Source organism: Magnolia sinica, chromosome 18 (assembly GCF_029962835.1).
Source record: "Magnolia sinica isolate HGM2019 chromosome 18, MsV1, whole genome shotgun sequence".
NCBI lineage: Eukaryota > Viridiplantae > Streptophyta > Magnoliopsida > Magnoliales > Magnoliaceae > Magnolia > Magnolia sinica.
The window spans coordinates 53,147,618-53,289,668 of NC_080590.1; the positions used below are offsets into that span (position 1 = coordinate 53,147,618).

The 142,051-nt window shown below is 41.0% G+C and overlaps 1 protein-coding gene across 3 annotated transcripts; it reads left to right on the forward strand.

Moving 5' to 3' along the window:
• The first annotated feature begins 29,721 nt into the window (after positions 1 to 29,721).
• On the forward strand, positions 29,722 to 118,471 carry LOC131232780 (probable glutamate carboxypeptidase AMP1). 3 transcript variants are annotated; one of them, XM_058229256.1, is made up of 10 exons: positions 29,723 to 30,828; positions 66,357 to 66,599; positions 91,020 to 91,172; positions 91,629 to 91,697; positions 92,739 to 92,826; positions 93,456 to 93,539; positions 99,593 to 99,681; positions 101,586 to 101,696; positions 101,801 to 101,935; positions 118,119 to 118,471. In XM_058229256.1, exons 1-10 carry the CDS (start codon positions 29,875 to 29,877, stop codon positions 118,299 to 118,301), a joined length of 2,109 nt encoding a protein of 702 aa, XP_058085239.1. In that variant the 5' UTR covers positions 29,723 to 29,874; the 3' UTR covers positions 118,302 to 118,471. The 3 variants fall into 3 exon arrangements, with proteins under 3 accessions (XP_058085241.1, XP_058085239.1, XP_058085240.1); XM_058229257.1 differs by lacking the exon at positions 29,723 to 30,828 and adding an exon at positions 62,585 to 64,539; XM_058229258.1 differs by lacking the exon at positions 66,357 to 66,599 and having other exon boundaries at positions 29,722 to 30,828.
• The last annotated feature ends 23,580 nt before the right edge of the window (positions 118,472 to 142,051 follow it).

Genomic DNA, 142,051 nt, shown 5'->3' on the forward strand with positions numbered 1-142,051 from the left:
ATCTTTTTGGTGGAAGCGGATTGGCCGATGTACCTCACACTACTTACATCGACGTCTAAGTTCTATTGGTCTGATCATGAGATGTGTTACATCCAAACCGTTCATCCATGTGGTGAACTCATCTTAAGGTTTGAGACAAAAAATAAGAAAGATCTAGCCATCAAATTGACCACATTGCAAAAAGAAGTGAGGGATTGAACATATACCATTAAAGCTTTTTTTTGGGGTCACAGAAGTTTTGGATCAATATGAAAAAAAATTTCCTCTTCATTCAGGACTTTGTGACCTTACGAACAGATTAGATGGAAAGTAAATGTTAATGTAGATCCTGTGATTTTTTTAACGGTGAAAATTAATATCTCTGCCGCTATTCATGGTATGGTCGAATGATCTTTGGATATGATTCTAAAAATAGATTAATGGTGTAGATATAATAAATACATTAATGTAAGGCCATAAAACTTTGATCACCTCTTAACTGTTCGTACAACTCGAAGATCGAGGAGCGTCACTGCTCGTCTTCGCGCGACATGTACCCATATAGCTAGTGTGTGCTACACCGTCCAATCTCCCTCTCTAGTACTGTCGAAAAAGTACCGCCAGCAATTTCACGATAGTTCGACACCTATGTATTGCACGGTATCTATTGATTTTAAATTTTCAGGGGCCTATCGTCCGAGATCCAGGCCATTGTTCTGTTTATTCGGCACCGTGGGTGGAGCATGTTCCAAAATGGGTCGTATTGGAAGATCTCAGCGACCAAAATACTGGGATAAAGGATTTAAACGTACGGGTTAAGCTTGTCCCATTGAGGCACGGCTCACGGACGCTGTGACATAACGTATCACTGGATTCCCGAAAAGTGTCCACAAATTTCACAATTGAAAGCACATAATGGGCCCCACATGTCCTGCTCGAAAACACGTGTACACTCTTTTCCAGGAGCGGATTAGGTGTTACCCGTGTAACACTTCAGTGGGTGTTACCATTACCGTAGGGCCCACCTTGATGATGTGTCGTATATCTACGCGGTCCATCTTTTTCTACAGCCTATTTTATGATGTGGTCCTAAAATTTTTGAAGATCCAAATCTCAGGTGGACCATACCACAGGAAATAGTTATGTTTGAGTTTCTCACCATTAAAAATACCAAAGGGCTTATTGTAAGGTTTTCGTTATATTTATTTTCCCTCCGACCTGTTGATGGTGTTAAGAAGACCTGGATGAAGGGAAAGTATATAGATTAGATTGATCCAAAAATTTTGCAGCCCACAAAAAATTTTTAATGGCCATTTTTCATTGTTTCTAAGTAATGTGGCCCACTTGAGATTTTAATCTTCTTAAGGTTTGGGACCACATCGTAAACTGAGATTGGAAAACAGATCAACGGCGTGGATATAACCAAAATACATCGAGAAGGGCCCCGTACGGTTAGAGTAACACCCACTAAGGTGTACCCGGATAACAGCTAATTCTCACCCTTCTTTTTTGTCACTGTCAGGTAGTTACTTCCATCCAGTCTCCTAACCGCATCACGTGTGAGCACTATAGAGAATGACACGTGGCCATTTGTCCGTTCACTCCCTTATCAAAGTGGCGACGCAGATCAGGTGGTGTTGCCCACGCCATCCCAGCGGTGATGAGGTTGTGCGCTGTGGAGCCCACTGTGATCCATGTTTTTTATGAGTCCCGATCCTCTACTTTCTGTTGTAATTTAACTTGGCCACATCATCAACCACTACGTTTAATGCATCCAGATTCGCTATTTATAACTATGAAATAGATATTAAAGTTCAAGTGGACTATAAGAAAAGGTAATAACTGTGGCCACTGCTACAATTATAAACTTTTAGGCCACAGAAGCTTTAGATCAAGTTGATATTTGTGTTTTTCCTTACTCCAGGCCTTTGTGACATTATCAACCTGTCAAAGGGAAAAAAATCATTCGCCGAGCCTTGTTCATCCCCATTATTGTCATTCTTCACGAGAACCAATTAGAATATGTTACTTATAATCTATATGGATTTGCATACTGTATTTGAAGATTTGTAAAAGATTTCTCCGTGATACACCTGGAACATATCAAACAATGCCCCGTCATTAATATTTAAGCAGCCAATGGAGGAGTAATTGTAAAGGAGCGGTTATGGGACAATTTGTAGAAAAAGAAACAGGAAAAATCAAGTAGTGTTGAACATTTATAGCAACTGTTAAAACGTGATAAAGATTTAAATGAAGACTATAAATAGCAAAGAAATTCGGTAGGAAGGATTCATCTCATACCAATCTAATCAAAACCAAACATTATCCTTCAATTACCGGTGAATTACATTTTTTAGTGTAATCATTTTTCTTTTCTTGCAGAGTAAATCATATTTCTTAGTGTAATTCTTTTCTTCTTTTTTTTTTCAACTTGTTGTTTACATTTCGTAGTGTAACTTGTAGCATTAATCAAGTAGCTGGTAATCTTAGCTATAATTTCGATCTATACTTGCGCGCTGGATTCAATTCTTCACTCAAAAAGGTGTTTTGCAACTGTTCTTCACGATTGGCTGAAGAATTCCTTTCTCATTTCATTTTATCTGTACCGAAATGTCATTTCGTATGGAAGGCAAAGGTATAACCCATCATTAGATGATGAACCTTACCCTCTGAACATCGCCTAATCCTGTTTACACATTGAGTGAGTGGATTAATAGACCACTGATCTCATCATATCTCAATCATACATTACAGATTTGCCTATCTTGGCGAGGTCACAGCTATTCGGTTTGAATTGAGTCACAAATCCAATTATGGCAAGCCTACATTCCAACTGCCGAAGATTGATCACCAACAGGCCTTAGGAAGTTTTTAACAACTTTGGTGTAATATGCTTGAAAATTGGTCTAATATGCTTGAGTTTCATATCTGCTTTCATTTTTGTTTCGTGCTTGGTTTTATGACTTAAAATAAGCAGGTAAAACGGATGGACTCCATGCATATAAAACATACACATGACAATAAGCTCTACAACACCCAATGCATCACCATACCATGATGTATGTCTTAGTGGGTGAGGGAAGCAAATTGCAAGTGTTGAGGTCACAAGGATCTATGGGCCCCACCATGATGTATGTCTTATATCAAAACTATCTATCCATTTGGTGACATCATTTTAGGGCATGAGCCCAAATAAGAGGCAAATCCAAAGGTCAAGTGGACCACACTGCAGAAAGTAGTGGGGACGATGATTTCCACCATTGAAACCTTTTTAAGGCCCACCATGATATTTATTTGTCATCCAACCTGTCATAAGGCCACATGGACCTAGATGAAGGAAAGAAACAAATATTAGATTGATCCAAAACTTTTGTGATCCCGTGAAGTTTTCAATGGTAAACATTCAATCACCACTAGTTTTTGTGGTGTGGTCCACTTAAGCTTTAGACATGTTTCAATTTTATTTTTTTTTTGCTCAAGCCGTAAAAAGATCTCACTAAATGGACAAACAGTTTAGATATATAACACATACATAATGCTAAAGCCCACGGAACTTAGGTGACGTCAACACACCACCACTAAGGTGTTGTCAGAGAAAATGTCTTAAATCTTCTAGGTTGCTCGACCGGTCGAGCGGGTCGCTAGGCTAGTCGAGGACATCTCGACTCGAAGTCCAGCGAGCACAGATTTTTGGTGTCCGGGCCGCTCGACCAGTCGAGGGGATGGCTCGACCGGTCGAGGGGGTCCCTTGACCAGTCGAGGTTACGCATATTCAAGTTCGGATCTTGTGCGGACTGCGGAAATCTGAGGCGGTTCGCAAGGGTGAGAAAGGGAAGTTTCCTAAACTATAAATAGGAGTCCCTAAGACTATTCTAAGTAATTTTAAGGCTTCCTAAAGGTATTTTAAAGGGTTCTAGGGTTATCAAAGGGTGTAGCAAGTGTGAGATTCGAGATTGTTCGAATCGGGTAAGTCCTCTTTCTTTATAATTTCTATTTTCAGAGTGGAGATATGTCGTTTTGTGCCGTGGTTTTTTCCCGTAAGGGTTTTCCACGTTAAATCTGTGTATTCTCTTATGTGTGCTTGGTGCCATCGTATTGCTATCCTCAATTAAGATCTGTGTGATTCCGCAAGCCAAAATCTCAACAAGTGGAAAGCAATCATCGGGGCACAGATCTGAATCTGAGAAATTAGTAATAATGACAAGCATTAGGTATGATATTGAGAAGTACTCAGGAAAAAAATATTTTGAGTTATGGAAGATCAAGATGATGAGTTCCTTAATCAAGCAAGGCGAAGATGGTGCTCTCTACTATGACTGATGATGAATGGAATACTCTTGATAAGAAAACTTTATCATCGATCCGTTTGTCTCATGGATGAGGTTCTCTGCAACGTCATGAGGGAAAAATTTGCGGCTAAGTTATGAGCGAAGTTAGAGGTTGTCTATGCGAAAAAATCCTCTGAAAATCGTCTGCACTTGAAGCGGCAGTGGTATAACTTCAAGATAGTAGAGGGTGGAGATCTGGAGGCTCACATCAGCAACTTTAATAAATTAGTTTACAAATTGCTGGATATGGAGGAAGTGATGAAAGATGAAGAACAAGCATGTATGTTGCTGAATTTTCTTCCGACGTCGTATGAGTCATTCAAGGACACTATGTGTAGCATGAATAAAACCCTGAGTGTCGACACCGTTATCTCAACCCTTCAAAGGAAAGCTATGAGAAAGCTAAATGGCGACATGGGGACATCTTCTGATGCACTGTTTACAAGGGGTAGGAATTCTGAATAAGGTATGGGTTCTCTAGGTTCTAGATCTAAATCCAAGGGCAAGGGCAAAGGAAAGGTAAAGTGTTGGAACTATGGGAAGGAAGGACATGTGAAGAAGGATTGTGAAAATCCTAAATTGAAGAGAGAAGATTTTGAGGCTTCATACAGGGAGGCCAATGTTGCCACGTCAGATGGATCGAGTGGATGTGATGGTAATGTTTTGTCTGTGTCTTCTATCAAGCAGCCATATGATGATCGTAAGGACGAGTGGATGTTAGACACAGGAGCATATTTTCACATAACTCCTCATCAGAGTTGGTTCAGCAGCTACAGGGAGTGCGATAGTGGACAGGTGTTTATGGGCAATGGCTTTGCTTGTAATGTTGTGGCTATTGTTACGGTGCGCATCAAGATGTTTGATGAGGTGAAGCGTACCTTGACTGATATCAGGCACATTCCTGATTTGAAGCAAAATCTAATTTCTCTTGGTGTGCTTGAGGCAAAAGGATGTAAGTACACAGGTATTGATGGTGCTCTTAAGGTATCTCAAAAGGCACGGGTAATCATGAAAGCGCAACGACTTGGTAACTTGTATAGGTTGATCAGGAGCACTTCAAAAGGTGGAGCCGCAGTGGATGTAGTGGATTCCACCTCTACACGTGTGTGGCATGTTGGGCATGACCACATGAGCGGGCAAGCCTGGAAGACTGAGACGTGCGGATAGGGATACAAAGTAAGTGGAGCAGCCACCTATGAGAAGAATCACATGGCATAATCATAGGATATCGGCGAGGTACATGGACGACTCCAATATTGCAAGGGATTCATCTTCTGTTCGGATGGCTTTAGGTGAGCCTCGTGCTGAGAAGTGAAAGGTGACTATGGGCAATGTGATGGATTCATTGTACCAGACAGACATATGAGAGCAGGTGGAGCTTCCAGTGGGCCGAAAAGCGATTGGATGCAGGTGAATCTTCAGGAGGATACAACATAAATACAGGACGAGGTTGGTAACGAAAGGTTATACTCAGAGAGAAGGGATCGACTTCTCAAAGATATTCACGTTGATGGTATAGCAGGTGTCTATTAAATCTGTGATTGGCACTGGTTGGCCAATGTAATCTTGAGCTGGAAGGATGGATGTGGAGTTTGCACTTCTGCAAGGGAAAGTGAAGAGCAAATCTACATGAAGCAAACAGAGTGGTTCAAAGTTAAAGGGGCTGAGAAAAGGCTTTGCAGGAGGTCGTGATTCGACCTGTTGCCTAGGTAGTGGTTTGATTCCTTTACGGTGAGTGAGGAATTGATGACATGTAGATTGTCAATTATGACATGTCTGAAATCAATGTACTGGAGACTCGGTTAAGTGGGACATTCAGGATGAAGGATAGGGGGGCTGCAAAGATGGTTCTCGGCATTGAGACTGAAGGAGGAGTAGGCTTTGGTAATCACAGAAGGAATACCTTGTATGTAGGTATTAATTAAGGATGTGATGGGCCAGCTAAAGCTAAAGAGCGTTCCCTACGCTTCTCTCCTCAAGTTTTCTTCAGGACATGTCCCAAAATAGATGAGGAAAAGCAGGATATCTCATGAGCCTTATTCGAATGCAGTTGAAAGTGTATATCATGGTCTGGATTAGACCGGTTATTTCACAGGTTATCAGTGTTGTGAGCAAGTACCCCGGCAAGCAATATTGGGTAGCGGTGAGATGGTAAGAAGACTACGTCTTTTCTTTTGGGAAGACAAGAGCAAAGGTGGTTGGGCACGTGGACTCAGATCTGGCAATTATGTTCACCTAGATCGTTCCTGCAGAGAAGTTCAAGTTTTGTGTAACTTCTCTGAGCTTGGCGATGGCAGAAAAGAAGGACGGAGTGTGCACAAGAAGCTATGATGTGATGCAAAGATAAGAGAAGAGGTCAAGGAGCTACACGTTTAAAGATTGAAGACATGATGGAGGTTGTTGTCAGAGAAGATGTCTTAAATCTTCTGAGTTGCTCGACCGGTCGAGCGGGTCGCTAGGCTAGTCGAGGCCATCTCGACTTGAAGTCCAGCGAGCACAGATTTTTGGTGTCCAGGCCGCTCGACCGGTCGAGGGGGTCCCTCGACCAGTCGAGGACACGGCTCGACCAGTCAAGATTACGCAAATTTAAGTCCGGATCTTGTGCGGACTGCGAAAATCTGAGGCGGTTTCGCAAGGGTGCGAAAGAAAAGTTTCCTAAACTATAAATAGGGGTCCCTAGGGCTATTCTAAGTGATTTTAAGGCTTCCTAAAGGTATTCTAAAGGGTTCTAGGGTTATCAAAGGGTGTAGCAAGGGTGAGATTCGAGGTTGTTCGAATCGGGTAAGTCCTCTCTCTTTGTAATTTCTATTTTCATAGTGGAGATCTATCGCTTTGTGCCAGGGTTTTTTTCTCAAGGGTTTTCCATGTTAAATCTGTGTATTCTCTAGTGTGTGCTTGGTGCCATTGTATTGCTATCCTAGATCTAGATCTGTGTGATTCTGCAGGCCAAAATCCCAACACAAGGTGTCACACCATACAATCTACTTTTTTTTTACGAAATACCCTAACCATGGGGACCACCTTGATGTTTGTGTTGTGTATCTACTTGTCCATCAGTTTTTTAGCTCATTTTAGGGCATGGTCTTGTGAACGCCTCTCTCCCGCTAAAGCGCAGCGGTGCCCTCACTTCATTGGCTTTGGTATTGATTTGTTAGTGTAGCCAGGATATGTTATTGACTCAGATATAAAAATGCATTTAATTTGGAATCGCCACTAATTCAAGTGACTCTTGCGGTTGATCTGCGACCATATATTCTGAGTAAGGGCCTCAGTGATGGAAAAAAATGGATTAAACATCATTTTCTGCCCGCACAATGTGCAGTCTCTACATCACAAGATTTTATAGTTTTTAGGAATTCTACATAATTTTGGCATTTTTATATTTGACCGTGTTTCGCACAACCCATAAGGGCTAAGCAGGAAAAAATAAGAAAAAGAAACTATCTAACCTTACATCTCATATCCAAGTGGTCCCGTGTAGGTAAATAAAGTAAAAATGCGATAAGAAAATGAAATGTAAACTAACCTTACTTTGTGGAGCTAAATTGCACCAGGTAGGCAAATAAAATTAAATTAAATGAAAGAGAGAATAATGCAGAATTAGATAAAAGGAAATGTGAATGTGGTTGATGCACTTAGAATGTGTAGAGTAGAATGCGAGTTAAATGGAGGTAGACAAACTCTTAGCTTTAGTGACTTCTTTAATGGCCTTTTTTGCTCCTATGTAAGGCAGCATGTTGGCATATTGAAAATTTTTAAGGCACCTCGAGCAACACCTTTAGGTGAACTTCAACCCTCGAACCCTCTCTGTATTTTCCTATCTCTTTTTTACTTTCTATTTCTTTCTCTTTCTTTTGCTCCCTCTCTATCTCCCTTTCTTCTATTGGTTCTTCTCAACTTAGCTAATGAGCTCCTTATATAGGTGATGATAGCCGCAATTTGCTACCAATGACGGCAGTTCATTGGGTTGTGTTGTGGGTGCCCACGATTTTAAATTATAAAATAATATATACATCGTATGTATGATTTAAAGGTAATAATGACATTTATATATATATATATATATATATATATATATATATATATATATATTTATTTATTTAATTGTGTGTGTGTGTGTGTATGAAATGTCATTATTAGTTTTTGTATTTTTCTACAAATTGTTTAAATACTTGTATCATATTCATTGTCCATCCATTTTCGGTAATCATAGTCTTGTTGGAAAGATAATATGAATAACTTCCTAACAAGACTAGAATTACTTCAATCAGACCTCATTTGGCCTGTCAAAAGTATGACCATTCAGTTTATGAAATCAGTTGTCTGTAATTTGACAAATTGTCCGTTTCGATTATCTTAGGCTTATTGGAAATGTCACCTGATAAACTTTTCAATGAAACTGAAATCACTTTAATCGAATCCTGTTTGACTAGTCTAAAATGTGGCCAGAGTTTTTATGGCCTTGGCCACTCGACAATGCGTGATTTTGGTAAACAAATTAGATCTTCCTCATCATAACCCAGATTGGAAGAAACTTAAATTCTTTAGGAAGATCACTTGATCACCTTTCTAATAAACCATAGATCATCTGGATTGGTCAAAATTTACTTTCAATAATACAATGGCCACTTCGGGTATAAGAACGACCATACTTTTCTCAATCTCGAAGATGTGACCTTTCACACCTCAACACAACATTATCCTTAAGGACTAAGTAGTATAGAGAGTAATTATTGGGTAGATAGTTCATTTTATCCTTTTGTTTTCGCACATCAATTGTTACGTACAGAGAGTTCCTGAGGTTCTAGAGTTCATATGCACGGTCGTGATCGAATTGTTACTGAATTTAGTGCTAGCTGATTGGGTCCATTAGTTGTCTCAGGACGTGCCGAGTATGCTCCAAGTTCGACCCGTTTAGATTTTCAATGTTTTTTAAGTCAGTAGAAGATAATTTATTGAAGTCAAGCTGAAGCTCCGAGAGTGACTTATCCTTATTTTAGGTAGGTTGTCTAGTGGTCTGAAAAATGAAGTAGATGAGACCGGATTGCGTAGTGTAGAACATAACACCAACATCAATATTGTGAGTATGTGGAAAAGCTTTGTAGACCCCACCATTATGTCTTTCATCTATGTCATCCATCAATTTTTATAGATTATTTTAGAGCATGAGCTTAAAAATAAGAAAATCTAAAGCTAAAGTAGACTACAGTAGAAGAGCAATGGGGATAATAACACCCATGGTTGAAACCTTCCTAGGGCCCACCATGTTTTTTTTTGTAATCCAACCTGTTCATAAGGTCACACCGACCTAAATGAAAGGAAAACAAAAATATCAGCTTGATCTAAAACTCCTACAGCCCCTAAGAATAAGAGAAATAAACTATCTAGCCTTACATCGTAAATCCAAGTGGCCCCAAGTAGGCAAATAAAGTAAAAATATAGTAAGAAAATAAAATATAAACTAGCCTTACTTCTAGAGCCAAATAGCACCAAGTAAGCAAATAAAATAAAAGAAGGAGAATAATGCATAATGAGATAAAAGAAAATGTGTATATGGTTGATGCACTTGAAATGTGTGGAGTGAAATGCGACTTAAATGAAAGTAGACAAACTCTTAACTTTAGTGACTTCTTTATATCGTTTTTTCTCCTATGTAGGGGCAGCATCTTGGCATATTGAAAATCTTTAAGGCACCTCGAGCAACACCTCTAGGTGAACTTCAACCCTTGGACCCAATACGTATTTTCCTATCTCTCTTTTTACTCTCGGTTTCTTTCTATTTCTTTTTCTCCCTCTCTGTCCCCCTTTCCTCTATTGGTTCTTTTCAACTCAACAATGAGCTCCATATACAGGTGATGGCAGCCGCAATTTGCTGCCAACGAATACAATTTGTTGGGTTGCATTGTGGGTGCCCGCAGTTTTATATATATATATATATATATATATATATATATATATATATATATATATATATACATATATATATATATATATATATATATATATGTATATATATATATATATATATATATACATATATATATATATATATATATATATATATATATATATATATATATATATATATATATGAAATGTCATGATTAGTTTTTATCTATTTATATAAATCATTCAAATGCTTGTATCTTATTCATTATCCATCAATTTTTGGCAATCTTAGTCTTGTTGGAAAGGTAATCTGATAAGCTTTCTAACAAAACTAGAATCACTTTGATTAGACCCCATTCAACATGTCGCACGTATGACCGTTCAATATATGAAATCAATTGTCTGTAATTTGATCGATTATTCATTTTCGATTATCATAAGATCATTGAAATGCCGCCTTATAAGCTTTTCAATGAAACTGAAATCACTTCAATTGGATCCTATTTACCTAGTCTAAAGTACGGTCAGAGTTTTTACAACTTTGACCACTATGCAATGAGTGGTTTTGGTAAACAGGCCAGATCTTCCTCATCATAACCCGAATTAGAGAAAACTTAAGTTTGTTAGGAAGAATCCTTGACCACCTTTTCAATGAACCATAAATCATCTTGATTGGTCAAATTTTGCTTTCAATAACACTATGGGTGCTTTGTGTACAAGAACGACCATACTTTACTCAATATTAAAGATGTGACTCGTCACACCTTGACACAACATTATCCAAAAAGATTAAGTAGTATAAAGAGTGATCCTTAGGTAGAGAGAGTTCATTTTATCCTTTTTTTCATATATCATTTGTTACGTACAGAAAGTTCTCGAGGTTTAGTGTTCAGATGCACGGTCGTGATCGAATCGTTACAAGATTTGGCACTGGCCGATCGGGTCCATTGGTTGTCTCCAGGACATGTCGAGTATGCTCCTAGTTCGACTCGTTTGAAAATTCAATGATTTTTATGTTAGTTAGAGATAATTTATTGAAGTCAAGTTGTTACTCGAAGAGTGGCTTATACTCATTTTAGGTAGGGTGTCTAGTGGTCCCAAAAATGAAGCAGATGAGATTATATTATGTAGAGTAGAACATAACACCGACATCAGCATTGTGAGTATGTGGAAAAGCTTCATGGACCCCACCATTATGTCTTTCATCCATGCCATTCATCAATTTTTATAGATTATTTTAGAGCATCAGCTTAAAAATAAGTAGATCTAAAGCTAAAGTGGACTATACTACAAGTGCAATGGGGATAATGAAGCCCATCGTTGAAACCTTCCTAGGGCCCACCATGATTTTTTTTATCATCCAACCTGGATGTACGCCCCAGATTTCGAGGGTTGAGCAAAGCTCTACTCCCGAGATCCAGCACATCACTTATGCAACATGGATAATAATGTTTAGATGTTGTCCATATTAATGCATTAAACATGAGTGAGATTATACTAAAATAGCATATCATATTCCAGATATAATTAAATTTAGCAAGCGGAAGACTGAAATACATATATATCTGAACGGTAAACATTTTACAAACTCCAGAGTATGATGATATAACAGGGTTTAATATACAAGGTTTGTTTCAAAATATACAAAATGTCAAAATGTAAATGTCCAACTAATCCATGTAACTTGTAATCTCTTCGAATCAGTATAAGGTCTATGAAGACCCACCTGATAGCTGAACATAGGAGAATTTCTCCTCCTCATCTACGGAGTCGAACTCAGCCGCATATACTTCGTCCTCACCTGCATCTACAACAGAGTCTGGTTGGTGTTTTAAAACACCGTCCCAGGGTGGGAGGGAGTGATCAACCCAGTGGTACTATAAGGCAAAGGTTAACATGTTATTAAGTCAATTAAGCAATAATAATAAAGCAATACAACAATCACTTCTTAGCTACTCTTGTTAATGCAGGGATGGTGTGCAATATGATGCATGCCCTCGCATAAAGCTCTCTCAAAAACGACTCCGACAATCAAGTTTGTGTATGACAAACTCCCTAAAGGTGCAACTTTCTCGCCAAAGCATATGCAATATGGTGCATGGTCATGTTAGCCAAGTACTTAATTAGGCTTCTTTATACAGAAGATTTGGTAAGCTAAGGTACTTCCCTTTATATCATTAACCCAAATCGAAGATCCATCTAGGGTCGTCAATCTTAGTTATTCACATACAATAAGCAAGTTGTAGGGCATCACCCCTGATGAAAGCAGTGGATAGGCAAATTCAAGAGTTTATACTCGCGGTCACTATGGGAGACTCGTCACCTCAACGTAGGCCGATAGCTCGAATATGGTGTCCCATACCACCATATTCAGCTCATGAGTGTTGGGTTGCTCACTAGTCACTACGGGGAGGCTCGTCACCCCAGCATAGGCCGACAGCTCGACCACGGTGTCCCATATCACCATGCCCAGCTCATGAGTCTTAGTGGATCGTGGTACCATGGTTGAAGCGGGCTTTTACATTGGTAAGTGGTACCTTAGATTCAAGTAGTCATCTTCATACATGGTAAACACACAATAGGCTAATTGGTTTGTTTGGTAAGTTTAATTGGTATGAGCACATGCAGACTTGATCGACATGGAGCGCATAAACACCCCTTGTCGCCTAACCACTGTCAACAATCATCTTGCGACTCGGATTCGTCGAGTTACCTAATGTGGCGAGACTAATTCAGCCACCTAGACCGGAAGTATTATTGATTGTCTGCACTACGTTGTAGTCCCAACCTTACTCAGATACAATATATGGACACATGTGATAATCATATCAACATTTAACAAATATTCCAAATAGATCTCTCATATGGGTATTTCATCAAACACATTGAACATGTTACCAAGCACTTGCATTTTATCCATAAATTGCGTAACAACAAATATGATTACATGAAGGAAACTATATATATAATTAAGAAAATTGAGAATCCTATCTTAATACACTTAATAAATATAAATCATCAACAATTTCTCATTCAGATATTTTATCAAACATTTAGGCCACACATTCTAAATATATAGACTAGATTAGTTACGACATGATCCATAGCAATTCGTTACACAAAGAGGTCGTGATACATACGACAAGCATGAATCCTAGATTTGTAGTCATGACAAGCACAAATCACACTTTCATATTCATTCAAACATTTCAACAAACACATGAAATGCATCTTATATTCAACATAGTTCACACACGTATAATTTATCGAAAATGTCGTAACTAAGATTATATGGCAGCAATAAAGTCAGACATAAATCATCAGCTGATATTAAAAGCCTTGAAAACTATAACCTAAATGTTTATAGTCCTCACCTTTCGTCAAAATATTTGATTCGGACTCGGTTCGAATTCTATGTTCCCGAAAACAGAATGATGGGTACCTAAATCATGAAATAGGTTAGCTAGTTTACCGATTACTCAATTTGGCTTTTTAAATCATAATTAGGGTTAGGATTTCTTACCTAAATCATAGTTGGAACGAATCAGTTAGCTATATGTAAAGGCGATTCAGTGCGTGGAGTCGTGGGAAAGAATCACAACAGCAAACTCCAAAGATTTCCCCTCACTCCCTACTCTTTTATCCTCCTTTCTCTCTTCTCTCTCCTAGGGTTAGAGAAAATTCGTATGGGATAGGAATGGGGTGGTTTAAGGGCTTTATATAGGCCCAGTACTGATGCAAATGGCCCCAGGACCATGGTATAATTAAATTATAACCAAAGGGCGTCTATTTCTGGCAGGCGGGGTTTATCTGGAGGTCCACTACTCACTTACGGTATAGGGTAAGTTCCCTGATGATGGATCTATGCTAGAATGAGGTTTTAACGCGATTGGATAGGCCGATCGACTGTGAAGGACTTGTATCAGATCGACGGTCGTTGTCACTCAATCAAGGCCACAAGTATACAAATATGTGTAGGGAAATTTCCTTGATCCATGAGTGAAGTTCGGTAAAAAACTGAAGGTCTAAAATCTTCAATTTCGAGCAAAGTGAATGGCCCAATTTACTTAAGTTTTGTTATGTTTTCTAAAGATATTCCCGTTTCTCACACACTTCGCTTAGGGGTCAAGTTGTGCGTTTCTAGATACTATCTGGGCTCGATTCCCAAGATGGTCATCAAGCCCAATAAGGCGGATATAACCCTATAGTTTCGCAGTCATCGGACTTTCGACGCGCGGTCCAGGTCTGATACGAGGTTTCAATGTACTCTCGAGAGCAACAAGCTTTTGAAATTTCTCCTAGGTTTTTAAGTAGTGTTGAGTTAGCTATTTTACTGGTTTTGGGTCTTGCCATTTGTATAAATAGTTGTTTGAGCTAAATCCACTGATTATTGAGTTTAGCATTTAACTAAATTTCGCCTAAATTTTAACAGAATACGGTCCTTAGGGATTTCTACTTGAGGTGGTACTCGGGTCTTTGTACGGATTTTTCTGAGACGTTACATTGGATGAAAGGAAAACACAAATATCAGCTTCATCCAAACCTCCTATGGCCCCTACGAACTTTTCAATGATAGGGATTTAATCACCACTGTTTCTTATGGTGTGGTCCATTTGGGCTTTGGATCTGCCTCATTTTTTGGGAGCATGCCCTAAAATGATTTGGAAAATTGCTGGGCAACGTGGATAAAACACATATATTATGGTGGGCATATAGAGCTTTTCTACATAGTGAGATGACCCATTTCCAAATGACAATGGACAAGGAGCCATATGCAAGAGCAACATGAGGGCAATGACTAGATGCATCAACTAGTGGAGGGGAGATAAGTTACATGTCATGTAGTCAGTAATCCTAAATTCAATCACGTAAGGGGATGAATAGAGCTTGGGTTAAAGCATTCCTTGACTTAGCAAGAAAGGTGAAGGAATGAGTAAATTCAGGTGTTGTGTTTTTACTAAGAAGCTTCTCAATGTCAACATGAGAGATCACCATAAATGTGTTTTTACTATGTAATGACCCGAAAATTTTTGTGCCAAGACCCGAGTGCTACCTTTATTTTCCTTAGAACCTTATTGGGGTAATTAGTGCTAAACTCGATTGCTTGTGAAATTTACATCAATCACTTTAAATCTGATCTGCATGACTCAAAATCTGTAGAATAGTGAGCGCTAGGTTACTATAAAATCTAGGATTCATCGTTAAATTCAGTTGCTCTTAGGAATTTTTGGAAGCTTTGGATCGGATCTGGACCGCGCGTCGTAAGTCCGATAGCGATGATCTTAGGCAATTGTGGTCACCATGTTGGACTTGGCCATCACCTCAAAAATCAAGTCCAGATGATGTTCTGGGTCGATTTGACTGAGTCCAGAGTGAAGAGTGGGAGAATGGTGAGAAATTAAATAACTAGTCCAGGAAATCGGTAATCGGCCTTGAGATCGTGGCTGAGGTTGCTTTCACCACGTAGGACGTGATTAGACAAACCTGAGTCGTATTAGAGTTGTCGGCAGTGGTTTGGCCACACAGAGTGTTTGCGCACTCTATGTCGTTCAACCCAACGTGCGCTCGTGCTAGTCGAGTTCGTCAAGTAACCCGATTGTTCGATGTATGTTCACCATGTATGGACGCTATTGTTTAAAACTAGGGTACCAAACTTACCAATGAAATCCTGTTAACCGTTGTACCTTGATCCGCTACGACTCATGAGCCGGACATGGTGGTATGGGATACCGTGGTTGAGCTGTCGGCCTACGCTGGGGTGACGAGCCTCCCCGTAGTGACTAGTGAGTAACCAAACTCGTGAGCCGATTATGGTGGTATGGGACACTATATTCATGCTGTCGACCTACATTGATTGGTGACGAGCCCTTTGTAGTGACCTCAAGCATACCTAGATACCACATTGAGGTGACGAGCCTTAGTGTAGTAACGAAGGTGTGATAGGCGTGCATTGATTGGTGACAAGCCCTTTGCAACGACCTAAAACCATATGATTGTATGAGATGATCTAGGACTGACGACCCTAGAATGGATCACTGTTTGGACGTTGATATGAGGAAGGTACCTTAGCTTCCCAATCCTGCTGTATGAAAAGGACTAATAACAACTTGGTAATCATGTTCATGCACTGCATTTGCATGTGCTTTGAAGACATGGTGCACTTTGAGGCGATGTCATGCGTAACGTAAGATGAAGACGCTGAGGGTGTACGCGTGAGGGCACGCATCATTCTACATACATCCTTGCATTAACAAGAGTACTTAGGACATGTTTGATTATTCTGTTTTATCATTACTACTTGATTGAATTGATAACATGTTAACCTTTGTTTTATTGTTCCACTGAGTTGATCACTCACTCCCACGTTCTGGAGCGGTGTTAAACACCTACCAGACTCTATCTTAGTTATAGATGTTGATGAGTCCTCTGAGGCAGAGCAGGAGATCGATGATGATAAGACTGCTTTCTCTTTCATGCAGTTTTCAGGCGGGTTCTAGTGAGCCTTGTTCTTATGCGTGGGATTCTGGGATTTCTTTTGGGATTAAATGATGTAACTTGATACTTGTAATTTTGATAGTAACACTTGTAAGTTCGACCTGGTATGTATATGTATTTCAGGGATTTGCACATGTACACTTAAATTTCTTTAAGTCTTCCGCTTGCGTTCTTCACTTATCCCTGAATTATATTTGCAGTTTGGCTTAATCTATTCCATGTTTTATGCACTATACAGACAACATACATCCATCATTCAATATGTTGCATAAGTGATGTTTTCAAACTCGAGAGCTGAGTTATGCTCGACCCCCAAATTTCAGGGCGTTACATACTAAGAAGCTTCTCAATGTCAACATGATAGATCACCATAAATTCGCCTATGCCTAAAGACTTTTCACTAGTAGTGAAAGAGTCAACTGTATAATTTGTCCTTTTACAATAGACATAAGCACTATTGCCCATTAGATTTCCGATGACCGCCACAAACATTGGCAAAACCACCATGCCAATCAGCAAGACCGCCCCCACCAATTACACAATGACCACGAACGTTGTTACACCCATTAGAGATAAGGATAGTATTCTTTTAGATGCAAGAGACAAAGATGATAAACAGGAGGCCGATACATGCAACACTCACACAAACACAATGGACAATGCTGGAACAAGTTCACTCTTGAGAAACTACGCTTTAACTAGGTCAAGATATAAACAAATTGTGGCAAAGAAAAGGGCTGCTCTGATTTCTTTTGTTCATCTCATTATCGACATTCCTCTTAAGAGCCAATCAGAGTAGATTATGTGTGATTTATACAAAATCCGCATGGTGTATTCGGAGATTTGAAAAGATTTCTTAGCAAACAATAGTTGGAACGTATCACAAAGTGCCACATCAATTTCTAAGCGGCCAATGAAGAAATAATCGTGAAGAAACAGTTATAGGACATATGGCAAAGGGAGAAACAGAGGAAGTCAAGTAGTGAAAAATGGTTATGACAACCGTTAGGACGTGAGATGGATCTAGATGGCACGATTAAAGCTATAAATAGAAGAAGAATGAAAGAGGAAGATCCTGTCTCATACCAACCCAAACAAACTAAATCTATCTTTTAAGATATAATGCTTTGTTGGGGAGGGACTAGATTCATTCATTTGCACGTATCCCATCCTCCCTACATCGGTTCATGATTTTTCGGAACCAAGATAAGGTTGAATTCCTGGCCGATAATAAACCTTTTATGGCCACTTCAAATGCCAATGAGGCTTATTATTATTGGGAAGAGGTGAGACCAATTCAGTTCATTGGGAGAAACACGTTCGACCGCCCAACTGGAATATCAGTGAAGAAGAACCCAAAGAGTATTGTGCAACCCATCACCGAAGTAATGTGATCAAGTGATACCCTGCCAAGGGACATCATTCCTTATCGGTTGGTTTTACATTGCACTATCGAAGAAATTCCACGATCAGCACGCTAAGATATGGGTGCCACCAGTCCGATTTTATGACCAAAATAAGAAGGCTCGAAGTCAACTTAGAGACCAAGCAACTTAGGTCGAAGTTAGCCTAGGGACCGAGCAAGATCCAAAACCTACATCCATCAGTGATTTGTTGAAGCCTCATGAGAATGAACAATTGGTGAGTCCACTCAATGAATTTGTTGACTGTTTTGCATGTAATTATCATGATATGTCAAGGCTCAATTGAGGTTTAGTCAAACATAGGTTGCCGATAAAAGAAGGATATCGACCGCACAAGCAGCCACCTAAACAAATGACAGCTGAAGTAACCCATAAGATCAAAAGAGGAAATTGAATGGCTTTTGAAGGCTGGTTTTATTTGGCCTATCAAATACATCGAATGGATTTTAAAAATGATAAGTTGAGAATTTATATTGATTTTAGAAATTTAAATTTAGATACACCGAAGGACGAATACCCCATGCCGGTGGCCGATCAATCGATCAGGTTGTTGAGCATGAAATTGTGTCTTTCATGGATGGACATTACGGATATAATTAGATTTACATTGCGACGGATGATATGCTGATAATGACATTTAGATGTCCTGCTCTATTAGGAACCAACTGCCGGGTATAATGCCTTTTGGACTAAAAAAATGCAGGAGCTACATATCAAAGGGCAATGAATGTCATCTTTCATGATATGATCGATTGATTCATAGAAGTCTATGTAGATGATGTAGTCATCAAATTGGCCAATATAGAAAATCATGTGGCCCAGTTGTGCAAATCATTTGACCAAATATTGAGACCTAAATATTACATATTTATCTCTTCAATTGCATTAGCTTTCTTGGCATTTAAGTGTTAATCCGATATAATTGTGTATGTTTTCATCAGGAGAGGTGATTTTAGACCTAAAAATGAATATGTGATTAAAAGGATGGATTTAGAGATCAAAAGAAGATAATGAAAAGTTGGAGATTTGGAGGTGTTTAATGAAGAAATTACATGCCAAAGATCCAAGAAAACCAAGTGAAAAGGAAAGAGAAAGATTGGTTTAATCACAAGTCCAATAGAAGAAAATAGATTGTTTGGCTCGACATTCAGCTCAACATTCGATCTGACTGAAACTACGCAAAACAGTCCAGTGGGAAACTATGATTTTCAGACTTAATTCGACTCGACCTTCAACTCGACTCGGTCCGACCGAAGCCAACTTCGGTCCCACCTAAGACAGCTTAGGTGGGACCAAAGTTTGATAGATTCTGCACAGATTTTTTAGATGCAACTTTGGTGCGACCGAAGCGTAGCATAAGTGCGTAAATCCAAGGTTGGTTTGCGAATTCTCCAAGACGGTGTGAAAGTTGGAGTTCCACAACTATAAACAGGAGCCCCGAGGATGTTCCACATCATCTTATAGGGTTTAGAAATGGAGAGAAGACCTAGTTGAAGCATCGACAATGTTCTTCCACTTCGATTTTTTCACAAGTTCTAATTGATCTTTTTAGTTTTTCTTCTAAGATATTAATTTTGTTATGATAATCTCTTAGCTAATGTTATGGGATGAAGCTTGTAGTTATTCTTAATGTTTAGTTTACTTTGATTCAAGTTTATAATTGAACTTCCATTAATTTTTTGTTTGAATAAAGGAATATTTTCAATTTACCGTGATCTATTATCGACTTCGGTCACAATAGATGCTTAGGAAGCTTTTAATATATTCTTACATGTTTCATAATTGTATAATCTATAAAATTCCATGATCTACCTTTGTCTCTGGGCATGATAGATACTTTGAATTCCCTACGATCATTATATTGGTGCTATATGAGGGAATTAATCCGATGAAAGTTTATAATCCCATTATGTTTTAACTGCTCCATCATCTGATTGGATAGGATAGGACGTTGATGCCAATAAAGCTATCGATCCATTGAATCAGTGAATTGATATTGAGATTACTATAAGTGGATTCCTGGTCGTCTTTTATTTATTTATTTCAAAACTCTTTTCCTAAATCGCTGGATTAAAAACCCAAACAAACCATTAAACTTAGATTAGTTCTAGGTCGCGTTCCCCACTCCCTGTGGATTCGACCTCGGTCTTATTGAGTTATTACTACAGTGCAACCCTACACTTAAGGATGTGAACAATGGATGAGGCTACATAAATTGAAAATGAACACCCTGAAATGTGCTTTCGGGGTCTCGACCGGCAATTTTCTGGGATACTTAGTACATCAAAGAGGGATTGAGGTCGATCAAAATAAGGCTCAAGCAATAATTAATCCTCATTCGCCGAGAAATAAATCAGAGTTACAAAAGTTCCCTAGGTAAGTTAATTTTATGCAAAGATTTATATATAATTGCAAAGGAAAGACTAATATTTTCTCTCCACTAATAAAGCTGAAGCAGGGGTCCAAGTTTGTTTGGGAGGCAGAACACTAGTTGGCCTTTGATAAAATCAAGGAGCATATAATGAGGCTGCCTATTCCGATGCCACTAATTGAAAGTCGACCACTTAAGTTATATGTCGCAACCTCTGAATAGTCAATGGGAACTCTCCTAGCCCAGGATGAAGATATGTAAAAGGAACACACAGTTTATTATTTAAGACAGGCATTACTTGACATCGAGAGATGGTATTCCACTACATAAAAGTTATGCTTATCATTTTATTTTGCGGCCACTATATTAAGACATTATTTGTTGGCCAAGAGAGTAAATGTACCAATTTGGTGAAATACATGTTGAATCGACCAATTCTGAATGACCGAATTGGCAAATGGATACTAGCCTTGTCTGAATTCGATCTTTGTTACATTCCACAGAAGGTGGTGAAAAGCCAGGCCATAGCCGAGTTTTTAGCTAATCACCCCTCCGATCTAGGAAAACAAATTCCTCCAGAGATCTCAGATCTATATTGTGTTCGATTAATACCATGAAAATTGATTTTCGATGGGTCAAGAACACATAATGCATCAGGGGCTGGTATAATCTTATCGCATCGAATGGAAATAGGCAGGAATTTGCATTCCAATTGGAGTTTGACTGCACTAATAACCAGGTTGAGTATGAGTCCATGATAATCGGCCTTGAATTGTTGGTGGAATTGGGCGCAAGGACCGTGACCATTATAGGTGATTCATAGTTAGTAATCAATCAAATGGCAAGGTTGTTCAAATGCCCTAGTACAACTTTGTTGCCATATTATGCTTTAGCGACCCAAGTGTTGGACCATTTTGAAGAAGTGCAATTAATACATGTGACTAAGGAACATAATACGAATGCCAATGAAATGGCACAGCTCGTTGTGGGGCTCGATGCTCTAAAAGCGCCAACTGTGTGGACGATTGTTGTTCAAAGAAGATCATTGCCAGTTGTCTTTAAGAGAGGGGATATTATGGAGATATGTCATATAGAATTAGAGGGAGAAGATTGGAGGGCCCCTCTCATGGGTTATCTATAGAGCATGCGTACCTAGACCGATAGGAATGTGAGGAGATCGGTGTTCAGTGCCAAATATTGCATATTTTTTCCTATTTATACTTTGGTTTTATGAGCATGATAACACTTAATCAATATATTTATGCATGTTTGTCTTGCGAGGTGATTTCGAGAGCTTGAAGTGAAAAGGATGGTAAAAGCCTAAAAATTTATGCTTAAGAATTAACAAGGTAAGGATGGATCTTTGGAGACAAAGATTGAAGATTTCAAGAATCCAAGATCCAAGGAAACCAAGTGAAGAAGGAAGAAAATTGAATTTGCAAAGTGCAGAAATTCAGAACTGTTGAAACTTGATTGTCAATTGTATTGAGCACACTTTGATAACATTAAAATAAGTGTTTAATGCCATCGAAGGAAAATTGATCACATCGAAATTTTAGTAAAAAATCAAGTTTGTTACTGGACAATTGGATGCACAGTTTGATTCCATCGAAGACCCTTCAATTCCATAAAGGAATAAGTTCAATGTCATCGAAGCTAGTTCGATAACATGGAAGATTTCTGGATTTTAAGCTCAACTCATTAGACAGTTTTGGACCATTTTCAATTGCATCAAGGAATTGTTCGATGACATCGAAGGTCAGGCGATGACATCGAAGGCTTACACAGTGTGAATGACGCAAAGTTTCCAAATCAAATTCGACAACCTTTGATGACATCGAAGTGTCATCGAAGGTGTGCAGAGTGCGTAAAATAGGGTTAGAGGAATAGAGCAAAGTGTGTAGCAACTTTGAAGGAGTTCTTTCTTCTTCCTTAATTAGTTTTTCATGTTTTTCTTTAAGAGTTTTAGCTTAATTATGTCTTTGGTTAGCTAATCTCTTAGCTAAAGCTAAGAGGTGAAGCTTGTAGCTTATTTTAATGCTTTTCTTACTTTGATTCAAGTTCATGAAGTTTATATTGAATATTTCATAGTTATGGTTTGAATTAAAGAAGTGTTTTTTATTATTAATCTGATCTATCATCGACTATGGGCACGGTGGATGCTTAAGAACTTCATGAATACTTTCTATTCTATTATGATTATTTGATATGTAGAATTCTTTGATCTACCATTAACTACAGGCATGGTAGATGCTTAGAACTCCCTACAATCAATTCAACAAGACTATTATATATGGATCATTACTATGGATGTTCAGAATATGTTTTGGAACATTTTATGATGTTTTAACCACTCTATCATCTAACTGGATAGATTGGGACTTTGATTCTAGTTGAAGCATTGCTTGAATTAAGTAAGGATGCATTAAAGTAACTACAAGTGGATCCTTAACGCTCTAATTCCCATAATCTGATAGTTTCAATTCATAATATCTCTTCAGTTCTACTTCAGTTTTTATGTTTTTATTTCAGTTTGGTTCAATCATGTTTATGGTTGGCTAAATCTCTTAGCTAGGGCTAAGAGATAAAGCTTGTAGTGTTTTTAATGTCTTAGTTAACTTTGATTCAAATATTTGATTTGGATATTGAACAATTCATTGAGATTTGATTTGAATGAAGCTTTATTTTAGTTTACTTTAATCCATTGTTGACTCTGGGTACATTGGATGCTTAGAAAGGCTAAGAGTGATTGCTTATCTATTTTGTAAGGGATTGATCTGTAAAATTCATTGATTCGTCGTAGATTAAGGGCATGATAGATGCTTTGAATTCATTTTGATCAATACTTTGGTGCTTTATGAGGGAACTAAATCAATTGAAGTTCAAATCTATTTTGCTTTATGAATGATTATTTAACTACTCTATTATTCAGCTGGATAGGATAGTATTTCGATTCCAGTTGAGTAATTTAATTGAATCAAGTGAACTAGATATTAAGAATTGCTATATGTGGATTCTTAGTGTTTTAGTGTTTTGCCTTATTGATTTTTTTTTTAAATTATCTTAGTTTTAATCATTACTTCTTAAAATCCAATTCTATAGTTAGTTTTAGTTTTAGTTATAGTTCTAAAGTATTTTAGAAAACACACAAATATAAGTCCATGTGGGTTTGACCTCGGTCTCACCGAGTAAAGCTACATCGCAGCCCTACACTTGGGGTTTGTTCAACAACATACTACTAGCTTATATTCTAAATAAATTAAGCAAAATAAAAGAATGATTTGATTGTGGCCGAGATCATTGTTAACAATTTTATCTGTGGTGTCAATGATACTCTGGGGATTTTACCGTCGAATTATTATATGGTAGCATCAAAGATTTGTTAGCCTTTTTTGTGATACTCCTTGAGTTACAATGCTCTTTTCATCCACTCTAACTGCTGCATACCTTTGTCCTTACATCAGTTCTTGATCCTTTGAAATAAAGATAAGGTTAAAGTGTTGTGAGTTGATAGTTGTTCTTTTATGGCTAACTCAAATTCAGTTGAGGCCTTCTTTTTTGTGTGATGAAATAGGACATCTCTATTTTACCGTTCGGGATAAGAATGGCCGATCGATAGGTATCATGGCATTTAATGACCCTACTCTGACAGGAAACATCAAGGAGCCGCCTAAACTGAATTGGCTAAATGCGATCATTTCGTATCGACCGATGTTAGACAAGCTCATTGTCGAGGAGATCCCATGACAAGCAAAACTTCATCAGTCGAAGTGCCGGGCAAAATCATGACTATTTTAAACAAAATAAAGAGGCATCTTCAACATGAATGGTTGCAGAACGGTTGCTTCGTCAACATAGTTGAATGTGTCTTAGAGAAGGACGAAGTCTCCGACGACGAAAATAAACTTCTAAGACCTTGAAGTAGCACCTACTAAGCTAGATGACTTTTAGGATCCTCTGGTGGAAATCAATTTAGTGAGCGATCATGAACCACGACCAATGTACATAAGCGAGCTATTAAAGCCGCAAGTCCAAGTAAAGATCATTGCTCTCTTTAGGGAGTATTTTGATTGTTTTACTTCGGACTATTGTGAGATGCCATGATTTGACAGAAAGTTAGTCAAGCACCATCTCCTGATCAAAGAAGGCTACTGACCTTTTAAGCAGCCAACATGGCGTATGACAACATGACAATCAAGATTACTCTTATAATGAAGTTGTAATTTATAAAAATGACATCCATTACACTTTAAAAAGCTTCTTGTTTCAAATAAGAGCTTTTTTTCTTGAAAAAAAATTTGATTTTACCAAATGAGCTTATTGTAAAATAAGAGCTAAAACAAAAAGAGCTTATTAGAGCAACTCTTATCTGAAAAGATCTTATTGAATTAGAGTAGAGATGCCAAATGAGCCCTTATTCTGCTTCCAACCTTCCTCCATTCTCACTCCTTATGTTACTATCACCATTAAGGGCTCAATGCTCCACCATAGTTTTCTGGTCATTTGATTCTTTCATTTTTTTAACCTTAATTCGTAGCTCTTCGTTTCTCGATTTGTTTTCTAACTATCATACATACCATTTTCCTTTTAATTCTAGATCCAAGTAGATTATTAATACATCTAGTGTCAAATTTGTGGCTAAGTGTTTTGTAAGCCTTTGCTTAATTTCCCATTGCAACACACCAACTACATAGAACATAATTTGTCTCGCAGTGCAATGGGTGTTAAAAGCCATTGATGGGAGACCCTAACCAATGTCCCATTGCCACATTGGCTTGGTGGGATCAATTCCATAGAAACCCTTGTGTAATTTCTTCTCTATTTTGTATTAGACGTGGTATTTTAGTTTAATTGGGGCATCAATCTCTTTAGTGATACTCTCAATGATATCCTTCTACCAATACTTGATTATTGGGAAATCATATGGCCTCATTAAATTAAAAGCCATCAATGGGAGACCCCAACCAATGCCCCATTGCCACATTGGCTTGGTGGGATCAATTCCACATAAACCCTTGTGTAATTTCCTTTGTAGTTTGTATTAGACATGTGGTATTCTAGTTTAATTGGGGCATCAATCTCTTTAGCGACACTCTTAATAACATCCTTCTACCAATACTTAATTGGGACATCACAGTCTCATTAAATTAGAAAAAAAATTAGAGGAACTTTGGAGGGCATAAGACATATATGTAGCCTCTTGGTAATTTTCTTGTCTTTGAAGAATAAAGGGTCTTTTTTTTTTTTCCTTAAATCTCCTTCACCATCCAACTTAAAACATGAATTTGTCATTTTAAGTTCAACAATTGTTAAGGCTCCAGGCTACTTCCAAAGCATCTCAAGTCTAGCCTTTGAAATTGTTAAGAACCTCGTTACCAATATGCCAAAAGCTCCAGAATTGATGGAACACATCATGTTAGGCCTTTTCATGCCATGGTGGCTTTCACTCTGATATAGGTTGCCCTTTCCATAAGTTGCCCCTTCGGTGATTCAAATACATGACATGGCATTGGCTTTGATGCCAATTATTAAGAACATAACTAATATGCCAAAAGCCCCATGACTGATGGAACACATCAAGTTAGGCTCTTTAAACTGTTGGGATTTTAACAAGAACTGAATTGGATATTGGTTACTTGGGTTATCCCCACTAGGCCAAGCTTCTGACTTGCACTCCTTTATTGTAAACATTCCTCATATAGTTTGCAAAGAAATCATAGACAATCCGACGGTGAGTTACAACTTGTAGCAAGTGGGAGAATCTCTAAGTTCTCATTCCAGTCGCATTGCCCACCCTTAATACATCTTTAAGGTAATTTTCTAACAACAGTGTTTTCAATTACCTTGTGACTCTTGTGGGTCAACCTTTCTTACGTGGACTAATCAGCATCACAACATTGCACTGTAAGTTTGATTACCAATCTCATTGCTCTCTTCAATGTTCTTCCTCGACTTCTTCAACCCACATTCTTGCCAATCTCCAAAATGCAGGTTTGTCCTCTTCAATTCTCTCAACTTCAAAAAGATGTACCGTCTTCTCTTTTAAGAGTAATGTTCTTAATTAATAAAGTCTAAGAGTAATCTTCTTTAATAAAGTCTTTTCCTAACATTCTCCTAATCCACATGTTCATTAGATAAATGCTTCTTCATGTTTTTTCCCATCTTCTCCTTTTTTGGCAACAAGTTTTTTTTTCTTTAGCTTGGTTTTGAACCTTACTTTAGAGCATTGTTATAAATATCTTGGAGATGTTTAAAACGTTATAATGTTTTCTTTAAAAATGGACTAAAAGATATTATCATGAGATTTCGAATCTCGATAGTTTTTAAGTTTTCACAAAATTATTGCAATTTTAACTTAAAAATATTTAAGAGTAAAAATAACTTATACAATACTATATAGTTAAAAATATAAATTTATCCATTAATTATAATCAGTGTTGTTGAAATCCTATGATTTATGATTAACAATGTATGATTTGGGTTGAATCTTAAGCAAAATGTTTTAAATCCTACCTTTAAATCCTTTTTTTTTCCCTATGATTTATGATTCAAATCCTGAATAAAGATTCAAATTATAATTATTCTCTTTTATTTTAATATTTATTTGGCTTTCATTTTATGTTTTTATATTGGTGGGGCTTTAAGAATCGTTTTGGAACAAAACCATTGTTTTTTTTTTTAGAAAAGGTAAATTATTTGATTTTATTCTTTATAAAAGATTAAATGATATGTATTTTCGTAAATGTTAAATCGTAGATATATTTTTAAAATAATTTCTTACTTCTTAATTGGTCGAAATACCAACTTAATGTATCCCTTATTAGGAATATTTTTATGGATGGTCATGATAATGTTAATTTATATATATTGTGGAATGATGGTTGGAAATCAATTTTTTTTCATCGGTTATAAAATTAAATTCCAAATTTTCTAACATGATTATACATTCAAGAAAGATAACAAGAATATAATTGATTGAATGATCCTTGTATGTTTTATAAGAAAAATTCCTTAAATGGTAAAAAAGGAAAGATAAGAATCCTTTAACACTATCATGAGATGGTATATTGATAGCAAAAGGATGGTTGTTGAGTTTTTATTTTTTCTAGTTTATTTATAATTTTTATTAAAATTTTTTTTTAAGACGTGTTTGTTTTTTCATTTACCACTATGAGACGTGTTTGTTTTTTCATTTACCACTATATATGATGGTAAATGAGTAATGATTATATCTTAATGTTGTTTAAAAACATTAGTAATTACCATGCATTGAGCCTTAATTTTTGAGTTCACCTTTATGAGAAAAGGAAGGGAATGGAGTGAGTAAAATATGTTGGTCCCATTGCGATGTATTTGTTTGATCTACGCCATCCATCCATTTCCCTAGCTCATTCTAGTGCATTAGCCCAAAAATGAGGCGGAGTATAAGCTCTAGTGAACCATACCACATGAAATATGGAGGATAATGACATCCATTGTTGAAACCCTGGAACCTTTTTAGGGCCTATGGTGACTTGTATTGATATATAACTTGTTCATAAGATCAAACATGCATGGATGAACCATAAACAAAAATATCAACTTCATTCAAAACTTTTGTGGCCTCAAAGAAGTTTTCAATGGTAGGTGTTAAATGGCCCTCTTTCAAGTGGTATGGTTCACTTGCACCTTGATTCCTTTTTATTTTTGGGTTCATCCCATAAAATGTGATGATAAAACGAATGGACAACATGGATCGGATCAGGCACATATATCACAGTGGGTCCTAATGATTTTTTCTCCTCCTTGTTAGGGGCATCAAAAGCCAGTAGCTGTGACCACATTGGCAGTGCTGCATGGATTCACTCGGTAAGTAATAATAACTTTTTTAATTTTTATTTTAAAAAATCATCATTTACCACCATTTATATATTTAAATGGAAAAACAAACACCCCCTTAAGAAAATCATTAAAAAAATTATGACTTATTATAGAATTTGTGATTTGACACGATTCAACCTCAATTACGATTTGTAATTACATTAATGATTTTAACAATATTGATTATAATAAATATTTGATTATAATAAATATTTTAATATTTATTTTTTAGCAAGATTTTCTTGATATTGCAAGAAAAATGCCAAATTCTGAAAATCTCAGAAATTTCCCTAGCCGAAAAACTTTTCAAGAACTAGAATTACCACTATTCCTTGAAGACTTCGGGACATTCATGTGACTCAAAAAAAATTCATTGCCATATATGACCAATCACCCTACTTTCAACATAAAATAGAATAACAGTTTGACGACAAGATGGTCCACGGCAGCAAACATTACAAAGCGTGCATTCAGCATAAGTGCGCACATCAGCTCCCACCACTAAAAGACACTTTGAACTCAATTTAGAAACCATCCCAAGATAAGGATTTCCAAATGTCCATCTTGGCATGCATGTTAAGATCATATAAGACATTATCGAATGGAAAAAGACACGCGCAAGCCAAGCGTCGGTGCTGATGCTGTGAACAGGGGATCTATTCCTTTATAGTGGCAATTTAGTAACTTCCTTTCCAGTTACCATGTCGGTCCCCCCTTAAGTTCCTATAAAATAAGTTTATTTTTACAAGGGTGTGTGAAAGTTGGATGCTAAAAAATCATGCTGATTCATTAATTATGTGGGTTACTTGTGAATTTAGAAGATTTTAGGTGGTTGACAATTGATTTTCACAGAGTGACTTACTTAGAGAGCCTTTTGATCTCTAGAAATTCCTTCAAAATCAAGGAAATTGTGTAATAATTATAAATTAATTTATATATCTGTTGTTGACAATAATTGTATTTGATTTATCCACATTAAAATTATATCAACCATTCCTATATTTGGTTTATCCATCCTTAAAGATGATATTTTTATTTTATTTTTATATCAAATCATTACTATAAATCAATGTTATTGTTTAATTTAAGTTTTTTTTAATAGTAATTATATAAAAAAGTATAATGATTATAAATTCTCTACTAACCTCTTAAATAATATACATTTGATTAGTTATTCTTGTGTTTGATTTTGCTGCAATGATTCACTAGTTTCTTTAATTTACTAGGATGTGGGCAAATAATAAATAAATAAATAAAAGAAAAAGGAAAAAAGCCTCTTAAGCGGGTGGGTCTGATTTTAGGGCATATCATATCATGATGTGACTCAGTACATCAGATGGGCCTACAGTGAATAAGCGCGTGAACAGGAGGACGTCACTTTTAGTCGTATAGGAAAACGCATATTATTAACTAATAAGCTTATTGTACAGTAAGTTGCAGAGGAACCGGCCTCTGAAACGCAGGAGAGAGGCACCAGTCCTACTTCAAAACCAATCTCTCTTCCCTCTCTCTCAACGGAGAAGAAATGGCTCAAACCCTCTCTCTCACGCTTTCCAAACCCACTGCCTCCATTCTCACCACCCGCCCTTCCCTTCCCTATACACTCCTCTTCCTAATCCTCCTATGTCTCGCGGGCTACTATACCTTCCACCGCCACCATTCCCACCCATCACCGTCCCCCTCCCAATACAACTCCCAAAATGCTCGTCTGTTCCAAGCCCTCTTCCTCAACGCCTCCAGCAACGCCACCATTTCCTCTTTCCTCCACTCCCTTACCCTGCACCCCCACCTCGCCGGCACACCTCCCGCTTTGAAGTCCGTACAATACGTCCGAGGCCAGCTCCAGGCCTCGGGCCTCAAGACCCATGTCACAGAATACAAGGCCCTCCTCTCTTATCCTGCGCGCGCGTCCCTCTCGGCGCATTTTAGCAACGGCAGCTCGGCGGACCTGTTCCTGAGAGAAGTGGGCCAGTCGGGTCCGATCGTGGCGCCGTACCACGCCTACTCCCCGTCCGGGTCGGTGTTTGCGCGGGCAGTTTTCGTTAACTACGGTAGGGAGGAGGATTACCGTGAGCTGGGTGCGCTGGGGGTGAGCGTTAGCGGGTGCGTGGCGGTTGCGAGGAGGGGGAGTATTTCTAGGGGTGGGGTTGTGGAGAGGGCGGAAAAGGAAGGGGCAGTGGCGTTGCTATTGTACGCCGAAGGGGTTGGGATTGAGAGGGGGACGGTGATGAGGGGTTCGGGGGACCCACTGACGCCAGGGTGGGCCGCAGTGGAAGGAGGGGAGATACTGGGGTTGGAGGACGTAGAAGTCCTTAAAAGGTTTCCCAAAATTCCATCTATGCCCATCTCTACAGAAAATGCCCGCATGATTTTGGGTTCTCTCGGTGGGCCACAGGTGCCGGACGGATGGAGGGATACCCTGTTGGACAAAGGGATCAGGGTCGGCGAGGGGCCCACCTTCCTCAACCTCACTTATAAGGTAACAACAATACTTTTACGAATTCTACTTTTACATGCAATCGGCCTTGCACGTGGATGATCCACACATGTGCGATATCAGACTAGCTCATCACACGATCCTCACCGTCGGTCAAGATTCCATGCATCCAGAGTAAGGGAAATACGATTATTAGGTGGGTCAAAGTTTTGAACGGAACCGGTCAATTATTCAGTAATTTATTTTGTAACAGTGTGGCCCACCTTATGATCATGCAAGGCACTGGTTTTCGGACATGAGATCTACATGGCCGGGGTGTTGCACACGTATGCCTCTAGGCGAGTGCTGAGTGCGTGCGGTTATCATTCGTCTTTTCCTTTTCCTTTCAGTGGTGTTAGCGCGGTGACGTGAAGCGCGCCGCGAATGTGAGGTTAACACGTTGATGGTGCCAGATTGCGTACTACCCCCGCCCGAACTGGCAGTTCTGTGGGCGGGTCTACCGTGATGTATCTGTACATCCAAACTGTCTATTCCTTTTATCAGATTATTTGAAGGCATCAAAACAAAAATGAGGCAGATACAACGATCAAGCGGACCACACCAAATAATAAGCTTGGTTGCATTAAAATGCACAAAGCATTAAATGTTAGTTGCATTAAATGCAAGAGTCATCTGTGGTGTGGTCCATTTGATCGTTCGATCTGCCTCATTTTTGTTTTGATGCCTTAAAATAATACGAGAAAAGGGATAGGCGGTTTGGATTTACGGATACATCACGGTGGGCCCGCCCACAGAACTGCCCGTTCGGAACTAGGGACCGGCGGGGGTAGTACGCAATCTGCATCCCATCGCTGGGTGGCATTTTCCATTAGGGCCTGTTTGGATTCACGTATAAGAGGGCGGTGTATCGTATTATAAGTGAATATTCCCAAATATTCTAATTGAACAGCGTTTGGATTGGAGCGTATAACGAACGGTATCCCATGCGCACGATTTCAATTTGTTTCCAAAAATTCGAAAACACGGTATTGTTTTGTCAGAGTTCAGGCATGCCGTCATTACAGCCGAATGACTGCACTGCATTGTATTCTCATTCTCGAGAATTCGTGACTGATGACCGTCAGAGTTAGGGCCCCACCATGATGTATGTGTTTCATCCATTCCGTTCATCCATGTTTACATATCATTTTATTGCTTGATCCCAAAAATGAGAGGGACATAAATATCAGGTGGATCACACCACATGAAAACAATAGTGATTGGATATCAACCATTAAAATCCTCCTATGGCCCACTATACTGTTTATTTGACATCCAATCTGTTGATTAGGTCATACAGACCCAGATGAAGAGAAAAAACAAATATGAGCTTGATCCAAAACATAATGACCCCCAAAATGTTTTTAATGGTCGACGCTCATTCAACATCGTTTCCTATAATGTGGTCCACTTGAGATTTGGATATATCTCATTTTTGGATTCAGACCGTAAAATGATGTGTAAAAACATATGGATGGCATGGATGAAATACATACATCATGGTGGGGCCCACATAGCAACGACCACCAGCCATTGGCCGGTGTCAGGGGGTGTAGCCAATCCGTACGGTTGTACAGTACGTACACATAATACCTCCTATCCAAATGTTGATCTGTATAAGATATTATATACTATTCTCCATAGTACCTCCAATACAAACATTGATTTGTATCTGAATGATTTATATGTATTTTGAAAACCGTCCATTGTATACATGAACAATACCCGAATACAGTACAATACAATACACGAATCCAAACAGGCCCTTACTTGCATCGAACAGCACCTGGCTCACGCTAGCGACATCTATTGCTTTTTGGGGCGTTTCCGATCCATTTGCATTTTCCAAGTTTTGGTTCACGTTAGTGAAGGAAGAAGCAGCGCACATTAGCGATTTGCTTTGAACTTGTTAGGCGTGGGCCTTAAGACGGATGGTGCATGTCAGCTGGCAGTGAAATGAGGATGATACAGTCTGGAATCCTCTACAAGACCTGTTTTACACCGAAGCTCTGTGGGGTCCACCATGTTGAATATGTAAAATCCACAGGCTCTATCCTTGATTCTAGGCACGCAGGAAAAAAAATCAGCCAGATCCACAACTCAGGTGGGCACCGAAAGGAACAATGAGGATAGGATGCCAACCATAGGTTTGTGTGGGGCCACACAATGGTGTGTATCTTTCATTAACCCATTAATCAGGTGTAACTCATTAAGATTAAGTTAAGATGCCAAAAACAGCATGATCCAAAACTCAGGCGGGCCACACTACGTGAACTCAGAGGTTTTATGAGTAATTTTATATTGTTCCCCATTGGGGTAGCCCATCAGAGTTTCAAATCAGGTTGGTCTTTAGTGTTTAAACAAGTGTTCATCTCACTTAATGGATGCAGTAGATTCACATATACAACATGGCGGGCCCTGTGGAGCTTAGGTGTTTTAAACAGGTGGTGTAGACAATTCCAGCTGGGGATGATACGGGAAATGCAGTGATACTGCACTTGTACAAATGGCAACCTAGACTGTCCAACGGTGGGGCTTGTTGTAATGGGAATTTAGCCTGAAATCCACATCAATAGAACAGTCCTAATCATCCAATTGATGAATGTGGAATTGTGGATTGACTGTTGAGAATAAAATGGGTTTGATGGTCCAAATTTGAAGAGCAAAATAAAATGGTTTAGATCCTTTGATCTGCGTGAATGTTGGCCCATCTCCATTCATGTTGGGGCTCACATTTTTTGACGTTTTGGATTTTGTACAAGTGTGCCACTTGTCGGGATGAGTGAGACAAAGCAACTAATGGAATTGTGTTAATCTAATGGGGCCCATCCACAATATGGCTTTCCTGAAAAACACCAATGATATGGGTCATTTTCAGAAGGTTGAAAGTGCCTGGCTTTTCTTGGCTTACCATGTTTCTCTTGGCATGTTGTGTTAAAAAATGTTGTCCACAAGAATTTGGACTGGAGTGCCCTTTTCCCTTCTAGTTGAAAAGACCCACTATCAGGAATTATAGTTTTTTTTATTTTTTTATTTTTTATTTTTGAAAGTAAAGAATTATAGTATCTTAGACCTGCAGGAATTATAGTATCCTAGACCTAATGATATTTTCGGTGTGTGGGTATCAGTTTGTACAAGCGGCAACTGTTTTTTTTTTTTTTTTTTTAAATTATTTTTTTATATTATAAATTATGGTTAAGTGTGGACCTTTCATGCATTTGTCTTCTCAACCATCACCATCATCTAAGCCTTATACCAATTAATTGGGTTTGGCTACATGAATCATGTTCTGCCATTTCACCCTATGAAGGGTTATACCTTCAGTTAGACCATACGTCAAGTCTTTTCTTACTACTTCCATCCACATCCTTTTGGGCTTTCCCTTTGTCCTTTGAGAGCCTTCAACTTTTATTGACTCACTCCTAAAGGGCATGGTTCTTGGTTTTCGTTGCCCATGACTAGATCATCTGAGTCTGCTTCAACTTAATTGCTTATTGGTGCTACTCTTAAGTTACCTTGAATGCATTCATTTCTAATTCTATCCGTCCTCATCTTACCATTCATCCACCTCAACATCCTCATTTCAACTACACATGACTCGTCCTATGAACATGTTGTTCCTTAACTACCCAACATTCTGTCCCTTAAAGCATGGCTGGTTTTCTAACTATCCTATAAAATTTTCCTTTTTAGTTTGAGTGGTACACGGCGGTCACATAAAATTCTAGAAGCACATCTCCATGTCTTACACCTAGCTTGAATTATATGGTCATCATCCTCAATCTCTCTACTCTCATGAATTATCGATCCAAGGTATTGAAAGTGGTAATTTTAGGAAACCTCTTGGTCATCAATCTTAATTAATTCATTGTTTGCACTCCTATTGTTACTAAAATTGCACTCCATATGTTCTGTTTTAGTCTGACTAATTTTAAATCCTTTAGATTTCTCTCCATAAATCTAGCTTTGTGTTTACGCCCTCCCTTGTCTTGTTAATTAAAACTATGTCATCTGTAAGCAACATACACCATGGGATCTCTTACTACAAATGCCTCGTTTACTTGTCCATAACTAATATGAAAAGGTATGTGCTCAATGCTGACCCTTGACTTGTTTTTCTTCTCAACCATGTATTTTCTTATTCACAAGCCACATGTTCCTAAGATTGTGCTATGAAGGTGACTTTTGGGACATGTCATCGATGTTCAATGGCCTAGAACATATGGAAGCCCAAGATTGGTGGCAAGGATCTACCAATCTGGGGAAGTTTTTGGACATGGTTCGTCACTAGTGGATCGTAGTAGAGAATAGTGGTAGGGCTCTTCTAACTAGGTGTCATTCCCGCTTTAAATCATATTTCAGACTTCGCTCCCACTCTTCTTCCGAGCTGTTTATATTTAATGACATTTTGAAGCAAGCACTTCCCCACACACACATCCAAATGTATTGCGGCATAGCATGCTTAGTGCAACTATATAGTCAATCAATGGTCTAGATTGCCAAACCATGGGCCCAACTAGTGCAAACTAGAAACCCTAAATAATGTTAATATCCCAAATTGAGGATAATATCATTCCTCTTGATTATTGGTTTGAACTTTGAACTCCGATGGAACCTAAGTGGATAGTGTTGGAAATGGGCCGATGGGGCTCACTTATGGGCTACCACTACTGGGTGTGTCCCATAAGTCTTTCCCTTGGATCTTTGTTTCATTATTTAAAATTGAGTTTTAAATTAAAAAGGGGGGTGGGTATGGGAGAGAGATCGGATGGGTAAGGGATAAGCCCTACCTCAGCCGAACCTTTCCCATGTCCTCTCCGATCAATCCCTTTATGAAAAGGGGAGGTATTGCCTCCAAACTTGAATATAGAAATAATAGTTCACACATACACATGGAGAGAGAGAGAGAGAGAGAGAGAGAGAGAGAGAGAGAGAGAGAGAGAGAGGCCGATGATTAAAGCATTTTATTCTTCTTACTTTAGAGAACTTGATTGATCTACACCACCCTTTCGAGTATGTGGACTTTTGGATCTTATCTAAGATGGATTAGTCACCTTTGTAGCTTGAAGATTTGCATATCATGTAGAAATGCCGATGATTAGTACTAATATCTTAGAACATATCTGAGTAGTGATACTTTTACAATGTAGAGATGGACACTAAAACATTAGTTGTAGAACAACTCAAGGGTAAAAAATTTGTGTAGACACCCCACCCATGCTAACAACTTGATAAGGCATGGATGATCCTTAGGAACTGAACCTAAAGCCCACATCCTACCCCAAACCTCAGCCAAACTTAGATTACCCAAAAAGCCCAGCCCAAAATCCCAGAAAATCCAAAAGCCCAAAAACCCAGAAGCCTATAAGCCGGAGTTCGGAGTCAAAGGGATTCGGGTGGTAGTCCAACTACCGCCCCCGGTAATCTGATTACCGCCCTCTCTCGAAAAATGTGCCCTCTGAGCACACAGCTGTTCCCCCTCTCAAAGTCAACTCTTCCATGCAATTGACCCCGAAACCCACCTTATTTACCATCCTACCAAGCTCAAAAGCCTATAAGGGCAGGCCATGTGGCATTACCATTCTCTCAATCAATCACAATCTGCCACATCACCATTCGCCCTCAAAGGTCCCAAAATGCTATAAATAACCTTCACCTCTCTTCATTTCAAAGAGGAGGAGAAGAGGAAGAACTCATTACCAAGAATTATCAACCAAAAGGAGAGTGAGAGTGAGAGAGTGAGTGAGAGTGAGAGGGAGTGCTTGAGTTCTCAAGCTCCCATCTTTTTAGCCCCCCTCTAGCCTCCTCCAGCCGTCTCTTAGCCTTACGATCCTACTTGGGTCAATCATTCCCAACTATGGTGCATTCAAACGTCCAAGCCATTTCAAGTGCAAGCCAAAGATCATATAATCATCATTAGCATTTATACTTCATCAATCGCATCATTACTTCCCTTCTCAAACCACCCCCCCCCGCGCTCCTCTAGACTGCCATTGAATGTATGCTCTGTGACCTGCCAGAACTCTGGATCCTATCACATCAGAAACTCATAGTAGCGTAGTCCATATTCCACCACCATCATCATCCGTTTAAAACTCTAGACATTCTCTGGACGTATGCTCTGTGCTTGCCGAATTTCAGGACCTTACCACATCAGAAATTTGAGTCTGACTCGTCCTATCTAATCTTATCATTTCATCCCTTAAGAATACGTTACTACATGAAGTAAAGACCGTACATCCGTACGGGCATAGAGAGTGCCTAACACCTTCCCTCTTTGTAACCGAGGTCCCTTACTTAGAATCTCAAATCATAGATCAGGAGTCAATTTAAAGCAAGAGAGTCCTCAGATTCTCTGGTTTTACATATTCTGCAGGTTCTAGCCGACTGCAGGATTTTGAGTTATGTGGCTAATGACTACTCTAAGACTATCGCATCAACAATCCAAATCAGCCCAATCACCCCCCATAAACGATAAACTAGCGTGGGCGCCGATTTCCAGCGTTCACAGAATGGCGACTCCACTGGGGAATTGCTCGAGCACACTAGCTGAGACCCGACTCGAAAACGTGTCGTACTCCAATCTCAAGGGATATTCTTCAAACCTTCGCATCCATAAAACAAAAAAATAAATCTTTGGCTTGCACTTGCTTAAGCATCAACTCCGGCTATGACTACCCGATCTCGCGCAGCAATGGCTAGCCAAGAAGAAGAGCTAGTAGCCTTGTCAGCTCCCGAAGTACTGGCACCAATACTAGCATCGACACCTCCAGCGAATCCCACAGACTTGCCAGCTACTACAACTATGAACGAGATGGCTCAAAATCTCAAGGTAATGCAGGAACTACGACTTCGCCTGGTACCAGGAATCATACCAAGCATGCAGGCACCACAGCCTAGTGCTCAAAATAGTTCAATCCCACAACTTCTTCTTGCCTTCTCCCTCCCTCCAGCAATAAATCCAATTTTATCTTTCCCTACTGAATCAGCACAGGATCATCAGCATCCCTCTACAAACGGGAACAACCTTCCCGCACATATTCCAGCACATTTTCAGCACATCTCTCCGGAAATGGGAATCCCAATCAGATCACAACACAAGCTCCCCCTAACGGGAGTCACAGGCAAGAATTGGCGGATGCCCATGAAGGGGGCCAATTTCGAGTCCAACATACTCCCCCTAACAGGAGTCACAATCAGGATCTGGCAGATATCTCAGGTGGGAGCCACTTCCGGACATCACACCCTCCCCCGAAAGGGAGCGGAGTTCAGTTCCAACTACCTCCCGCAACCGGGAGCCCATCCTCTTTTCAACAACCCCCCATCCATGAAAATCATAGGGTCGATGAAATAGACCCTTATAATGAAGAAGCAGCCCAAGCTATGCAGCAAGGGGCAAGGTGCCTTAAAGCAAACCGATTAGAAATTGAGGAGCTACGAGAACAGCTCCAGTTGATGCAAAATCAGCTGCAAAGGCAACAAGGAGTGGATCATCCATCCACTAAGTTTAGGGATTTGTCCCTTTCCGGATGCTAGGGTACCTCAAAACTTACTAAAATTCAAAAGATATGATGGTAGTGGGTGCCCCACAACACATTTAAAAGCCTTTTATGAGGAGCTCAATGCGATCGCAGGGAATGATGGAGCATTGATACGGCTCTTCCAGAAATCCCTTAAGGGTGACGCTTTGGATTGGTATACGTCACTCGATAGCCATCAAATTCGGACTTGGGAAAGACTTTCCCAGGCCTTCATTGATCAATTCTCTTACAATCTGAACATGGCTCCAAGAAGAACAGACTTGGCTGCCTTGAGGCAAAAAGCCAATGAGTCATTGTCCGCATATGTGGGACGTTGGTGGGCCATGGCTGCCAGGATGAGAAACCCCATCGATGATAAGGAACAAATTTCCATAATAGTCCATTCAGCGAATCCTAATATCTCCAGATACCTGATCTCATACCCCTATGTAAACTTCTCCCAGCTCATCCGGGCTGGAGAACTTGTAGAGGCCGGGATAAGAGCTGAAACCATCTCCCCATGGCCACATCAGGCCTCTTCAATCAAGAGAAACAAAATTGAGGGGAAACCAATCGGGTATGGGAATGGAAACGACACTGCTCCCGTGCAACGTACCACAGAAGTGAACAATATCGTGGCAACCACTCAAGGCAATCAATATGCTCCACAACAAGAGCAACATCAAAACTGACAATACCATCCACAACAAATCCAATAGGGATATCAGTCACAGCCGCCTCAACACCAACAACAATAACCCAAGGGGAATACACAGTACCCATACCAGAACAAGCGAACAATGTTGGCCAGGAAATTTACTCCATTAGCACAAACATACAGCTAGATCATGACAATGTTAGTGCAAAAACAACTTCTCACACCACTCCAACTTTGGCCTCCACCAAATTCCTTACCACCCAGTTACAATGAAAATGAGTACTGTGCATATCACCAATCTCGAGGCCATCCAACGGACCGTTGCTTCGCTTTGAAACACGCAGTCCAAGACTTGATTGAGAGCTAGAAGATTAAGATCACCTCTCGAGCCAATGCCATGGCTCAGGACAACATTCTCTAAAATCCCTTGCCATCACATCAAGCAGGGCCCAACTCATCGGGCACCTCTATCATCAACAACATCGAGGAAGGTCGTCCTTCGTCCTCTTTTCCTCATCAATCCATACATGCAATCATGCCTGACCTAGCAAATTGGTCATGGGGGCATCAACAGATACCCCCACTCGAACCACAGGTATTTTTAGAAGCAGCACCAGCGGCAGAGCCTCTCATCCTCCAAGGGGCACCCCCAACATCAAATTCCACATCCCAAAGCTCAGACAGGTCACACTCTGAACCTCTCATCTTACAAGGAGGACCCCCAGCTCCGCTAGTCTTGCAAAGGGCACCTTTTGCCCAGGAACAATCTCCAAGTTTTCTCCCCTTACCCCATCAATTGGCACATGCCAGAAGGTCCCCTCCCCCACAAAACACACCCTAAAGAGGGGAGGAAGGTCCTGTAATGAAACAACCAAAAACCTAAGAAGATTTGGTTGTGTTCCATGGAAAGACGTCTTGTCCACCACAAAACATACCAAAATCAGCAACTCCACCTCTGTCTAAAGATCAGGTATTCCTAGAAGGAAGATCAGTCCCTCCCTATGACACGAAAGCAATCCCATGGCATTACCCCAGGTGCGTCGAGGTCGGCAACATGAATCCTAACGGGAGGTGCTTCTGGAGAGACAATCAGAATCGGAATGAAGCTTGAGGGGCTTTGTTAGGAATGACCAATAAGACTGAAGCTGCCTACAATGTAGCGGCTCAGCTTAAAACCATTCCTGCACAAATCTCTATTTCGGAACTGCTGTGTACGTCAAGGTCACACCGAGAAATATTTGCAAAGACTTTGAACGATGCACACATATCCAGACGTACCGCCCGAAATGATTGCACACATGATAGGGCAGCTCCTCGCACCACAGGCGATCACATTTACTAACGATGAGCTGCCACCAGAAGGCCGCAAACATGGGCGATCACTCAACATAGCTGTCCGTTACAGGGATCTCAAGGCCCTCCTAGTCCTTATTGATAATGGATCAAGCTTGAATGCCTGCCCCATGAGAACTGCTGACCGTCTTGGGATTAAACCATCCTCCTTCAGACCCAGTAACATAAGCATCATAGCCTTTGACAATTCCCAAAGGCAAGTAGAGGCAGAAATAGACAGAGATATAAATTGGACCAGATGTATCCATTGTCACTTTTCAGGTTCTTGATATCTCTGCCTCATTTAACCTCTTGCTGGGACAACCCTGGCTCCATGCCGTCGGGGCCATCCCATCAACTCATCACCAAAGGGTTAAATTTCCTTCTGGGAATAGAATCATCTCTGTACTGGACGAACCTGAGATCATCCTGCCGGCAATAATTGCTGCCCCAAAACCTGATATCCCGGTAATCGATATTTAGCACGCGGAGGGCGACATACCTTATCACAGTTTCGAGTTTGAAATTGTGAATTCCATTACCAATCCCTACCCATTCGCTTCAAAATATGTCATCCCCCCTGCTGAATGTCAGATCCTTAACTACCGTACTGGATTCCATGGAAAAAGGATGATAGTAAGACAAGCCATGTCAAATGAACGAAGACAGGGACTGGGGTATCGACCCTCACCGAGGAGCAAGCCGTAAGTCCCAAAAAGAGACAACCATTCAAATGCACACCTATCCAGTTTGTCAAATCTAGGATGGTTTGTGAAGACAAGGCGTCTAACCTAGAAGAGCAATTCCGAGGGTTGAATTTATCCGAAAGTCAAAGCCAGGAATCCATCTAGCCACCAATACGATGGGATAAGATCATCGGGACCCCAAAAGAACATCTAATGCAAGGGGCAAAACCACCCGACCCATCAGATAAAACTGGGGGCATGAGAGTGCGATCACCCGCAAAAGACCACAACCAAGGGCACGAGGTGATAGGGAGCCACCCTTCCCCATCATCAGCCAGGGAGAGAACCTCCCACCAGCCACTCAGAACAGCAAGGGGCAAAAGCAGGCCATTCATTGGATCGAAAAAGGGAAGTGATCTTCCCTTGACTGGACGGACGTCAAGATCCCACGGGAATGTGGATCGGAGGAGCTGGAAGAGCTCCAACTTCTGAGCGAAGAAAATGGGTCAGACACGGATTCTGAACCCAGTCCAGCAGATATCATGGTCATTGAATCAGATGACCCGTCAATACAGTTGGATCAAGCCAACAAGATTAAGAGGGGGAAGGAACAAAATTGGTCAGCCATTCCCCTGATAGTCGAATTGGCAGGTAAGCCATCAAAGGGAACCGATCTTTTAAAAAAAACGCCAATGTAAATAGCAATTGGCATCTCGAACCAGGTTAGGATCAGTCATGGTTTGCAACGCTGTCCTGTTCAGGATCCCTTGGAACAAAAAAAATCAAGAAATCCCCAAAATTCAAAAACAATAGATATTTCAGAAATACCAAAAAACTCAGATACTTGTCAAAATCCCAAAAAACTAGAAACTCTTCAAAAATAAAAAATAGTGGAAAACCCTTCAAAACTCATAAACAACAATGTGCCAAACACACCAGTCACAGCACTAGAGTTCAAGGTCGACTCATATGATTTCGATCTAGAGTTAGACTTTGAACTCATGGGTTTGGATGATGCCCAAAATGAGAGAAATGATGACCCGGCTCGCGAACTAGAGGATTCCCTCAAAAGGTTCGAAACAAAGGCCAATGTCGTTGCGGACGATTTCGAAATTGTAAACCTGGGATCATCGGATCTCCCTAGGGAAGTACACATCGGTAGATCCTTGCCTCAGGAATACAATTAGAGGATGATGGAATTCTTGAAGCCAAGATTATCCAACTTTGCTTTCTCCTACGAAGATATGCCTGGACTTGACGAAGAATTGGTAGTACATCACCTACCAACAAAGCCTTAAATGAAGCTGGTCAAACAAAAGCTCCGAAGAACGAAGCCAGAATGGGCCCTGAAAGTCTATGATGAAGTCATCAAGCAATACAACGCGGGATTCCTGGTAGTCTCCAATTACCTGGAATGGCTTGCAAATGTCGTACCAGTTTTAAAGAAAGACGGTAAAGTCAAGATATGCATCGACCTCCGAGATCTGAACAAAGCCAGTCCCAAAGACGATTTCCCACTGCCTCACATCGACACACTGGTAGATAATACAACAGGACACAAAATCTTGTCATTCATGGATAGTTTCTTCGGCTACAATCAAATCAAGATGGCCATTGAAGACTGTGAGAAGACATCCTTCATCACACCGTGGGGGACTTTCTGCTATCGGGTTATGCCATTCGGGTTGAAAAATGCGGGGGCTACATACCAGCGAGCCATGACTGCTCTATTCCACGACATGATAAACAAGGAGATGGAAGTCTATGTGGACTCAAATCTCGCACAATCGAAGGACACTTTGAAGACCTTAAGAAACTCTTCGATAGATTGGAAAAGTTCAAGCTCCGCCTCAACCCTCAGAAATGTGTCTTCGGCGCAACCCGAGGGCAAGCTGCTAGGCTTCATCGTCAGCGAAGATGGCATTAGGGTTGATGAAACCAAGATAAAAGCAATCATCGAAATGCCGTCTCCAAGGACTAAGAAAGAAATTCGGGGTTTCCTCAGGCGAATACAGTACATTAGCCGATTCATCGCTCAGCTCACACCCATTTGTGAGCCTATATTCAAGCTCCTAAGAAAGAACTCGCCAAAAGAATGGAATAATGATTGTCAAGCGGCCTTCGATAAGATCAAGAGGTATCTGCTGAAACCTCCAGTGCTGATGCCACCTACACCAGGAAGGCCATTGTTGCTATACATCTTTGTCACAACAAAAGCGATCGGGTGCGTCCTCGGCCAACTCAACATTTCAAAAAGGAAGGAACAAGCAATCTACTACTTAAGCCGAAGGTTCACTAACTGCTAATCCAAGTATTCCAGCTAAGAGAAAACATGTCTCGCTCTGGTATGGGCAACGCAACGGCTTCGACAATACATGATCGCCTACTCGATCCTTCTGCTCGCTCGTATGGATCCATTAAAATACTTGTTTGAAAAGCCGACATTAACAGGCAGGATCACAAAATGGCAACTGCTACTTTCTGAGTTCGACATCACCTATGTCATTTGGAAAGCAATCAAGGGGCAAGCACTGGCCGACCACCTAGCAACACACCCTGCCTGACTATCAATCACTAAAGACCTTCTTCCCTGATGAAGACATCCTCCTTATTGAGGGAGAAGAAGAAAGGAAGGCAGAAGAGTGGACACTTTTCTTCGACGGAGCCACCAATTCAAAAGGAAGTGGATTAGGAGCGATACTCTATTCCCTCGATGATGTCCTAATCCCTATCTCTAGGCGATTGGCGTTTAACTGCACCAATAATGTGGCTGAATATGAAGCATGTATCGCCGGTCTAAAAGAAGCCATCATCTTCAATGTGAAAAGATTACGAGTCTTCGGAGACTCACAACTCATCATCAACCAGACAAACGGTGAATGGAGGACCAAAGATGAAAAACTGGTCCCCTATCACGTCTATCTGGAGAATCTAAGCAAGGAATTCGATGAAGTCACGTTCTCGTACATGCCCCGAGCCAAAAATCAATTCGCAGATGCCCTTGCCACCCTTGCCTCAATGCTGGAGATTTTTAAGGGAATTGCTGAATGAGAACTCACCGTAGAGCTTCAAGTAGAGCCCGCCTTCTGTCTGCAAATCAATGAAGCAGAGGTTTCCCCAAGCAGCCATCCATGGTACGCCGACATCAAAGAATATCTAGAGCACCAAAAATACCCTGAAGGAGCTATGTCAACCAATCGTCGCACTATCCAATGGCTGGCAACTCAGTTTATAATCAGTGGAGGTATCCTCTACAAGCGATTCTTCAATCAAGTCCTTCGCTACGTGGATGAAACAAAAGCAGCCGAAATCATGTCAGAAATCCACGAAGGACTGTGGTCCACACATGAATGGTCATATGATGGCTAAAAAGATTATATGGCCCGGCTATTATTGCTAACAATGGAGATAGACTGCTGCAAACATGTCAGGAAATGCTTTAAATGTCAGGAGCACGCAAATCAAATCCATGCGCCTGCTTCCGAACTGTACAATCTAACAACACCGTGGCCTTTCTCTATATGGGGGCTTGACATCATCAGGAAGGTCAACCCAAAAGCTTCAAATGGGCACGAATACATCCTGGTGGCAGTAGACTACTTCACAAAATGGATAGAGGCAGCATCCTACACCATCGCAGCATCTCATGTGATAAAGTTCATGAAAAACAACATCATTAGCCGATACAAGATTCCTCATGCCATCATTACAGACAATGGGTCACCGTTCGTCAATAAAAGGATGGGCGAGTTCCTCAGAAAATTCAAAATCCAGCGCTATCGATCAAGTCCCTGCCACCCTCAGATGAATGGTGGGGTTGAAGCCGCAAACAAAATAATCATTTGAGTACTGGAGAAAATGGTTAAGACATATCGTGACTAGTCGGAAATGCTCCCATATGTACTTTGGGCTTATCGGGCGTCTGTATGATCTGCTACAGGCATAACTCCTTTCGAACTCACATACGGAATGGAGGCAATACTACCAGTCGAAGTCAAAATCCCATCTCTCTGAGTATTACTGGAAAGTGAAATCGAGGAAGGCGAGTGGCAACAAGCAAGATAGGATCAACTGCACTTGGTATATGAAAAGCGCATGCACGCACTAAGCCACTCACAATGCTACCAAAGGAGGATCGCATGGCTTACAATAAGAGGGTTCGAAAGAGGAGCTTTAAAGTCGGCGACATGATTATGAAGCGCATTTTACCGTTGCATTTGCCAGACCTTAGAGGAAAGTTTAAACCTTCATGGAATGGATCGTTGATCATCCGAGAGGTACTTCCAGGCGGCGCCCTTTGGCTCACCAACCTGAGATGAGAAGATCTTCCAATGCCCATCAACGTCGACAACGTGAAAATCTATCACGGGTAACTATACCTAACTTCGTCGATAATTACCATCATAAAGCTGAGGTCAAAAAAAGACAAACATGCCTATCATTTCTCCCCCATACAAGTAAAAAAAAATTTTTAAAAAAAGAAAAAAAAAAAGGAAAAAGCATACAACTAAAAAAAAAAAAAAAAGAGAAATGGAAACAGTAAAAAAAAAAAAACAGAAGCAAAAAATCTTACAAAGCCATCCCACTTTCCTTAACAGAATAGTCTGACCTAAATAAACATCTTACAATTGTAATCAGAGACAAAGGCAGGAAGGTAGCCAATCGGCCGGCAATGAAGGAAATCTCCTCATCTCTCCTGATACTTTAAAAAAAAAAAAAGAGATAACGTGCCTAAGCAAGAAGGGTGAGTTGAAAACCCGAAAGGGCAACTCGAGTAAAAACAGCGGGCATGTAGCGGACTTGGTGAAAACTTGAAAGGGTGCCAAGGGTAAAAAGAGAATAGCTGCCAAGGGGCAGGCAAAAGCAAAAATCTGGGACGTGGTGAAAATCCGAAAGGACGCCACAGGCAAAAATGATGGAAAGCTGGTCATAGCGAAAACTTGAAAAGGCGCTACGGGCAAAAATGGCTAGAAAAGAAATTAAAACAAAAAACAAAAAGTGTAGGTACAAAAGAGGTTAAGGCAACGATCAAAGTGAAGAAACACAAGGAAAAGATAAATCTTGGATCAAGAATTTTGTCAGACTCTACTCAAATTCAAGGGGCATGATCCTAGCACGTGCTATTCTCAGGGAACCGGGATCCCAATTAAACAACTCAGAATACCGGATTCGACGTGGGCTGAGTCCAATGTTCTGATCCCATCATCTAAAGCACAAATCCAAACACAAACACACACTGACAAGATATGGCACAAACCAAAATGTTCCTTTTCCTTTCAAAGCTTTTTATATACATCTGTAAAAATACACTTTTTCTACACAACTGCTCAAAACAAAAAAATATATATATACAACTTTCTTAAAAGACACTAGCCGGCAGAGTCAAAGACCACCTAGTAAGCCTCCCTCTCCTCCCTCATTCGTCGATAGCCGCTGCCTAAGTCTATCAACCTCCATGCGCAAGTAGAAGACCTCATTTCTCTCCAATCGGCGGGACGCTATCATGCTCTCATCATATCGCCGCCCCACCGCTAAACGACGAGCCATGTCCTCGCAGGCATGCCGTAGCATAGAAAGCTTAGATAAGAGATGGCCGTGTGTAGCTGGCAAAAAGGAAGGATCAATGAAGGGCTTCTCTTCGAACGCTTAAAAGGAGTCATCGACTCCTGAAGAGGACGAAGCGGAATCTCCTAGGATGTCCCTATCAGCCTCGTTATCTGCCAAGTGCCAACTAGGAATCTGGCGGTAGAGCGACTACTCCGCTACCCACCGCTGATATGGCACTGTCACCAAAGGAGGAGCCCAAGACTCAAACTCCATTACAGTCACATCCAAGCAATCCTGCCACGAAGTCTGAATCCACTGGCGAAGAGCCGACATATGCAAAGGGAGAGGAGCATGCCCAAAACCCGAGAAAGAAAAAGCAGGGATGTCTCGCCAGAAGCCGAACTGTCGAAGGAATCGAATCAGGTGATAAGAGCAATAGCCTCGAAAGCCCAGCAGGAGCAGAGGAGTACGAGCAGCGCTACAAATCAAAGGCACTCGACAGAGCCATGAAGCCTCCCAACTAACCTCCCATCCTCGGAGCTCAGAAAACGTACGGCGATAAAGGGACTCAGTAGCCTCAGCACCAAGAGGGAGCCCGTCCAGAAGCAAAGACAGGACATCGATATGATAGGAATCAGGCCAGGAAGGGAGAGGCGTCATAAACAGGTGTTCCCACAACCACACCTAAAAAGCGAGCACTCAGACAAGCCCAAGAAGAGCTCCGCTAGCACCACTGGAACGATAATCTGACGAGAGAGGACGCGGCGAAAGGCGTAAAAAAAAACTGTCAAAGATGATCGCTGCCATCTCGAGAAGAGCAGCTTTTCCAGAACACAAAATATAAGTGCATTCAAGCACTAAAGCTGACGAGCGAATCCATCACCTCCTTGAGCAGACGAATATCGATCATACAAGAGCTCAAGGGAGAACTCGCTAGGGCCACCCTCAATTGTGGGGAAAGCTGCCGAGAATCCAAACCAGGGCTCGAAGTCTGAAGACCGCACCTGACGAGGCAGAGGAAGATACGACTCCTGGGGAAAAAAAAAGGAGGCCAGTCAAATGAGACAACTCCTCCAAAGGAGGACTTAACTCTAGGTCATTGAAGGAGAACAGGTTCAGTGTTGGAACTTAATCATATGATGCAGCACTCAGCAATTGCCAACCCAGGCGAACTCGGTGAATATGCAGGACTTCTTCGAAGCCTAGAAGGTGCAGCTCACGACTCTCGGAAGCAGTCAAACTCCCTATCCAGATGCGCAATCTCTCCGAACAGGTATCGCATAGCTGCAGGCGACAGGTAGAAATTGGCATACCCTCGACAATCTGGAGATTGGGATCAGCTGATGAATCGTAAAAAATAGGCATCCCCTCGTCCAAAAAGTCAATCTTGTGGTGACGAAAGAAGCTCGATGCTCCCATAGCCTCGTGAAGAGTGTCCTAAAAAGCACAAACGGGCGGACCAGTCACCCACAATCATCACATCCGAAGCTGTCAGAAAAGTACTTGCCCCAGGCGTCGCAATACCAGGGCCACACCAATACAAAGACCTATCAGGACCACCACCCAGATCTCCACCATCATCCAAACCAATAGCCGCACCACCACCGCCCATCACAACCTCATAACCCGCACCAAAAATCATGCCCAAACCATCAATAGCGGGGGCACCACCCATCAGATCCCCATAACCCATCCCATCCAAACCATCCATCACACCCAAACTATCAATGTGGGGCCCACCATCCACCAAAACCCCATGATCCGTCCCATCCAAACCACCCGTCATACCCAAACCAACAAGATGGGACCCACCATCCATCAAACCATCCCCATGATCCACCCCATCCATCACAATCAAGCCATCATCTCCACCATCAAAACCCATGCCATCAACCACGATCAAATCTGGACCATCCATCATCATCATGGTCCCATCCATACCATCCAATGGCATGTCCACACCCAAACTCCCAAAAATCAACCCACCAAAATCTCCACCCTCACTACCCAGTGGCCAACCAAGAGTAGGCCGGTCCAAACCATCAAAGAACCATCCATCTCTTAAAAAAATCCATCTCACCATTAATGGTGGTTGGAGCCACACCATAAATGGCATTCACCTCTTCAAGTGGCCCTACCAAACCACCATTAACACCCACCAACCCACCATCAAAAGCTCCATCCGTAAATGAGCTCTCACCCACCATCTCATTATAAAAAGTGGAAAGAGGTGCATCATTTACCTCAATGAGTGGACCCATGCTCCCACCATTGTTGGACTCACCAAGGCTCCCTCCATTTCCAGCCATTGAAAAAGATAAAGGGAAGAAGACAAGATAGAGAAGAGGACAAAAGAGGGGGGCAAAAGGAAGGGAAGAGAAGACAAAAGGAATATTCGAGCAGCAAGAGTAGAGAAGAATGTCGAGGACGGCAACCTCAGATGAACAAAGAGAGACCGACTGTCGTTAGAAAAAAAAGATGAACAGGGGCGGTAATCGGATTACCGCTTGGCCTCGAGACATGTGCCCTCTGCTGCGACAGCCTGCTAGTCCTAGAGAGTAGACAAAGGTCAACAGGCGGTGGTCCAACTACTGCTTGGACATGGATCCCACACCGGTCATGCATGGGGCCCGACATGGATGCCAATGGAAGCCAAAGAATCTACATGCTATGCAATCAGATCAACAGGAGGGCTTGAAAAGCAATGTGAAAGGCGACACTGGATAAGCAAACTCTGATATATACGGAAGAATGTACACAGAAGATACATGAGCAGAAAAGATAAATAGACACTACTCATCAGGTACATAATCATCCGTATCCTTCGAAGGAACTTCAGGTCCCAAGGCATTACTCAGAATAGGACTTATGCCGTACTGCTCGCACTAGGAGCTGTACTCCCTCGCCGGATCAACGAAGGCACTGGCTTCATAGCCCTCTAGAGCAGCTGCCAACTCATGATCAGGAACCGATCTCCAGTTTGCCGGTTTGGAAGGTAGGCTAAACGGCACAAGGGGACTGCCAGTCAACTGCCAAAAGAGTCTCTCTCCCAAGTAGCATTTCGTCACCAAAGGATCCTCTAGAATGCGACGACGACGCAAGGCCTAGAAAGCTTCCTGGGCCTCAGGAGTAAGAGTAGCGGCCGATTGAAAGTAAGGCTCAGTGCGAAATTGGCAAAAACAATCCAAGGTTAGGATAAAAGTACAAGCAAAGAGGAAAGGGCACGAAAAGCCGATCGCTTAAATCATCAGGAACTAGAGCATCCACATTAGATCTCTAGGCGAGATCGGAAAACTAGCGGGTACAGCTGTGATTATCCTTATACCACTGCATTGTGCGAGGGAAAGGAGGGGTGTGGTTTATCAGAGTGGGTCCCAAATGTTGGAAATGGTCAAAAAAGCAAACCTGCACAAGGATCGATCATCGAAATGTACATTAATGAGAATGAAGGCAAGACAAAAGGATTCGATATGCACCTCAATAACTGGATAAAAGTCAGTCATTGACCTGCTGTTGCAACAATTGGCCTTGTCCAATCCTTCATACAAATGAGCTAGGAGTGCGGCGTTCCAGTTACAAGGTGTAGGGAAAGTAATATCTGCCACGAGTGTCAGCAGATGGGAGCTCACTAACTCATTTCCATGACAGAAGATCATGGCTCCCAAAGTATAAAATCAAGGCGTGGGCTTTCACAATAGCTTCAGCCTCAGTCTGCGGAATCCACCAAGAGAAGCTCGCCGATAGCTAGAACAATTTGAATCGGGGCCCTGAGAAGTCCGAAGAATGAGGAACCATCCCTAGAAGACTCATCCAGTCATCCTCAGTGGGAACAGGGAGGTCCTCCTCGAAGGGAATGGATCCCCCCTCGTATCAAAGACCAAGCTGGATAAAAATGTCCTAGGGGGTGATCCCCCATTCTCCAAAAGGGAGATGAAATGTGTGGGTCTCAGCATGCCACTACTCAGTCAACACGGATAAAAGCGCTATATTCGTCTTGCTCAGACGGACTCTGAACAAGCTGTAGAGTGGAGTACGCTCTAACACCTGAAAAAACAGTGGTTGGTGATCCTTGAACCAATTCGACCAATGACTACGGACCCCACAACCCCTTAAGACAGCAGAAGCCCCTCCTTCTCGAGCCACATCAGAAAGGTGACGACCTTCCCAAGGTACGTAACAAGGATTGACAGACTGGCTGGAAAGCCCAGCCTCACTCCGACCACGATGGGGCATGCTGCAAGGTCAACATTCACAGGTAAGTACCCACCCCTACCTTCACAAATGGGCTCAAACATTTCAAAAGAGGAAGACACGTCATGAATGGACTCCTGAATGCTCATTGGTCAAGGCCCATTCTTAGGCCCACTGTCCAAAGCCCACTTCCAACGACCCATTTTCAAAGGTCCATTGTCCAAAGCCCACTTCCAACGACCCATTTTCCGAGGCCCATTGTCCAAACTCATTCCAAGGCCCATTGTCCAAGCCCATTGTCTAAGGCCCATGATCCAAGCCTACATTCCAAGGCCCATTGACCAAAGGCCCATGATCTAAGCCTACACTCGAAGGCCCTTTGTCTAAGGCCCATGATCCAAGCCCACATTCTAAGGCCCATTATCTAAGATCATCACAAGGCCCATTATCCAAAGACCATTATCCAAAAACCCTTTTTCAAGGCCCATGATCCAAACTCACTTAGAAAGCTCAGGATCCACACATGAGGCCAAAACCATGCCAAAGTAAGAAGTGGACCCACTCCAAAATAATGGCCCATCATCAAAATCCACAAAATTGGAAGATCCAAGTGGGCCACGAATCATCCATCCAGCCCATCAAAGGATTACATTCTAGTGGCCCACCATTTCATGATGTGTAAAGGCTTGGACCTTTTTCAAAAAAAAAAAAAAACAACAAAAATAATAAATGAAAAACACAAAACAAAAAAAATGTCCATGCACAAATAAGAATGGGGCACTTTCCTTATCACATGCCACTTCAAAAGAAAAAAAAGAAAAAAGAAAAAAGAAAAAAAGAAAAACACATCATTTCTTGGCAAAAAAGAAAAATTTCCAGCCAAGTCCAAGTGCCGGAATTCATCCAAAAATCCACATTTCCTTCATCTCCCTTGATAAATAGTTCCATAGTTATGAAGAACTGAGTCCAAAAAAAATCCACGAACATGGACACCAAAAATCCACCGCATAGTCCAAATAGCTGCACAAAGAGAAAAAGATTACTTGAGGAAGGAAAATTCAAAAGAAGAAAAAAAGCAAAAATAAGGAGACAAGGATCAGCGCAAAGGAGAAACAAAGAGAGAACTTGCAAGGGACAACAATGGTGTCCCTGGAAGCAAAAATGGGAAGAAGAAATAGGGAAGGCGAGAGCCAGTCCCTGACCAGCGCCCCACCTCGAACCTATGGGCAAACGAGTGCTGGGTGGTAATCCGATTACCGCCCGTGGCAGTCAGACTACCATCCTCTGTCTAATGCACGGCCCTGCGCGCTGTCCCCTTTTGATGGGATGTGAGAGCCTTGGAAATGACTTGGTCTGACGGACAAAGAGAAGGAATAAAGGAGAAGGAAAATTTCTCATTAAATGAAAGGGAAAATGAACATCTCACTAGAAATTGCAAAATCTCGCGAGAAATTGAGAATATTGAGATGAGAAAATGGAGAAAATTCCAGGAAAAATACAAAAAAAAAAAAAAAACAAATGACAAAATAAAGGCCAGATTTGTTGATCAACCCCATTAATTCACTAGTGGAGGCAATAAAACTATCTACTTACTAAAAAAAATGTAATAAAAACCGAACGACGATGCCCTCCCACGAGATCGGACGAATCTTTTTAAAATTTCCAAAAACATTTGCAATAAAATCCCCAAGGAGTATAGCTCCGAAGAGGATAGTCTTCAAAAAACAAAATTTTCAAAAAATAGCATTTGGCATGCAAAATACTGAGAAATCTCCTATATTTCCCTATGGCGTCCAATGCAAATAATAAAATAAGATTCGACCTCTTCTAGTTTCCCCGAAAAATAATCGAATCCGTATGCGATACAAATGTAATTGGCCTAATTCTCAATATCAAGACAGCCGTATAGGAAATAGAATGCAAATGATGATTCGATCCATCTCTGGTCAGAGGTAACCAATTCAAAGTGGAGAAAATCTGTTGTAACCAAAATATCAAAATCAGACGACTGCATGGAAAAGGGTCACCCGCACATACCTAGTCCGGGACACTTGGAAAATCTGATCGAGTCCAAGTCAGCGTAGTGAGTTCCCCGTAAGGCCGCAGAACTCGAAGGGCAGCTAACCACTTTGACGATCAAACAAAACAAGTACTCCTAGGGTGATTACGTAGCAAAGGAATAACAAGATCCAAACAGTATGGAAATCCCTGTAAAGTCACAAAACGCGTCGGGGCCCTACTTTTCAGACTTATCCTCCGATGCTATTATCAATTCGACTTGAAAAGTTTGTGATTCGTGGCCCATAATGCTGCAAAAAGTGCAGGGACAATCACAACGTTTTCCTCAAACCCTCATGGTATGTGCGGGTCATCTTTTTTTCCAAACAGTAAGCTAACTATGATACTATGGCAAGCAATGGATCTAAAACACAACCTTTTCTGACCAGAATGGTGGGGTGTCCACTCGCTTTGGCATTTGGTTGCACCCAACCTCTGCCAAAGAAGGGCATCTGTAAACACCCCACCCAGGCTAGAAACTTGATAAGGCATGAATGATCCTTAGGAACTGAACCTAAAGCCCACATCCCACCTCAAACCTCAGCCAAACCTAGATTACCCAAAAAGCCCAGAAGCCCAAAAAAGCCCAAAGGCCCAGAAAATCCAAAAGCCCAAAAACATAGAAGCCCACAAGCCGGAGTTCAGAGTCAAAGGGATCTGGGCGGTAGTCCGACTACCACCCGCGGTAATCCGATTACCGCCCTCTCTTGAAAAATGTGTCCTTTGAGCACACAGCTGTTCTCCCTCTCAAAGTCAACTCTTTCATGCAATTGACGCTGAAACCCACCTTATTTACCATCCTACCAAGCTCAAAAGTCTATAAGGGAAGGTCATGTGGCATTACCATTCTCTCAACCAATCACAAGCTGCCACATCACCATTCGCCCTCCAAGGTCCTTAGAATTACCAAAATGCTATCCTGAAAGGCTATAAATAGCCTTCACCTCTCTTCATTTCAAAGAGGAGAAGAGGAAGAACTCATTACCAAGAATTATCAACCAAAAGGAGAGTGAGAGTGAGAAAGTGAGTGAGAGTGAGAGGGAGTGCTTGAGTTCTCAAGCTCCCATCTTTTTAGCCCCCCTCTAGCCTTCTCCAGCCATCTTTTAGCCTCACGATCCTACTTGGGTCAATCGTTCCCAACCATGGTGCATTTAAACATCTAAGCCATTTCAAGTGCAAGCAAAAGATCATGCAATCATTATTAGCATTTATACTTCATCATCATATCATTACTTCCCTTCTCAACCCCCCGCTCCTCTAAACTACCATTGAATGTATGCTCTGTGACCTGCCAGAACTCTGGATCCTGTCATATCAGATACTCATAGTAGCCTAGTCCATATTCCATCATTATCATCATCCGTTTAAAACTCCTCTAGACGTTTTCTGGACGTATGCTATTTAGCTTGCCGAATTTCAGGACCTTGCCACATTGGAAATTCGAGTCTGACTAATCCTATCTAATCTTATCATTCCATCCCTTAAGAATACTTTACTACACGAAGTAGAGGGTGCCTAACACCTTTCCCTCTTTGTAATCGAGGTCCTTTACTCAGAATCTCAAATCACAGATCATGAGTCAATTTAAAGCAAGAGAGTCCTCAGATTCTTTGGTTTTACATATTCTGTAGGTTCTAGCCGACTGCGGGATTTTGAGTTAAGTGGCTAGTGGCGACTCCAAGACTATCGCATCAACAATCCAAATCAGCCTAATCACCCCCCATAAACAATAAACCAGTGTGGGCACCGATTTCCAGCGTTCACAATTTGATGGCAACAACTATGAAGACTAGTCTCGTACTGTGATATGCCTTTTAGGTAAAGATGACATTTCACACGCTCTAAATATGGTTCAAGAGGAACTAATTTTGGTTGAAAATAGAAACTTAGCAGAACAATGGGCTATGATGAAGCATTACAACAAGTGACATAAGTAGCATCGCTTGGTCCGTAACATCCTGATAAACACCATGCACAAGGAGCTTATACCTACTTATGAGGTTCATGTGACCACTAAGGGAATTTGGGATACACTATCTAGTGCCTATGCATAGAAGTTAGATGCAATCTCGAGAAGAGCAGCTTTTCCAGAACACAAAATATCAGTGCATTCAAGCATTGAAGTTGACGAGCAGATCCATCACCTCCTCGAGCAGACGAACATCGATCATACAAGAGCTCAAGGGAGAACTCACTACGGCCACCCTCAATTGTGGGGAGAGCTGCCGAGAATCCAAACCAGGGCTCGAAGTCTGAAGACCGCACCTGACGAGATAGAGGAAGATACGACTCCTGGGGAAAAAAAAAGGAGGCCAGTCAAACGAGACAACCCCTCCAAAGGAGGACTTAACTCTAGGTTATTGAAGGAGAACAGGTTCAGTGTTGGAACCTAATCATATGATGCAGCACTCAACAATCGCCAGTCCAGGCGAACTCGGTGAAGATGCAGGACTTCTTCGAAGCATAGAAGGTGCAGCTTACGACTCTCGGAAGCAGTCAAACTCCCTATCCAGATGCGTAATCTCTCCGAACAGGTATTGCATGGCTGCAGGCGACAGGTCCAAACTGTCATACCCTCGACAATCTGGAGATTGGGATTAGCTGATGAATCGTAAAAAAATAGGCATCCCCTCGTCCAAAAAGTCAATCTCGTGGTGACGAAAGAAGCCCGATGCTCCCATAGCCTCGTGAAGAGTGTCTTGAAAAGCACCAATGGGCGGACCAGTCACCCACTTCATCACATCCGAAGCTGTGAGAAAAGTACCTGCCCCAGGCTTCGCAATACCAGGGCCACACCAATACAAAGAACTATCAGGACCACCACCCAGATCTCCACCATCATCGAAACCAATAGTTGCACCACCACCGCCCATCACAACCTCATAACCCGCACCAAAAATCATGCCCAAACCATCAATAGCGGGGGCACCACCCATCAGATCCCCATAACCCATCCCATCCGAACCACCATCACACCCAAACTATCAATGTGGGGCCCACCATCCACCAAAACCCCATGATCCGTCCCATACAAACCACCCGTCATACCCAAACCAACAAGATGGGACCCACCATCCATCAAACCATCCCCATGATCCACCCCATCCATCACAATCAAGCCATCATCTCCACCATCAAAACCCATGCCATCAACCACGATCAAATCCGGACCATCCATCATCATCATGGTCCCATCCATACCATCCAATGGCATGTCCACACCCAAACTCCCAAAAATCAACCCACCAAAATCTCCACCCTCACTACCCAATGGCCAACCAAGAGTAGGCCCGTCCAAACCATCAAAGAACCATCCATCTCCTAAAAAAATCCATCTCACCATTAATGGTGGTTGGAGCCACACCATAAATGGCATTCACCTCTTCAAGTGGCCCTACCAAACCACCATTAACACCCACCAACCCACCATCAAAAGCTCCATCTGTAAATGAGCTCTCACCCACCATCTCAAGTGGAAAGAGGTGCATCATTTACCTCAATGAGTGGACCCATGCTCCCACCACTTTTGGACCCACCAAGGCTCCCTCCATTTCTAGCCATTGAAAAAGATAAAGGGAAGAAGACAAGATAGAGAAGAGGACAAAAGAGGGGGGCAAAAGGAAGGGAAGAGAAGACAAAAGGAATATTCGAGCAGCAAGAGTAGAGAAGAATGTCAAGGACAGCAACCTCGGATGAACAAAGAGAGACCGACTGTCGTTAGAAGAAAAGATGAACAGGGGCGGTAATCGGATTACCGCTTGCCCTCGAAACATGTGCCCTCTGCTGCGACAGCCTGCTAGTCCCAGAGAGCAGACAAAGGTCAACGGGCGGTGGTCCAACTACTGCCCGGACATGGATCCCACACCAGTCATGCATGGGGCCCGACATGGATGCCAAGGGAAGCTAAAGAATCTACATGCTATGCAATCAGATCAACAGGAGGGCTTGAAAAGCAATGCGAAAGGCGACACTGGATAAGCAAACTCTGATATATACGGAAGAATGTACACAGAAGATACATGGGCAGAAAAGATAAATAGACACTACTCATCAGGTACATAATCATCTGTATCCTTCGAAGGAACTTCAGGTCCCAAGGCATTACCCAGAATAGGACTTATGCCGTACTGCTCGCACTAGGAGCTATACTCCCTCGCCGGATCAACAAAGGCACTGGCTTCATAGCCCTCTAGAGCAGCTGCCAACTCACGATCAGGAACCGATCTCCAGTTTGCCGGTTTGGAAGGTAGGCTAAACGGCACAAGGGGACTGCCAGTCAACTGCCAAAAGAGTCTCTCCCAAGTACCATTTCGTCACCCAAGGATCCTCCAGAATGCGACGACGACGCGAGGCCTAGAAAGCTTCCTCGACCTCAGGAGTAAGAGTAGTGGCCGATCGAAAGTAAGGCTTGGTGCGAAATTGGCAAAAACAATCCAAGGTTAGGATAAAAGTACAAGCAAAGAGGAAAGGGCACGAAAAACCGATCGCTTAAATCATCAGGAACTAGAGCATCCACATTAGATCTCCAGGCGAGATCGGAAAACTGGCGGATACGGCTGCGGTTATCCTTATACCACAGCATTCTGCAAGGGAAAGGAGGGGTGTGGTTTATCAGAGTGGGTCCCAAATGTTGGAAATGGTCAAAAAAGCAAACCTGCACAAGGATCGATCATCAAAATGTACATTCATGAGAATGAAGGCAAGACAAAAGGATTAGATATGCACCTTAATAACTGGATAAAAGTCAGTCATTGACCTGCTGCTGCAACAACTGGCCTTGTCCAATCCTTCATACAAATGAGCTAGGAGTGCGGCGTTCTAGTTACAAGGTGTAGGGAAAGTAATATCTGCCACGAGTGTCAGCAGACGAGAGCTCACTAACTCATTTCCATGACAGAAGATCATGGCTCCCAAAGTATACAAAATCAAGGCGCGAGCTTTCACAGTAGCTTCAGCCTCAGCCTGCGGAATCCGCCAAGAGAAGTTCGCCGATAGCCAGAGAAATTTGAATCGGGGCCCTGAGAAGTCCGAAGAATGAGGAACCATCCCTAGAAGACTCATCCAGTCATCCTCAGTGGGAACAGGGAGGTCCTCCTCGAAGGGAATGGATCCCCCCTCGTATCAAAGACCAAGCTGGATAAAAATGTCCTAGGGTGTGATCCCCCATTCTCCAAAGGGAGATGAAATGTGTGGGTCTCAGCATGCCACCGCTCAGTCAACACGGATAAAAGCGCTATATTCGTCTTGCTCAGACAGACTCTGAACAGGCCGTAGAGTGGAGTACGCTGCAACGCTTGAAAAAACAGTGGTTGGTGATCCTTCAACCAATTCGGCCAATGACTGCGGACCCCACAACCCCTTAAGATAGTAGGAGCCCCTCCTTCTCGAGCCACATCATAAAGGTGACAACCTTCCCAAGGTACGTAACAAGGATCGACAGACTGGCTGGAAGGCCCAGCCTCACTCCGACCACGACGGGGCATGCTGCAAGGTCAACATTCACAAGTAAGTACCCACCCCTACCTTCACAAATGGGCTCAAACATTTCAAAAGAGGAAGACACGTCATGAATGGACTCCTGAATGCGCATTGGTCAAGGCCCATTCTTAGGCCCATTGTCCAAAGCCCACTTCCAACGGCCCATTTTCAAAGGTCCATTGTCCAAAGCCCACTTCCAACGGCCCATTTTCCAAGGCCCATTGTCCAAACTCATTCCAAGGCCCATTGTCCAAGGCCCATGATCCAAGCCTACATTCCAAGGCCCATTGACCAAAGGCCCATGATCTAAGCCTACACTCGAAGGCCCCTTGTCTAAGGCCCATGATCCAAGCCCACATTCTAAGGCCCATTATCTAAGATCATCACAAGGCCCATTATCCAAAGACCCTCTTTCAAGGCCCATGATCCAAACTCACTTAGAAAGTTCAAGATCCACACATGGGACCAAAACCATGCCGAAGGATGAAGTGGACCCACTCCAAAATAATGGCCCATCATCAAAATTCACAAAATTGGAAGATCCAAGTGGGCCACGAATCATCCATCCAGCCCATCAAAGGATTACATTCTAATGGCCCACCATTTCATGATGTGTAAAGGCTTGGACCTTTTTCAAAAAAAAAAAAAAAAAAAAAGCAACAAAAATAATAAATGAAAAACACAAAACAAAAAAATGTCTATGCACAAATAAGAATGGGGCACTTTCCTTATCACACGCCACTTCAAAAGAAAAAAAAAGAAAAAAGAAAAAAGAAAAATACATCATTTCTTGGCAAAAAAGAAAAATTTCTAGCCAAGTCCAAGTGCCGGAATTCATCCAAAAATCCACATTTCCTTCATCTCCCTTGATAAAAAGTTCCATAGTAATGAAGAACTGAGTCCAAAAGAAATCCATGAACATGGACACCAAAAATCCACCACACAGTCCAAACAGCTGCACAAAGAGAAAAAGATTACTTGAGGAAGGAAAATTCAAAAGAAGAAAAAAAGCAAAAATAAGGAGACAAGGATCAGCGCAAAGGAGAAACAAAGAGAGAACTTGCAAGGGACAATAATGGTGTCCCTGGAAGCAAAAACGGGAAGAAGAAATAGGGAAGGCGAGAGCCAGTCCCTAACCAGCGCCCCACCTCGAACCTATGGGCAAACGAGTGCCGGGCGGTAATTCGATTACCACCCGTGGTAGTCAGACTACCGTCCTCTGTCTAATGCACGACCCTACACACTGTCCCCTTCTGATGGGATGTGAGAGCCTTGAAAATGACTTGGTCTGACGGACAAGGAGAAGGAATAAAGGAGAAGGAAAATTTCTCATTAAATGAAAGGGAAAATGAACATCTCACGAGAATTTGCAAAATCTCGTGAGAAATTGAGAATATTGAGATGAGAAAATGGAGAAAATTCCAAGAAAAATACCAAAAAAAAAAAAACCAAATGACAAAATAAAGCCCAAATTTGTTGATCAACCCCATTAATTCACTAGTGGAGGCAATAAAACTATCTACTTACTAAAAAAAATGCAATAAAAACCGAACGACGGTGCCCTCCCGCGAGATCGGACGGATCTTTTTAAAATTTCCAAAAACATTTTCAATAAAATCCCCAAGGAGTATAGCTCCGAAGAGGATAGTCTTCAAAAAAAAAAAATTTCAAAAAATAGCATTTGGCATGCAAAATACTGAGAAATCTCCTATATTTCCCTGTGGCGTCCAATGCAAATAATAAAATAAGATTCGACCTCTTCTGGTTGTCCCGAAAAATAATCGAATCCGTATGCGATACAAATATGATTAGCCTAATTCTCAATATCATTACAGCCGTATAGGAAATAGAATGCAAATGATGATTCGATCCATCTCTGGTCAGAGGTAACCAATTCAAAGTGAAGAAAATCCGTTGTAACCAAAATATCAAAATTAAAAGACTGCATGGAAAAAGGTTACCAGCACATACCTAGTCTAGGACACTTGGAAAATCTAATCGAGTCCAAGTCGGCGTAGTGAGTTCCCCGTAAGGCCGCAAAACCCACACGACAACTAACCACTTTGATGATCAAACAAAACAAGTATTCCTAGGGTGATTACGTTGCAAAGGAATAACAAGATCCAAACAGTATGAAAATCCACGTAAAGTCACAAAACGCGCCGGGGCCCTACTTTTCAGACTAATCCTCCGATGCTATTATCAATTCGACTTGAAAAGTTTGTGATTCGTGGCCCGTAATGCCGCAGAAAGTGTAGGGACAATCACAACGTTTTCCTCAAACCCTCATGGTATGTGCAGGTCATCTTTTTTTCCAAACAGTAAGCTAATTATGATACTATGGCAGGCAATGGATCTAAAACACAACCTTTTCTGACCAGAATGGTGGGGCGTCCACTCGCTTTGGCATTTGTTTGCACCCAAGCTCTGCCAAAGAAGGGCATCTGTAGACACCCCACCCAATCTAGCAACTTGATAAGGCATGAATGATCCTTAGGAACTGAACCTAAAGCCCACATCCCACCTCAAATCTCAGCCAAACCTAGATTACCCAAAAAGCCCAAAAGCCCAAAATCCCAGAAAATCCGAAAGCCCAAAAACATAGAAGCCCACAAGCCGGAGTTCAGAGTCAAAGGGATCTGGGCGGTAGTCCGACTACTGCCCGCGGTAATCCGATTATCGCCCTCTCTCGAAAAATGTGTCCTTTGAGCACACAACTGTTCCCCCTCTCAAAGTCAACTCTTTCATGCAATTGACCCTGAAACCCACCTTATTTACCATCCTACCAAGCTCAAAAGTCTATAAGGGAAGGTCATGTGGCATTACCATTCTCTCAACCAATCACAAGCTGCCACATCACCATTCGCCCTCCAAGGTCCTTAGAATTACCAAAATGCCATCCTGAAAGGCTATAAATAGCCTTCACCTCTCTTCATTTCAAAGAGGAGAAGAGGAAGAACTCATTACCAAGAATTATCAACCAAAAGAGAGTGAGAGTGAGAAAGTGAGTGAGAGTGAGAGGGAGTGCTTGAGTTCTCAAGCTCCCATCTTTTTAGCCCCCCTCTAGCCTTCTCCAGCCATCTTTTAGCCTTACGATCTTACTTGGGTCAATCATTCCCAACCATGGTGCATTCAAACATCTAAGCCATTTCAAGTGCAAGCCAAAGATCATGCAATCATTATTAGCATTTATACTTCATCATCGCATCATTACTTCCCTTCTCAACCCCCCGCTCCTCTAAACTGCCATTGAATGTATGCTCTGTGACCTGCCAGAAGTCTGAATCCTGTTACATTAGAAACTCATAGTAGCCTAGTCCATATTCCATCATCACCATCATCCGTTTAAAACTCCTCTAGACGTTTTCTGGACGTATGCTCTGTAGCTTGCCGAATTTCAGGACCTTGCCACATCAGAAATTCGAGTCTGAATAGTCCTATCTAATCTTATCATTCCATCTCTTAAGAATACTTTACTACACGAAGTAGAGGGTTCCTAACACCTTCCCTCTTTGTAATCGAGGTCCCTTACTCAGAATCTCAAATCACAGATCAGGAGTCAATTTAAAGCAAGAGAGTCCTCAGATTCTCTGGTTTTACATATTCTGTAGGTTCTAGCCGACTGCGGGATTTTGAGTTAAGTGGCTAGTGGCGACTCCAAGACTCTCGCGTCAACAATCCAAATTAGCCCAATCACCCCCCATAAACAATAAACCAGCGTGGGCGCCAATTTCCAGCGTCGATTTCCAGCGTTCACAATTTGATGGCAACAACTATGAAGACTAGTCTCGTACTGTGATATGCCTTTTAGGTAAAGATGACATTTCACACGCTCTAGATATGGTTCAAGAGGAACTAATTTTGGTTGAAAATAGAAACTTAGCAGAACAATGGGCCGTGATGAAGCATTACAACAAGTGACATAAGTAGCATCGCTTGGTCCGTAACATCCTGATAAGCACCATGCACAAGGAGCTTATACCTACTTATGAGGTTCATGTGACCACTAAGGGAATTTGGGATACACTATCTAATGCCTATGCATAGAAGTTAGATGCATACGTTAGGGTAATAGAGCTGGAGTTCCAGGAGTATAGGATGCCCATTGGTTGCTCCATTAAAAATCATTAAAAAAAAAGAAGTAAAGATAGGTTGTTGTATTTGATGTCTTAAATCTAGTCAGATACAGGGCCTGTTAATGCCGTCGACAGACTGTTTGATGTCACCGATGTCTTAAATCTAGTCAGATACAGGGCCTCTGATGGCATCGAACAATGTTCGATCCCATCAAGATTTTTCGGATTTTCTCCAGTTTGTCATTGGACTATTAGGGTGTTTATTTTATGCCATTAGAGGGCGTTCAATGACATCGAAAGTAAGGTTCGATGCCATCGAATATGGCTCGATGTAATCGAGGATTTCCAGAAAATCATGTTTTGTCTCTGGACAGTTGAGGTGTTATTTTGATGCTAGCGATGTAGCTTCGATGCCATCGAAGGATTAGTTTCAATGACATCGAAGACTGTTCGATGCCATCGACAGTTTCCACACAATTTTACGCAGAGTTGCAATTTTGCGGGATTTGTTTCCGATTTTGCTTGAGATCCTTCTTTAGGCTATATATATATGGGTGTAAGCAGGATTGGGAGGTACTTCTAGGGTTTCTAATTCGTCTATGGGTTTCAAAGGTTGTAGCAAGGGTGTGATTCAAGGTTGTTCGAATTGGGTAAGCTCTTTTTGTTATTTCCGCTTTCATAGTGATCATCTGTCGCTTTGTGCCGTGGTTTTTTCCTACAAGGGTTTTTCCACGTTAAATCGTTGTGTTATCTTTGTGTTTGCTTGGCGCGATTGGATTACTCTCCTAGATTCATCTTTGTGTGCTTCCGCAGTCCCCAAACAAGTGGTATCAGAGCTAACGTTGGGGCATAGGCTTGAATCTGTAAGGAGAAGTATCAATGGTAGGAAATCCGAAGTATGACATTGAGAAGTACTCAGGCAAAAATAACTTTGTGTTATGGAAGATTAAGATGATTACTCTATTAACTCAACAAGGGCTAGATGAGGCTCTTAAGGAGTGACGTGAGTCTATGAATGATGATGATTGGAAGACTCTTGATAAGAAAGCTAAATCCTTAATCCGATTGTGTTTAACGGATGAGGTTCTCTACAACGTCATGAGGGAGAAAACCGCAGCGGAGTTGTGGGTGAAGTTAGAGGACGTTTATGCCAAAAAGTCCCTGGAAAATTGCCTACACTTGAAGTTGCAGTTGTTCAACTTCATAATGACAGAGGATGGAGATGTGGAGGCCCATATCAGTAATTTTAACAAGTCGATTTGCAAGTTGCTAGACATAGAAGAAGTGGTCAAAGATGAAGATCATGCATGTATTTTGCTGAATTCTCTACTAGCATGAGTCTTTCAGGGGCTCTGTGTAATGGTAATATGTCCCTAAGTGTGGACACTGTTATCTCAACCCTTCAAGGAAAGGCCATGAGAAAGAAAAACAGTAACATGGGGGCTTCTTCTGATGCACTGCTTACGAGGGGTAGGAATACTGAGCGAGATACAGGATCTTCTCAGTCGAGATCCAAATCCAAAGGCAAGGGCAAGGGCAAGTTAAAGTGCTGGAACTGTGGGATGGCTGGGCACATGAAGAAGGATTGTACAAATCCTAAAGCGAAGAAAGAAAACTCAGAGGCTCCTTCTAGGGAGGCCAACACTACCACATCTAATGAAGAGACGAGTGGAGGTAATGTGTTGTTAGTGTCTATGATCCGACACTTGTATGATGATCATAGAGACAAGTGGATCCTTGACACAAGGGCTTCGTATCACATGATTCCTCATCGGAGTTGGTTCACCAGTTACAGGGAGTGCGATGGTAGACGGGTGTTTATGGGCAATGACAATGCCTGTAACGTTGTGGATGTTGGTAGGGTACGCATTAAGATGTTTGATGGGATGGAGGGTACCTTGATTGAGGTCAGGCACATTCCTAACTTGAAGAAGAACTTGATTTCTCTCAGTGCAATCGAGGCAATTGGGTGCAAGTTCACCGGTGTTAATAGTGTCCTTAAAGTATCAAAGGGGGCACTTGTGGTTATGAGAGCGCAGAGGCATGATAACCTTTGCAGGTTGATCGGGAGTACTTCAATAGGTGGAGCGGCAGCTACTGTTGCGGACTCCACGTCTGCATGTATGTGGCATGCTCATCTGGACCACATGAGTAAGCGGGGCATGAAGGTACTTTCTGATTGTTGTTTAATTCCACTTTTTAAGAATTTAGATTTAAATATATGCGACCATTGTATATATGGTAAACAATTTAGGCTATCCTTTATAGCAATAGGTTCTTGGCCTAGGTTGCTTTCTTTGAAATAGTTCCTGCCGCTCGATAGAAAATCCAGTGCAATAGGTCCTCAACATGCTATCTCTTAGGATATAGTTGCCCAACATACGACATGCCATGGCTTACACAAACCGAGGATGCCTGTCATTAATGTTCAGCCAACACTACCCCTAAATGTGCCGGAAAAGCTGAGGGCAATGAGATCAAAAGAAATGGAAAACACATTTAAAGAGGGAATGCAGAAAACAATAGGGTTTCTTTGTGTGTTTTTCCTTCTACAAAGATCCCCTTTGATAAATGTGTAGCACAATGGGACCAATTACAATTAGCTTGTGTGAGGTGGACACGTGGTGAATGGGCCTAGTGAACAGACACACATATTCACAACTGTCCCAAAGAGAAGGCACTGCTGTTAATTGTGCGGGTCACACAAACCAAAGGGTTTTTCCTCTAAGTAAAATTAATTATAAACAGGAAAAAAATTCAGCAAAACAATGCCCTTCATGGTAAATGAAATGACCCCCGAGCCTCTTGGGGCAGGACTTCCATCCCTGGTGGCAAGTATTGTGCTCCTGCGCTTGGTTAATTGCTTTTCCGGCCTGCTTGCTCCATGGGGGCCGGGCTCGTGCGTGCATATGTGCTAGACCATAGTATTGGTATATTTCAAAAGCAAGGAGAGGACAAACCTTTATAAGCCCATACATTTCCCTGTAAACTTTGCATGTGGAACAAGTCTTTCCACAAGGAAAGGCAAAGAGGCTCTTCTCAAGTTTGTATTATTTTGAAATGCACAAACATATAGTTCCTCTTTCTTCAAGCGAAATGATATAAACACCTGACCTGGCTGATTAATCACCTTTTCTTTTGAGCATTGGTCACCTATAACTGATTAGACACTGCAACTCATTTTTATGCCTATGGAATTTTGGTTTCCAGTTTCTCAAAGGGCAAAATGCTTGTAAAAAAAAAGGTTCTAGGTGATCAGTACTCCTCTCTCTTTTAGCCTCACAATAGTACCAAGTTTGTACTATTGGTTACCAACATTAGAAAGAAAAAGGCTCCTTTGTAAAATGAACCCTGCATTTTGTTTCTACCCCTTGTGGAGATGTTAACATAATGTTCCACAATCTCTGGAGGCAATTATCATGTTTTCTTGTTTCTAATAATGCAGATCAGTTTTTTTAATTTTTTATTTATTGCATTTTAAAAGTTCTGTGGAATGGCTTGATGTTGGGTTGTAGAATTCAAAATGGAAAAGAACACAATTTTGAACACAAGGAGTTCCACTAAGTGCAATAAAACATCGTCACAGTTCACAATGCCTGTCCACAGTTTTCAGGATCATTTGATATACTGGTCATCATGTAGATGGGCCATAGCCTGATAGTCAAGGTACCCATTTGGTCATTGACTGCAGATGGATGGTTAACTCAAACTATGGGGATAAATGTGCAAGGTCCATATTCAACCAGCAAAGCTGACAACAATGAATTGATCAAGAATGTACAATCACCATGAATTTTGTGTGAAAGCACATCAATGTGGTGAACACTAGATCCACAATCTGGATCAGCATACATGTTTGCCATGTGTATGGTGGGGACAAGATTCAGAACTTCTCAGTAGCTGTTCTGTATGTCAAAGTACGCAGACAAGTTGTTAATGTCCTGAATCCTTCTTGGTTGAATGTTTTCTTTCCCTTTTCTTTTAGGAAGAGAAAAATATTGCTACAGTCCAAAATGTTCTCGCAGTCATAAGAGGGTGGGAAGAACCGGATCGCTACATTCTCCTTGGCAACCATAGAGATGCATGGACATACGGTGCTGTGGACCCTAACAGTGGAACTGCTGCACTTCTTGACATTGCCCGCCGATTTGGCCTTTTGCTACGCTCGGGATGGCACCCTCGGAGGACCATTGTTCTCTGCAACTGGGATGCAGAAGAGTTTGGAATGGTAGGTAATGTTTAAAATGCTTATTAGCAGTACCTTTACTACCATGCACATCTATATCTGAAGGTTCTGGACTAAATAACACCAGATAAGTAAATGAGAATCGTCAAGTCAAGAAGAATTTTTTTAGTGAAACTTTAACAGGCATGGTCTAGCTTTCGTTGGTGTATCTCATCTTCGTTGTTTCTTAAGAAGACAACAGTCAGATGACCATCAGAAGGTAGTGACTAGTGGGGCTCACTGTATGCTCAAGGTACAGACCAGCTTGGATTGTTGCTGTTGATGGTCACCATCATCTGGTTGTGATCAGTGTTTGTCTTCCACATGAACAACTAAGGTTGCATATAAACTGAATAGTCATTCCTCTCAAAATTTGTTTTTCAGTCTGTAGATTCTGGAACAGAAGGGGAGATGATATGTAACCCTCTCCTTTTGATGCACACGCCTTTTTGTCCACTTCTAGCATAGAGTGGTGTTGGGTTTTTCTGCGCAGTGGAACACATCTTTGCCATGCAATGAGCACATGAGAAAATAAAAGGAAAGAAGTTATAATGGGAAAATAACACTCACTGCAACTCTCTACACAGGAGACCATTTTTTGCCTTCTCTTTTGCTCATTATATCTTTTCTATCTCTACACCACACTACATCAATGGGTATCACAACTCTTTTATAAAGAGTCCTTGATTTTTGTGAGACAACCTTCACCCAGTAAAATAAACTCTAGAATTTCTGTGCTAGAAATTCCTAAAAAATATCCACCTTCTTTAGGGAACTTATGTAATTAGGACATAGCTCCCAGACACCCACATAGAAAAATCCCAACCGGAAACATGCCTATGATTCCAATTAATCCTTAGTTAGTTCTACCTGTGCCATTACTTCTATGAGATAAAAATTAGTTTGTTCAAATACCAAAAGCAGATGAAAGTAGTGTATGCATACAAACATGGGGGTGTAGATACAGTTCCCTACTATAAAACTTACTTATTATCTAAAGATTAGATAATTTAAATTGGGATTATGTTGGATGAGAGTTTGATTTGGAGACTAGGGCATGTTTGGGTCTTTTAATTGGAGCCACTTATTGGGTGTATATCTTTTCTCCTTCTTCTTCTTCTTCTTCTTCTTTTTTTTCCTTTTTATAGCTCATGAAGTCTAATGTGTTGATACCATTCAAAAAATAAAAAAGAAAGAAAGAAGAAAAAGAAAAAGAAAAAGAAAAGAAAAAGAAAAGAAATGAATAAATAAATCTAATGTATTGATCTATTGTTCATTTTTTAATGCATTTAATACAAAAACTTCAGAAGTGATTTCTTGAAATGAAAAGAGTGGCTTTTGGTCATATGTGTTCTTTTGACATGCACCACTCTAGCATGCAAGAAAGCCAAAGGGGCCTGCATGTGTTTGTCAATCAGGCATTGTAGTTGCTAGTTTGGTTACCTGGAAGTAACCATACATAGCTTTTCTGAAGGTACCCTCATGAGAAATCTTCTAAACATGCGTGTTCCATATGTTAGGAAAGTTATAGTTGCTTTTGTTGCTTGCTAATCTAGCTGCCAAAACTTTAAATGATAAATACCCACGTGGTGATGTTTCCCTTTTGATGGGTATGAGGAATATTTTCTAGTGGGGACCAAATTCAATGCCTCAAGAGGAATGGGAATTATTGTGCCTTTACATCACTTGCTGTCAATGTTCGAAGTATTCCCGACATTATTGAAATATCCCCAATATTATCCGTATCTCCAGCTCATCGATACCGGTAACACTGGTAGCGATATCAATAACACTAGTAGTATCAGAAATTCCAATTACCGGCGATGTATGACAAAGTATCACTAATATTTTCAATGTGTATATTCTAGGTGTCACTTTTATTGCCAATGTATCGTTGTCACCAATGCAACACCAATAATTTCAACCGTGTAAATTCCAAGTGGTGCTTGTATCACCTTTGTATCAGCGATATTTTGATAATATTGCCGATATACCGATATTGCAAAAAATCTGTATATTAAAAAAATCCATTTCAAATTTTTTTTTTTTAAATTTTAAATTTTATTATTATTATTATTTTTTATGGTGCATGGTTATACGTAGTGTTCAATTTGTTAACAATAATATCATGATATTATTATTATCGTAACATGCACGATATGGCAGCCACAATCTTTGGTTTCCTTTCCAATTGTTAACGATTTCTCTGTGAAATTTCGTGTGTTGTTGATATTCTGAAATATCGATGGATGTTTGATGGGTAGTTGAATGGATAGATGTGATGGTTGGACGGATAGATGAGATGGTTGGACTAATTTCTTACGACAACACATGCTTTTAGGCCCCATTAAATGAAAAACTATTATGTATGCATTCTTTTTGCATTTAAAAAAAAATAAAAATAAATTCTTATATATGAAAATATGTGTATTGTAGCATTTCTTGAAATATCATTTAAAAAATTCATTATTCTCCCCATGTTTCTTCGCATTTCTCGTTATCGACGATATTATCGGTGATATTGATATTGTTTCTATATCCCCGACTAGAGAAACTTGAAGCGATACTGATACTTCAAACACTACTTGCCGTACAAGCAACTTGTGCACATGATACAAACCCATGGTTTTGAATGTCGGTATCAACTAACGTATCAATCCGGCCAAGTTATTCCGTAATGGTAACGGTGGCCGTAACGGCCACCACTGTTACCTTTACAATACATGTTGTAACAGCCGTTTCGGTCTCTTTTTTATTAAAGAAAAACCCGAAAAACTTGTATTTGCCCCATAATGGTGGTTATAGGTCAATTTTTTTTTTCATAACGGTTGTTACAGCCTTTACGAAACCCGTATTGTGTAACGGTTGCCATCGTTACCTTTACGGCCCTGTAACAGCCATTACAACACACCATGGGCCTGGCAGAAAAATGATATGCTACAACGTCAAGTATCGGTATCAGGGTCGTATCGGGTCTTAAAAGTTTGTATCGGTTATACTTTTTTTTAAAAGCACAAAAAAAAAAGAAGAAGGAAAAATAAGAAAATATCAAATATCCAAGAATCTATCTCTTTTTTGGTGCGTGTTTTGACCATTAATTCAATTGTGTCTCGGCCCATTCTTTGGTAAGAATGTTGTCCTGATGGGTTGACCTACTGTAAGGTGTGGTGTTGATTATTTTTTGTTATATATAAATTGTTGATGCATGTCAGAAATTGATATCATATATTGCTATTAGCTTATTATGATTATATATAAACTATTGGACTGTTAAATATAAAGTACTAAATATCAGGGGAGTTATTTTAAGCACAAGTTCGGTAGTGTCAAGTGTTAACAACTCAACTGTCAAGTGTGTGCCACCATGCTTGCTTGGAAAATGCGTAAGTGTAGAAATACTTACCTTAAATGTCAATAATTTCAATAAAAATATTTTTAATAAAAAATCACCAATCACCTCATCACTAAAATGAAAATCTAGTTGGTTGTGGTTACTCGACCTCCACGCCCTTGTCATCATTTGACAGCACCTGTGGCTGTGCAACAGGTGTTAGTGCTACGTATCCATAATAACTAGAGCTGGATGGAATGAGTAGGTTAATGAAACCTAAGGATGACTGATCCCGGCTTGGCATCAATCCTGATCTTGAGTAAGGATATCCACCAACACTAGGCAAATAGCCGTATTGCTGAGACCATGATACTGATGATGAATTACTTAGATTTGGATCTAGATATTCGTATCCATATGGAATTTGTTGATTAGTAAGACTACTGCAACACAAACGTGGCGCAACAGGCTCTATCTATCCATAATCATATCCATACTGTCCATAAGCTTCCTACTGTCCCGGTGCTCCATGAGTGCCACTTATGCCAGCATCTTCATGATGCTCCTCCCCCATGGCTGGTTGTTTGTATCGTGACTCAGTAGACTCATAAGTCTAGCCACGTGTACCTCATCGATGCTCATCATCCTCACGTTCTATAAATGACTGTATGGTGTGCTAAGCAACACCAACACGAGGTGCATCATCATCATGACCAACACTGCTATTAGTCTGAGTCATACTGCTGCTATGACGCCCTTTGTCTGCACCTTCAACAATCCGCTCTGGATGGCTATGAACTGTTTCTGCAATGAGATTCGGGTATTCTAGCTCCTCACTTTCGGCTGCTTCTTTGTCTCTCTCCCTTTGTTCAAGTCATGCGAGAAGAGGGTTGTTTTCAATAACAATATAGTCCAAATTTATTGGACAATACTACACTTGGTTGTCAGATTGCCTTCTTGATTTCTTATTATTTTTTAATCGCAGCCTTACATTGCAGTGAATGAAAACATTTCTCTCCATCTTTATCTCTTTTAATCAATTTTGCTTCTCAGTATAGATGTAGGAAAAAGTACTCTTATTTCTCACAACTAGCTGATGATGTACACTGACTTTAAGATTCAGACTCCAATATTCCGCAGAGTAAGTGCATTTTCTCCATAATTGACCTACCATTGAGCTGCATAGATAACAAATATATATATATATATATGTAAGTTATTCAGTTTATTAAATTGATAAAGACGTACATATTTATTCTAAAGTTTACACCTAGCTTTCCTAAATCTTATAGATTATTCGTTATACTTATAAGTTATACCTGAATTGGTTCTTTGTATTTCAGCTTATGCAAGTGGATCTCCAAAGCTACCCATTGCCAGTTGATACATTTTTACTTGTGAAAGATAAACTAATAATAACTACTACAACTCTATACTTTACATATTTGTAAATAGTGGTTAATTTCATTGATGGCATCAACTTGCCGATTAGTGTCCGACTCTAACTTGTTAATGACATTCTTCAAACAGATTGTAATCTTATAATCCTCTTGAAATGTAGGCGCATTTCAGTATTGTGGGTTTAAAAAGAAGCCTACAAGTCCATTAAAAGAGAGAACAATAGAACATATCAATACCACATTATCTGTCCAAAAGTAACTCATGAGTGAGTCATAAGTCATAATTGCAACTTATTAAGCCAAGGAATAAGAATAACTAAATTACCGTAACTTATTTTTACCTGCTGCTTGGAGATCATGATAAAGCTGTTTATTCCAGCACTTATATATCAACTTCCAAAAATCCTTGTACTGTTTACAATCACATCAAATAGACAACTTTGTTATGTCCACAGCCTCATAAAGAAAGCCCGTCGTTAGCCCATCGTCACTTTCCACAAGTCGAAGAACCTTAATCAAATGTTCGATTACTTTCATAATTTCTAGGACTTTCTTCCAATACTTATTGCCTCTTATAATTACACACATTTCTACAGGCGTGCCGCTCATTTTCTGTCCATACTTAGAGTTTATCTATTGCCAAGATGCAATAATCTTGCTAAGTGCCCCTCTACGATTATATAAACTCTCCATGGCTATAAAATTTGTGGCGAATCTAGTCACCTCAGGCCTTAACAACTCTTGCACGCCTATGAATTTCTTCATAGGGGCAATTATCCAATTGTAATTATAAATTAATGTTATAATTAACCTTATGTTTTCAACCAACTTCGATATACTCTTCTTCTTCCAATATCCACAAGGATGAGATCAACGCAGTGGGCTACACAAGACGATTAAAACATATGAGGCCTCTGCTCCATACGCATACTTCCTGTTGCTTTCTATGATGCCTCATTATCAGTGACAATTTGCACCACATTACTCTCCCAAATTTCTTCCACCATTCTATCCATCAAGCTAAATATATAACCAACATTCTTCACCTGATCAGATGACTCAATGGCTCTAATGAACACTGTATACAGGTGATAATAGACCATGAAATTTATCATGCTCAATGTGGTTGGGTCAGTCCAACCATCACACATGATTGTACAGCCTCTATTCATTCATATCCTTTTAAATGATTGTACGTAAACACACACTTCATTGTACACTTCATTTGAATACTTTGGGTTAATGTCATAAGAATCGGGTGCTTTTAATCCCTGATCTTGCATCTGTTGCTTCATCCACAAAACTTGAAAATATGGGGAATTGACAAAATGTGGAGCAATACAATTGTGTAAAAATAACTTTGTAGCTGCCTTTCCAAGATTATCTTTATTATTATTTTTTTAAAAACCATATTTGCTTCAATTTCTTTTGCGTGCTACTAGCCTTTTAATATATTGTCTCATCACTAGAAGGTGCTTGTGGCTCCCTCTTATCCTCATCGAGATTGTGAATATTGCTGTGTGCTAAAGGCACAACGTAAACCTCCCTCAAATAATCCTCTGTGGCCACACCCACTACCACTCCCCCCACCTGCATCATGTTCTGAACTAGTCCTCCCAAAAATATGACACCGCTGCTCATCCTCACGTTGACATTGTAAACTTTCCCTCATTGCAATCCTCATCACCTTATTTGAGTTCTCTCTTGACTCAATGTCCTCATCAACCTACTGTGTAGGAATACTAAACACCTTTGCTCTACATGCATAAAGAGTAACCTTCTTCTTCTTCTTCTTCTCTCTCATCGCCTTTTTACCTTCGATTTCTTCAAAGTTTTTTCGCATCTCCTCCCTTGCTGCCTAAGCGGCACTTGCACACCCAACCACTTGACCATTTTGATGGACCAAGTGATGTTTTAATCGGGTTATGCCCTTGCTCACACTTCTATTGCAATACTTGCACATAATTTATTGTCTACTCCCACCTATCCTTGCTCCATACTTCCACCCTGCATCTTTGTTCTAATTCCTAGCCATTCCCAGCAAATACAACAATAGTCAATTGCAAGTAATGAGACAAGTCCACACACCACGCTCCATAACAAGTGCCCACTGGCCACTGCACAAAGCCACAAATGCCAAAATAAAGAGTAAGTGTTACAAATTTCCATAATGAACTAAGAAACTAAACACATTTAAAGCAATAATTTTTATATTTAATAAAGTAAAATAAAACAGCAAAAAGTTTCAAAAATAAGAAAATTGGTTGCTTGATCATATCTATCATATTCATACATATTATGTGCCTAAAATTATTTTAGAAACCAAAACATTGAAAATGCCCAAAAATTAACCCGAAAATAGAAAAAAAAAATGGTGAAAATAAGTAAAAAACAATTTAATCAACTAATGTAAAAAATCTGTAGATATATTTTAAAAAATTAATCATGCATCATTAGTTCATTACAAGTTGCATTTGAAAGAAGAAAAGAAAATTTCCTGACAAATCCAACAATTTTTTGATTTTCCCCAAACCGGGTCCCAAATTTCTTCCACCATTTGAAAAAAGCTGTTCTTTTTTTTTTTTTCTTTTTTTTTTTTGTAAATCCATAAAATTCGAGTGAATTACCAAAAAATAAAAAACATCAAATCTCCAATAAGATCTGGTGTAGATTTGATCGGAAATGCTCCCCCCCACCCCCTACATTTCATTAGATTTGAAAAAAAAAAAAGGTTTATGGAAAATCCAGAAAAATCGAACAAAATTCCCAAAAAAAGAAAAAAAAAAAAACCTTCAATCCAGAAAATTCAACCGAAATTGGTAAAAAATAAAAAGTAAAAAAACACCAAATCTCTGGGGTAGATCTAATCAGAAATGCCCCCCTATGCATTACATTTCATTAGATTTGAAAAAAAAAAAAAAAGAAAAAGAAAAAAAAAACATTTATGGGAAATCCAGAAAAATAGACCGAAAATTCCTAAAAGAGAAAAAAGCTTCTATTGGATCTCATCCCCCATGCATGATTTGTCATAGATCTGAAAATTAAAGAAAAATTGACCGTAAAACCAAAAAAAAAAAAAAAAAAGAAAAAGAAAACCCCCCAAAAAACAACAAGTTGTACCTGCAAATGTAGTAAGGTTTGATAGATCTAGCATGCAATGATGATTCCAGTAGATTTGAAGAATATAAAAAATTGATTTTGTAACTTTTTTATTTTTCAAAACCAGCTCCATGGGCTTCGATTCTTCAAATCCACTCAAAAGAAGTTGTTTTGATACCTCAAATTGATGCAAATATTGTTGAAAATCCCTCTAAAATTATCTAGTGAGGAGATTTCAAGCAAAAGAGAAGAGAGGAAGGAGAGAGAGAGAGATTGAAAAGGGGGGTTTGGGGGTCGGTTTGGTTACTTTTATACCCATATCGATCTCGGTTGATACGATCCCGTATCGCGTTTCGTATCGAGCTGATACGACATGTATTTTGAAAATTATGTACAAATCTTTAATCCCATGGGCTCTACCACTGATTGGCCCCTAGCTAAGAATTGCCTTGGTCTGGTAAGTTGTTGCTACTTGTTATCTTTGGCATCGAGTGATTGAACAATAGGCTTATCCAACTAGTTTGATATTTTTAAAAAAATCCAACTACTTGTTATCTTTGGATTGTGTGCATATATGCCTTGTCCCATGTGTATGGTCAGTGATGTGGAGCATGTTGACTTTCATGCCTCCATAGGCACTGAATTGGCTTCCTTTCTAATGTGAGCTTCACTGCTCATCAATCAATTATCTGTTTACTAATAATTGAGAAAGAAGGTTGGCCCCCTGGCCCTTTGGATGGCAATAAAGACCTCGATTCTTCATTTATGAATCTCTTGCAGCGTGAGAAGTCCAAAGGAGGTGCACAACCAGTCCAAAAGTTATCGGAAGTGAGAGGGAAGCATGTTCTCTTTGATAAGTCCGTGGGAGATGAAGAATCGACAGAAAATTGGGAGACTTTTGCGCAACCGAAAGGGAGGACATCACAACTATGCAATAAGGGGGCCCACAAGGTTATCGGAATATCCAACTTTGTTTATCGATAGCTTTCCGACAGGGTGGCAACCGATATACTTTGAGAGAATGTTCGGATAGGCTGGAATAGTCATGGAGGTGGTGGTACCTCGAAAAAGAAATTTGACTAACCTCCGAGGCTTTGCCTTTATTCAGATGAGTTCAAAGACAGAATTGGAAGAGACAGTTCATCTACTGAATGGGGAGAGCTTTAGAGGTATTAAACTTTGGGTTCAAAGAGCACACTGTGGTCTTGAGCATATGAATTTATAAGGGGAGAGGGAATGAATGAGGGAGGTTAATGAACAAGAAAAAGAGCATTATGAAGGTCAGGGAAGCAACGTCGACATCCATGGGGCAAGTGCAGGTGTCATCGAATGCGGAGGGTGGAAGATTGATGAGTACATCCGAGCACCATTTAGAGTATACCAAAGGAGAGTTTTGGCCCTAGTTCTAACATATCTATGGTTGGATGATCATTATACGGGGTCCCGATCAAGTACGTAGCTGTGTCGGAAGACCCCACATGTATGTTTATGCATCTTTGAAGGCCCACACTGATAAGATGCATGTGGGCTGTGCATAGGAGCTGATTTGATACATCTAGATTGTTGGATTCATTGGATACACTAGTTGGACCGTTGGATCGTCACCTTGGACCATCTTGATTGTGGGATCATCTTGATCATGGACTATTGGACATGATGGAGTCATTCGATGGCTTAGTTTAGTTGAGTTTAGTTGTTTTGTTTATTTATTTTAGGAATTTTAGTTTATTTTATGTTTTAATTGAAATGATGGGGAATTATGGACATTTCTTATCACTATGGGTGTTTTTGTAAAAACACCCCAAATAGACTATAAAGGCTTGGGCGTGTGAATGCCATAGGGTTATTATGCATTGAATATAGAAAATCTCTTAGAAAACCTCCTGGGATTGAAGTGGTGTGAAGTCATGGAGTGATTCCATCTTATCTCTTTCTCTTACTATCTTCTTTCAAGGTATTATCTTCACTTTTCTTTCTCGCTATTTCCCTCAATCTCTCTATTTGTCTCTATTCCTTTATTTCCCTCAAAACCCTTCCCCATCATCTCCAAAACCCACCTAAACCTAAACCTACCCCAGCCGTACAACTATATGGATTCCCACCCTTGACCGTACTACCGTACGGCTAGCCCATTCCCCTTTTCTCTCCCTCTTTGATCCTTCATCCATTCCCCTTAAATCCCATAACCTAAGCCTAAAATGCTAAAAACCTAACCTAGAACGTAGATTCCCAAAACCATAATTCCCAAATCCTAGCTTACCTAATCCCAAAACCCTAATCCAATTCCCAATTTCCTAGTTCCTAAATTAATCCTAACCTACCGAACCCTACTAAGTGATTCCCTTTGAATTAAGATTAATCCCTATGCTATATGGAAGTTCTACCTTCCATAAGTCCTAATTGATTAATATATTATGAAGATCTCATTGCGGGATTATTGTTTGGTTTGAACTTATGAATATTTAATATTTAAATTCTTTAAATTTGTGGTGGATTAGGTTTATTTTGTGCTTGAACTCCCTAATTAATCCATTATTTGATTTTATTGCTTCATCTTAAGTTAGATCATCCGTCCTACATCAAAGATTTTCAATGACGTAGTGATGAACGTCTCAAAGCAAGGGCGGATGTATCCCAGAAATGGGAATATACAGTTGAGAAATGGGTATAGAGGGCTTTTACGGATCAAGGGTCGGAAGTGTGAATTAACAAGAATGTCCTAGATGAGTCCATGAAGACTTTCCAATTCTGCTTTGTTATAACAGTTAAAGTGGGGCTAAAGGAAGAGGAAATGGTGGATAGGCTACTTCAAAATTGCAAAGGACTTGAAGAGGAAGATATTGTTCTTAAGAGTCTCCAGAAGTACATATTTTTAGTCTCTCTAAGCTCCCAGGACTACATGGAATTAGTGCTTACCACCTGTAAAGGGTGGTTGGATGGTGCAATGTTAACGACTCAGAAATGGGAAGAATGGTCGGTGTTTGTCTAGGAAGAGCATTTGTATCAAGTCTAGGATATTCCAATGGAACTCTGGATGGACAATATCTTCATGGAAATCGGAGAATGCTTTGGGGCAGTGCAATCTATCGACCCTCTGACGAATAACAGTGAAGCGTTGCAGTTTGCGAGGTTGCAAATCAAAAAGAAAAAGATCGATTCATTTTCGAGATCAGTCATCTTAAGAGTCGACAATGCGAAGGTGCAAGTCAAGGTGGACCACTCAATAGAGGAGGGTGGTGTACATGGTGTACCTTCAATGGCGGTCGATCGAGTCGAAGAAGAAGAGGGATTACAGGGGCAGTATCCCTCAGGAGCACAGAATGTAAGTTTGAGTCCATGTCGAAATCCCATTCTGTAGGATAATGGTGATACAAAAAGAGCTAGGGATTTCCTGGCATGTGGTGAGGAAAGAGGAAATGATATCAACTTCTCTTAAGCATTAATGAGAGAGAGGACTTGTTGTATGAAATAGAGAGTGGAGGTGACACGTCACACTGCCTCTGGCTTTACTTTTGATGCTGAAGATACAGAGAAATCAAGTTGGGATATGGTTTGTTCGAGGAAAGAAACCAAATCTCGTACTCGTGTGATCAATGGCCGCTATGCAGAAACTCTTCAGATACCTGCACGTTCTCAAAAGCTAATGAGATGTGTCACATGTGGTTCTAATGTGCTAGAGCATGCGAATGACAATCCGTGTGCAGAAACTCGGGAGCCTTTCACACGCGACCATAATGACTTTTGCACCATGTCTGGCTTCTCTACAATGTAATATCCTGTCCAAATCGATTCTCAGAAGATTTCAAACGACTTACAGAGTTGAGAGGACTGAGAAGCTAGAATCATCAGCAAACCTTAGGCCGAGCATCCGATCCTACAATTAGAATCCTACAATTAGAATACATATATCCTCAAGGGACATCTATCCAAGCTTCTTCGGAAGACTTCTCTGGACAAGGGGTTCTGGCTTCAAAGCTCTTCATGCAGAAGGAAAAAGGGTTACGGCATAAGGCGCACGATGATCAGCATAAGAAATCAAGTCTACAATGGTACAAAGTGTCTATGGCTCAAGGCACACAAGTGGGAGTGTTGTTTGGTGATAGACCAGAGGACTGTGGCCCTATTTGAATTTGTAGAAGAAATGGGGAGGTTACCAACCCAGTAGGATGGAAACGACTTAGATACATCAATGGTAGAGCTCTGGTGTGGGCGGAGAACGATAACCACAACTCGGGCAATCTAAATGAGGGGGGCGTCAGACGAGGGTCATCGGGGATCAACAATTGCTCAATGAAGGTTCTAAGTTGGAAAATTAGGGGCCTGGGGTGTCCACAGAAGCGAGGTCAGATAAAATATATGTCCAAAAAGTTTAAAGTGCAGATCATAACTTTCTGGAAACCAAGATGCAATGGGATGATCAGAAAATTGTTAACTCATTGTAGTGGGGGGAAGAATAAAGAATGGGAAGTATTGGAAGCTTTAGGTTCAACAAGAGGCATTCTAATAGTGCGGGATTCAAATATTTGGCGTAAAGAGGACTGTTGGAGGGGGAAATACTCATTATCATTGGTATTCAGAGAAGTAGCTTTAGGTTTCAAATGGGTGTTTTTAGCGGTGTATGGGTTGTGTTGATCGAGACTACATGCTGAATTTTTGGAAGAGTTGGACTCATGTAGGGACAAATGGGATTTACCATGGTGTGCTGGTGGCGACTTCAATGTAGTTAGATTTGTTCACGAAATACCGAATGGGGGTTGAATTACCAGTAGTATGCATAACTTCTCTAATTGGATTCTGAGAAATGATATGGTTGATCTTCCTATGTGTGAAGTTAAATTTACATGGTCAAATGGTTAAGCAAAAGTGATTAAATCAAAATTAGATCGGTTCCTTCTCTCTCCAAATTGGGTGGCGAAGTTGTTACTGATTCATCAAAGGGGTCTGCCTAAGTCGATTTCATACCATTGTCCGATATTATTAGAGATGAGGAGAACTAGGGCCCTTGTCCTTTCAGATTCGAGCTCTCTTGATTAGAAATAGAAGCCTTTGCAAGGAAGGTGTCTGAGTGGTGCTCTTCCTTTTCAAATCAAGGGGGGAGTTGTGCTCTTTCAGAAGTTAAAGTTGTTGAAAAAAGAAATATGTAAATGGAAGGAGGTACTAGGAGACCGACAGGAGGAAACCACAAAATTTCTGTAAGAAATTAAAAAACTTGATGCAAAAGTAGAGATACAAGTCCTCTCGAAAGAGGAGAGAGCATGGCGAGAAGTTCATCGGGCGAAGTACAATGCAAGATTGTGAGAGGATGAAATAAAATGGTGGCAACGTTCGCAGGCCTTTTGGTTGAAAGAGAGCGATCAAAACACAATTCTTTCATTCTGTGGCAAGCACAAGGGCAAGGGTTAACAAAATAATTTCCATCATGGTTGAAGGGGAAAGAATTGAGGGTAAAGACAAATGTTTGTGCTTCAATAGTTGATTTTTATAGAAAGTTGCTATCACGAGAACAATGGAATATGCTGCTTTTGGATAATTTGTCTTTTGATCCTATTTCATCTTTTGTAGCAGAATCATTGGAAAACGCCTTCTATGAGGAAGAAATCAAACAAGCGGTGGAGGATTTGGATAGTGATAAAGCGCCAGGACTGAATGACTTTCCGATTGCGTTATATTAGAAGTTTTGATGGTTGGTTAAGAAGGATGTGCTTGCATTTATTAACTAATTCTATGAGAAAGGATTTATAGCTTCAGAGTTGGGGGCCACTTTCATGATGATCATTCTAAAAAAAGAAGGCGCCGAAAGCCTTTGAGATTTTAGAACCATTAGCTTACTTGGTGGCCCTTACAAGATTTTGGCTAAGTTGCTCACGTCTAGATTCTTAGCAGTGTTGGGAGAAGCAATTTTATAATCACAAGGGCTTTTGTTAAAGGAAGGCAGATTGGTGACAACTTTTTGGTGGCAAATGAGTGTTTAGATGATGGGGACATCACGCGCACGCACAAGCCCCCCACCCTACGCACATACGCAAGGAGGATGAAGGCCCCACTATCGATCTGGATCGACGACGACCTCTATGGAGGGTCTCTTAGTTAGGGGGCTGTGCTATGGAGCATTGGAGTGGACCCGATCATCATAGGGATTCCACCATTGGATCTCATGATCGTGGCCCGCTACCCTAGATGATCTAGGATTTTGAGTTTTGATTATTATTGTTATTAGGAACATCATGAACGGTTTTGATTGCGTTGATTAATTGTTATTTTTGTTACTTCATCTCTAAGTAATAGTGTGCGCACATGGTGCGGCTTTTGGGGTTTAGGGTTTTTCTTATAAATAGGCAACCCCATGTATGTTTTTTTTTTTTTTTTTTAATGAAAACTTATGAATAAAATTCTGCGTTTTTTCTTCTCAATCCCTATGAGTTGAAGAAGCTAATTGGGTGCGAAACCCTTCCTTCCTCGAAGGGCTAACTACCATGGTGCGAAGACACAACTATCCCAAATCATCCCCATCTCTTCCACCCCACATATACCATCTTCCACAGCCCTCCATTCTTCATATTTTTCTTCTTCTTCTTCTTCTTCTTTTTTTGGTGTGCCTAAGTTCTCCACTACAGCAGATTTCTAGATTTTGGCCTACCAGAGGGGCTGAAACTTTGGCGGATCACCACGCACACACCGGAAGGCGGATCGTCGCGAAACTTTGTGTGAGAGTGGGCCTCCCTTGGCCGACCACACCCAAGGAGTCCTTTTTCAGTTTCGTGGGCCCCACACACATGCGGCCAGACAGCCACGCACATGCGTCCAGGTTGGCCTGCTGTCCACACATAGGATCCTTCTCAGGTTCTTCTCTCTCCTCTATTCCTCTCCTCCCTCGCCTTAAATCCCAAACTCTAACCTTAGAAAATCTCAGATCCTAAGTATTTCCAACTTTTGCAAACACTAGGTTTTCCCCTATTTGAAACATGGTGAATCTCGTGAATTGGGGAACAATCCTTTGTAGGATTGGATGAATCTACACTCCATCGGGTATTGTTTGGTTTATAATTCTACTTGATCCAACCCTAAACGTGTGTAGGCTTGGACCCTCGTAGACTCTCCTTGTTGAATGTTTGAAGGTATGTGCGATGTATTTTATTTTATTTTATTTTTTGTGATTGTTTAGAAATTGGTATGATCTAGAGCTTGAAATCTTGCACCTGATATTTAATTTCATGTCCTGCATCATTAGATGCTTGCAATAAAAGAGGGTCAAAAGGCTTGGTTTGCAAGTTGGTTATATAAAAAGCTTATGATCATGTCGATTACGATTTCCTGGATTATATGTTAGCAAGGTTGGGATGTGGGGATAAATGGCAGGCATGGATGCAAGAATGTGTGAAGTCAACAAAATTTTCAGTTTTGGTGAATGGCTCCCCGAATGGTTTTTTTTTTTTTTTGAACATCAAGAGGTCTATGTCAAGGGAATCCCCCATCTCCATATTTGTTTGTTGTTATCATGGAGGCTCTGATAAGATTATTAGGTAGAGGGGTGGAGATGGGCTCATAAAAGGATTTAAAGTGGACAATTCAAACTTTCAAGTTACTCACTTGCATTATGCAGATGATACATTGTCATTTTGTGAGGCAACTTCTCTTAGTGTTGAAAATCTTCGAGCAATCATAGTCAGTTTTGAGGCAGTTTTAGGATTAAAAGTTAATATACGCAAGAGTGAAATCTTGGGGGTGGGAATTCTGGAGGAAACAAAGTCGTTTGCCTACAAATTTGGGTGCAGGGAGGGTGCTTTTCCTACGGCATATCTAGGTCTCCCGCTATGTATTGGAAAACCGGTGAAACATCTATGGGACAAAGTAATCGAAAACTTTGAAAGAATATTGTCTCATCGGAAATCTCAACAATTATCTTTAGGTGGGAAAATAATTTTGATCAAGACGACTATGTCTAATCTCCTGGTTTATTATATGTCATTATTTAAATGACCAAAGTTGGTTATGAATAAGTTGGAAAAGCTAAGGAGGTATATATATATACCTGGAAAGGAGATATATATATATATATATCAGTGTTTTAAATAGCAGTAGCGTATTGCGTAGCGTTCAACCCTCCGTAGCGTGTAGCGAAAAAGCGTAGCGTGTAGCGTAAGCTACACGATACTTCTATTTTTTAATTTAAAATATATATATATATATATATTATATTATATATATATGATAAATATTAAATAGTAAAAAAAAAAAAGCAAAATATATAAATGTCACATTCTTCAAAATAAAAATCCCGAAGTTAAGAGCATTAAGTACAGTACAAATGTCATATTCCTCAAAATCAACATCTCAAATTCTCAATAATTAGTCTCTGGACTCTAGTGTCTGAACTCTAAAGGTCATCTATATCTAATAGGTCATCGTCGTTGTCGTCATCCTCATTCACTTCGTCACCAGGTCTAGGCCTTTCATCATCAACATCAGCATCTACATCTGCATGTACATCATCCACACCATGAACACTCGTTCTTATATCCCCTTCCTCTCTTATAGGAGTAAGAAATCTTCCCATGGGACCACCTACACATTTTTTTAAAAAAAAAAAGAAAAAAAAAAAGAGATTCATGGGTCTTTTACTTTCTTTGTTAAAAATGTTCATGTAACTTAGTCTATAACTATAAACACTTACTTAAAGTAGTTGCCTTCCTTTTCCTTGAGGAAGGTGGGGGGCAATCTCCTTCAGAAATATTAGATGTTGATGGTGCATTGCTGTCAACTGGATCATCAGACTCCGGAATAGTTGTAATGGCACTAATATCAAAGGCCATATTTTGATCTTCGAGCCACGATGGATCAGTTGGGAGAACAGGGCCTTCTTTCTTAGCAATCCATTCATCATCTAATTCAATGTGGTCCACCAATATTGGATCCATTGCCGCCCTTCTCTTCATGCTTCTTTCTCTCAATTTCATATTATACATCACATACACTAGATAGTTGAGTTTTTGTTGCTCTAGCCAATTTCTCTTCTTTGTGTGGATCTGATCATGTGATGATCTATGTCAGTCAATTATCAAAGACTTGCTAATCTACTAAATAAAAATTAGCCAATTTAGAATATTGAATGGTACAAATGTCACCTGCTCAAAAGTACTCCAATTTCTCTCACAGCCAGAAGCACTGCATGTGAGGCTTAAAACTCGTACTGCAAACTTCGTAAGCTGTGGAGTTCTATCTCCAAAGCGTTCCCACCAATCAGCTACATAAATTAGTTATAATTTATAAATTAATTAAATACTTTCACCAATTATAAAAATATAATTTACATAACAATGAAAATATCAAAATATAAAATTATAAATTACCTGGGGAACGCTTTGTCATGGTTTCGAGTGCAAGGCGAGAGCCAAAATCCCCTCTTCTCTTGTCATATTCATCCAATTGAATATCAACATCAGCATGCTCTTCACGGGGGATCATCCTATCCATGCACTCAAACAACCCCCTTTTTATCTCAGGGTGTGTAGAGAACTTATTTGAGTACCATATTTGAGGATTCAGATAGTACCCGGCTGCATGTAGAGGACGATGAAGCTGAGGAGTCCATCTTTCATCTATTTTGTTCCAAATTGGAACATATCTCTTTTTTACATCATTGCAATTAAATGCAATTTTCTCCTTCGCTAAGTCCATCAATTCATAAATGAACCCCATTGCTGGCCTGTCTTCCGAATCTACTTCTCTTAAAACGCTTACCAATGGTATGGTGCTCTTAACACATAAGGCAACATGAGGCCAAAACTTCGGATCAAACATTATAATAGCCCGTACCTTTATTCCTTCAGGTTTTTTAGCCCATGAACATGAGCACCATTGTTCCGATGCAAACATGGCTATAAGACCATTCTTTTGCTTGTAAATACTTCTAAGGGTGAGGTATGATGTTGCAAAGCGTGCTACTGCCGGCCGTAGAAGCTCATGGTTATTCGTGAAGCTTCTCATCATGCTCAATACAATTCCATGCCTATAAATAAACTTCGTCACTGTCCTTGCCTTTTCAAGCGTTTCAGAATATATTTTCATTTTTCCAATATCCTCCAACATCAGATCTATGCAATGTGCAGCACACGGAGTCCAATGTATCCTTTTCCTCTTATCCATCAACTTCTTCCCAGCACTCACATAGCTTGAATGGTTATCCGTGATAACCTGGACCACATTTTCTTCCCCAATTTCTTCCACAATTTCATCAAGATATTCGAATAACAAATTCCCATCTTTTATTGAATCTGAAGCATCAATAGACTTGTAAAACATTGTTCCGATCGGAGAATTAATCAAAAAATTAATGATGCTTCTATTCTTTCCATCCGTCCAACCATCAGACATAATTGAACATCCATAAGTTTTCCAGGAAGCTTTGTATGCTTTCATTCAACTATCAGTATTAGCAACCTCCTCTTTTAGTATCCATGTTCTCATCTCATGCATGGATGGTGGCTTCAATCCTGGTCCAAACTTGCCAATAGCCTCACACATTGCTGAAAAGTATGGGCTATTACATAGGTTGAATGACAAAGCATTCCCAAAAAAAAATCTTCCAATCACCCTGCATACTTCTTTTCTTTCTTCCTTCTTCCACCTTGAATTCAATGTGGATTGATGTTGCTCACTACTAACAAATTGATCCATAGGATCCCTTGCTCTCATTGGTTGATTACCAGAAGATCCACTACCAAGTTGGTTGCTAATAAAAGCATCATTACCCACACTAGCGCTATCACTTGCAGAGCCAGAACCAGAAAGATATATCGATCCCCCTCTCCCAATACCTCGAAACACCTCATTTCTTTTATTTTTTCCATCATGATATTCCTTTAAAGCCTTTCTACACTCCTCCTTGGCTTCTTCCGTCACTTTTGGGCACGGCTTTATCCCATTGTGGGTTCCGGCCAAATGATGCTTTAGGCGAGTCACGCCTCCCGTACATCTTTGACCACAAAATTTGCATAGCACATAATTTCTATGAGATTGTCCAAGTGGATTATCAGCCACATATTTCCATGCAAAATCTCTCTTTCTCTTTTTCTTCAAACATTCTTCTCTCTTTAGTTCACTACTTGACCAAAAAAAAAAAAAAAAACATCACAGATAAATCAGTGAATCACAAAAATAAACATACGCACACCACTTACACTCATACGGACACCACAGTGGGCCCACCATAGAAAATAATGCAAATCGACCCCTTCACGCACCTCAGTGGGCCCCACGTGGGCCACACCATAGAAAATAATACACATTCCACCCCTTCACGCACCTCAATGGGCCCCACGTGTGCCACACCATAGAAAATAATGCACATCCCACTCCTTCACGCACCTCAGTGGGGCCCACGTGGGCCATACCACAGAAAAAAAAAGGTATAAAGAACAACAAACTGACGATAACTAGTATTTTAAAAGGGAAAAAAATGAGGAAAAATTTGAAAATACCAAGTTATTTTCATTGTACATCGAAAAAATTCAAAAAAAAGGAAGGAGCGTACCTGTTTTTGTCTTGAGATGAGGTCGGTTTGCGCCTGGCAGCTAACTTTTGACCATAGCACTGAAGGGTGGGGAGAGAAACAGCGTCGGCAACGTTGGATGGCCTCTCTGAGACGATTTTGGGTCTCCAAATGGATCTGAAGGGAGAGCAGCAGCGTCGGATGGCCTCTCTGAGACGATTTTAGGTCTCCAAATGGATCGGAAGAGAGAGCAACAGCGTCGGATGGCCTCTCTGAGACGATTTTAGGTCTCCAAATGGATCGGAAGGGAGAGCAGCAGCGTCGAATGGCCTCTCTGAGACGATTTTGGGTCTCCAAATGGATCAGAAGGGAGAGCAGCAGCGTCGGATGGCCTCTCTGAGATGATTTTGGGTCTCCAAATGGATTGGAAGGGAGAGCAGCTGCGTCGACTGCTGCGGTTTGGGATCAAAAACCCTTTAGAATTAGGTTTTTTGTTTTTTTTTTTTTAACTTAAGTTTAGCTTGTGGTGTGAGTTCACCACTGTTTCCTGCACTGAAAAAGCAAAAAAAAAAGAAACTAAATAGGTAGCGTACGCTACCTGCGCTACACGCTACATATCTGTAGCGTACACTACAAGCGCTACAGGGGAAAAACGCTATTTCCAGCGCTACGTAGCGAAATCTCTATGCTACGAACGCTATTTAATACACTGATATATATATATATATATATATATATATATATATATATATATATATATATATATATATATATATATATATATATATATACCTGGAAAGGAGCAGAAGATAAACATAAATTTCATCTTATGAAATGGGATGAAGTATATAAGCCCAGGGATCAAGGGGGTGTAGGGTTTAAGAAGTTGGAGGATATGATTTTTACTTTGTTAGGGAAATGGGTTTGGAAGTTGGGATAGAAGTAGATTCTCTTTGGAGAGAGGTAATTTGTAGGAAATATGGAAAGGAAGATAGGGGGTGGTGGATTAGATCGCCATCGTTGTATAGAGCATCATATCTATGGAAGTCGGTGGTGTTAGTAAAACATAAAGTGTGGGAAGAGATTGGGTTTATACTAGGAAATGGGAAGAGCATCAGATTTTGGAAAGACAAATGGGTTTCTAAGTATAGGTTGAGGGATCTATTTCCACGGTTGGTGGGAATTTCTCAGGAGGTAGATCTCAGAGGGGCGAGTTGTTTTTCTTTTGAGGGAGAGGAAGTAGTTTGGGCCCTACTGTGTAGAAGGAATTTGGTGGATGAAGAATTCTTAGAATTTATCAAGTTGTTTGATATGCTTTCCAAGGCATCTCCGATTATATCAGAACCGGATTCGATGGTTTGGTTAAAAGGTAAATCTGGTAATTTCTCGTTGAAATTCCTTTATGTCTTTAATTGAGGAGGCTTCTTCGGATGGGATTTGTCCAACGTCTTTTATTTGGTGGTGGTATGGTGCTCCCTTAAAGTTGGTGGCGTTCACATGGCTAGTGGGGAGGAAAGAAGTGCTTATAGTGGATAATCTCTGCAGAAGGAATATGATTTTGCCGAATGTATGTCTCTTATGCCTTTAAGCCGAGGAAACGGTGGACCATCTATTCATCCAATGTTTGTTTGCTTCAGAAATGTGTGGTAACTTTTTTAAGTTATTTGCGTCAATCAGTGTTCGAAATATCGATACTATCGGCCGATATATCGGCCAATATTATCGTTATCGCACCACTGCGAGACAAAACTCCTCCGATAACACCCGGAAGATACCAAAAATCCAAAACTTCAGATATCGCACGATATTATCGTCGATATCGCGCGATATATCGTCGAAAGATACCAAGTAAAAAAAAACACCAAATATCGTCCGGGACTGTGTCATTATCCTAAAAAAAATTTGGAAAAATTTAAAAAATATATAGAGAAACTTTCAACAGGTGGATTTCGATACCTGTACAAGAGATTTTTATGATCGGAAGCTTCCCTTTGGTGGGCCATTCGAATCAAAGCGTCGTCCGTAGGTTAGTGCAAACAAAATCTCCGATTTGGAAGAGAAATCCATCAAAATCTGGAGAAATCCAAGTATTTAGGCAAAATCCGGCAAAATCCTTGCTAAAATCCAGAGAAATCCTCGCCAAAATCCGAAGATCTGTGAGATTTTGGAGAGATTTTAGGTTCCGGAAGGCCGAAACCCTCTCTGCTTCAAAAATAAAGGCGTCCGATCCCTTTTTTTTGGAAATCAATGTGGCAGGTGTACCGCACACCACCGAGTTGACTGGTGTGTTGACGTTACCAAGTTTCGTGGGTCCCATCATAAGGTATGTGTTATATCCAAACCGTTCGTCCATTTGGCAAGCTCGTCGTAAGGCTTGAGCCGAAAAATAAGACAGATCCAAAGATCAAGTGGACCACACTGCAAATAGGAGTGGGAGATTAAACATTTACCATTGAAACCCTTTTGGGGTCACGAGAGTTTTGGATCAATATGATATTTGTTTTTCCTCTTCAACCAGGTCTGTGTGACCTAATGAACAGATTGGATGGAAAATAAACATTATAGTGGGCCCTACGAATATTTTAACGGTGAGAATCAGCCCCACTGCTATTTGTGGCGTGGTCCAGTTGAGCTTTGAATATGGCTCATTTTTGGGCTCATGATCTAAAATGATCTGTCTAAATTCATGAACGGTGTAGATATAATAAATACATTATTGTGGGGCCATGTAACTTTGAACCGTTGGTACCACTCGAGTTGTAGGAGCGTCACCGCCTTCTTCGTAGTGTGGTAGGAAGTGGGCGTAGTGAGTAGTGTACTACATAAACTCTGTGGGGCCCACCATAATTCATGTATTTTATCCACTCCATCTATCCATTTTACCATATAATTTTATGATTTTTAGCCCAAAAAATGAGCATATCCAAAGCTCAAGTGGACCACACCACAGAAAATGGTGCGAATTAAACATCTACCATTAAAAAAAAATCCTTGGGAGCCAAAGAAGTTTTGGATCAAGCTGATATTTGTTCTTTTCCTTTATCCATATCTTTGTGATCTTATTAAGAGGTTGGATGAAAAATAAACATCACTGTAGGCCCTAAGGGAGGTTTCAACGGTGCAAATCATTATTCGTATTGTTTCTTGCGGTATGGTCCACTGGACCTTTGGATATGTTTCAAATTTGTGCTCAACCCCTAAAATGAGCCGGAAAAACACATGGACTGCATGGATAAACCATGTACATTTACGGTGGACCCAATAAGTTTACTCTGTACTATAGGAGTGGATTAGGTGAGACCCCGCCTCACCCAAGACCACACAACCGTACCGTGGGGCCAACTTGACGTGTGTATTTTGTGTCCACTCCATCCATCTGTTTTTTCAGATCATTTTACAACATGATCCTAATAATTAAGAAGATCCAATTATCAGGTGGACTATACTCAAGGAAACAGTATTAGTTGAACATGGTACCATTAAAAACTTCCTAGGGTGCACCTTAATTTTTCCTATATTTTATTAGGCATCCAATCCGCTGATAACTTCACATAAGTTTGAATGAAGAGAAAAAACAATTATCAGCATGATCCAAAACTTGTGTGGCCCACTAATGGTCAATCACCATTGTTACCAATGGTATGGTCTACCCAATTATTGGATCTGCTTCAATTTTTGGATAATGTCCTAAAATGATATGGAAAAACAGATGGATGGGGTGGATACTGAATATAGTTCTCTGAGTTCAATAAGACAACGCATAGCTTAGACCCTATACAAAGGAAACCTATTATGTGCACTTTTTTTTAAAGATTTTATGATTTAAAAGTGTGTATTAAGGTCTTTTTTAATAATCCCTGAAGTTTCATTGAAAAATTCAACCATTTTCCCAATGTTTCCCCATGTTTCTCAAAAAGTGCGATAAATTATGCGATACAAACGATATATCCCATGCGATAACCGATACGTATCTGTATACCAAGGGTGCGATACATTGTGCGATACCAATATTTCGAACACTGGCGTCAATAGGGTCTTGTTAGGTTCTATGGATAACTTTCTCTTGAGTTGGGATGGTGGGGGTATAGAGAAGATCAGGAGGAAAATTTGTCACCCAAGTCTCCTAGCAGGTATATGGGCTCTTTGGTTTGAGAGGAACGATCAATGCTTTAGAAATCACAAGGGGTGGGTTTTCAAAGTCTTTCAAAGGGTGAAATTTCATGTGTTGGAATGGCCACGAGCATTTATGATCCCTTCAGATGTGTCGGATTGATGGGGGGGTCTGTGTATTGTGTTTTTGTTTTCTTCTAAATCTGCAGCTTCGGCCTTACTTTGAATAAAATTTCCATTTTTTTATATATATATATATATATATTTTTTGTTTAAAGGCATTTTGACAATTTGACCTTTGTGTGTACTGTCCTTATGTGGTAATTTATTTAGTTATTTTATGTTAGCAAGTATTTTGTTTAGTTTTATGTTATGTGTTTACGTTTCCTTTTTTTCCTTGTTAATCATAACTGTTTTGTTAGAGATTGTATAATTTTTCTTCTTTATTGTTCATTGTGTATTCTTATTTCGGTGCTCCCTCTAGTCACCATAGTTAAGTTACATTAATGGGAGAGAGAGAGTTCACTCTTGAATTCTATTATTTCACCAAAATCTCTCCTTCTATTCTTCTTTTCATTCTCCCTCAGGACACCATATCTTTTTTATAACTAGGCGATGTTAGTAAAAGAGGGTTAGAAAAAGTTCACTCTCGAATTCTAATTTTTCCCCAAACTCTCTCTCTCTCTCTCTCTCTCTCTCTCTCTCTCTCTCTCTCTCTCGTTTTTCTCAGACAATGATACTAGAAGATTGACTCAATCTCCAAATTGGTCCTATGATCTCTGAGTCTAACTTGATTGAATAAATAGAAAACTCAATCTTTTGATGACTGACTTGCACCTTTTCAATATTATTTGGGCTCAGGACCTGGTACCTACACAAACTGAGTCAACTGCGGAGTTTTGGAGCAATTATTTCGACTTTTTTTTAGCAATTTAATGGCTTAATGATGTTTGCTGTGTGTGAACATTAATAATTCATGGTGTTTGTGGTTTCAGATTGGATCAACTGAATGGGTTGAGCAGAATCTTGAAAATTTGGCCTCGAAAGCTGTTGCCTACCTTAATGTCGATTGTGCTGTTCAAGGGCCTGGTTTCTTTGCTAGTGCGACACCCCAACTTGACAATCTCCTGGTTGAAGTTACAAAGCAGGTAAAATAAGTGAAATAAAAGGTTAGTAAACAAATGAGAAAGATAATCTACTGTATCTATCAAAGCTGACATATTGCTGGCTATCCGAAGTTCGGAGTTTCCAGCTACCACATTATACAATAAGCTATAGAGTATAGAATATGATGAGGCTGCTTATAACTTTCGATGATAGTGCATTTTGGTGATTCCCAGAATACATGTCTTTTGGAATATGCTGTATGCATGGATGCTTGATTTATTTCCCATTTTCCACTTCCATTCCTTAGTAAATATTTTATTTAAAATGATGTCAATGCAAACATGCGTTCTTTGATCATGGAACTTATCTTTCTCATTTGAATACTCCGTGGGAGAATGCATGTATGCGTGCATGGTTGTGCATGTGAGAGTTGTGAACATGCATGTGTATGTGATTCTAGAATTGTTATTGATTATTATGATTGAAATTATATTCAGATCAAGGATCCAGATTCAGAGGGCATGACTGTCTATCAAACGTGGGTTGCTGCAAATAGAAACATCAATGTAAGCTGTTTAAATTTTACTGGACTTGTAAATGTTTTAAACGCGAGTATCTTTGGTAGTTGCTTATGCCAATGTTCGAAAGTCAGATTTGATATGTAAGCCAATCACTTGACTGACTCTGACGTAGCCAAGTCAGTGATTGGTGTCTGTCGATAATGACTTTGACCAACTTCTATAAAATCAAAATTTGGACTCTGCACTCAAAAGTCTGCACAAATAAAGTAAATCAGTGAGGTTTCAAACATTGATTTATAGTTGTTCCAATCTTTTGGCATGTTATATTGAGGGCCCACCAATTCATGAATATGGAGTAGCATATCGGATAATTTGGCTGAAAACATTAAATGCTAGTGTATTAAACGATGGGCTGCATGCCATTTCTTTCCCAAGAGTGGCCTTCTTTTCCCTACTCTGCTGCCATGTTACTTGGATGCATACGTCGTTGTTTGGCACCGTAAGGAATATCAGGTCGGAATCTTCAGAAAACTCCTACAACATCTTCACAGATACATAATGACATTGAAAATGATCTGCATAAACTTGAAATACATTATATGCATGCATGTCTATGTGTGTGAGTGTTGGTGTGGTTTTTTTTTTTTTTTAGTTGTTGGGGGGTGGGGGGGTGCGCACGTGGCTTGTTCATATTACCTGCTCCGATATGCACACGTGTCTGTCATAGTCTTAGACATGACAAAAAAAAAATAAATTCTTCCTGTTTTTGACACGAGGTGTCCTAGGTCTCTACTCATGGCTCAGTGGTAGACTCACAAGAGTTTCAACACAGAGGTCATGGGTTCAAGTACCCATTGTGGTGGGTGTGGGCATGTTTTAAATTTATTTTTTAAAAAAAAGAAAAAAAAGAAAAAAAAGAAAAAAAGAGGCGTCCTTTTTACATAGCTCCAGTGAGCAATAATATGAGAAAATCTATCTTGAGATACCAGCTTTGGGTTTTACTTTGCACCTTTTAGTCATATTCTTTACAAATCTTATCTGTTTTGCTTCTTATGAGAATTAATGATTCTTGAATGGCTGTTGCAGGTTGGAAGGCTCAGCGGAATGGATTCAGATTTTGCTGCATTTGTGCAACATGCTGGGATTGCTTCTGTTGATTTATACTATGGAAAAGGTCTATTTGAGACAATAGATTAAAAAGTTTGAAGTTCAGCTACAACTTTGCAGATTCTGGTCCATTTGCTTTAGAGAAATGCTAAGGAGATCTGCAAGGAAAGGATTGAGGGTTATTTTTGCAGCACACAGGCAAATGTGACACGTATTTGAGATTAGTGTGTTCATCTAGTGGGGCCCACCATGGACATGCCCTGGCTGAAAATGGGGCGAGTCCACTCATCAGGTTGGTCACATGCAGGAAAGGCCTTACCTACTAAATCGCCTAGATTGAAAGAACCCACAATTCTTTTCACATCGCCACATTGGTCTCCTTGTCATTTTTTTGTTGATATAACAGAGCTAGATACGGACACTTTTGCATGTCTGGTTCAACATTCCACGTGAGTGAGGATATTAGTTTTCTACTATTGCTTGCCATTAAATCATCATCATTGTAGCCTTGTCCCAGCTACTTGGGGTTGGCACTACTCCGTATTAAATGCAGATTTAATTTAGTCTGTATATGTGTGACCTTTCGATATACACTTGTTATGCAGATTTAATTTAGTCTGTATATGTGTGACCTTTCGATATACACATGTTATTGTTGGTGCCAGAATTAATTTGAGACTCAGAATTTTTGTTCAGATTTTCCAGTCTACCATACTGCTTTTGACTCTTACGACTGGATGAAGAAAAATGGAGATCCATTGTTTCACCGTCATGTGGCAGGTAGCCTCTCCTTGCTAGTATCTTTTTTCTTTAGTGAACTGACTGAGAGTTAAACTACTTGTATGATTCATATCTCGGGAATGGGCATTTTATAAGTGAGAAATGTTATGATTCTCCACCCAATTTTATGCATATTATCATCAGTCCTTGAATTTGATCAAATGGGGCTCTTGTTTTCGTGATTCAAATGACAAATGAAATGACTGATCTGATGGGCCTCACTGCCGGTCCATTCCCCATTATTCTCCCAGATTTGAAGATCCTACACATCCGATCTTTGCTCCTTCAGCCCTTTAATGTGGACTTTGCTGTATTTCTTAATTAACCTTATGCATTCAGAGGCTGCCAACAATAGGAACAATTCTTTGAAATTGTTTATTGAGAATTGTTTATGTGGAAAGAAACATGTTTGGTATAAAACATGATAAATGAACAATTTCTCACAATACTGCTGAACATCTTTCTTAACAGTCCATTCGATAGGCACCAATTTCACTGTTGGCATACTCTAATGATTATGATTTTCAGGATTTATTCCCTTCACAATTGTGATAATTATTTTGACAGATGTCACAGATCAGATTGAAGTGTGCATGCCACATGTATGTGCATCATGGTGTTCCGTAAAGGCCGTTATGTAAAGGTAAGGGTGGCAACCGTTACACGTTATGGGGTCGTAAAGGTCATAACAGCCGTTACGGAGAAAATGACCTGTAAAGGCTGTTACAGCCCCCATAATGGCCCGTTACTTCCCCCATAAAGGCTGTAATGGACCCGTAACGGCCTGTTACGGGGCAGATACAGGTTTTTCGGGGTTTTTTCAATAGAAAAAAAGAGAGACCGTAACAGCCATTATGGGGGCCGTAACGGACATTACAACCCATATCGTAAAGGTAACAATGGTGGCCGTTACAGCCACCGTTACCGTTACAGAATACCTTGGGGTATGGAGTGGGCAAGTTTCTCTTCATGTTAGTTGAAGCACCAACCACTATATTTGCCAAGATGGGCTTTCAATCAGACAACACTGTTGTCATAATCCTACGATTTACAATTCGCGATTTGCGATTTGAGTTGAATCTTAAGAAAATTTATTTGAATCCTACTTCTGAATTCCATTTTATATGAATCCTTCGATTTTATGATTTGAATCCCATGATTTACGATTCAAATTATAGTTGTTTTCTTCTATTTTAAGCCTCACTCGGCTTTCATTTTATGTTTTTAAATTGGTGGTGGCTTTAAGAATCATTTAGAAAAAAGCTTTTAAAACGAAGATTAGAAAAGGTAAATTATTTTATCTTGTTCTTTACTAGAGATTAAACGATATACTTTCTCTTCAATGTTAAACCATACAACTTTTTTTTTTTTTTTTTTAATGATTTCTTACTTCTTAATTGGTTGAAACACCAAATTGATGGATGATTTATACGAAATGTTTTTATGGATGGTTACGATAATGTTAACTTATATACAGTGGAATGATGGTCAGAAATCAAAATATCTTTTTTCTTCGGTCCACAGAATCAAGTGCCTCTTTTCCAATGTGATTCTACATTCAAGAAAGGTAATAAGAACATAAATTATTAAAGGATTCTTTTATTTTTTTTAAGGAAAATTTCTTGAAGAAAAGAAAGAAAGAAAGAAAGAAAATAATCATTAAATTTTAAGTAATACCATGTTATGATAGTGTTGAAGTTTTTAATTTTTCCTGATTTATTTATATTTTTCATATTTTTAAGAAAATGATAAAAAATCTTACGATTTACTATTCGATACGATTCAACCCCTACTATGATTTGCGATACAATAACAGTTTTAACAACATTGCTAATAGAGATGCAATTTGATATGGCTAGAGATTTTGGTTCTTTGCTTTTATTCTGATCCTTTTACTGACCAAAATACCATACTATAATATGGTTTTTGGGAATGGGCCTGATGTTGTCTTTTGTGAGATTCGAAGAACTATATTTTCTTATGACGATGAACTATTAAGATACAATTCTTTTCTGTTGTTTCATTCTGATTGTCCATTTGGAAGGATTGTATTGTGTTTTCTATTGACTAGCATGTGCTCATTCTCCAAACTAATGTGTAAAGAAAAATTCAAAAAGTAACAAGGTTTACGGAGTGGTGATGCAGGACAATTAACCACTTGCTCTAAAAGCTCGAACTGTTAGAGTATGGCGAATTAATCCCTTTATCTCATAGCCCAAGCCCCACATCTCATGGATTAGGACCTCGGCCGAACCCCCCTCGTGGGCCCCAAATCACATAGGCCGCCCACCCCGAGTGTGTCCCCGCATCTCATGGGCTACCCCACTCGAGCCCGATGTGAAATGCACATTAATCACCCCTGATGAGGAGTCTCGAACATGAGACCTCCCCCGTGGGCCACAAATCACATGGGTCACCCACCCCGAGTGTGTCCCCACATCCCACGGGCTACCCCACTTGAGCCCGGTGTGAAAATGCCCCTGCATTAAGTGGTGAAAGATGACGCGGTTACTTTCATGACAAAGTTCTTCGTTAGGGGCCGATTGCCATCAAAGCTAGGGGCCTCCATTGCTATTATTCCGAAAATTGAAGGCATGGAGTGTTTGGACTTCAGATCAACTCGGGTCTTCAGATTTTTCATCTTCAATTTGCCAACAACACTATCATTTTTTGCGATGCGGATGTGAATATGGTGGTAATTTGAGGAAAGTTGTGAGATGTTTTTGAAGTGGTTTCGGGATTGAAGGTTAATATTGTTAAGAGTGAGTTGTTGGGCATTCGTATGTCCAAGGAAGAGGTGGTGAGATTGGCAGAGGTCTTTCAGTGTGGCATGGGGTCTTTCCCCTCGTCATATCTTGGTCTTCCTCTATGCATTGATAAACTGGCAAAGCACCTATATGATGAGGTTGTTGAAATGGTAGAAGGGAAGTTGTCAAGGTGAAAGAGTTGGTATTTTTCATTGGGCGGCCAGCCGGCTAACACTAATAAAAGCAGCTTTGTCAAATTTGTCGTTGAACTAATGAACCTTCCACTGTTAAGAAAATGGCTGTGAAGGTTCAAATTAGACTAAGGTAGCTTCTGGAGAGAGGTTATTGCAAGCATGGGTGTTAGGGAATGGTGGGTAAAGGATTCCTCATTATGTAGGGCGTTAGAGTTGTGGAAGGCGGTTTCTAGCTTGGCAATTAAGTTTAGGGAGAGGATTTGCTTTTCTCTTGGTGATGAGAAGAGGAATTACTTTTGGAAGGATGTGTCTTGGAGAGAATTCACTCTAGACTAAGTTTTCAAGGTTAGCCCGACTTTCTCCAAAAAGAAATATTTTGATTACTCGATGCTTCTCCTTGTGTGGAAATATAGTTGTTTGGTCTCCCCCTTGCCAAAGAAATTTGTAGTATGACAAAGTGGATGAGTTCGTAATGATTCAAGAACGCCTTCAATGTTGCTCCCATCCTTCAAGAAGAGGGATGCAATGCGTGAAATAAGGACAAGTCGGGTCGCTTCACTATTCGCTCATTTCACATGCTGCTCAATAGTTCTTTGATGCAAGAGAGGAGATTACCCTTCCAAGTTTTGGTTCTATGGCGCCTCTGCGAAAGTAGCAGCATTTGTTTGGTTTGTGGGGAGGAAAAGGGTGCTAACAATTGACAACCTTTAATAAAGGTTGATGGTGCTACCCAACATTTCCATGATATGCATGGAAAATGCGGAATTGGTTAATCATCTCTTCATTCATTGTCCTTTTAGCTCGAAGGGTGTGGGAGAGTTTTCTCAATCTCTTCAAAGTTTCGGGGGTGATGCCAGAGACAATTGAAGTTCTCCTCTTGGCTTGGCATGGATGAGGGATTGGGAAAACGGAATGGTGGTGTGGCTGTTGGTCTTGCTGTTAGTCTTATGGCTAATTTGGGGGGAAAGGAACAGTTGGTGCTTTCGAAATGTATTTAGTAGGGCACAACTAGATGTTGTGGGATGAGCCTCTTGTTCAAAGGCTCTTCATGATTGTAATTTGTCTCTCTTGTTTGGCTGTAGCTTTTTGCATCATAGTTTTTTCTTTGGCGCTCTTTTTTAATAAAATTTCATTATCTTAAAAAAAAAAGGTGGCAAAGGCTTAAAAAAATAAAGAATTCAAACCAAAAAGACCAAACCAACCTTTCCAAGCAAGAATTGATTTTGACGAAACTAGAAGCTGCTTGCTTATCTCTGCATTACAATTCTAATGAATTTTTATGAACAAACATATGCCAGAAGATGTGAAATTCTGAGAAGATTTGCATGAAGACAATTGAGTGTTTTCTTTTTTGTGAACATGTGCAGATGTAGCAGACGTGTGTGGTTCTGGCCATTTGTTTTTTGGGGCTCACTGTGAATTTGCCCGCCCTTAAAGAATCAGGCTAGTCCATTCATCAGGTCTGTCAAGTATGTATGAGAAAAATGTAAGGCTAGAAAATATCTAACATACTGCATACATGTTTGACGCACTTGATGAGTGACAAACATGAATTTTGGGCCAGGGCATTGCCAATGGTGGGCTCCACCCCATTAGTGGCCTGGACCTTTTGGACATTTCCCACACACCACACTTGTTCCTTGCAGAAAAACCTGAAGTGTCTTTGCACAGATCTCCTTGGCATTTCTCATGGACAGAAGTATCTGAACCATCGTTCGTGTACTAATTCATTGGGAAATCAAAAATAGGATGTACAATGAGCAACAATCCTACAAATGACAAAACATTGTACAGATGAGTGCCTTGGATCTGAGAGGATGGAATTATACCATCTTCTCTACTAAAGAGGATGGGATCAATCTGCAGAAACTAAACAACTAAAAGTTTGCCAAGTTCGACTCATTTTTTTCCTTCCCTGGATACTTAGTGCAAATATCTTACTCTGCTAAATTTTATGTAAGCATTAATATTTAATTGTCTCAACGATCTCAAACTCGATCTTGTATTACCAGTTTCCGAGTTGAGCCTGAGTTTCTAAACATTTGGGAGACTTCTCTCTATGGATGGCAAAGATTGTGTGAGGGAGGGGGAGTAACATTTCTGAAAGTTGGGAAATAGGAGCACTTTTGAAAGGTGTGTATGAAAATATGGAAAAATATGTATTCACAATTGATATATAGAATGAACGTTTTATTGGAACTTGTAATATTTAGTTTTGATTAGTTCTGAGTTACAGATAGCACGAATTGACTAAATTAAAGGAGAGTGGGAAGTGGAAGTTCTGGAAGTTTGGAAAAGGAAGCACCTTTGAAGGGTATGCACTGAAAATGCAGAACAATATGCATTCAGCCATTGGCACTTAATACATAGAAATGAATGCTTTATAGGATAATACTTAGTTTCGAAAAGATCAAAGCTACAAATAGCACAAATTGACCAAGTTAAAGGCAACCTTCGTTGATTGGTACTGATAGTTGCCTAGTTGGTGGTTGCAGGAATAGGTCTCAGTGCAGGAGCAATAGGAGTGGGACTGGGATCATGACAATGTGTCAAATGTGCTACTACTTGGTGCTGCATTTGTAAAGGTGCTTAAATGGCCATAAGGAGAAATTTAAATGGCAGCATTTGGAAAAAGCAGAAAACCCATTTTTAATCAGCTGAAATGGCCTTTTCTTCTGTTAAACCAGCACCCAACTGTCATTGTGCTCATTTTCTGTATGGCAAGAAAGAAGCTCAATTGTAATTTGGGCAAATGTCTTTCTTCCCATGGGTCTTCAGAATTCCAAAAACACCCTTAATTCACTTCATAGTACAGCGATTCACATAGAGTGGGGCTGAATCTCTTAATTCCATGTACTAATGGCTAGAATTTTATGGTCTTTGGCAAGAATCCAACATTGCTTGAACCCTATGAATGCGGCTGCATATATTGCCTAATTTTATTTTATTATTTATTTATTTATACTGAAGAAGCTTTTTTTATTTGAAAATTATGGGGATTTTGTTCACCCTTTTTGGAGATTTGGATATTCACTGTGAAATATGTTGAATTAATAGCTTAATGCAATGTTGACCTCTTCAAGCCCATCGGGTTGTTCTTATGTTGTCTCAGTTGCTGGAATTTGGGGACTTCTAGCCCTTCGCCTAGCTGATGATCCAATCTTACCTTTTGACTATCACTCTTACGCAGCTCAGCTGCAGGTACAAGATTAACACCGTCCAACACTCTTAACATGACTCCTCTGCAAGTTGCATTAACATCTCTTCCATTTGAACATTGGCAGTTTGTGTCAGTCAAGTTCTCCTTATTCGAATACGAATTAGTTGCATCAGAATAAATAATAATATGAATATACTGAAGCATTTTGGAGTATGCTGAGGCCATTAGATGTTTTTACTTTTTAGCATAATTCAGCAACCCAAAATACAATAAGCTGTGCATTGAAGCATTATCAAGTTAGCACTCTACTAAAACCATACACATCTCTACATGCGCCTTTCTGTGGGATATCTGGCCCGTGTCAGGCAGTCCCTGCACTGAAGATCAAGCAAGTCAACTAATCAGGTGGCCTACACATGTTCAAAAACAATGGAGGTGGTAAAACAATTGCTGACAATACTCATTCAACATGGACATGTTGTTTGCTTGACGAATGGCTCAGCCTTATTTTTTCGGCCCGATCATCTACCTCACCTAATGCACAGCTTGGATGTCCCACATGCCTGGTGGGCGCATGCACGTGTGCATGTTGGTTTAGCAAACCTCTTTTAATTAATCATCTGCTAGTGTTAAACCCTAAACTCAATTCCCTAATTTGTTCTCCTGAGTTCCAACTCCCAACCTCATGTACAAATGGAGAAATCCCAACTATCCAGGGATTAATTTCAGCAAATAAATTATGGCCTGGATGCATTAGGAATATAGTGTCCTGAGGTATCATTCTGTGCAAGTGGCACCATTGATTAAGTGATCCAGTGCATTGATCTGATGATCCCCATTCTTGATGGGAGATGCCTGAAAATTGGACTATCCTAATCCTTAGATCAGTGACCTACAAATAGTGGTTAAGGAAGATAATACAACAATTGTCTAGGAAAGATGCCACAGATTGGGTGTTTTGGATCTCCCATTCTGGAAGGTTTTTGGGGAATTTCCCATTCAACAAAATAGATCCATGACCCAGGCTCCCCGTTTGTACAGGCTGGGCGAATTAGACACCAGTCACATCCTGATGTGTAGAATTTCTTACTTGAGTAATATGAGTCTCAAGTAATAGTGGATTAGGAAGATAATACACCAATTATCTATTTAAGATGCCAGAGATCGGGTGGCTTACTCAAGCACCATTTCTTTCTCAAGCAAAATAGTGGATTAGGAAGATAATACAACAATTATCTAGGAATGATGCCAGAGAATGGGTGGTTTGGAAATTCTATTTTGGAAGGTTTTTGGGGCATTCCCCATTCAAGAATCTAGATCCATGACCTAGGGTTGCATGGACTGGGGGGGAATTAGGACACCATTCACGCATTGATGCATCAGGACCTCATAGAATTTCTTACAAAGGCAATATGGGTCTCAAGCCATTTTCCTTTTTCTTCAATTTTCCCATTTCTAGAAGCTGTCTATAAACTCACGCGGCTTCCTAGTTAGCTTCCTTGTTTCATTAAGGGCTATTATTGGCTAATTGGATAAAACCACCACATTATTTTGAGTTTAGCTATAGCCACCCACATTTGAAGGATGCTTTGGAGGGAACTTGGTTCCGTCAAAAAGCCTCAACAGCTTCCACGTACCTCTTCTAAATTGATAGATGCACTCGTGAAAGTAAACAAAGTTATCATGCTTTTGAGAATCAGATCAATGACAAGGGCAGGATAAATCAAGCATTTTAAGATTTTGCAATGGCATTTCGTCATTTGAGAAGTGGAACTGGATAGCTTTTATTTTTATTTTTTATTTTAATGGAATGCGGTTTCCTGAAAAACACACTTAAAATGTGGGTGGTTATAGCTAAACTCAAAATAAAATAGTGGTTTTATCCGATTAGCCAAGAATACAGGTGGTTTTATCTAAAAATCCTATTTCTTAAAACATATTGCAGGAGCATACAAAGGCATTGAGTGTCTTATTGGACAGTGACATCTCACTTCGTCCCATAAAAGCATCCATTCAGGAACTTGTAGCTGCAGCGAATGGAATTCAGGAATTAAAGGTGGGTTGAAAAAAAAAAAAGAACAGAGAAGTTTTTTTTTGTCCATCTTTCATACTATATTGCACATCTATCATCTAACTAGGACACGTTTCAACTAAATACAGAAACTGGGAGAGCAAGAGAGCATGGAAAACCCATTAGAGCTGTGGAGACGAGCACTCAATGATCGTTTGATGCTTGCAGAGAGAGGCTTCTTGGGAGCTGATGGCCTTAAGGGAAGACGGTGGTTCAAGCATCTGGTAAGCAAATGCAGTAATTAGCAAGCTACTTAGATGCTAATAATGAATAATGGTGACCTTTTTTAGAGGAAAGCGACATCTATTTCGATATTCTAGTATTATTTTTGTAATCATTGGTATTTCAGCTATTTGACTTGACTTTAAATATCTTGCTACACCCAAAAAAAGAAGCATAAAGATAGCATTAATAGAACCACCAGTTAAAATGGAAAAGAAGAAGAAGAAGAAGAAGTCATCAATACTACCATGATGACAACACTAAAAAACAGCATTACCATGGTGATGAATCCTTTGAATATTGGATCAAGATTCAAAGGATTCATCACCATGGTAATGCTATTTTTTTTAGTGGTGTCATCATGGTAGTGTTGATGACTTCTTCTTTTTTTTTTTCTTCCATTTTAACAGGTGGTTCTATTAATGTGAAATAGAACATAACAAGAAGAGCATAGCCCAAAGCAAGTTACCCTATCATCACTTAGACATTAGGCCAGCCATTTCAAAGCAGTGAATGGAAAATTACAGAAAACCAGGGTCAAATGATTGTCCCAACCATCCAAACACTCACAGTTCCCTAAAGGATTTGCCTTGGAGCGGCTACCGAATTCCTTCCTTGTGAGAGCCATATTGATGATCATATGGAAGATCCTTCTTTTTATAGCTTCAACCACTTCTCTTCTTCCACACCCTTAAAAAATCTCGAAGAAGCAGATCCTCAGAAATGATTCCTTACAACCCTTGAACAGACCACCTAACCACTGCATTTCCAATTGAATTGATTCACATTTGTTCAGTTTCTGTGCCTTTGACAAGGGGGAGAAAGCTGTTGATGTATTAGCTAGAAGATAAAGGGATGTGTCTCACGGTGAATCTCGCTAGAGATGGAAGATAAGAAGGAGAGATCAAACCATGAAAGTGGGTCAACACAGAGGCTTGGCATGCAGAAAAGAATGACGGAAACCAGAACGACGAACCATGGAAAATCAGATGGCAGTCATGAAATCCTATAAAGAAGCTTATAAAAGGGAGACTTCACAAAATCAGGGGGCATAGAAAGAATTGGAGGGAAAAACAAGGCCAGTGGTGAGCATTTCATTGGCTTTAGTTAGGAGGTACTTCTACAGGTGTGTCTAGTGTGGAAAGTGGACTTTAGTACGACTCAATTTGAAGATTTACGGAAATGGGTGTTCGAATAATGGAACATTAATTCCAGTGGGGTTATGAAATTGGACTGGCAATCAGTCCTCTTCATGTTGCCATCATATGAAGAGACATAAATGATATTAAAGGGAGGGTGGGAACATCCGGATGGGCTTGTGTGAAGTTTATTGCGATGGAACGTGAACATTGGTTCATCAAGTAGAGTCACCTGGCTCCAAAGCTGGAGTTCCTCTTCACGCTTGGAATGTTGAGACTTTCTCAGCTCCGGGATATTGGGTCTGTTCTGGAGGTTGATCCAAAATCCATAAAAGAACTAGAAGTGTGAAGGAATGGATCCTCTTCAATAGAGAAACAAACTCAAAGGTTGTGGGATTGCTCATGGGGAAAGGAAGGGCTTACGCCTTGAAGATAAGAGAAGAGGACGAAAGCTCTAGTTGTAGAATGTTTCCATCACTACTTTCGAATGCCAGATCGATTGGTGCTGCTAGAATCCATGGATAAGCAAAAGGACGTGGGGTTTTGTGGTGTAGAGAGGTGGTAAAGGGTAGGGTTGACATGGAAGAGGACCACTCATATGTGGGCCATGGGTTTGATGATTGCCACATGTATATTCGAGCGGACGAGCTATCATCGAGACAGCAATGAAAATACGAGTCTCAAACAGTGTTCCAAATATCAACAATATTATCGATAATATTAACGATATTATCAGTATCACCAGGTCAGAATACCAAACCTCCAAGCATTTAAAAAATTTCCAAATATTGATGATATTTTCAATGATATTGGTGATATTATTGGTAACAATGACATTTTGAGAAGAATCCCTAATAAATGTTTCTTGGAATATCTCTGGGTCAGACGGAAGGATATCTTTTTAGAGGAAAAAGGAGCGGGATGGGGGAGGGAGGCTCTGGGTCAGCTGACACCAAGGCTTAGCTTGCTTATCAACACAGGGAGAGAAGATGGTCGTAACAGAGGTTGGAAGATGGGACCTGGATAGGTGGAAGTGGAAGAGTCCCCTTGCAAAGGGGCTTGCACAACCTTTAAAGGAATGGAAGGAGAATCTGAGATGGTTCCTGCCCTAGCATAGTTCAGACAAATGGGGGAGAAATTGGTGTGGGAGAGGTTACAGAAAGGAATAGATGGGTTCGAACTAACCAGGGTTAACTCACAGGGTCTAGAAGGTCCAGAGGTTTGGTTAATCGGTGAGAGAAAAGAGGAGCCATAACTACGGGCATCAGGATAACACATGAGCTGTAGAAGGCGAGGCACATGGATATGGCTTGTTAGACCAGAGACGCGATGCATGTCGCTTAAGAGTGCAAGGTGGATAAAAAGGGGCCAGGACCATGCAGGAAGATGGGGATGGGTGAGAAAGGAGAGGGGAAGGTGTGTGTGTGTCATCCTGGCCTTATGATTGCAGGGAAGAGGGATGAGAAGAAAACGCGTCATCTCTGCTATCATCATCACTGACGAAACTATCAGAATAAAAACAGAGGAAGAGATTGACTCCTCTAACGACTGCTCGAGGTGGTTAAATGTTAGAATTTTTTTAAAAAATGAGGGAGATGGAGTTGGGTGAGAAAGGAGAGAGGGAGGTGTGTCATACTAGCCTGACGATTGCAGGGAAGAGGGATGAGAAGAAGACATGTCATCTCTGCTATCTTCATCACTGACAAATCTGTCAGACTAAAAAAAGAGAGGAAGAGATTGACGCCTCTGAAAACTGCTTGAGGAGGCTACGTGTCAACTGCTGCTTGCATTCGTCATATGAGAGTATAAAATTCATTTGCCTGGAACGACTGCTTGAGCAGTGTCATCATGTCTTTCTCCTCTAATGGAGCCGTCTTGAGCAGATCAGCAGCTTTTCTCCCCTCACCACGTAAAATCTCTTGACAGACTTTGCTACTCGAAGCTGGAAAGAAAATATCTTCTGACAGGGACAGATTGCTGGTGGTTGCCATGTGTGGCTCATGCGAAGAGGATGTGGGGTGAGGATGCTCAGGAGAGCTGGGGTTTAAAGGATAATGGCTAATCAGGGAGCCACATGGCATTGATTCTTAATGAAAGGGATGATCAAACAATAGGGGACATTCACTGTAATCAAGGATTATACTTTGAAGGGGAAGAGTACGACTGGATAAGCTCTTTGCTGAATTGGAGGAAAGGGATGAAGCTCATGCAACATCTAAGGGCTCTAGCGTCTATGGCAGACTTGCAGTACAAATTTGCTTAAGAGGAAATCTGACAGAGTGTTCCTACAAGGAAAAAAAAGTTTGCAAAGAATATGCCGTATGGACGCTAAAATTGAGTTGTGGGATCTAGAAACAAGGCCTTTGTATTCTTGTCGGTGATTGGCACTTTATCATTTTCAGTGCAGGTTGTTTGTAGGATAGTTGGGGGAAATTTCAGATGGGTGGTGACTTCTGTGGGGGTGATGCAGGACTCTTGTCGGTGATTGGCACTTTATCATTTTCAGTGCAGGTTGTTTGTAGGATAGTTGGGGGAAATTTCAGATGGGTGGTGACTTCTGTGGGGGTGATGCAGGACATGAGATTTAAATATGATATGCAAGATTTCAGGCATAGATCATACCAATTCAGAAACAATTACACAAATTTCACATCCCACATGAAAATCCAAACATTCAATTAAAGGGGAATCTATGCGGGTCCAGGCCTACACAAGCTAGGACTGGACCAATAAAAATTATAAGCCAGACGATTTCGAAGGGAAATAGAAATCAACCACTCAAGCATAGCAAACAGTCCCTAATCCAAGGGATTCCCCAATCTCAATTCAAGGAACCCTAGGGTGAAAAAAAATGGCAAATAAATTACAGCTAATGCAAACTAAGGCTAGGGTTTAGGAAATAGGAATGAAAAGAGGAAAACCAGAGGTAAACCTGACCCGGAAAAAACTCCTACGCGTAGATGGTGACCTGGAGCTAACGCACGTGTGATGGAAGCCCGCCTTCCCAAAGTGACACCTAGGCCTTTGTCGTCTAGGGGAGACCTCCAATCCCTCCAAGTTTGATGACGATTCAGCGTAAGGTCGAGGCGTAATGCTCCGCCGAAGTTTCAACCCTCTTACAGGTCCAAATTCTGGAAACTGGCTGTAGGGGAATGAATAGCTGCAAAAGCTGGGAAATTCAAAGCAATAATGATGATAAAAGAGATATATGGATGGGAGAGGGTAGGGACGAATGGGGATAGATGTGGCTTCACACCACGTAGTTAGCCCTTCGAAAAGGAAGGGCTTCGCACCCACTTTTGAATTCTTCCACAACTCACTAAGAGAGCAGAAAAATACAATAAGAATTTTTATTAAGCTTGAATGAATGAAAAGAACTACAAGGGGTGCCTATTTATAGGAAAAAACCTATATCCCAAACTCGCACTATGTGCGCAACCTATTACTTGGTTATGAAGTAAATTAAAATAAAAACCAAACAAAGAAATCTAAAGCATTTATGATATTCTAAATAATAACAATAAGCAAAACCTAAAATATGAAATCAATCTGACAAGTGGGCCATGATCATGAGATCCCATGATGGACTTTTCTTGACTATCGGGCCCATTTTTTTAACCAAAACTTGTCTTCTAGCTAGGAGGCCCTCCCTGGACGTCGTCATCGAGCCAAATCAATAGTGGGGTCCTCCTTCTGCGTACGTACGTGCGTAGGGGTGGTGGTATGCGTGCGTGTGTAGGCGGCGTGTGTGTGCACGATGTCCTCATCAACTCTCCTCGGCTGCAAAGATTTTGCCACTAGTGAAATAAAACTCCTGAACCGCTTTAGGATGTTAGGATCAAGTCTTTGAAGCTCTTCCTCAGTGAGCCACGTGCTGTCTGAAGCTGGGTGTGACTTCCATTTAAGTAGGTACTTCTGAAACCCACCATCCAACGTTGAAACTATCTCATGGTCCAAAATATCTTCTATTTCTTCTCTCGGTGTGTGAAGGCTAGGTATGGGAGGCAGAGGCTGGGATGAAAGGTCGGGAAGAGGCCATGGATCAAGGGGTAAATCTGGAAAATGAGGATGGGTGGGCGAAGGGCCGGACAAAGTATCAGTGGGTCTCTGAAAAGCAACTAGATCCTCCACATTGAATGTGGAACTAATTCTCATGGAAGGTGGAAGATCTACCTCATACGCATTGAGACCATTTCACTTTATAATTTTGAAGGGCCCAGCACTACGCGCGTGTAACTTACAAACGGCCCCTGGAGGGTACCGCTCGGGCCTGATGCGGACCATTACAAAGTCCACAATATTGAACTCTTTGAAACGTCTATGTTGGTTTGCAGAAAATTTGTAATGTTCATTACTTGTAGTGATCTTTCGCCTGATTTCTTGATGCAATGAATATATGTGATGTGCAAAAGACTGCAAATTCTAATGGCCTATGGGACAATGACATGGGGATAAGATGAATAGGCTTCCTAGGCTTGTAACCAGTAACAACTTCAAAAGGACTTAGACCTGTGGACCTATTTACAAGAACTGTTGTATGCAAACTTGGCTATGGGCAATACGATGTCCCATGTCCTGGTATGCTTCCCCACTAAATATCGAAGTAAACTCCCTAGGCTCCTATTAACCACCTCAGTCTGGCCATCGGTCTGAGGGTGGTAGGTAGAAGAAAATTGGAGCCTAGTATTCATCATATGTCATACTGTCTTCCAAAAGTAACTCATGAATCGCACGTCATGGTTAGACACAATGGTTTTTGGTAACCCATGTAGTTTGACGACCTCACTAAAAAATAGCTTGGCAACATGAGATGTGTTGGAGGTCTTAAAACAAGGAATGAAGTGAGCTATTTTAGAGAAACGGTCCACGACAACAAATATGGAATCATGTTTCCGAATAGTCTTGGGAAGTCCAAGCACGAAGTCTATACTGATGTCCTGCCAAGGGATGAATGGGACTGACAAAGGTGTGTATAATCCTGTATTTTGTTTCTTTTGCTTTTACCAGTTGACAAGTACGACATTGCCCTATAATTTTATCCACGTCTCGCTTGAGGCTTGGCCAATAAAACCTATCCTCCACTAGGGCAATGGTCTTGTCTCGACCGAAATGACCTACAACCCCTCCTGAATGTAACTCTTAGACAAGAAAATTGCGGAGGAAGGTGCGTGGTATGCATAAGCGGTCACTCCTAAACAAATATCCATCTAAAATCAAATACTCACTGCTAGCTCCTGATGGACACTCTAACAACGACGCGTACACAACTCCGAAATCTGGACACTCAAAATACTCTTCTTTAATGTGCTCAAGGTCCATAACTTCAACATTCATGGAGTTGAGTAATGCGACTCGACGACTCAACGCGTCAGCGGGCTTATTCTCTACATCGGCCTTGTGTTTAAACACAAAAGTATACTCTTGAAGGAATTGAACCCACTTGGCATGCCTAGGGTTTAATTTCTTCTAGTAGTTCAGATATCTCAAGGCCTCATGATCTGAGAATAAGACGAATTCTTGCGGCAATAGGTAATGACGCCAATGGCGCAGAGATTGCACTACCGCATAGAATTCCTTGTCATTGGTGGAATATCTTTGTTTTGCCTCATTCAGTTTCTCACTAAAAAAGACGACAGAGTGCCCTTCCTAACTAAGCACTCCTCTTATGCCAACTCTTGACGCGTCACATGCGACTTCAAAAGCTTTTGAAAAATCTGGAAGTTGCATAATTGGAGCTTCGGTCATCTTGACCTTTATCTCATTGAAGGCCTTCGAGGCGGCCTTTGTCCATTGAAACTCTCTTTCTTTATGCAATCTGTGATGGGAGTCATAATGGAACTGAAACCTCAAATGAACCGCATATAGAAGGTGGCTAAGCCGTGAAAGCTGCACACATCATGAATATTGCGGGGTTTAGGCCAATTGACGATGGCCTTGACCTTCTCCGGATCCGCCGATATGCCCTCAGCTGACACAATAAAACCTAAGAAGATCACACTACTAGACAAAAAAGCACACTTCTTTAGGTTGGCGTACAACTTCTCAACCCTAAGGTTCCCACGAACCTCCTTCAAATGATTGAGGTGTTGCTCATTGGTCATGCTATAAATCAAGATATCATCAAAGTATATGACTACGAATTTCCCCATGAAGGGCCTTAACACTTGGGTCATCACACGCATGAAAGTGCTTGGGGCGTTAGTTAAACCAAAAGGCATAACTAGTTACTCGTATAACCCATCCTTTGTCTTGAACGCCATCTTCCACTCATCACCAGGGCGTACACGGATTTGGTGATAACCACTCTTGAGGTCAATTTTTTAGAAGATAGTAGCATTGGCCATCATATCCAACATGTCATCAAGACGCGGTATGGGAAACTGATACTTGACTGTGATTTTGTTGATGGCCCTATTATCAACACACATCCTCCATGTGTCATCCTTCTTAGGTGTTAGAAGAGCGGGTACAGCACACGGGCTCCTGCTTTCTCGAATGAAACCCTTCTCTAGGAGCTCATCAATCTGTCTCTTCAACTCAGCATGCTCCTTTGGGTTCATTCTGTAATGCGGGAGGTTTGATAAAGTCGCCCCAGTGATTAAATCGATGGTATACTATATATCCCTCATAGGGGGAAGCTCATTCGGTAGATCATCAGGGAAGACATCACGAAACTCATGTACTACCGAAATGGCTTCGGTAGGTAACTCTACACTAGCCTCTAGTACACTATCCCTAGCCATGAGGGCGTATACCATCACGTCCACCTCCGTCTCTCGCTCAAAGTCTTTGGCATTCAGAATTTGGATCGGTTTGGACTTGGACTTCGATTCTTTTGCTTCTTTCGAGCCACTCACACCACTCTATGTGGTGGACTCCTTTCCAGTCGTACTCTTGGGTGGCAGAGGCTTGAGCTTGACCTTTTTGCCCTCAAACCAAAATGTACACACATTTGAACGACTAAATATGGTGACATCCCTATCATAAAGCCATGGTCTGCCTACAATAATATGGCCAACGTCCATGGGAACAATATCACACCAAAGCATGTTGTTATAAGATCCAAACTGAATAAGAACAAGATAACGGTGTGATATTGGAATGGAGGCTTCGTCAACCTAGGAAACTCTATAGGGTTGAGGATGAGCTTATAGCTTCAAACCTAAATGGCTCACAGTGCTAGTCGATGCCACATTGGCACAACTACCACTATCTAGGATCAATTTACAACTCTTTTCTCAACATTTTGCATAAGTGTAAAAGATCGTGTTGCGGCGCCAGTCATCAGTGTTCTTGGCTTGAGGTAAAGTGCAACACACAATTGCGAGGGTTGCAGACTCTTGCGCTCTCTCTTCTTCATCACTAGGGGTCTCTACGGGCTCATATTCTTCCTCTTCGCCATCACTCTCTGGGGGCACTACTTCTACCTGCCCATCAATAAAGAATACTTTGGTGCCCTCTCTCGTGCTGCACTAGTGAGCAAAATGACTAAACCCCTGACACCTAAAACACCTAGTGGCTCCACTACTAGACCTGGCAATTTCTTTACCCTTGTCATCCTTGGACTTAGGTTGTAAATTGTTGGAAGGTTTGTTTTGATATCCAGTGTTAGGTTTAGCCCCAGAGAGATTGGCCTTAGCACTAAAATCGCGAAAATCAAACCGCCTTCCCACAGATGCTTTGAGATATTGCTCGACGTCCAACATTGCTTGATACAACTGTTCGTTTTTGGCGAGTAATTCTCTCCTAATGTTAGGACGGAGGCCCATTTTAAAACGAAAAAGGGTGAGTACGGGGTCCTAATCAACCTCATAGTGGGTCAAGTACTCTTCGAATTTTTCAATATAGTCAGCAACACTCATGGAACCCTGTCGAAGAGACTGTCACTCCTCAATCAACCGCAGGCGATAAGAGAAAGGGAAGTACTTCTCTTTTAGCGTTTCTTTCATCTCTCCCCAATGGACTATTGGGAGTTCCCTTAATCTTTCTTTCTTTCGCCCAACCGTCGCCCAAAACTTATTTACTTGACCCAGGACTTGTTGAGCATCCGACATATCATACCACTCAAAATAGTGATCCATATCCGCTAGCCAATTTAGAAAGGCTTTAGGGGCCAAGTGGCTATCAAATGTAGGGGCATCTACCCTAACTCCCTTGAGGAGTTGTGCATCTGGGTCATATTGATTATGATGTCCCTCACGGGTGGGTGCATCCCATGACCAGCTTCATAGCCGCCTCCATTCCTTGGTCTAACCTCCTGACCAACTGCTTGAGATTGGACATCTTCCCTAGTGGTGGGGTTTGCCTTGAAGAAGGCCTCTATTTCTTCAAGGCGTTTATCTATGCGTTGTTCCAAGTGCTTTTTCAAGGACTCAACCTACTGGGCTAACTTGGACATTGTTTCTTGCAGTTGCTCCATGTTTAGTGTGGGGTGCAAACCGAAACTACGACCCGTACATGTGGGCATACACTGACTTACTCAACCTAAGGACCTGTTACGGCAACTATATGCGTCTAAAAATTAAATGACCCTATGAGACTCTACATGAAGGAGACTACACACCGTTACTAAAATTCAACTACACATATCAGGGACTACGGTTTTCTAGCAGCTATATATGATGGATTAGATGCATGAAGGACTCAAACAAACTAAACCCTAAATATGTGGTGAATTCCCCTACAAGAACCCTAGGCTTTGATACCAAATTTGATGCAGGACATGAGATTTAAATACGATATGCAAGATTTCAAGCTTAGATCATACCAATTCAGAAACAATTACACAAATTCCACATCCCACATGAAAATCCAAACATTTAATTAAAGGGGAATCTATGCAGGTCCAGGCCTACACAGGCTAGGACTGGACCAATAAAAATTATAAGACAAACGATCTCAAAGGGAAATAGAAATCATCCACTCCTGCATAGCAAACAGTCCCTAATCTAAGAGATTCCCCAATCTCAATTCAAGGAACCTTAGGGTGGGAAAAAAAAAAAAAAGGCAAATAAATTAGGGCTAATGCAAACTAAGGCTAGGGTTTAGGAAATAGGAATGAAAAGAGAAACACAAGAAGAAAACCTGACCCGAAAAAAGCTCCTACGCGTAGATGGTGACCCGGGGCTGACGCATGTGCGCAGGTGGGCTCGCCGCACATGTGATGGAAGTCCGCCTCCCCAAAGTGACACCTAGGCCTTGGTCGGCTAGGGGAGACCTCCAATCCCTCCAAGTTTGACGACGATCCGACGTAAGGTCGAGGCGTAGTGCTCTGCCGAAGTTTCAGCCCTCCTACAGGTCCAGATTCTAGAAACTGGCTGTAGGGAAATGAATAGTTGCAAAAGCTAGAAAATTCAAAGCAATAATGATGATAGAAGATGAGATATATGGATGGGAGAGGGTAGGGACGGATGGGGATAGATGTGGCTTCACACCACGTAGTTAGCCCTTCGAAAAGGGAGGGCTTCGCACCCATGTTTGAATTCTTCCACAACTCACTAAGAGAGCAAAAAAATAAAGCAGGAATTTTTATTAAGCTTGAATGAATGAAAAGAACTACAAGGGGTGCCTATTTATAGGAAAAAACGTATACTCCAAAAACTCGCACCATGTGTGCAACCTATTACTTGGCGATGTAGTAAATTAAAACAAAACCAAACAAAGAAATCTAAAGCGTTCACGATGTTCTAAATAATAACAGTAAGCAAAACCTAAAATATAAAATCAATCTGACAAGTGGGCCACGATCATGAGATCCCATGATGGGCTTTTCTTGACTATAGGGCCTACTTTTTTGAACCAAAACTTGTCTTCTAGCTAAGAGGCCCTCCCTGAACGTCGTCATCGAGGTAGATCGATGGTGGGGTCCTTTTGCGTACGTACGTGCGTAGGGGTGGTGTGCGCGCGTGTGTAGGCGACGTGCGGGCGTGCGTGTGCACGATGTCCTCATCAGCGGGGTGAAAGCAAGATGAGATCTAGCATGGGCAGTTGGAGGGGATTTCAATACAATCAAATTCTTGTATGAGAAATTAGGAGGCAGTAGAATGACTACAGTAAGGTATACAGAATTCGTTACACGTAATAGATTGAACGATCTTCCCCTTGTAGGAGGGTGTTTAACTCTTGGTCAAATAATCAAGAGAGACTGATTATATTCAAAATATTTCTCGTATTGAAGGACTGGGAAGACACTTATTGGGTTTTGGTTCAATCAGTGCTCCCCAGACCTGCCACGATCATGTTCCAACATGCTTGAACTCGTTGGGAATATCCTAGAGGCCTACACTTGGATTTGAGAATTGGTGGCTAGAGGAGGTTTGCAAACAACCAGTTGCAAGGTGATGGGAGTTTTTAGATGCTTGAAAAACTTCAAGCACATCAAATTAAAATTAAAGGAATGGAGTAAGACCAGATTTGGCCAAACTGAGATAAAAGAAGAGATTCTAAGCCGTATCGATGCCGTGGACACAGAGTAAGACGATGGTCATATCATGAGAATTCCTCAGCCAAAAAGGAAAGTCTTAAAATGGACTACACGATGATCCTTAGAAGAGAGGAAGCAAAATGGAGGCAAAAATTGAGGATGATGCGGCTTAGGGAAGAGGATGAAAGAACTGCAGTCTTCCATGAGTTGGCTAATGGGAGGAGAATGAATACTGTTCAGAAGTTTTACTTGAATAAGTTGCTTGTAGAAGTCCAGGATCAAAATAGAGATCCAATAATCGATTATTATTTCCAATCTCTATTCTAAAGAAAATTTCCTCAGATCCTTGTTGAATGGTGTAACATAAAAGTCGCTGCCCATGGAGATGGCGAAGATGAAGTGAGAAAAGTAGCGTGAGATGGATAGAGACAAAGTGCTTGGGTCAGTTAGTTTCACGATGTCTCTCTCAAGATTGTTGGGACATCATCAAGAGAGATATCATGGTGTTTTTTGAAGAATTTTTCACCGGTCCGGACTGAGGGTATAAATTCAAGCTTTATTATTCCAAAGGTTGATGATGCATGGAAATTAAAGATTTTGGACCATTATTTTTGGTGGGCAGTTGCTACAAGATCCTAATGAAGGTACTCTTATGCAGACTGAGAAGCCATGGTCTTTTCTTTCTTTTTTTCTTTCTTTTTTATCGCCATTCCAAGGGGCCTGTATGGAAAAAGCATATGATCCTAGCCTACACTCTTGGTAGAACGTGATTGGGTAGAAGTGGATTGTATGGGTGTCGGAGTGCATCCCCATGGCTTTGTTCTCGAACTTTGGTGAATGGGTCGCTTGTAGGTTCTTCTCTAGAGGCATTGTTACCTTTACTCTTTTCAGTGGTGGCAGAAGCTTGAGCTGGCTTATGTCGATAACCTAGGAGACTGGTTGGTTAAGGTATTTTGAATTGGAAATTCGGTGCTAGAGATTTTGTGTCTTCTATTCGTCGATGACATTCTTATACTACGTGAGGTATCGATGGAACAGGTTGGCTATCTGAAGGGCATCCTTAGATGCTTGGAAATGGTCTCAGGCTTTCGGGTTAACATTAAAAAGTGTCATGGCCGGGCTAGCAAGAGGAAGATGTGATGAAATCTTTAGTGAGCAGATTAGATACATGTATGTGGACTTTCTGTGTACATATTTAGGTCTCCTGCTTGGAGGTAAACTAAATATTGCTTCTTTTTGGAACCCCATTCTTGAAATAATTGAAAAGGCTAGCTATTGAAAAGGTCTAATCTTTCCTTCGGGGGAAGAATTACCATCATTAAGGTTGTGCTCTCAAGTCTCCTGGCTTATTTCCCCTCTTTTCAAAATTCTAGTTGTGGCGTCTCTTAAAGTGGAGCAGCTTCGAAGAAATTTTATATGGGAAGGAAACAAGTTCTATCTATTAATTTGAACGAGGTCCAGATGTCCATAAAAGAGGGGAGGGGGCCTTGGGATTGGCAAGTGGAGGAAAAGGGCTATATTGTGTAAATAGTGGTGTAGAGGTCTGGGAAATAGACAGAAGTGTTATGGAGGAATGTGGTATTCAGAATGTAAGGCGTGTTGGAGTGTGTGGGTATGGTTTCCAGACATTAGTAAAAGTTCAGGGGGCTCTTCGGTGTGGAAGGAAATTAGCAAGGTGGGTAAACAACCCCTTGGGATTAGCAAGTGGAGGAAAAGAAATGGGCTTAATTATGTAAATAGTGGTAGAGCTCTGGGGAAGAGACAAAAGTGTTATGGAGGAATTTGGTATTCAGAATGTAGGACATGTTGGAGTGGGTATGGTTTCCAGACAATGGTAAAAGTTCAGGGGGCCCTTGTGGACGGAAATTAGCAAGGTGGGTAAACAATATGATGCTCATAGTAGGATCATATCGTCGGGCATCATATCGAATATTGTTGGGAAGGACTTTAGAAAGGTCATTTGGTTTGTGGTTGGTAAAGGCAACCAAGTTCAGTTCTGGGGGGATGCTTGGCTAGACAATGAATCTTGAGAGTCATCCTATCAGGTCCCATTTGAGCTAGCCATTGATAAGGAAGAAAAGGTTCAGGATTGTCATGAGGTGGTGGAGAGTAGAACTTTAGGATGAGTTTGGTGCTGTTTGCAAATATCCTTAGCGAACTGAATGATGCATGTGTTGGCACCTCAACAAATGATAGAAAAGTGGGGAGATGGTGGGTCCATAATTTGCTGACCAGACTCGGTCAATCACTGGTCCGGGTTGACCTGGTACTCAGTGGATCAACCAGGTGGGTCAAAAAATATAGTTTTTATTATTTATTATAAAATAAAATTTTAAAAAATTTACAAAACAGGGAAACATTATATTTCTATTGCACTCATCCATGGTTGGCACCATATGATGGTTGATCTAGACCATCCATCTAATGCACATTGCTGTGAATTGACAAAGACAATACTCTAGCGGATGCCAACCTGATCTTCTTCTTTAGAAAGAAAAATAAAAAATGAAATAAGACCCTTATCTTTTCCTCTTTTTTTTTTTTCAAAAAGATACAAGAAATAAATATGAAAACTAACTAAAAAAACAGAAAATACAAATAAAAAATAGGTAACAAATTTTAAAAGATGATATTCTTCTTAAATGAAAAAAAAGGAAAAAGAAAAAAAAGAGAGAACAAATTAAAGACATCATGAAATAGAGAATGAGTGAATACACTGACCTGGTGACCAGCTTAGTGTCCAGGCCAGGTTGACTCAGCCAAGTCCCTGGTCAATGCACCTAGTTTGCAAACTATGGGTTGGCCAATGACAATTTTGATTACTAGCTACTTACCTGAAATCAACCATCCTTTTCTCAAACTCTGGGGCGGTGAGTGTTACTACCAGCAGGTGCAATTGCTACTGGACAAGTGCATGTCTATACGCACGCATGCGTCTTGCTAAAATGCCTATGTGTGTGTATGTGCGCGCACTCGTGTGTGTGTTTTAGTATTTTGGTGTGTGTGTGTGTGTGTGTGTGTGTGTGTGTGTGTGCAGGAGCGCGCTGTGTGGTGTGGGGGGTGTTTTAGTATTTTGATGTGCATGTGTGGGTGTCTGTTTGCGTGTGTTTTAGTATTTTGGTGTGTGCGTGTGAGTGTGCGTGGTGTACTGTGGTGCGCATGCGCATGCATGTGCAGCGTGTGGTGGGTTGTGTTCGTGCGTGTGTGCATGTGTTAGTATTTTGGTTGTGAAACCTAGCTTATGCACCACATTATTCAAATGATTTTATTTTAAGAAGTTGAACTGTTACTATTGCAAGGTCTTCAATAACAGTAACAGTGGCTATAACAGCCACGGCCGTTACAGTGTGTTTTTTTTTTTTTTTTTGGGAAAAAGAAAAGCCTGTATCAGCTCCATAACAGATGTTTAGGGGCCGTTATGGGTTATTTTTTCCTGTAACGGCCATTACAGCCCCGTAACATGTAATGATTCCCACTGTTACCATTACATAACTATTTTTTAATACCTTGAACTATTATCTTTTTAATTGTTCATTTGATTGCCACCAATCATAGTTCTCCAAAAACTTGAAAGGCCATCAAGCAAGGTAAACTCTCTAACTCAATAGATAATTCGGAAGTAAAAAATTATAGCAAATTATTATTTTATTATTATATGTATATATTAGTAAAATATAATGCAAGGATAAAAATGTAGCAAAATCTAGGTTGGAAAAACTCAAAAGAGATGGAAACTCTTAAGGAAGCTCGAGCTAATGATTCTTTTTTGTTGAGTGGACTCAAAATTCAATCAAGTCACGAGTAGACTTGGTTGAGTTTCAGTCTAATTGTCAAGTTTCTAAATGGATGTTTTTGAACCATTACTGAGCCAGGCAGTTGGACCAGAACCAACCACCAAAATGGGCTGGACCACCTTAAAACCCAGTTATTTATGGGGATAACTGCTTTCTAGAAAAATACAACTACATCTGTCAAAGCTTGAACCCATGACCACTACTTGAAAAGTAATAGTCTAACCACCAAGCTAAACAGCAGATCAGCAGCTCAGTTGGTTGGTGTGAGTGTGTGTGTGTGTGTGTGTGTGTGTGTGTGTGTGTGTGTGTGTGTTTTCAAAAGATGAAGCAAATTTCCAACTTATAATGGGCCAAGTAGGTCTGTTTGGTTGGGCCAAATCTCCCACACAAAGCAGGTCGAGATCTGTCCAGGTTTTAAAACATTGTTTCAAACAATGCCCCAATTGACATATTTGGATCATCCAAACTTGATTGCTGATTTATGCTTCATTCCAAATGGTGCCCCACAATCTGGGAGGTCCTGATCGGTATGACAGTGCATGATTCACCAAATTTAGTAGTCATGGAAAACACAATATGGAGTCTAGCCCATAATACCAAGATATCAAGGAAGTACATTCAATTCTGGAATTTACTAATTTATCAACTGATGAATTTTCCAGGATATGTTCATGCATATTGTTCATAACCTAGCACAAAGTTCTCAACGTCTTTTTTCTTTCCTGAATCCTCATTATCATTGTGCTCATCTATCCGTAGGTATTGTACTGCAATACTATCTACGATCAGTAATATCTAACGTATCTTCTTGCTGCTGGATGATCTACAGGTATATGGACCACCTAATGACCATGAAAGCAAGCTGAGTTTCTTTCCTGGAATAGCAGATGCCATCTCTCGAGGCGCGAAAATTACTAAAACAGAACGTCAATCAGATGTCCAGCATGAGATATGGAGGGTTGCCCGGGCCATTCAGAGGGCTGCGATGGTGCTTAGAGGAGAACTGACATAAAGAACTGACTTGAATCTGGATGTGTATGTAAATATGCACTAACATAGATTGTGTTTCCACTTTTGTGCTTGGAGAAGTTAAATGAGGATGCATTATGTAAACATGTACTAACAAAAATTTTGTGTTCTCTTTTGAGAAGTTGGAGGGAATTGGTTTTTGGGTGTGTTCCAGTTCCCAGAGGGGGTTCTCAATTTTTATTTTTATTTTCTTTTGTGTTGTTTTTCCCACTTTGATGCCTTTTAATGAGTTAAAACAAGGGAAGATAGGCCATTATAGCATAAAATCAGAATCCATTTGGATTCTGATTTTCAAAACAGGGGAACACATTATTTTCAATCTTCTTTTTTTTTTCAAAATGTGGGGAGGGCTGACCTTTTTAATTTTATTAGATTCAATGAAAAACAAAAATGAAACTACGTCCAGAGGTGTGGAAAAACCAAACCCCCTCTTAACATATATCTTCTAACACCAAGGTCACACATGGCTATCTTTACCGCAGCCACGCATATAGTAGGCTTGTCTATAACATGGCAGAAATAAACAGCAATCAATAAGTGTTCCTGCCGGCCGAGTTGTACGATCCATGGGTCACCTCTTTGATTGAATGTAGCCCAGAAAATTAGAATGATTTGAATATCCTTGATGGAACAAGGGTCCAACAATCCGTCAGTTTGAATGCACCCCATGCTTTAGTTGTGAAAGTGGATCATGCAATTTTTCTACAATTATCTCATTTTCTAATTGATCTAGACCGCTTAATTGACTTGCCACCGCTTGGATCAGCCACATACTAGAAATTGCTTTGATTGAATGGCTTCTAACCACCTATCCAATGCAACTTCGCCTGGACTTTTTTTAAAACTGAGAATTGCCCCTCTAAACTACACTAGGGTTAGAAATTTTTAGCCAGTGCACTTTATTAATAAGGGGTCGCTTATGGATTCCATAGTGGGAATTTGTAGAAATTTTCATGGTCCACTTCATTGTTGGAAAAAAAAAAAAAAAAAATTAAAGAAAAAGAAAAATTAAGCTTTGTTTTTTTTCTTCTGTTTTTATCTTTTTCCTATTTTATCCTGTAATGCCCGTCACCATGTTTTGTCCTGTATTTGTGTTTTCGGTCTCATGTCAGATATGCAGTGGAATGAGAAAATGCTAAACATATTTCCCTGTAATTTGTATCGGAAAGCAAGAGTATGCCCTAAGAGTAACTTCCCATGCATGCGGGCCGCGCCGTGCGGTGTCTCTGACTGAGCAATTTTGCTTTTTTACTCGGCTTGAATGATATCACGTGCGTGCATAAATTTGCCACGCATGGCCGACATGTCAATATATGTCGCAACTCATGTGCTGACGTGTCAGTGTATGCGCCATGTGTCTGCCATGCATGCCCTACGTGTCCAAGGTTGTCTCCTTGCTAACTGCTATAAAAGAGATACCAAAAATTGTCTCCATTCATTATTTCTATGTCTTCCTTCCATGTGAGCAAATTCAAGAGCAACTCAAGGTAATAGCGGTTGTGATAACATGTGTAGCTGATGTAGGAAATGAAATTTAAGTATGAGATGCAAAAATTCAAGCCTAGATAATACCAATTCAAAAATAGTTACACAAATTCCACGTCTCACATGACAGTCCAAATTATTCAATTAAAAGGGGAATCTATACGGGTCGAAGCCGACACAGGATATGACTGGACCAATAAAAAATTATAAACCAAATGATGTCAAAGGGAAATAGAAATCAACTACACATGCATAAAAATCAGTCTCTAATCCAAGGGCTTTCCTAATTTCAATTCAAGGAACTCTAGAGTGAAAAAAGGGGCAAATAAATTAGGGCTAATGCAAATTAAGGCTAGGGTTTAAGAAATAGGAATGAAAAGATGAAAACCAGAGGAAAACCTGACCTGGAGAAAGCTCCTGCGTGCAGATGGTGGCCCAGGGCTGATGCATATGCGCGGGTGGGCTGGCTGCACGTGTGATGGAAGCCCGTCTCCCCAAAGTGACACCTAGGCCTTAGTCGGTCAAGGGAGACCTCTAATCCCTCCAAATTTGACGACGATCCGACGTAAGGTCGAGGTGTAGTGATTCACTGAAGTTTCAGACCTCCTACAGGTTCCGATTCTGGAAACTGGTTGTAGGAGGATGGATAGCTGCAAAAGATGAAAAATTCAAAGCAATAATGATGATAGAAGATAAGATATATGAATGGGATAGGGTAGGGACGGGTGGGGATAGATGTGGCTTCACACCATGTAGTTAGCCCTTCGAAAAGGGAGGGCTTCGCACCCACTTTTGAATTCTTCCATAACTCACAAAGAGAACAGAAAAATAAAGTAAGAATTTTTATTAAAATTGAATGAATGCAAAGAACTACAATGGGTGTATATTTATAAGAAAAACCCTATATCCCAAAAACTCGCACCATGTGCGCAACCTATTACTTGACGATGAAGTAAACTAAAATAAAAATCAAACAAAGAAATCTAAAGCGTTCACGATGTTCTAAATAATAACAACAAGCAAAACCTAAAATATGAAATCAATCCGACAAGTGGGTCACGATCATGAGATCTCATGATGGGCTTTTCTTGACTATCGGGCCTACTTTTTTTGAACCAAAACTTTTCTTCTACCTAGGAAGCCCTTCCTGGATGTCGTCATCGAGCCAGATCGATGGTGGAGTCATCCTTCCGCGTATGTACATGCGTAGGGGAAGTGGCGTGTGGGCGTGCGTGTGCCCGATATCCTCATCAACTCTCCCCAGCTGCGAAGATTTCACTACTATCGAAATAAAACTCTTGAACTGCTCCAGGATGTCAGGATCAAGTCTTTGAAGCTCCTCCTCAGTGAGCCGCGTGCTGTCTGAAGCAGGGCGTGACTGCCATTTAACTAGGTACTTTGAAACCCGCCGTCCAACATTGAAACTATCTCATGGTCATCAATTGGTTAATTGTGGTGGGCCATCTCGACTCTCAGCGGACGGAAGCCCTCATAAGAGGAAAAGTGTAACATCTCGGAAAAACCCGTACAAGGACCCGAGTACCACCTCAAGCAAAAATCACATAGGACCAAAACTTTTAGAAATTAGGTTAATGTTAGCAAATGCTAAACTAGAGTGCTTATGAAATTAGCACTAATTACTTTAAATATGATCTGCAAGATCTAAAACCTGCAGTATCATTGATGCTACATTACCCTAAAATCTAGAATCCATCTCAAAACCCAGTTGCTCTCGGGAGCATCTTGAAATTTCGTATTGGAGCTGGACTGCACGTCAAAAATTTGATAATCGCAAAACTATACAGTTATGATCGCATTAATGGACTTGACAACCCCTCGGAAATCAAGTCCTAATTGTGTCTAGAAATGCACAACTTGAGCCTGGAGCAAAGTGTGTGAGAAACGTGAAAATATTTAAAAATAAAATCTGAATTTAAGTAATCTGAGTCGTGTCACTTGCGGGTCAAATATGAGGATTCAGACCATCAGAATCTGACCCAAATACACCCTCGGATCAGGAGAAATGTCCCACACATGTCGGTGTACTTGTGACCCTGATCGAGTGACCGTGACCGTTGAACTGAAACGGGTCCGCCACGGCTGATCTGTAAATCCGATCGGAACGAAAACTCGGCTTGATCTAGATCCATGGTCAGGGAGCTTAAGTCCAACCGCACGTGGAAAAGGGGCCACCAGAAGTGCTCCGTTGGACCGGAACAGTCCATATTTGGATATAACCTAAGTATACCTTGGCCCTGGGGCCATTCCCATCAAACCTGGGCCTATATAAGGACCTTAAACCCTCTCTCTCTCTCACCCCATACGAATTTGAGAAACCCTAGGGGAGAGAGAAGAGAAAAGAGAAAGGAAAAGAGAGAAAGTGAGAGTGAGAGTTGGAGATTCTTCTTGGGATTCGATCTCACTTCTTCACGCACTCAACTGTCATTCCTGTATCGCTATACAGGCGATTCTGACTTCGTACTTAGGTAAGGAATCCTAACCCTAACCTGTATTAGGGTTTCCAACTATTGTAATAGTTGAAATAGCTGACCTATTCCCTGGTATAGGTTATTGTGGTGTCATAGACAAGACTTAACTTTTAAAATTGAGTTCACTACGAGTCTACCGGCGAAAGGTGCGGACTATAAACATATAGGTTATGGTTTTCAAGGCTTTCAATGTCAGTTAATGGTTTATTACTGATGTGGGTGCTATTTCACATGCCAAATGCGATGTTTGTTTCGCGTTTTAGATATGTATCAACTATGTGGAGTTTAGTGTATTCCATGTATTTGTAGAAAAGACCATATACATATGGAATTTGAAATTACATTTGCCATGATTAAATGTCGTGTGATTTTGCTAGTTGCATGTGTAACAACTCCTTGATGAAAGGATTTGCCCTAATACGTGCTATCACCAACATACGTTATGTATGTTGGAATATGTAGTCTAGGTGTTTGTAGAAATGTCTGAATGAGCAAGTACTTGGCATCAGGTACTTTATTTGGGTGTTGAGATAAGATTCTCAACTACCTTGACTATGTATATGATTTCCTCCGTGCAATTTATATTATATTGTCTGTTTTACTTATCAAATGCGCATGTAAGAATTTCTGTGTATATTTTACTTCATAACATACTCAAATGGTTGTAGGATTGGAATTATATGTTTATTACTGCTTTGACTATCTCATGCGAATACTTGTTGGAATTGGATATGTTTGGGACTACGATTTAGTCCAGGCAATCGGTATCAGATCTCGAATAAGTGGCTGAGGTTGTTTTCACCACACAAGACGCGTTCGATGAACCCGAGTCGTACTTTGATTATCAGTAGTGGTTAGGCCACACGGAGAGCTTATGCACTTCATGTCGATCAATTCGATGTGCGCTCCTACCAGTCGAGCTCGTCAAGTAACCCGATTGACCCGATATATGTTCACCATGTTTGGATGCTACTGCTTGAATCTAAGGTACCAAACTCACCAGTGAAAACCCTTTCAACCTTGGTACCTCGATCCGCTAAGACTCATGAGCTGGGCACGGTGGTATGAGATACCGTGGTCGAGCTGTCGGCCTACGCTGGGGTGACGAGCCTCCCCGTAGTGATCAATGAGCAACCTAGACTCGTGAGCCGAATACGGTGGTATAGGACACTTTATTCGAGCTGTCGGCCTACACTGATAAGGTAACGAACCCTTTGTAGTGACTTCGAGCGTACTCTAAGACCGCGTAGAGGCGACGAGCCTTTACGTAGCAACAAGAGTACACTAGGCCTGCACTGATAAGGTGACAAGCCCTTTGCAGCGACCTAAAACCGTATCTTCGTATGAGATTTACTAGGACTGACGACCCTAGAATGGATCATCGTTTGGGAATTGATACAAGGGAGGTACCTTAGCTTCCCAATCCTGCTATATGAAAAGGACTAATAACAACTTGGTAAATATAGTCATGCACCACATTGCATGTGTTGTTTGGCGATGTGTAGAGAGCACGAGGAAGTGACTGACAACCGTTAGATGAAGATCGCTGAGGGAGTGCAGGCGAGGGCATGCATCATTTATTCATACCATTCCTGCATTAATCAGAGTATCTAGGGATGTTCGATTGTATTGCTTTATCATTACTGCTTGACTGAATTGATAACATGTTAACCTTTACTTTATTGATCACTCACTCTCACGTTACGGGACGGTGTTTTAAACACCAACCAGACCCTATTGTAGGTTCAGATGATGGCGTAGCCTGCGAGGCGGAGCCGGACTTTGAGGACGATGAGGAGGCATTCTCATACATGCAGTATTCAGGCGGGTTCTCGTAAACTGTTCTGAATCGACGGGGCTTCAGGGTTACACTTGTAGTGGACTATTACATTTTTGACATTTTGTATTTTGAAACAATACATGTAATTATTGACCTGGCAATGCATACATACTTTGGGGACTTATACTGATTTGTAAACTTATACATATTCGTTTCAGTCTTCCGCTTGCGTATTACAACTATCCCTAGATTATGTTTTGCTGATTTGGCTTAATCTTATTTATGTTTCATGCACTAATACAGGCAACATTTAATCATCATTAAATATGTTGCATAAGTGATGCGTTGGAACTCGGGAGTTGGACTTTTACTCGACCCCCGATTTTCAGGGCGTTATAAAAAGCTTTCCTCTCCTATGCGAGAGAGCTCGGGTCAAACTGGTTTTGGCCGGTTTTGTGATCCGCTGCAATGCCGGTATACATGTGCTAGTGTACACGCCACTCGAGGTGTCCACAGTGATGTAGTGTGAGATATCTGCACTGTCCATCTGCTTTCTCATCTAATTTAAGGAGTTGAAATAAAAATTGAAGCATATCCAGATATCAAGTGGGCCTGGAATCAGTGATTTAGTGGTTGATCTATCCGTTAGGCCACTTCCACAAAGATCTAATAGCTGAAATTTTACGTGTATGGTTACTTTATGATCCTCAGGCCAGATATAACGTTTCGAGCCTAACGAATGGTAGGAACCCTGTGTTCTTGCATTCAGGACGATTTTCAAGCTTCTTTATCTTCAATCACTTGATTTTCTCGAATCTTTAGCATGTGAATTCTTCAATCTCGGTCCCCTAAGATCCGTCCATTGCCTTGGTGATTCTTGAGCATCAAATCTATGCTTTTAACACCCTTTTTAATCCAAGCTCTTAAATTCACCTTGCAAAACAAACATGATTAAAATAAGATGTTAAACATTATCATGTTCTAAAACTAAGTAATAACTGGGGTCTAATATGCAATATTTGACCCTCAATAAAGACGTAGTCTTTTGTACCTCGAATGTATTGAAGTAGATATTTCACTGCTTCCCAATGTTGTTTACCGGGGTTTGACATGTATCTACTCACAACACCAACTGCCTGTGAAATATCTAGTCTCGTACAAACCATGACATACATTAAATTGCCAACCGCATTCGAATAAGGCATATAGAATATAACGTGCTTTTCCTCATTTGATTTAAGACATTGTTCTATGGAAAGCTTGAAGTGAGCCGCATGAGGAACGCTCACTGGCTTTGCTTGGTCCATCCCATACTTGATCAGTACCTTTTCGAGGTGTTCTTCCTGTGATAACCAAAGCATGCTCAGTCTTTAAGAATATTTATGCCGAGAACCCTCTTTGTAGCTCCCGGATCTTTCATCTCGAATATCCCTGATAACCAAGTCTTCAATACGTTAATTTCAGACATATCATGACTGGCGATCAACCTATTATCAACATACAATATTAAGATGATGAATTTGTCATCACTTAGTGTCTTGTAATAGACACAGTGATCGTATTCACTCCAAGTAAATTTTTGACTCAACGTGAAAGAATCAAAATTCTTATATCACTGTCTAGGCGACTGTTTTTAAGGTCATACAACGACCTCATTAATCTGCAAACTTTTTTGTCCCTTTAATTTTGTAGCTCTCTGATTGCTTCATGTAGATCTGCTTTTACAACTTCCCGTGCAGGAATGTAGGCTTGACATCCATCTGTTCCAGCTCGAGATCATATTTGGCAACCAGCCCTAACACGAATCTGATGGATACTTGTTTAACCATCAGCGCGAATATCTCTGTAAAGTCGATTCCTTCTCTTTGAGCATATCCCTTCACTACTAACCTCGCTTTGTATCTATCATGTTTCCTTTTGAATAATCACTTACATCCGATCACTTTTCAACTCACTGGAAGCTCCACCAGCTCACATGTGTGGTTTTTGTGCAACGAGTTCATCTCATCATCCAAAACCGTCTTCCACTTTTCTACATCAAGCCCATCAAGAGCCTCTTGAATAGTTGACGGGTCCCCCTCATTTATAATGAGGGCATATGTGATATTATAGTCGTCCCTATATCTTGTCGATAACCTGCGATTGCACGATGGGTTCCTTCTCATAGGTAGTTGCTCCACCTGCTCCTGTACATCTGTCTGTGCATCTGTCTCTTCCTGAGTATCATCTATGTCAATCTAGCCTTCTACGATTAACCTTTCTAGTTTCTCTTGATCATTCTCATAGAATAGGGAGCTTTCATCAAATCTGATATCATGGCTAGTGATAATCTTGCATGTGACCTTTTCAAATAACTTGTAACCTTTCACACCAATACCATTGCCAACAAAAAAATACTTTTTAGCGCTATGGTTTAGATTATCTCTCTCAACTAACGGTACATGAGAGTAAGCCTCACAACTAAATATGCGTAAATCTGAGTAGTCCAACTTATGACTACTCCATACTTCGTCTGTGATTTTACTTTCAATTGTCATAGAAGAAAACCGATTCACCAAATAGCAAGCCATATTAACGGCCTCATCCATAACTCCTTACCCAATGCAACATTACTTAACGTGCATCGGGCCCTCTCTAAAAGAATTTGATTCATTCGCTCTGCCACACCGCTTTGTTCGGGTGTGTGGCTCACTGTGTTGTTCCTAATGATCCCTTCATCTTTGCAATATTCATTAAACTCAGTGGAAGTAAATTCTCCACCATTATCAGTCCTTAAAACTTTTTTTTGCCCTAATTACTTATAACGTCTCAAAAAAATCCGTATAAAGACCGAGTACCACCTCAGGCAAAAATTATCCAGGATTAAAACCTTTAGAAAATTAGGTTAATGTTAGCAAGTGCTAAACTAGAGTACTTGTGAAATTAGCACTAATCACTTTAAATATGATCTGCAAGACTCAAAACGTGCAAAATCATTAACGCTACATTACCCTAAAATCTAGAATCCATCCTTAAACCCGGTTGCTCTCAGGAGCACACCGAAACTCCGTATCGAACCTGGACAGCACGTCGAAAGTCCGATTACCCCGAAACTATTCAGATATGACCGTATTACTGGACTTAACAACTCCCTCGGAAATCAAGTCTTAATTGTGTCTACAAATGCACAACTTGAGCCCGAAGCAAAGTGTGTGAGAAACGTGAAAATATTTAGAAATGGAATCCGAATTTAAGTAATCTGAATCGTGTCGCTTGCGGGCCAAATATAAGGATTCAGACCATCATAATCAGACCCAAATACACTCTCGAATCAGGAGAAATGTCCCACACATATCGATGTACTTGTGGCCCTGATCGAGTGACTGTGACCGTTAAACTGAAACTGGTCTACCACGGCTGATCTGTAAATCCGATCGAAATGAAAACTCGGCTTGACCTAGATCCATGGTCAGGGAGCTTAAGTCCGACCGCACGTGGAAAAGGGGCCACCAAAAGTGCTCCGTTGGACCGGAACAATCCGTATTTGAATATAACCTAAGTATACCTTGGCCCTGAGGCCATTCCCATCAAACTTGAGCCTATATAAGGACCTTAAACCCTCTCCCTCTCACCCCATACGAATTTGATAAAACCCTAGGAGAGAGAGAAGAGAAAAGAAAAGGGAAAAGAGAGAAAGTGAGAGTGAGAGTTGGAGATTCTTCCTGGGATTCGATCCCGCTATTCCACCACTCAACCGCCACTCTTGTATCGCTATACAGGCGATTCTAATTCCGTTCTTAGGTAAGAAAACCTAACCTTAATCTGTTGTAGGGTTTTAGATAGTGTAAGTTATGAAATAGCTAACCTAATTTATGCTATAAGTTGTCAATCTGCCGTAGACAAAGACTTAGCTTTAAAACTGAGTTCGTTACGAGTCTACCGGCGAAAGGTGCAGACTATAAACGTATAGGTTATGGTTTTTAAAGCTTTCAATGTCGGTTAATGATTTATAACTGACGTGGGTGTTATTTTACATACAAAATGTGTCGTCTGTTTCGTTTTACAAGTATATATGAACTATGTGACATATAGTGTATTTTATGTACATGTTGTGATATTTGAATACGTATGGAATTTGGAATTATGCTTAATATGATTATCTGTCGTGGATATATGCTTGTTATATACGCGACAACCCCTTAGCGAAAGGACTTGCCCTAAATCATGCCACAGCCGATATACGTTATATATGTTAAAGTGTGTAGCCCAAGTGTTTGTGAAAATGATTAAATGAATATGGAACCCGGATTCATGCATGCCATGATTATCCACCGTGGGTATATGCATGTGGAATACGGGGCAACTCCCTAGTGTAAGGATTTGCCCTAATACGTACTATTACGAACATACGTCATGCATGTCGGAATATGTAGTCTAAGTGTTTGTAGAAATGTCTAAATGGACAAGTGTGTAATAAATTGTACTTTATATGGGTATCGAGAAGAAATTCTTAACTACCTTAACGATGTGTATGATTTCCTCCATGTAACTCATCTTCTTTGTCTGTTTTACTTAGACACTGCCTATGTGTGAATTCATGGTTAAGTTGAAATCCATTAAATGCTCACATGCTTGTATGACTGAAATTGTTGATCCATTACTGTTCTGATTCGCTTGTATGATTATCTGTTCTAATTGAATGTGTTTGGGACTATGAAATAGTCCAGGCAATCGGTAACAGGCTTAAATAGGCGGCTGAGGTTGTTTCACCACAGAGGACGTGATCGATGAATCTGAGTCATACTTGGGATGTTGGCAGTGGTTAGGCCACACGGAGTGCTTACGCACTTCATGTCGATTAACTCAACGTGCACTCATACTAGTCGAGCTCGTCAAGTAACCCGATTGGCCCTATTGTATGTTCACCATGTATGGACGCTACTATTTGAACCTAAGGTACTAAACTTACCAGTGTAACCCCGTTAACCTTGGTACCTCGATCTGCTAAGACTCATGAGCCGGGCATGATGGTATGGGACACCGTGGTCGAGCTGTCGCCTACGCTGGGGTGACGAGCCTCCCCGTAGTGACCAGTGAGCAACACAGTCTCATGAGCCGAATACGGTGGTATGGGACACTGTATTCGAGCTGTCGGCCTACACTGATAAGGTGACAAGTCCTTTGTAGTGACCTCGAGCGTACGCTAAGACTGCGTAGAGGCGACGAGCCCTTACGTAGCAACAAGAGTACACTAGGCATGCATTGATAAGGTGACGAGCCCTTTACAACGACCTAGAACCGCAATATCATTTGAGAATTGTTAGGACTAACGACCCTAGAATGGATCATTGTTTGGGAATTGACATAAGGGAGGTATATTAGATTCCTAATCCTGTTGTATGAAAGGGACTAATAATAAACTTGGTAATCATGCTCATTTCATCGCATTACATGTGCCCCGGGTTGAAGAGCACAGAGAAAAGAAAGCATGCCGCGACCATAAGATTGTGTCGCACGAGGGAGTGTAGGCAAGGGCATGCATCATGCTTACATTTCATCCTTGCATTAATAAGAGTATCTAGGATTGTCTGATATGTCTGCTTTATCATTGCTGCTTGACTAAATTGAGAACATGTTAACCTTTGCTTTATTGTTCCAATGAGTTGATCACTTACTCCCATGTTCTGGGATGGTGTTCTGAACACCCACTAGACTCTATCTTAGTTGCAGATGATGATGCGACTCAAGAGGCGGAGCTCGATTATTATGATGATCAGGAAGAGTTCTCATATATGTAATTCTCTGGTAGTTTCGCTTAGGCCATCCGGATCGACGGGGCTACAGGGTTTATTATTGTAGTTGAACTATTTTGAACTAGTACATGTATATGGTGACTCAGTGATGTATTCATACTCTGGAGACCGATCGTGATCCTTTTGGCTCATACACGTCTATATACATTTTCCAGTCTTCCGCTTGCATTATATGAATTGATCTGGAGTATGAATTACTGTTTTGGTATAATCCCACTCATGATTAATGCACTAACATAGACAACATTTAATCATCGTTAAACATGTTGCATAAGTGATGCGTTGGAACTCGGGAGTTGGACTTTTACTTGACACCCGATTTTCAGGGCATTACAAGTTGGTATCAGAGCATGATATGGATTAAACCGGACCTGGGTTAGTGTCACACGACGCACGCTGACACTTTTCAACATAGTTGGGTGCGAGAGAAATGTAGAAACAAGCTTAGGTTTTCCCGATTTCGCCAATTAGCAAAGTTCACCGAAATCGATCACTTTGCTCGGGTCTGTACCCATTCGTGATCACATGAGTCGATCCCGAATCACCCCTAGACCGTCAATTTACAGGTTTAGACTATGCTTTATTCCGTCCCAGCAGTTTAAAATCAATAAACGTGAATATACATCAGAATTTATTCGAAATGACCTGAAACGAGTCAAAACGGAGTCGGGGGCCTAATAGCATATCTCTAGGGGGACTCAGGGTGGGACCCACACCTTTTTGGGACCCAGGGGGTAGGAGGACCTCGCCCAAAGGGCGAGCCCTCACCAGATAGTCCAGAGACCGGTGAGGACCTCGCCGGTTTGGCGAGGCCTTGCCGCCAAACGGGCCTAGCCGGGCAGGCCGGCTCGGGGCCGATGGTTCCTGGGTGTTGTGTGGCCCACGGACGCATCTGGGGTCAGTTAAAACTCCTCTTATGCTGCCTATCCTTCACAAACCACCACCCCAAGCTTTCCTTTTCTCCAAAAATTTTAAATTTTCCACTCAAACCCCTCCTCCAAACACTCCTTTTCTCATTTTCGTGCAACCCTTGTACTACCCCCTCAAAGATCTCTACCACAGCTGCCAACCATTTTTCATTCTCTCATTTGAGCTCTTAAACCCTCCATTTGAGCCTTAAATTCATGTAAACTCACTAACCTACTATATTTCATCATTTTTTCTCTTTATCCCCTTTCATTTGAGCCTACACATCCCCTTTTTGTAGCTCAAGATTCCAAAACCCAACAATCCCTCTTCTAATTTCCCCATTCCTTCAACTTTCTTCATTCCTTCTCTTTTTGGAACATACAAACGCCATTGTGTGCTTCAACGATCTTGTGAGCATATAACCCATCTTATTCCCACTTTTCCTTCCATTTCAATGGCTCTTTTTGAGCTTGTGACGACTATTTTCTCTCTTTCTACCCTTCTTTCTCTCATGGGAAAGAAAAGAGCTCGTGTGAAAGAAGTTGGGCTTAGTCGCCCTACTCGTTCGAGGAGACTGAGAGGTGCCGCCGTGAGTACGAGCGTCAATCGGGAGTTTCAGACTAAACGGGATCTTGATCCCCAGGCTCCCGTCGGAAGGACTCTGTTGGCGGAGCTGTCACATGGAGTTTATGAGGCCTGTAGAATCCTTTTTGAAGCTCATGTGGATGTAAGGCTATTTGGGGAATACCTCTTGCTCGAGCGCCTAGAAGAGGCCGAGTGGGGTCCGCTATTTGAGGGCGAGTATCGCGCAAATGTGGGCACTGTCCGATCTTTCTATGCTCACATTCAAGAGCCTACGCTGGAGCCCTTGCAGTTCAAAATCCCTTATGGAAGAGATCGGGAAGCTACAATCGACGTTGGTTTAGTATCTCGGCCTATGATTGTGCCTCTTGGTGAAGTACATGCAAGTGAGAAGAATCTGAGGAGTGCACGTGAAAGAGATCACCGCACACGGAGCCTCTGTGGCCAACTGGTTCAGTGGCAACCTAATAATAGCCTTCTAGCGACCAATATGACTGGCGACTTCCTTCTACTTCACCACATCTTCACGTTCAACGTCTACCCCAGGTGGAGTAACCGCAGTGAATGCACGTGCCTGATGGTAGATTTCCTGTATCAAGTGAGGCAGGGAGAGAAGTTGTGTGTGCCTACGTATGTTCTGCCACAGATAGTTCTCACTGCACGCTCTAATAGGTGGTCGGATTCGCTCCCATTCGGCCGACTCATATGCAAGATTGCACATTAGTTTGGCTACAGACTTGGGGCGGAAAAGCCGATGCCGATCCATTACATCAATGAAGCGACTCTCAATCAGATGGGAATCGGGCCACGACAACGACAAGCCTGACTTGATGAGAGTGAGGATGAGACAGAGAGTGAAGAGGAAGAGAGTGAGGAAGAAGGGGAAGCTGAAATAGAAGAAGAGCAGAGTAAGGAAGAAGAGGAGGCCTAGGATTCGGATGAGAGCTCCCCTCCTACGGCACCGGAGCATGGCACTATTTGAGCTCGCTTAGATCGACTTGAGGAAGGTCAAGCTGTCCTACGACAGGATATAATGTATCTTCGGGGCCTCGTGAAACACAAGTTTAAGAAAGTGACCTGCACTTTGAGGTCCATCCTGTGCTACCTACAGGATAAGGGTGCCCCTCCTTCGTCGCCAGACTCGGATGCCTAGACATTCAAGCTGTCGCCCCGTAGCTTGTTTTGTTGCTGTGTTAGGATGTTTGCATTTGTATGCATTTTCTGTCATGATTCATGTAACACTATATTCCATGTGCTGTGACAAATTTTGGTAAATGAAATGCATGCAGTCTCTTTTGCTATGAAGTTGTGTGGAATGCTTAAAGGATTGTGTATTGCTATGCTACATCTTACGTAAGTTGCACCCTATTTCATATAGGGAATGCCACCTAAGGTCAAGCGAAGCACGGCACGCCTCACACTTATTGATTCGATGGACCAGGCACCTCCCCAGAGTGAAGGTCGTATGGACCCCGGTTTGGGCCCGGTTCGTGAGACTATGCCTGAGCCTCAGCCTTCTACTGGTCCTACAGTTAGGCCACCACCTTACACACCACCGATTCGTGAGCAAAACTGTGCGTCTTCTTCAACGCAGCATCAACCTCAGTCGGCCCCACCGACTGATAGGTTGGAGCAGTTGATGATGATGATGCACCAGCAGCACCAGCAGCTCTTGACCACTATTGCAGGGGCCCTAGCTCAGGGTGGAAGTGCAACTCCACCTTCATCAATTATACGCCCTGCTAGGACTGTAGGGCCTTCCGCTCAGGATGAGGGTGCGTCTTCACTTGCACCTGCTATATACCCTACGGGGAACTTGGGTATGAGTGGCCTCCTCGAGCGATTCCAGCGCTTGCGGCCTCCTACCTTTGTGGGTTCTCACAAACCGGAGGAGGCCTAATATTGGCTAGACCACATCTCTAAGATGCTGAGGATGCTACAATGTATCGAGCCGGATCAGGTCGAGTTGGCCACCTTTATGTTTAAAAAGGAAGCCAGCTTGTGGTGGAATAGTGTCCTGCGGACCATTGCAGTTGACTATGTATAGACGTGGGCAGCTTTTGATTTCCGCTTCCATGAGAAGTACTATCCCAAGACGTACCGGCACGAGAAGGAGAATGAGTTCTTGCGCCTCAGACAGGGAAGCATGTCAGTGATAGAGTACGAGCTCCAGTTTACGGAGTTGGGCAGGTACATCCCTACAGTACTTGCTGACGCGCAGATGCGGATGCAGTATTTTTTCGAGGGCCTGCGACCTGATATTCGCTCGAAGATGTGCTGTGCTAACATACCCTCCTATGCTGAGCTAGTACACATGTCTATGCGGGAGGAGCAGGATGGGAATCGATTGTCACGTTCTCGTGGGCCTATGATCCCTAGGCCACGACCAGATATGCCGAGCAGGCCATTCCTCGGTAAGAGATCCCGTACCGACTCTCCTCCCAGGATCACGGTGCCACTAGTTCCGATGAGGCCACCTGGTGTGACATGTACATATTGTGGGAGACCGGGTCATGCTGCGGAGAGCTATTTTGCATGCATGAGAAATAGTGGGTTTTCGCCGCCACAGAGAATCGACTACCCTCGCCCTCAGGCTCTATCGGCTCCACCCCTATGGACAACACCTGCACATCCTTCCTTCAGGCCCCCTGCACCTCAATTTAGGCCACCTTAGCGACCTATGGTGCCTCAGCCCAACAGATCTCAGCAGGCTCAAGTGCACTCACTTACAGCTGAAGCATCAAAGGTAGCACCTACGCCACCTATGGCTTTTGATGTTACGGCACATATCCAAGGTACTCCAGTCTTTTTATTAGTGGACGGGGACTTTCTTGGACGCTACCAAGATCTATAAGGGGTGTTCGATAGATGTAGGGAGCGGGACAGCGCTCCTTGACTTGATTGTCACCCCATTACATCATTATGATGTCATTCTCGGTATGGATTGGCTCACAGAGATGAAGGCAGAGATCGACTGCGATTGTAGAGTGGTGACAGCTTATGGACCAGAGGGCACGACCTTTACTTTCCCGGTGCAGGTCAATTGGCCCTATCGCATTGATTGTTATGCTTCCATGCTGGAGGACGCTCATGGTCCAGCGCTTGAGGACACTCCTGTGGTCCAAGAGTTCTCAGACGTGTTCAGGAAGATACCTGGACTACCCCCTCAGTGCGAAATTGATTTTACCATCGACTTAGTGCCTGGTACGACACCTGTATCTCTTCCGACTTATCGCATGGCTCCATGTGAGATGGAAGAGTTGAGGAAACAGATCGATGATCTGTTGGATGCAGGCTTTATACGACCCAGCATGTCTCCATGGGGAGCGCCAGTATTATTTGTAAAGAAGAAGGATGGATCTCTGCGATTATGTATTGATTATCACAGATTAAACCAAGTGACAGTAAAGAACAAGTATCCTTTGCCCAAGATAGATGATCTGTTCGATCAGTTGAAGGGGGCAACGTATTTCTCGAAGATTAACTTGCAGTCGGGGTATCACCAGTTGCGCGTCAGGGATGAGGTCGTGTAGAAGACGGCCTTCAGGACCAGTTTTGGACATTATGAGTTTCTCATAATGTCGTTTGGCCTTACGAACACTCCGGTTGTGTTCACAGACTTGATGAACAGGGTATTTCGACCATTTCTGTTCCGATTCGTCATCATGTTTCTTGATGATATCCTGATATACTCTAAGAGTCGGGAAGAGTACGAGGAACACCTACGAGTAGTCATGGATACTTTGAGGAAGAACCAGTTGTATGCACAGTACAAGAAATGCGACTTCTAGAAAGAAGAAATCAAGTTCCTGGGACATGTGGTGTCCAAGGAAGGGATAGCTATGGACCTTGTCAAGGTAGCCGCAGTTCAGGACTGGAAGCAGCCCGATTCGGTTACTGAGGTGAGTAGTTTCCTTTGTCTGGCAGGTTACTATCGCCGATTCATTCAAGATTTCTTGAAGATAGCTAGACCTTTGTCCAGTTGACATGGAAAAATCTGAAGTTCGCCTAGAATGAAAAGGCAGAAGCAGCCTTTCAGGAGTTGAAAGACAAGCTGACGTCCGCCCCTATGTTAGTATTGCCAGAGCAAGGGGTCAAGTATACGATATACACGGACGCGTCTTGCGTCGGTTTGGGCGGTGTTTTGATGCAGAAGGACAAGGTTATTGCTTACCTGTCGCGACAGTTGAGGAAACACGAGGAAAACTATCCTACGCACGACCTGGAGTTAGTTATCATTATCTTTGCCTTGAAGATCTAGAGGCATTACCTCTACGAAGAAGAGTTCGAGCTCTTTTGCGACCACAAGAGCCTCAGATACATATTCACTCAGCGGGACTTGAATATGAGGCAGCGGCAATGGATGGAAACCTTGAAGGACTTCAAGTTCAAGGTTTCTTACCATCCCGGTAAGGCCAACCTTGTAGCAAACGCATTGAGCTGCAAGAAGGCATTGGCGTTCACGTCTTCGTTGATGGTAGCAGAGTGGGACATGGTAGAGTTCATGCAAGACTTTGAATAGAAACTCATGGTGGAGGAACCGTATGAGGGCATCGCACATATTCGAGTACAACCCTTCATTGATGACAGGATCATCGCGGCTCAGACAGACGATGAGCTATTGGCAAAGATGAGAGAACAGGCTAGTAGTAATGAGGACGCCGAATGGAGAGTTGGTACGGATGGGGGCTTACGTTACCGTGATCGCCTATACGTCCCGAACCTCCCTGACTTAAGGAAAGAAGTTCTTAAGGCCGCTCACGATTCTCGGATGGTTATGCATCCAGGCAGTACGAAAACGTATCGTGACATGAAGAGGTCATACTGGTGGGACAATATGAAGGCTCACATAGTAGATTACATGTCCCGTTGTCTCACGTGCCAGCAGGTTAAGGCAGAGCATCGCCGACCTCCTGGACTACTTCAGCCCATGCCCAAGCAGAATGGAAGTGAGACTATCTCTATGATTTCATTTCAGGTCTACCGAAGATGAGGAAGGGTTATGATTCCATATGGGTGATCGTGGACTAGTTGACGAAATCGGCTCATTCCTCCCTATCAGAGTTTCAAACTCTGCACATGAGTTGGCCAGGCTATACATCAAGGAGATCATACGTCTGCATGGGGTTCCTTTGGAGATCGTGTTGGACTGAGACATGCGATTTACATCCATTTTCTGGACTCACATCCAGGAAGCGATGGGTGTAAAGTTGAAGTTCAATACCGTGTTCCATCCACAGACAGACGGGCAAACGGAACGGGTGAATCAGATTCTAGAAGATATGTTGCGGGCCTGTGTGCTGGATTTCAAGGACAGTTGAGATGATTGTCTTCCATATACAGAGTTCGCCTATAACAACAGCTTCCAGGCGAGTATTGGCGTGGCTCCTTATGAGGCACTATATGGGCGCCCATGTAGAGCGCCGCATTGCTGGGCAGAGGTTAGCGAGAAAAGCTTGATTGGCCTAGAGTTAGTACAGGCAACCTCAGAGAAGATCGACATTATCAAGCGCCGATTACTGATAGCGCAGAGCAAACAGAAGAGCTACGCCGATACGAGGCGGCGACAGCTAAAGTTTGAAGTCAGAGACCATGTGTTTCTCAGAATTTCCCCTCTGAAGGGAGTCCTTCGGTTTGGCAAGAAAGGGAAGCTTACGCCTCGATTCATTGGCCCATTCCAGATACTGGATCGAGTGGGAGCGGTAGCGTACCGCCTTGCTTTGCCCACACTACTTGCGGGCGTGCATAGCATATTTCATGTATCTATGCTGAAGAAATACGTTCCCGATCCTTTCCACATTATCAGATGGGAGCAGGTACAGTTGAGTGAGGACGTTACATATATACAGCGACTGGCGTATATCCTAGATAGGAAAGAGCAGGTATTGCGTAGCAACGTCATTTCACTTGTGAAAGTGTTGTGGACACATCACACGAAAGAAGAGGCTACCTGGAAAACAGAAGCCGAGGTTCGAAAGAACTACCCTCAGATTCTCGAGGAGTATGAAAAGGTACTAATTTCGAGAATAAAATTTTTCTTTAAGGAGGGTAGATTGTAACGTCTCGAAAAAATCTGTACAAAGACCGAGTACCACCTCATGCAGAAATTACCCAGGATCAAAACCTTCAGAAAATTAGGTTAATGTTAGCAAGTGCTAAACTAGAGTGCTTGTGAAATTAGCACTAATCACTTTAAATATGATCTGCAAGACCCAAAACGTACAGAATCATTGACGCTACATTACCCTGAAATCTAGAATCCATCCTTAACCCGGTTGCTCTCGGGAGCACACCGAAACTCCGTATCAGACCTGGACCGCATGTCGAAAGTCCGATTACCCCGAAACTATACGGATATGACCGGATTACTGGACTTGATAACCCCCTCGAAAATCAGGTCTTAATTGTGTCTAGAAATGCACAACTTGAGCCCGGAGTAAAGTGTGTGAGAAACGTGAAAATATTTAGAAATAGAATCGGAATTTAAGTAATCTAAGTCGTGTCGTTTGCGGGCCAAATATAAGGATTCAGACCGTCAGAATCTGACCCAAATACAGCCTCAGATCGGGAGAAATGTCCCACTCATGTCGATGTACTTGTGGCCCTGATCGAGTAACCGTGACCGTTGAACTGAAATTGGTCCACCACGGCTGATCTGTAAATCCGATCGGAGCGAAAACTCAACCTACCTAGATCCATGGTCAGGGAGCTTAAGTCCAACCACACGTGGAAAAGGGGCCACCAGAAGTGCTCCGTTGGACCGGAACAGTCCATATTTGGATATAACCTAAGTATACCTTGGCCCTGGGGCCATTCCCATCAAACCTGGGCCTATATAAGGACCTTAAACCCTCTCCCTCTCACCCTATACGAATTTGATAAAACCCTAGGAGAGAGAGAAGAGAAAAAAGAAAGGAAAAGAAAGAGAGTGAGAGTGAGAGTTGGAGATTCTTCCTGGGATTCGATCCCGCTATTCCACACACTCAACCGCCACTCCTGTATTGCTATACAGGCGATTCTGATTCCGTTCTTAGGTAAGAAAACCTAACCTTAATCTGTTGTATGGTTTCAGATAGTGTAAGTTATGAAATAGCTAACCTAATTTATGTTATAGGTTGTCAATCTACCGTAGACAAAGACTTAGCTTTAAAACTGAGTTCGTTACGAGTTTATCGGCGAAAGGTGCGGACTATAAACGTATACGTTATGGTTTTCAAAGCTTTCAATGTCGGTTAATAATTTATAACTGATGTGGGTGATATTTTACATACAAAATGCGTCGTCTGTTTCATTTTACAAGTATATATGAACTATGTGACATATAGTATATTCTATGTACATGTTGTGATATTTGAATACGTATGGAATTTGAAATTATGCCTAATATGATTATCTGTCATGGATATATGCTTGTTATATATGCGACAACCCCTTAGCAAAAGGACTTGCCCTAAATCATGCCACGGCCGATATACGTTATATATGTTAAAGTGTGTAACCCAAGTGTTTGTGAAAATGATTAAATGAATATGGAACCCGGATTCATGCATGCCATGATTATCCGCCGTGGGTATATGCGTTTGGTATACGGGGCTAAGGATTTGCCCTAATATGTGTTATCACCAACATACGTCATGCATGTCGGAATATGTAGTCTAAGTGTTTGTAGAAATGTCTGAATGGACAAGTGTGTAATAAATTGTACTTTATATGGGTATCGAGAAGAAATTCTTAACTACCTTAACGATGTGTATGATTTCCTCCATGTAACTTATCTTCTGTCTGTTTTACTTAGACACTGCCTATGTGTGAATTCATGGTTAAGTTGAAATCCATCAAATGCTCACATGCTTGTATGATTGAAATTGTTGATCCATTACTGTTCTGATTAGCTTGTATGATTATCTGTTCTAATTGAATGTGTTTGGGACTATGAAATAGTCCAGGCAATCTGTAACAGGTTTGAATAGGCGGCTGAGGTTGTTTCACCACATAGGACATGATCGATGAATCCGGGCCATACTTGGGATGTTGGCAGTGGCTAGGCCACACGGAGTGACGCACTTTATGTCGATTAACTCAATGTGCGCTCGTACTAGTCGAGCTCGTCAAGTAACCCAATTGGCCCTATTATATGTTCACCATGTATGGACGCTACTGTCTGAACCTATGGTACCAAACTTACCAGTGAAACCCCGTTAACCTTGGTACCTCGATCCGCTAAGAATCATGAGCCGGGCATGGTGGTATGGGACACCGTGGTCGAGCGGTCTGCCTATGCTGGGGTGACGAGCCTCCCTGTAGTGACCAGTGAGCAACACAGTCTCGTGAGCCGAATACAGTGGTATGGGACACTGTATTCGAGCTGTCGGCCTACACTGATAAGGTGACGAGCCCTTTGTAGTGACCTCGAGCGTACGTTAAGAATACGTAGAGGCGACGAGCCCTTACGTAACAACAAGAGTACACTAGGCTTGCACTGATAAGGTGACGAGCCCTTTGCAGCGACCTAGAACCGCAATATCGTATAAGAATTGTTAGGACTGACGACCCTAGAATGGATCATTGTTTGGGAATTGACATAAGGGAGGTACCTTAGATTCCCAATCCTGCTGTATGAAAGGGACTAATAATAAACTCGATAATCATGCTCATTTCATCGCACTGCATATGCCCCAAGTTGAAGAGCACAGAGGGAAGAAAGCATGGCGCGACCGTAAGATGGTGTCGCACGAGGGAGTGTAGGCGAGGGCATGCATCATACTTACATTTCATCGTTGCATTAATAAGAGTATCTAGGAATGTCTGATATGTCTGCTTTATCATTACTGCTTGACTGAATTGAGAACATGTTAACCTTTGCTTTATTGTTTCACTGAGTTGATCACTCACTCCCACGTTCTGGGACGGTGTTCTGAACACCCACCAGACTCTGTCTTAGTTGCAGATGATGATGCGACTCAGGAGGCGGAGCCCGATTACTATGATAATCAGGATGAGTTCTCATATATGCAATTCTCCGGTAGTTTCGCTTAGGCCATCCGGATCGACGGGGCTACAGGGTTTATTATTATAGTTGAATTATTTTGAACTAGTACATGTATATGGTGACTTAGTGATGTATTCATACTCTGGAGACCGATCGTGATCCTTTTGGCTCATACATGTCTGTATACATTTCAGTCTTCCGCTCGTGTTATATGAATTGATCTGGAGTATGAATTACTGTTTTTGTATAATCTCACTCATGATTAATGTACTTACACAGACAACATTTAATCATCATTAAATATGTTACATAAGTGATGCGTTGGAACTCGGGAGTTAGACTTTTACTCGACACCCGATTTTCAAGGCGTTACACTAGTTTTCCACCATTACCTTCCATTGTTTGAATATGGTGAAAACTTCAGATTTATTTTTCATGAAGTGAACCCAAACTTTTCTGGAGTAGTCGTCAATGAATAAAACAAACCATGATGACTCCCAATGAAAACCTCTGGCAATGACCCTTATACGTCAAAGTGCACATAATCAAGCACTCCCTTACATACATGTTTTCCAGTTTTAAAAGATAATATAGATTGTTTATCATATATACCATGGTCGCATGTATCTAAATCAGAATTCTTAAAAGCTGAAATCAAACAAGATCAGATAGTACCTTCATGCCCTACTTGCTCATATGGCCTAGACGAGCATGCCACGTACGTACAGAAATGGAATCTACAACAGTTGTTACTACTCTACCTGTTAAAGTGCTTCCGATCAACCTGTAAAGGTTTTCGTGCCTTTATACTCTCATAACCACAAGTGCCCCTTTTGAAGCTTTAAGGACACCATTAATACCAATGAACTTGCACCCTATAGCCTCAAGTGAATCGAGAGAAATCAAACTTTTCTTCATATCAGGAATGTGTCTAACATCAATCAAGGTATGTTCCATTTCATCAAACATCTTGATGCTCACCGTACCAATAACCACAATTTATAGGCATTGTCATTACCCATAAAGACCTATCCACCATTGCATTCTTTGTAACTGGCGAACCAACTCCGATGATGAGTCATGTGATATGATGCTCCTGTGTCAAGGATCCACTCATCTCTAAGATTTTCATGCAAGTGTCCGACCATAGACACAAACAGAACATCACCACCACTTGTCTCTTCATCATATGTGACAACATTGGCCTCCTTAGAAGAAGCCTTTGAGTTTTTTTCCTTCGCTTTAAGATTGGTACAATCCTTTTTCATATGTCCAATCATCCCACAATTCTAGCACTTTAATTTTCTTTTGCCCTTGCCCTTGGATTTGGATATGGTCTTGAAGATCCTATACCTCGCTCAGTATTTCTTTCCCTCGTAAACAGTGCATCAGAAAATGTCCTCATGCCGCCATTTAGTTTTCTCATGGCCTTCCCTTGAAGGGCTGAGAGAATAGTGTCAATACTCAGGGTTTTATTTATTGTACACATTTTGTCCTTTAATGACTCATACGATGCTAGAAGAGAATTTAAACAACATACATGTTTATTCCTCATCTTTGATCACTTCCTCCATATCCAGCAGTTTGCAAACCAATTTGTTAAAGTTGCTTATGTGGGCCTCCAAATCTCCACCATCTGTCATCTTGAAGTTATACAACTGTAGCTTCAAGTGTAGGCGATTTTCAAAGGATTTTTTTCGCATAGAT

Bases quoted from the DNA above. Each gene is read 5' to 3' on its own strand.
- LOC131232780 (XM_058229256.1), top strand. From the start codon at position 29,875: ATGGCTCAAACCCTCTCTCTCACGCTTTCCAAACCCACTGCCTCCATT. The intron at 99,682-101,585 runs GTACAAGATTAA...AACATATTGCAG, and splicing joins CTTACGCAGCTCAGCTGCAG to GAGCATACAAAGGCATTGAG. The intron at 101,936-118,118 runs GTAAGCAAATGC...GATGATCTACAG, and splicing joins GACGGTGGTTCAAGCATCTG to GTATATGGACCACCTAATGA.